The sequence below is a fragment of the Hirsutella rhossiliensis genome (assembly GCF_020360975.1).
Source record: "Hirsutella rhossiliensis strain HR02 chromosome Unknown scaffold00007, whole genome shotgun sequence".
Taxonomy (NCBI): Eukaryota; Fungi; Ascomycota; class Sordariomycetes; order Hypocreales; family Ophiocordycipitaceae; genus Hirsutella; species Hirsutella rhossiliensis.
In genome coordinates this window covers 1,527,426-1,642,969 of record NW_025408673.1, presented here as the reverse complement: position 1 = coordinate 1,642,969, position 115,544 = coordinate 1,527,426, and the positions used below count along the sequence as shown (strand labels likewise).

The 115,544-nt window shown below is 52.2% G+C and overlaps 28 protein-coding genes across 28 annotated transcripts; 13 read left to right on the top strand and 15 right to left on the bottom strand.

Moving 5' to 3' along the window:
* Positions 1–1,098: 1,098 nt before the first annotated feature.
* On the top strand, positions 1,099–2,117 carry HRG_06895 (cysteine-rich secretory protein family domain-containing protein; the record flags this gene model as incomplete). Its single annotated transcript, XM_044865366.1, has 2 exons — positions 1,099–1,999; positions 2,053–2,117. 2 exons carry the CDS (start codon positions 1,099–1,101, stop codon positions 2,115–2,117), a joined length of 966 nt encoding a protein of 321 aa, XP_044719328.1.
* Positions 2,118–2,660: 543 nt separating this feature from the next.
* On the bottom strand, positions 2,661–3,224 carry HRG_06894 (uncharacterized protein; the record flags this gene model as incomplete). The annotated part of the gene is made up of 1 exon (XM_044865365.1): positions 2,661–3,224. One exon carries the CDS (start codon positions 3,222–3,224, stop codon positions 2,661–2,663), a length of 564 nt encoding a protein of 187 aa, XP_044719327.1.
* A 7,212-nt stretch (positions 3,225–10,436) lies between these two features.
* HRG_06893 (uncharacterized protein) lies at positions 10,437–11,266 on the bottom strand (the record flags this gene model as incomplete). The annotated part of the gene is made up of 2 exons (XM_044865364.1): positions 10,437–11,077; positions 11,194–11,266. The coding sequence occupies 2 exons, from the start codon at positions 11,264–11,266 to the stop codon at positions 10,437–10,439; spliced, it is 714 nt and encodes a 237-aa protein (XP_044719326.1).
* A 475-nt stretch (positions 11,267–11,741) lies between these two features.
* Positions 11,742–13,533, top strand: HRG_06892 (transferase family domain-containing protein; the record flags this gene model as incomplete). The annotated part of the gene is made up of 4 exons (XM_044865363.1): positions 11,742–11,820; positions 12,021–12,464; positions 12,528–13,448; positions 13,517–13,533. The coding sequence occupies 4 exons, from the start codon at positions 11,742–11,744 to the stop codon at positions 13,531–13,533; spliced, it is 1,461 nt and encodes a 486-aa protein (XP_044719325.1).
* A 1,980-nt stretch (positions 13,534–15,513) lies between these two features.
* On the bottom strand, positions 15,514–15,813 carry HRG_06891 (uncharacterized protein; the record flags this gene model as incomplete). The annotated part of the gene is made up of 1 exon (XM_044865362.1): positions 15,514–15,813. One exon carries the CDS (start codon positions 15,811–15,813, stop codon positions 15,514–15,516), a length of 300 nt encoding a protein of 99 aa, XP_044719324.1.
* Positions 15,814–17,046: 1,233 nt separating this feature from the next.
* Positions 17,047–18,022, top strand: HRG_06890 (uncharacterized protein; the record flags this gene model as incomplete). The annotated part of the gene is made up of 2 exons (XM_044865361.1): positions 17,047–17,239; positions 17,601–18,022. 2 exons carry the CDS (start codon positions 17,047–17,049, stop codon positions 18,020–18,022), a joined length of 615 nt encoding a protein of 204 aa, XP_044719323.1.
* Positions 18,023–25,141: 7,119 nt separating this feature from the next.
* Positions 25,142–25,981, bottom strand: HRG_06889 (uncharacterized protein; the record flags this gene model as incomplete). Its single annotated transcript, XM_044865360.1, has 1 exon — positions 25,142–25,981. The coding sequence occupies one exon, from the start codon at positions 25,979–25,981 to the stop codon at positions 25,142–25,144; it is 840 nt and encodes a 279-aa protein (XP_044719322.1).
* Positions 25,982–26,629: 648 nt separating this feature from the next.
* HRG_06888 (calcineurin-like phosphoesterase domain-containing protein) lies at positions 26,630–30,209 on the top strand (the record flags this gene model as incomplete). Its single annotated transcript, XM_044865359.1, has 8 exons — positions 26,630–26,934; positions 26,983–27,051; positions 27,295–27,473; positions 27,930–28,005; positions 28,299–28,484; positions 28,553–29,269; positions 29,321–29,759; positions 29,808–30,209. The coding sequence occupies 8 exons, from the start codon at positions 26,630–26,632 to the stop codon at positions 30,207–30,209; spliced, it is 2,373 nt and encodes a 790-aa protein (XP_044719321.1).
* Positions 30,210–30,800: 591 nt separating this feature from the next.
* On the bottom strand, positions 30,801–33,860 carry HRG_06887 (PQQ-like domain-containing protein; the record flags this gene model as incomplete). The annotated part of the gene is made up of 2 exons (XM_044865358.1): positions 30,801–30,845; positions 30,978–33,860. The coding sequence occupies 2 exons, from the start codon at positions 33,858–33,860 to the stop codon at positions 30,801–30,803; spliced, it is 2,928 nt and encodes a 975-aa protein (XP_044719320.1).
* Positions 33,861–34,733: 873 nt separating this feature from the next.
* HRG_06886 (uncharacterized protein) lies at positions 34,734–35,870 on the top strand (the record flags this gene model as incomplete). The annotated part of the gene is made up of 1 exon (XM_044865357.1): positions 34,734–35,870. The coding sequence occupies one exon, from the start codon at positions 34,734–34,736 to the stop codon at positions 35,868–35,870; it is 1,137 nt and encodes a 378-aa protein (XP_044719319.1).
* Positions 35,871–36,231: 361 nt separating this feature from the next.
* HRG_06885 (proteinrelated to apopolysialoglycoprotein) lies at positions 36,232–38,548 on the bottom strand (the record flags this gene model as incomplete). Its single annotated transcript, XM_044865356.1, has 6 exons — positions 36,232–36,615; positions 36,691–37,415; positions 37,485–37,584; positions 37,640–38,373; positions 38,430–38,478; positions 38,537–38,548. The coding sequence occupies 6 exons, from the start codon at positions 38,546–38,548 to the stop codon at positions 36,232–36,234; spliced, it is 2,004 nt and encodes a 667-aa protein (XP_044719318.1).
* Positions 38,549–39,229: 681 nt separating this feature from the next.
* Positions 39,230–39,926, bottom strand: HRG_06884 (complex 1 protein (LYR family) domain-containing protein; the record flags this gene model as incomplete). The annotated part of the gene is made up of 5 exons (XM_044865355.1): positions 39,230–39,239; positions 39,306–39,355; positions 39,417–39,479; positions 39,543–39,707; positions 39,873–39,926. The coding sequence occupies 5 exons, from the start codon at positions 39,924–39,926 to the stop codon at positions 39,230–39,232; spliced, it is 342 nt and encodes a 113-aa protein (XP_044719317.1).
* Positions 39,927–42,480: 2,554 nt separating this feature from the next.
* On the bottom strand, positions 42,481–43,026 carry HRG_06883 (uncharacterized protein; the record flags this gene model as incomplete). The annotated part of the gene is made up of 1 exon (XM_044865354.1): positions 42,481–43,026. The coding sequence occupies one exon, from the start codon at positions 43,024–43,026 to the stop codon at positions 42,481–42,483; it is 546 nt and encodes a 181-aa protein (XP_044719316.1).
* A 1,894-nt stretch (positions 43,027–44,920) lies between these two features.
* On the top strand, positions 44,921–46,783 carry HRG_06882 (major facilitator superfamily domain-containing protein; the record flags this gene model as incomplete). Its single annotated transcript, XM_044865353.1, has 7 exons — positions 44,921–45,180; positions 45,232–45,466; positions 45,528–45,937; positions 45,998–46,229; positions 46,288–46,311; positions 46,353–46,468; positions 46,522–46,783. The coding sequence occupies 7 exons, from the start codon at positions 44,921–44,923 to the stop codon at positions 46,781–46,783; spliced, it is 1,539 nt and encodes a 512-aa protein (XP_044719315.1).
* Positions 46,784–47,435: 652 nt separating this feature from the next.
* Positions 47,436–48,814, bottom strand: HRG_06881 (ribosomal assembly complex component; the record flags this gene model as incomplete). Its single annotated transcript, XM_044865352.1, has 2 exons — positions 47,436–48,410; positions 48,476–48,814. The coding sequence occupies 2 exons, from the start codon at positions 48,812–48,814 to the stop codon at positions 47,436–47,438; spliced, it is 1,314 nt and encodes a 437-aa protein (XP_044719314.1).
* Positions 48,815–51,421: 2,607 nt separating this feature from the next.
* On the top strand, positions 51,422–53,431 carry HRG_06880 (uncharacterized protein; the record flags this gene model as incomplete). The annotated part of the gene is made up of 1 exon (XM_044865351.1): positions 51,422–53,431. One exon carries the CDS (start codon positions 51,422–51,424, stop codon positions 53,429–53,431), a length of 2,010 nt encoding a protein of 669 aa, XP_044719313.1.
* Positions 53,432–53,911: 480 nt separating this feature from the next.
* HRG_06879 (CLN3 protein) lies at positions 53,912–55,285 on the bottom strand (the record flags this gene model as incomplete). Its single annotated transcript, XM_044865350.1, has 3 exons — positions 53,912–54,321; positions 54,438–55,028; positions 55,264–55,285. The coding sequence occupies 3 exons, from the start codon at positions 55,283–55,285 to the stop codon at positions 53,912–53,914; spliced, it is 1,023 nt and encodes a 340-aa protein (XP_044719312.1).
* Positions 55,286–56,731: 1,446 nt separating this feature from the next.
* On the top strand, positions 56,732–57,721 carry HRG_06878 (uncharacterized protein; the record flags this gene model as incomplete). The annotated part of the gene is made up of 2 exons (XM_044865349.1): positions 56,732–56,761; positions 56,849–57,721. 2 exons carry the CDS (start codon positions 56,732–56,734, stop codon positions 57,719–57,721), a joined length of 903 nt encoding a protein of 300 aa, XP_044719311.1.
* Positions 57,722–58,116: 395 nt separating this feature from the next.
* HRG_06877 (phosphotransferase enzyme family domain-containing protein) lies at positions 58,117–59,328 on the top strand (the record flags this gene model as incomplete). Its single annotated transcript, XM_044865348.1, has 1 exon — positions 58,117–59,328. One exon carries the CDS (start codon positions 58,117–58,119, stop codon positions 59,326–59,328), a length of 1,212 nt encoding a protein of 403 aa, XP_044719310.1.
* A 789-nt stretch (positions 59,329–60,117) lies between these two features.
* On the bottom strand, positions 60,118–61,080 carry HRG_06876 (WW domain-containing protein; the record flags this gene model as incomplete). Its single annotated transcript, XM_044865347.1, has 2 exons — positions 60,118–60,947; positions 61,011–61,080. 2 exons carry the CDS (start codon positions 61,078–61,080, stop codon positions 60,118–60,120), a joined length of 900 nt encoding a protein of 299 aa, XP_044719309.1.
* A 1,914-nt stretch (positions 61,081–62,994) lies between these two features.
* On the bottom strand, positions 62,995–64,589 carry HRG_06875 (CFEM domain-containing protein; the record flags this gene model as incomplete). The annotated part of the gene is made up of 9 exons (XM_044865346.1): positions 62,995–63,104; positions 63,156–63,284; positions 63,371–63,438; positions 63,489–63,862; positions 63,919–63,986; positions 64,038–64,074; positions 64,132–64,316; positions 64,373–64,504; positions 64,583–64,589. The coding sequence occupies 9 exons, from the start codon at positions 64,587–64,589 to the stop codon at positions 62,995–62,997; spliced, it is 1,110 nt and encodes a 369-aa protein (XP_044719308.1).
* Positions 64,590–66,416: 1,827 nt separating this feature from the next.
* HRG_06874 (g-protein alpha subunit domain-containing protein) lies at positions 66,417–67,823 on the top strand (the record flags this gene model as incomplete). Its single annotated transcript, XM_044865345.1, has 5 exons — positions 66,417–66,534; positions 66,636–66,820; positions 66,937–67,094; positions 67,162–67,420; positions 67,476–67,823. 5 exons carry the CDS (start codon positions 66,417–66,419, stop codon positions 67,821–67,823), a joined length of 1,068 nt encoding a protein of 355 aa, XP_044719307.1.
* A 3,598-nt stretch (positions 67,824–71,421) lies between these two features.
* HRG_06873 (beta-lactamase domain-containing protein) lies at positions 71,422–73,045 on the bottom strand (the record flags this gene model as incomplete). The annotated part of the gene is made up of 2 exons (XM_044865344.1): positions 71,422–72,586; positions 72,681–73,045. The coding sequence occupies 2 exons, from the start codon at positions 73,043–73,045 to the stop codon at positions 71,422–71,424; spliced, it is 1,530 nt and encodes a 509-aa protein (XP_044719306.1).
* Positions 73,046–76,981: 3,936 nt separating this feature from the next.
* Positions 76,982–78,160, top strand: HRG_06872 (ftsJ-like methyltransferase domain-containing protein; the record flags this gene model as incomplete). The annotated part of the gene is made up of 2 exons (XM_044865343.1): positions 76,982–77,128; positions 77,207–78,160. 2 exons carry the CDS (start codon positions 76,982–76,984, stop codon positions 78,158–78,160), a joined length of 1,101 nt encoding a protein of 366 aa, XP_044719305.1.
* A 1,793-nt stretch (positions 78,161–79,953) lies between these two features.
* HRG_06871 (caspase domain-containing protein) lies at positions 79,954–81,532 on the top strand (the record flags this gene model as incomplete). Its single annotated transcript, XM_044865342.1, has 6 exons — positions 79,954–80,110; positions 80,159–80,234; positions 80,328–80,668; positions 80,745–81,183; positions 81,276–81,445; positions 81,507–81,532. The coding sequence occupies 6 exons, from the start codon at positions 79,954–79,956 to the stop codon at positions 81,530–81,532; spliced, it is 1,209 nt and encodes a 402-aa protein (XP_044719304.1).
* Positions 81,533–81,887: 355 nt separating this feature from the next.
* On the bottom strand, positions 81,888–83,010 carry HRG_06870 (zinc-binding dehydrogenase domain-containing protein; the record flags this gene model as incomplete). The annotated part of the gene is made up of 2 exons (XM_044865341.1): positions 81,888–82,190; positions 82,249–83,010. 2 exons carry the CDS (start codon positions 83,008–83,010, stop codon positions 81,888–81,890), a joined length of 1,065 nt encoding a protein of 354 aa, XP_044719303.1.
* A 1,466-nt stretch (positions 83,011–84,476) lies between these two features.
* HRG_06869 (uncharacterized protein) lies at positions 84,477–86,000 on the bottom strand (the record flags this gene model as incomplete). Its single annotated transcript, XM_044865340.1, has 1 exon — positions 84,477–86,000. The coding sequence occupies one exon, from the start codon at positions 85,998–86,000 to the stop codon at positions 84,477–84,479; it is 1,524 nt and encodes a 507-aa protein (XP_044719302.1).
* Positions 86,001–88,940: 2,940 nt separating this feature from the next.
* HRG_06868 (AMP-binding enzyme domain-containing protein) lies at positions 88,941–94,212 on the top strand (the record flags this gene model as incomplete). The annotated part of the gene is made up of 3 exons (XM_044865339.1): positions 88,941–89,923; positions 90,002–90,301; positions 90,372–94,212. 3 exons carry the CDS (start codon positions 88,941–88,943, stop codon positions 94,210–94,212), a joined length of 5,124 nt encoding a protein of 1,707 aa, XP_044719301.1.
* Positions 94,213–115,544: the final 21,332 nt, after the last annotated feature.

Sequence of the window (115,544 nt, the reverse complement as noted above, 5' to 3'; positions counted from 1 at the left end):
TGCCAATTGTTGTGCTTACGTCGTCGGGAATCGTGCACGGCAGATATTAAAACGCTGCTGACGCCCTGATCTCGTCCCACAAAGAGGAGGAATCAGCTAGGAAGAAAGTCCAAGTTTCGACGGAGTTGTCAGGCATATCCTCGATGAAAATCGTTGTCGAGTCACTAGTCAAGGCAACACGCGTTTCTCCTGGACCCTGTTTGTAATGCCGGATAAGCTTATGCATTTGAGCTGAAGCCCGGTCCATATTCCATATCAGGGTAACCAAAGAGAGCCGACCATTAACCCGGAGATTAGTATGGCGTCTGAAACCTCCGCCCCCACCGTTCCCCTCGTCAAGCAGAACCCACTTAGTTGCGACGTCTTAGCTTTGTCCCCGCCCGATCAGCTATTTACTCATGACTCTCCCATCCACTGCTCCGCATCTGATGTCCTTCTTCGCTGCGGCGATGCACCCTGCACATACTCAGGCTACGAGGACTTGACTTGTAGCCAAGGTTTCGTAACGGACGAGGTATCTGCTCGCATAATGATGATTAAACCAAACGTCCGACTCATAAGCAAGTGGATCATAAGATGATCCCTCATTTGCTTGCAAACAAAACGCGCATCCCTAGGTTTCCTGAACAGCTGGACATCCATCATCCCTGTCTTTCAGCATCTGCTCTCCTCTCCCGTGGGAGCCAGCCAGTCCTCCTGTTATTTCCGTTGCCCCCGCACAAATTTCTTCGTCTCAACTCGGTGGCGCCGCTCCGACTCCTTCTGCGGTCCTCGGCACTTGTCGAGATGCAAGCGGAGAGCTTCTAGAGCGCATGAAATCATGCCGCGGCACGCCGATGATCTCTGAAAGAAACTATAGGGAGGCGTACCTTGCCCGCGACGGCCTTGGACGTGACCTAGCAGCAAGCATAGGCCGCACCTGATATTGGTATAAAAGAAATTGGTCCCCTTTCGATTAAGGAGCCTGTTTCGTTCGATAACGGCCACGGCGCTGAATTTCATTCATTCTTCCCCTGTCGTTATTGAACCCATTCGCTCTCTTACCTTATCATTCTCTTTGCTCGTTCTTTGCTTAACCACCTTCTTTCACTGCACAAGATGCGCTCCATTACGCTTCTTGCTCTGGCACTGCCGCTTATCGCGGCCTTACCCCTTGACGAGGCAGTGCCCGTGCAAAACAAGGAGATGAGGTGGACACCCTCGAAGGGTGAACTGGGCGAGACCATCTGGAATGGTCTTGCAGGAGAGACGGGCGGGTCGAAACCGGATATCACGTACTGGGGTCCTCAGGCCAACACGGACGGGTCAAAGGGAAAAGGCTTGCCCGAGGAAATGGATGGGACCAAAAGGCCCGAACCGGTGGGGGAAAACGGTTCTAAGCCTCCCATGCCTCCGCGCCCGGCAACTGCCGATATGCCTCCCCCGGACGCAGAAGTCGACAACGGCGACGAACTCGCGTGCCCAGGCGGCGATGACGGCAAGCCCGACGAAGACTTAAAGCCCCGGCCTTCTTCGACTCCCAAGCTGGCCCGACCACAGCCCGCCGGCGGAGCCACCGGTAACGGCACTGGTTCTACTCCGGGCCCCGTCCCCGAGAATGCCAAAGCCGGTCTGGCCAAGGTTAACGACTTGCGAGCTCTCCACAGCGCTCCCTCCCTGACATGGGATAAGGGGCTCGAGAAAATGGCTCAAGATTGGGTCAACTTATGCAAATTTGCACACGGGGGCACTGAAAGGGGAACGGGCCAAAACATCTATGCCAGCAGCATAGAATTAGGCCCTGAAGATGACTACCTCAGCGAGCCTACCCAGTCTTGGTATAGCGAAGAACCACAATATGCTAGCACCGGGTACGGTGAGCCTCGCCAGCTTGGCGTGGCCGGACACTTCACACAGCTGGTCTGGGAGGGAACCACCAAGGTGGGCTGCGCCAGGAACACTGTTGCCTGCCCTAAGAATCAATGGCGAACCATTGTAGTGTGCAACTACAAGGAGGCCGGTAAGTCTCGGACTCTATTAAGGCGGCGCCTTTCCTAGTACTAACTTTCGCAGGCAACTTGGCGGGGGCTTACGAGAAAAATGTTTTGCCACCGTCTACTTCGCCTAAGTCCTCGTAGCCGACGAGCGTAAAGTCGCTCCCGCTGGTGAGCCCTGTCAGAGCAGGCAGGTGACCCGAGCTATTCCAGCTTCGGAATTAGATAGCCTAAGGCCGCGTACGACAAAGAAACAGGGAGCAGGGGAGACTTCTTCTCAATTGTATGCCTGGGCGGCTCAAGCAGTCTCCATGTACTTAGCCACCTGGTGTGGTGCGTAGATCTCTGAATATACGTAGGGGTCCAACGTCTCGGAATCATACAACCGCCTAGGAGCAATGGAGGACACACCGCCTATCACTGCTATTCTCAGCAGGGAGACAATTTCCGAGCTGATGTTGGGGGTTAGATTAAGGACCAAGGAGCAGAGGTCCTGGCGTCGTCGTTGCTGGTTGGAGGTTTGGGGAGTTTCACTCCAACGCCCGGATTTAATGTACATGCGTACATTAGCCCCCTAGAACAGGTTATATTGTTTCTCTGTCCCTTCCCAGCCACTTCCACCTTCTGCAGGTCATGCTGTATACGCCTGCACGCCTATATATTTAACAAAGGCTGCATATATACACTCTAGAGTTCCACGTTTGCCACGCTAGAGACGCCATTCTTCTGGGGACACTCTGCTTCATGGAAAGTGACGGTGACATACTGGTCTTTTGAAACGGCCGACGTAAGGTACCTATCGGTCATCGTTAATCCCTGGTCGTCCCGGAGGTTGTCTACGCGTAGCTTGACAGAGCATTTGCCTAAGAAGCGAAAATCGGCGTTGGAACAGTCGTTATCTCCCCAGAAATTAACGTAATAGCGATAGGCGCCGCCGGCGGGATACAGATTGCGGTTGGCGCCAAAGGGGGGGGAGTTGGCGGCGACAAAGTCCCCGTTGGGTGAATAGGCATTACCCTCGACGTCGAAGAGCCAGAAGCGGGAGCGGTTAGGGAGAATTTGGTAATCGGTATTGGGGGCGGTGCATTGGCCAATGCTCTGGCAGACCTTGAAATGGGCCGGCTTGGTGTCGGTCCCGAACCGCAGATAGTTCCAGTCCGAAGGCTGGTGGCCTAAGACCTGCCCGTCGGTGGTGTTGATAGTATAGCAGTGGCCATACCGAAGCAGCGAGGAGCTACCTATCTGTGCCATGTTCTTCTGTGCGTCTTGAGAGGCTGAGGCATATCGAGGCTCAACGGTTAAGACAGCTAGGAGGGCCGTAAGGCTACCCTTAATAGAGGTGGGGAGCATTGTGACTAGTAAGAGTGAGACTTATCGGTATATCCTAACGAGACTATAACGGTATTTGATATGGGGATGAAGAGCAACGGGATGGCATCAGCGGCAAAGCCAAGTTCGCTCCGGCCTTTATAGACATAAATTAATGCCCGAAGAGAATGACTTGATGAGGCGGGTAAGGCGTTAACTCGTAGAAGCCCGCATGATTCGTATTGCTTTTTTTGAATGGTCGCTCGGAGAATCATATATCAGATATAAACAAGGATTAGGAGGCGATCAATTCAATTTACGCCCCGAGTTGACGTGAAGCCGGGCACGTCACCAATCCCATTGCACATCTAGCTCCTTCTCAACCGCCTTAGATTAACCTTAGACCCCATGGATTAATGGACGAGACCCTGGCTGGGCAACAAGGGTTCAGCTAAGAGTTTGAGAGCTGACATTTTAGTGCAAGCACTCAAAGTGCATTCGGGTACAGACGTCATGCTGCAGCATCATCATCGTGTCGTTGAGTACCATGTTGTAACTATTCATGCTCCCTTTTATATACCAGATATTTGTTGGGCTTCAAAGGTGGATACTTGAATACCGATTGAGGTTTTTCGAGAAACTCAGTGTATAGTTATAATTAAGACTAATAGATATTACTTGTCGAGGCTGATAGAAACCGGAGAGAAGTATGAGAAGCACCGCTACCTGGTACTGTTTCTCAGGTAAAGTACCTTGCCTGCTTTGTACCAGGATTTTGTGCCCAGCTAAATGGCAGAGAATCTGCTGGCCGCCTACGGGTAACACATCCAACTTAGCCCATCTTTGTCTTAAGGACGGTGCTTAAGCAGTCCGAGCGGCGCGGCGTCCGCCGCAGTCACTTGGTCGTGATGCATCCATGATCCGACTTTGGGGGGCGGCAGTGGCGGGCCGGTCGTGTGTCTAAGACAAGCAGTTTGAGGTAATGTACGTGTACGTGTACGTACGTTTGGAGAGCGCGACGTGCAGATGCTGATGGTCTATCCCGCGCCTGCCGGGTCAATGGCTTATTGGTGCATGCTTGCAAGGATTCCTAACTTCCTCTCGAAGACGGCGGCGAAGATGGGCAAGCTCCATGTAGCCTGAAAAAACGAAGAAATTGTACCGAAAATCTAATATTGGTATTCACAACGTCTTACATGTAGTCAAGTGCCCTGGAGTGCAAGCAAGTCGGCATCGCGAGGGCTACGCAGTTCCAAAGCCACAATGCAAGTATGCAAAAGGAAGTGACATGTACCCTCGTACGAATTTTTAAATGTGTTTTCCTCTACCTACTCTACCGAGCTGCTTTTGGACAAGCACAGGGTATTTCATCATCTCTGAGGAGAATCTGGGCTAAGCGCCAGCTAGTTAACAGTATTCTCTTTTCAGGGGGTTTCTCTTCCCAGTGCCGGTTTAGCAGATTCAAAGCCCCCAGATGCGTCTAGTCCGCCACAAGTTGTCTGACATGTTCGTTGATCCATGGTTCGAGTTTGTGTACACAGATGACCCGGCAATGAAGCAGAGGCAATTGCCCTCGGCGTCACATTCACAGGGGAACAACTGGGCCATCTCCCACTCCGAAGGCGGATACAAAACAAGTAAAGGAATACATAAAAACCAATCCATGTCATGTCCTTCGTATTCGGAACGCAGGATGGAAACCCTCAGGCACAACAAATACTCCCACATAGCATTATTTGTTGACAGTGTCTACGATGTACTCGGGAATGCTCTCGTGGAACACAGGCGGATCAAACGCTAACAACCTGATTCTGCTATTCGGCCATGTGAGAGATTCTGCAACCCCACCACGTTGCAGCTCGCGGCTTAAGGATTGCACTGCCGTTAGATCTGCGTGTCCCAGTTTGCATGAGCATATCGGGTCGGAAGAATAATGTCAACTTGCACGTAGATCGAGAGCTGCATTGGCAGACTAGTAGGTAGGTTAGCACCAGGCCTGTAAGTCATTGCCAGTAAGCTCGAGCTGAACGATTGGTAAGGCCCAAAGAATCCAGCCTGCCATCCTGCATACTCCATAGAATGACGCCTGATGACCAGGAGACACAGCTGTTCCACGAAATCGCACTCGCTGATATGTCCACACCTCCCACGTTAACTGAGACGATTGAGAAAAGGAATCATTAATCTGCACGATTATTGACTTCTCAGGCGGCAGAGATTATGAAATACCACACAGCGCTGCGAGTTCATATCTGAGATTAAATGCAGAGGAGGTACGATTATTGATCAATCACTCGTTCTGACGTCAAAATCCAATGTAATTGCTCCGTATACGTACTGGATCCGGATAATACCAGGTCAACAAAAAAAGACACATCACAACGCGCTGTGACCGCAGTGGGGAAGTGGCCGCTCGAGCCGATCCGCTATGCAATAGTGCAATGCAGATTACTGAGGCTGATGAAGCCCAAACCAGCTAGATCCACGATATTGACCGCCTTTTCTGGCCCGACTGCGCAGGGTACAGGTAGTGGTTGAAGTACGGAGTAATGGGAGAACCAATTTTGTCCTAGCCTGCATATTCATGTAGCAGTTGAGCCATGATGCCGTTCCCTGCTGGGTGGCACACTGCCGCGCCTCGAAGCCCTGCATGGCAGCCTGGCACGAGGCGTTTTGTTAGGAGACTCTCTCCGGCTGTGCACCTGCGGCTTCACCTTGAATCCATCTCTGCTACGTTTGACCTTGACCCCAGGATCCGGACTAGGGTGCCGCGAAATGCCGAGGACCGGAACACAGAAGACGACAAGAATCAAGCTGGTTTGGCGCCAGCAGAGAACGCTGCGTGTCTGTTCCCGATACGAAATGCAAACTCGTCAGAGGCCGATGCTAGCCGACGCGTCGCTGTTCCGATCGATATTCCACCGTCACCGAGTTCAGGGAGGAGCATGAATTTACCTCTATGCAACTGCTGGAAGTAGAATGGGGTATTGGCCACCGATCCTACACAGGCACGGACAGGCCTTGGTTCATGTACGAAGTTGACCAGGGGTCTTCACATGACAGCGGCTCTACCCATTGCCGACTCTACAAATTGCCGACTCTACAAATGTCTGTACTTGTCAAAGGGCCTTGACGTTCTGACACTGGTGAAAAGAATCATCAACCGAAGAGCCGGCTCTTCAGATGACGACTTGAGTTGTCGATAAAAGACAGTTGTGCTTTGGCCATGTTAGTCCAGCGCTACGAATGAGCTCAGTGACTTTGCAGTATGCAAGCATGAAAGCTATCACCCTGTACAGGTTAGAGTAGGTTCCAGTGTGATCATTCAAGCACGTGGAGTCGGCATTAACTTGAGTATTTCGCTGCAGTATACGACTTCTGCCCTCTATGAGAAATAGGCTAACAACCTTAGACGTATTGTCACGTACATCTTGACCCAAGAGGACCGCTCACTCTAAGCTCCATCGGCTTGTAATCTCATGAAGTGATCGGCATGAAATGAGAAGACTTCGGGGATAATGCATCGATGCATTCATGATCTCGAGCAATTCAGGGCTCCTTTAAAAGTCACTAGCTCGGAACTATCTACTGGAAAATGTTTTGGCGGCTGGTTGAGCGAGCTACGATAGACCCGGCCACCTGACTTCCGCCATATATAATTCGGGGTTGGTATACATGCCACCCACTCCCGCAGTTCGGCCCCCCTTTCTTCGATTGCCACTCTTTCCACTAGCTATTACGCCCCTTGGTAACCCGCGCCAACGCGAAGAACCGACAGGTTCATTTTTGTATAGCCCGGACGAGGCGTAAGAGGGAAAAAGGTACAGCAATAAAGGCAGCTGCCCATGAACGTAGCAAGCGGTCAAAGTAATAGGCAGTAAATATAGGGAGTAATAAAGGTAATAGGCGGCAGTGATGATGCCTAGGCGGCGGAAGCCCTAACCATAGCGCGCGATAGATGGTGGCAGAGTCTATCGTGGTGGACGTGCCGGTAAGATTAACTTCAGGGTATTACTTAGAAATTTGGTGGGAATCGAAAAGAAGTGGCCGAATATTAGGGAATGCTGGCCCAATAACTAGTCCGTATAATTTCTTCTACTATAATTCCCTTAACTACTACTCAAGACAATCCCACCGGGAAGTTGGGCAGACGAGAGTTATAAGATTAGCATCGAAGCTAAGGATAGATTGACGGTTTCTTGAGTAGCTCCGTTAAACGACAAGCTCTAAATACTGACAGAGAGACGCTTCTTCCTATACCCTATTGAAGGAGGGACTCATAGCACTGTCCGACTCGAGCCTAGAAGCGAAATATGTTACAGTCTCTACCTACCAAGGGAGTTCTGGGGGAAATACTTGGGCGATTTCTCCGCACAGCCCTTCTACAGCGCCCCAGCCGGGCAACCGAACTACTGGCCGGCAGCTGCAGGAAAGCTAAAGTCCTCGCCATCCTTGAACTCCATACTGTCAAATGCCACGTCTCTTTCTTGGGCGATGACTGTCTCTCAGTACACTGGCTCCTATGTCTGTTTCGGAACTCCTCTCGCTTGAAAAAACGTCCTTGACTCCCTATGCCGGGGGTAGATCGGATTCTTGGACCTACAATCACGATAATTCCCCTGAGGATCCAGTTGAATCGCTCTAATACAGTACACTACACGCTTGAAGCACGCTCCCAGCAGCCGGTTCCAGTTCCCTGCATCTCGAGGCTATATAAGTTGACGTCGTTCCCGAGGCCCTTCCTATTACCATTACCATGCCCCACCCCCCTTTCGGTAACACCCACCTTTCGGTAGCGCAATTGAAAAATTCTCCACCAAAAGTCTACCATTTGAACTACATGAAATATGATCAGAACTTAACATTATAAACACAAAAATTATATCATTCCGTAGAGAAATGGACGCTCTTATATGTACCGGCGCTTTTTTACCATTCGCCCGGATCTGGTGGTGACTGGAAGGGCTTCGGGTGCCACCTTGACTTCGATCACTGAAGCTGTCTCCACCTCTGAGACCGCCTCCTCCTCTGTGTCAGAATTCAGCACAACGGCTATCTCTTGGCTTTTAATTTGGGGAATGGCTTCCTCAGCCACCAAAGCTTCACTGAGAGTCATGAACCGTCTGTTCCGGTTCGGAATTGCTCTCCTCTTCTTGCCTCTCTGCAGCCGGGCCACTTCTTCCTCTAGCTTCGCGATTCTGTTGCTGTGCTCGGCAAGCGTCTGTTCTGGGCTTCAAAGCCTCTAGCTATCACGGCGTATCGTCTCCGGGTGCCAGGAGTCTTGTTCTTTCCGAAATCGCGAATCTGGCGGCTGTTTCTTGGCGTATCATCAGAACCCAAAAATGGCGCGGACTTTGGAGACGTCTCTACAATGTCCGCGTGAATTTCTGGATGCCGCAATGCCTTGGATCGTGAGATCGGCCAATTCCCAGTGACCCTCCAGCCGGACAATATATTCTTTGCCGTCATTCCAACCTCGCGCGCTTTAGCATATGCCCGTATAAAATTGACCTTATGAACAGGCGCAGAATCGGTCAAACAGGTCAATTTCTGAAGTTCTTTCCGGTAAGCTGCCTTGGAGGCATTGAATACACCGTTATCTAACGGCTGGAGGCCATGAGCAGTGGGCAGGAAGGTAACAGCAATAAACGTTGTTCAAAAAGCATGTGGCCATCCATGCATCCTGGTCCCGGTTAACGGTAATTCCTACAGAGGTGGATAAAGAAACGCACCGTTGCATGACTTCCATGTCCATCTAATATGATCAGTCTAGCATCTGAGGCATCGGCTGGTCGCGTCTGGGGCAAATAGACCCTCTCAAGCCACTCAATAGCGATATGGTTGTCCGTCCATCCGTTGGGCGACGTTATGTAATGCCAGTCGGCTATTTTGCCGAATTCCGTCAAGAACCACTGTTTCTGAAGTTCTTTGCCCTTAAAGATAATGCCAGGGTAAGGACACGGCCGTCCGCGGTGATAGCTTCAATAAATGAGGTCCAGTTGCGGACTGTGGCCCTTTCAGAAGGGCCTTCCGTTTTGGGTCTGCACTCCCAACCACAAGACTATCCAAACCTGGCAAAAGAGTCTGGTTAGTAAAAGTAATGAAAGACAAGCCAAATACTCACCAAAGCCAGACATAATACCGCCTTCGTCAACATTCACGGTATTTTCTGGTTTAATCCATCCATACTCCTTTTCCTGATATCGAAGAACCAGTGAACCGCACGAGGCGTAAAAGCATTAAATCGGTTAGCTTCCTGACGTCTCCCACGCTTGTTCTTGATGTCCGGATGGCGATTGATGAATTTAGAGACCCAGTTGCGCCCCACTGTCCGCTCGTTGTTCAGTTGCTTCATAAGAGCCTCCACACATGCGCGGATCTGACTGTGGGAGGAGCATAGCCGAGAGACTCTTGGCGGAGGATCCAAGAAACCAAGCGAGCTTCCTGAGACTTACTCAAGAGTTGACGAGGCTGGATCTGATCAGCCAGGGCTACCTGGCCTTTGAGTCTGTCGGAAATAGACTGCTGAGGTATGTCATACTTTTGGGCGGCGCGGTACTGCGACAAGCCGTTTTTTGTGACATCAATTATCGCATTAGCCATAATATCCTCCGTATAAATACCCGAGGCCGCTTTAAGGTCATTTTGGTCATGTGGTGGAGGAATAACGAGAAGAATCATCGTCAGGAGGCGGAAGGAGATTAGGGGTTGGATGGTAATTTCGCGTGCAAGGTACGCACAGGCCACAGACCCTGTACAAACATTCAACCATCGAAAAGTAGAATTCAATCAATCCTCTATCTACTCCAAGTGACGGCTTGTGAATATCTTCAAAGCTGGCTGGAATCGGTGTAAGTGAAATTGATGGGTTTTGGTGGGGATATTTCCTAATGCGCTACCGAAAGGTGGGTGTTACCGAAAGGGGGGTGGGGCATGGTAGTTCGGGGAGAATTGTGGAAAAGGCCTCGGTTTATATAAGAAGGTTTGTTTCTCTATAAATTGACATCTTTTTCGTATTTATAATCTTGAGTTCTGACAATAGTTTGGGACATCTAGTGATTCAAATTTGAAAGGCGGAGAGGTTTTCTCTTGCGGATAGCGGTGATTTAGTACATAAATAGTAGTATTCCATATACGAATGTCTGCAACAGGGGTTTAGTAGGGGCTGTGCTGTGTCTTTGTAGCGAAAACCATCACCACCGGAAACTCAATTCTCACTTTCTCTCCCTTCAGGACAAGCTCCATGTCATGCCAAAGAAACTGAATTTCGGACTCCGGGATTCGAGGCATCCATGTACCAAAATACCCTCTCAACCAATCAATCCCTTGCTGGTCGGACCACTGCTCGTCACCGTCTTCCCAGACCTTCTCCTCTCCATTCTTGACCCTCCTACTTTCACCGACTCGCTCGTTAAATATGAAGGACTCAAGGTTCCCGTTCGCGTTGATGTATATCCGTTTGACAGTCTCCCATTCCAATTCGGGAAACTCAAGGCCTTCTAGTGCTTTATTGCAAAGCTGAAAAGCACGATCAAACAGCGCACCCTTGGCCTTGGTCGAATGTACACCCCAAATGGCTTTCCAAATCCTCTGAGCCGAGTCATTGCCCAATATCTGTGCTACACCGTAGTGTGTAAGCACAAGCGTGCCACCAGGTTTGAGTTGCCTGCCAAATTCTTGGAGAGCGGCAATCGTGTCGGTCCAGTGAATGCATTCACATGCAGTAATCAAGTCGACCGTTCCTGACCCCAAGGTGCTCTCTTCGGCACTGCGGAGAATTGAGCCAAAAGATATGGCTGTTCAGCCGCGTATGGCCAAGACTCATGTGATATGCCGTCTCCCCTGTACCGCCTCCCATCCATAGGCATGTAACTGAGTTAAGCCCCAACCAAGTGACCGCTCGCAATCATACAATCGATTTTCTCCAGATAGAAGATGCCCGAGGTGGTGGCGGAGATGGAGCCCTTAGGCATGTAATTGCTCATGGCATGTACCTGCTGGGAATCAGAGCTCGCCGGGCCCCTTGCCCAGAGCGTAGGCCAAACTACTGGTGATGGCAGATCCAGGGGCGAGTATCAAAGCTTGCCCTGCTCACTGGGGCGGCTTCCTGCTGGCGATTCAATAAGGAGGCATTCCTTACTATACACACCCACCTACCCTGATTGAGGTATTGCTGTCACGGGGTGCAGTTTGCTGCGCGGCTACTGCATGAATAAACTTACTTATGCCACCTACTATTTGAGCAGAGTTGTGAAATGCCTTTTCTTTGGCTAATCGACCGTCAGTTGGGGGCCGAAGGGGGGTGGTTTGCGGCCGTTTTTGAGACCCCCTTGTACAGCTGGCGGCAGACAGATTCATATATATAACCTTGGCTGACCCCATTGCGTACAAGTCCCCCCCCCCCATGCCATATCAACCTGCCAGCTCTCGATCCAAATATGTTGATTGTGTGCCCTAAACATGGACAGATGGTTCGAGATTCAATGCCCTCCGTTCAACCTCAAGCTTTCGCATTGGGACACAATTCTTCCACATTGGGGTCAAACCTTCCCACCAAGCCATGCGACACGAATCCATTGCTTTTCCCTTCCGCAAAATGCAGACAAGGAAAGCATAGTCGGCCACCTACATGTCGCTTTTCATAACACCGTTCAACGCATACCATTTCTGGCTGGATCAATCGTCCCATTCTCTCCAGAGGAAGGAAGCCGCCTCTGGCTTCGCAAGCTCATCCCCCAGGGAGCTGCACATCCGACGTACAAGATCTTTCAGATACGCTCAGCTTCGATAGACTGGTGGAAGAAAACTTCTCGCAACGCTCACTGGCTGAGGAGTTCTACTCATCCCCCAAAGTCATTGACGTCGAGGATAACACTGCGGATGTCTGCCGATTTCAGGCCAACTTCATCGACGGAGGCCTGTTGCTGGTTGTCTCGATTATTCACATTGTCGCCGACGGCCGTGGAGTGACAGAAATCGTAAAGATATTTGCGGAGAACTTCCGCAAGGCACAGTCGGGCCTGCTTGGCTATCCCTTGGAGACGACTAAAGAGTTGTATCACTCCGATAGAACCGAAATTATCACAGGAAACGGCATCCCGGGTTCAATAGAGGCTCATGCTGCCTGGACCTCGACAGCTGCCAACACCCACTCCCAGCCCGTGGACATTGAGACTTCCTGCCGTACGTATCATATTGACGCAGACGCTCTAGTAGCACTTAAGAGCGCGGCGACTTTGACGTCAGCTTCACCTAATAGCTGGATCTCAACCAACGATGCCATATCTGCATTCATTTGGCGCAGTATTATGGTCGCACGTCATCGCGCCGGGTTCCTCGACGCTGACAAGGAGGTCCATATTGCCCAGCCCGTCGATTGTCGGGCACTGCTTGGCCTTGACGAGCTTTATTTCGGCAATGCCATTTACATGACCCAAGGCTCTTTGCCGTTCTCTGACCTGGCCGATCCTGCGACTGGGCTTTCCGCCGCAGCACAAACCATTCGTGCCCAAATTCAAACCGCAACGGCAGAACAGTTCAGAGATCTTGTCGGCTACGCCGAGCGAACTGGACAAGAGAAGCAAACCCGAATGAGGATTATCGACGAGGTCTTGACCGGGGGAATTATCCTGACCAGCCATTTCAAGTTTGGACTTCATGCAGTTGACTTTGGTCCAGCCTTCGAGGGGCGCCACGTCAAGGCTCTTCGCTTCCCTGCTCGTGCGACCATGGTCGGTGCAGTTATTGTGCTTCCTAAGTTACTGGACGGAAGCTGCGAGTTCATGATCACCGAGCAAGAGCGCACAATGGACTGCCTCAGTGATGACGGAATCTTCTGCCGATTTGCAGCGGAGAATAAGAAGATGGCAAAGTCTGCGCTTTTAGATCCTCATCTTCTTCCATCTCCGCCTTGTTCAGACCACGACGTCAAGGCAGACTCGGATGCCCTAACGTCTGCAGAAATCCCCGCCACTACCAATCTAGAAGATCGCTTCAGCACCACGACTCCATCCGTCCTGAACGTGATCACTATGCAAGCCGCTCACATTGGAACGATCAAGGTCATTGAAATGAATCGTCCGAGAGCCAATAGCGCGATCTCACTGCAAATGCTCCACCAGTTAAATGAGGAGGTGGAGCGAATACACCATGAAAGGACGGTTGGTGGTACGAGAGTCCTCATTCTGGCGAGTGCTTTAGAAGACGTCTTCTGTGCAGGGGCTGATTTGAAGCAGCGCATGGTTATGAGTGACGCAGAACTTGAGGAGTTCTTGACCTTGCTACGCAGAACTCTTTCGAGGCTGGCGGCGCTGCCTATACCAACTATTGCTGCGGTCTCCGGTGCGGCCCTTGGTGGCGGATTAGAGTTAGCTCTGTGCTGTCACCTGCGCGTCTTCTCATCGACGGCCATCGTTGGGCTACCAGAGACCCAACTTGGCATTATACCTGGTGCGGGGGGAACATACCGACTGCCACAGGTTGTTGGAATTTCGCGTGCCAGAGATCTTATCCTGACGGGCCGTCGTATCGGGGCACAAGAGGCATTCTCCATCGGACTATGCAATCGTCTGGTTAATATTGACCAAGCCGAACTCCCCAACTCGTCAGGAACGGCACGGTGTTGCACTTTGCAAGCCGCTATTAGATTGGCTACCCAGATATCTGGCGGCGCACCTCTTGCCGTTCGAGCAGCCATGAGTGCTCTCTCGTATGGCTCTCCAGCGGTAGAAGAAGCCGCGTACGCGTCGTTGCTGGATACTACGGATCGTTTCGAGGGCCTGTTATCCTTTCGTGAAAAACGTTTGGCAGACTTTGTCGGAGAGGATACAAAGCTGCTCCCAAGACCCTCTAAAAACCGCAGCAACTCAAAGTTAGGCGGTCGGCAGCTCGTCCTATTATAGCATACGGTTTATGTCCCTTGAGTAATATGCTCAAACAACTTTCCTTCACAGTACATCGACGTGGGTGGCAGAGTTTGCTGTCGTCAAGTTGCTGGGCCTAGTGTGAATTGTAACTTTTTCAACTTTGGCCGTGCTCGGTGGATAGACGGGATGCTCGAAAAATTCGCAGTGCTTCTAAAGCGTTACTGGAGAACTTTTTGTCAAAGGTCCAATTATAGGGAAAAATTATTTCGGAAACGAAGAATAAACAAAGTCTCGTTTCATCTCGAATTGCGGTTGGTAGTTAAAGTTCCCTGTATCCGAGAGCAACCACAGTGTGATGTATTGCATTGGAGACTTCGTCCAGTGTATAAGAAACGGGTCGCTGCGGTACCCAGCACGTAGAGATTCGCAAGTAAGGATCCACGATTAGCGATGGAATTAAGCGGGGTGGAATATGGCCTGTCTATTCGTCTTGGATCCCACAGCCTCTTAATGTCGGCTATTTTAGGCCTCTTTCTATTACGTATAGAGATTTTATAAATACGCCATTGCGGGCTGACCAACGGCAACCGGGGCAGGATTTCTTTCTCTGATCGTCCTAATATAGATGCGAATGTCGATTCGCCGCTAAATATGTCCTAGTGGTATTAGTTCGAGAGCCTCACCGGCCGAGTTACCGGCAAAGGTTTAAGGAGGCCGAAATCTCGCAGAGCCAAGGGTTCGGATATGGGATCATTGGTTGTACCGAGATTGTATGTCTCTCGAAGTTCACGATCCCTAGAGGCCGAGGCTACTTTATAGCAGCGGATCCGTGTATGCCCGGTTAACCAATCTCTGAACCGCATTTTCGACCATGTCACGTTCAAAGTCCCCGGAGTCTAAGCTCACTGCTAATAGGCTTTAGCAACGAGTTTACGTATTCTATCTGATGCTAGGACGGAAATGCGGGCATGCAAAACAAGTCGCCGCTCGAGAAGTCGTTTTGGATCTCCTCGTCTCGTTGCAAATAGTGCGAGGTCGAGTGGCAGGCTATGGACCTAGTAAGGCGGGCTCTAGATAAGCGCGGGTGCGCGGGACGAGCAGCACAATAAAAAAGGGGTTTGGGTTTATAGAGAGACTAAATATCTATAGAGCTAGATATACACATACACCACGTCCGTCCGTCCGTCGTCGCGTGGCTTCTGTGTTTACGTGAGCAGAGTGCACGGTGGGAAGTCGCCGTAACTAGCACGTCTATATCTCGAGAAGGAGCAGCTATATAGCGTAGAACGGTCATGAGTATTAATAAGTGCATGAGTATATATGTCTAAGTATCACGGGTAAAACTCCCTCCTCCTCCCAACACGACTTCACCCATGACGAGCATCATGGGCTTGCTCGCGGAAGTAGTCGTCTAAGACGGCAATTGTCTCCCTTACGTTGGTCGGAACAAAGCGGTATGTGCTCGTTGAGATCCAAGCCGCGGCTTCAATAATGGGCTTCATGTGGTCGATCGAGGTAGGATCAGAGCCCCGCGTCTGGAAGAAATGGACGACGGCCTTTTCAATGAGCTGATCGTATGTCGTCACGGGCAGGATCTGGAACGAGATGTCTTGGAGATATTGCCGGACCATGTCAGCGTATTGCTGCTTGAAGATGTTTGCATCCATTCTGATCTCAAGATAAAGGGCTTTCACGCGGGGCCTTGATTTCGAACCGGGCTGAGCGCGGAGGTTTAGAGGAATGGTGATTGTAGATATGCAGGGGAAGAAGGTGCAGGGGAAGAAGGCTGTGGCCCTACTGATGCAGTTGGACATATTCCCAGTAAGTGGCTCCAAGTTCGAGTCGCGTTGCGATTCATGAAAACTTATAAAGCGCGAGAGTTTCGACAAGGTTCTAATAGCATCTGACTACGCTATGCAGGCACGGTATATACCGACGTGCGTCACCATTAGGGAGGCCTTTCTTCCTTCATTGTAACTTAAAATTCATTCGATTACTTACTTGATCATGCGAAATGCCAGGGTGCGGAAAGGCGCTGCCTCTCTTTGGGGGGAGTATGTATGTCTTAGGCGAGATGGAATATCCGGCCCGAGAGCAGGATACGTGAACGCAATGCGCCAGATGGCTGTGGGCGATGTGAGAATGTCCCTTGCAAATTGCCCCCATTACCTTTTTCCAAATGTCCCAGATAAATGCGGATCTGTTTATATCGTGAGATTTAAATTCGTGTTGAGGTACGTGTCGAGAAGAAGGTCCGAACGAGTTGAGGTCCCTAGGTCTCTCTAGGTAATACAGCTTGAAACCAGGTAAGAAGGGAAGTCTGCAGACTATTGTTTCTTCTTCCTAGACCACTGAGGGGTCCGGAGGATCTCCTATTCGATCGGGATCCTCCAAGGAGTCCGGTATATCTTTACTGGCTCGGGGACCTCAAGAGATTGAACTATCGACCTAATAGCTTGGAAAGCTATTGATCGGGAGATCGAGCTGAATGTGCTGACGTAGATGGCTTACGCGGCCTTCAGTGAGAGGCAAGGAGTGCCCTCTTCCTGATAGAATGTATATTATACCTGAACACGGGATATGAACATAGGGAAGGCACAGAGGGATATAAAAGGGGAGGGCTAGACGGATACAGGGCAACTGGACAGAAAAAAAAACACATGCACATCACCGACTATCAGATCATCTGAGAATCTACCTACGAAAAGTCCCTTTATCCACTTTTATGCCCACTTATGCTCTCTTCTTCGCGAGAGTTATGAGCCCGGGAGAAACAGACCTGTTTCTGTAACTTCCGGTGGCAAAATTGCAACCTTGAGAAAGAACCCCTCTTCCCCGCACGCTTCACACCACCTCGGCTTATCTTCGCCACCTTTTCGGCCCCTCTACGGCAGTTGAAGATGTCGAAGACCTCGGCTATGGCGCCGACGAAGCGGACAATTCTAACTGAACCCCAGGACTGGGACCGTTGGGTCAAGGAGCTCCGAGCACGAGTGGATAAGCTTATCCACAAGCTGATCTTTCAAGATGGCTCTGAAGCTATGGAGCTACCTGAGCGCCCGACTTTGACGACTTTGCACAAGGCGTTCGACAGTTTGTTAATCTAACCAGCGAACAGCAAAGAGCTTACTCGGCGGCACTTCATGAATATGAGGGCAGGCGTAAGGAATACCTTTACGAGACTAAGCTAATCACGGCAGCCAGGACAGCTATTACAGGTCTATTAGCACTGCTAAACTAACCTCCCTTCGAGAAGGGGATACGCTTAGACAGTGGCTGCAGAAGCTAGAAGCATCGACTGCTCCTTCACGCGGCTTTATGACTGACCGAATTAGGAAGCAGTATTCGAGTCACCTTCGTACTAGTACTAAGACTAACATATTAGACTGGCTGACTAAGTGGGAAGAGATTATAGAAGAAGCTGACCTTTACTTCCTAACTGAGGCACTAACAGGCCAGTGGCTACGAGATATAGCTAGCGTCATCCGACCTCTTAGCGATGGATACGCCACTATCTTCTACGAAGACAGCCGAAGAATCGATGAAGAAGCAGCAACTGCTCAATATAGGGTCTATCAAGCTCTTCGACCAGACTCTATCGGAAGCACGCCTACTTTGGCAGCAGTACCACCTTCTTCGACTCACTGGACCTTTCAGCTTGTTGCTAGAAAAATCAGAGAAATTGCAGAGCAACAGCCGCACCAGCAGAAAGGAGGAATCAAGAGAGGTGCCGGCTTTCTAGCTGATAAAGAAACTGATGAAAACGACCCTTCTGAAGAAAGACCGAAAAAGAGAAAAGGAAGAAACCTGACACAACCAAAAACACAGAAAACCGATAAAACCGATAAAACCGATGCCCTGCGTGTGGACGGATAAGTCATGTTCTTTCTGACTGCTGGGCTCTCTTCGAAGATAAACGCCCCTCGTGGTGTGATTCGAATCCTCGAATAGAAGAAAGGGTGCAAAAGGCCCTTGAAAATGACCCAGATTTGAGAAAGAAGGTGGAAAAACCCGTCATGAGAAGGAGGCATAGCAACTACCGAAGAATCGGATAGTCGGAAGAATCGTTGGGCACGCAAACCCTGCCTTTGTCTTTAAGGCTAGCCAAACGACCGCCTCTAACGACTACCCTCTTCGAAAGTCGACTCTGCTAGACTCAGCAGCTTCTTTACATATTTGCAATAACCTATCGAAATTCCGGTCTTTTAGAAAAGCAAGAAACGAATACCTAGTCACAGGGATTCAGAAGTCCGGATCGAAGGTTATGGCAGAGTCAACGTTACGGTCACGGCCTAGACGGGTCATTACGGTCTTTACGGTTAAAAACCGTTGCTTATTGCCGAGATTTTCAGCAAGCCTGGTATCTTTCCAGGCTCTTCGAGACGAAGGAATCTACTGGGATACCTTCACAGAGCCAACACGGCTAGTCTACCGAGACAAGAGACCGATTTGTATTTTATTTCGGAAATATCGCCAGTTTGTTCTCGATTTCCAGCCTATTCAGAAGGAGGATATCGAAGAAGCGGCTTTTCAAGCCTCTAAGCCGAGAAGAAGAGGCTCCCGGGACCCAAGACCGACAGCGTCAGCAGAAGCTAGCCTTTGGCACGCCCGACTAGGTCACCCGGGACCCTAGCTTTACTAAAGCTAGGACTACGAAAAGGAGTGCATATTCGAGGTCCGAAGACCCATGAATGCCAGCACTGCGCTCAAGGGAGGGCAATAAGACAGGTTTCTCGAAGAACCCCTATTCGAGACGAACGTCAAGAGCCCTGCCAAGAGATTTGGATCGACTGGACCGAGCTTACCCTGATTTCGAGGGCTATGTCCGTGTGATGTTTATCACAGACGCATATTCGGGCATGGTTTTCCCCTATTTCCTTAAGACCTATCATTCAAAGCATCACCTAGCCGCACTTCGAGATTTCGTTAGCTGGATGAAGCTTCGTTTTGACTACACGGTGAAAATCGTACGGTCTGACGGAGAGCTATTTGTTACGGCCAGGCACATACGAGCCTTGACGGCTATAAAGATGTATTGGCACTATGAACGAAGACTCAAAGCTAAGGAGCAAGAAAGGAAGACTAGACTACACGACCGAGCGGGCCCTTATATAGACACGAGGTCGCGCGTGGGCACGTGATGCTGCTTGGGCACGTGACACTGGTGAGGTGCTGCGCTGGCGGCTCTACGCTGGCGCCCAGGGTCGTGACACTACCCCCGTCTAAGGCCTTGATATGCGTATCAAGGTAGTCAGTCGTGGCGGCGGCTTCTGGTTTCACGGCTTTCTCTGCTGTGTCGTCATCGTCTCGTTCCTCGCAGCCCTCCTCCGCTGCAGCACATTCGATCCAGTATTGCAGGTTGACGGGCGGCCAGCTGAGCCGTCACTTGGGCCATCGTTGGCGGGTCTTCGATTGAGGCCGACGTCTCCTCTTGCAGCTGGAGAGTCGGGGTCGAGTCTTGGTCTTGGTCTTGGGTCGAGGGGCCTTGATCAGGCACTTGCGATGCCGTACGGACTGACTTCCTTGTCGGGGGTCCGTAGTCGAGTTTCTTCGGCATCACCTAGTCAAGGGCGAGTCGGGGTCGAATCCCACGAAGCGAATCGGTGGGCCAAACCTCCTGATCACACACAGGAGGTCAAGTCGACAGGCGGAGGTTGTTCCTTTCCAGTCTTTAGGAAGAGGAACGGGTCGATGCGCTGCACAGTCCTTAGTGCGTGCGCGGGTCAAGGCCGAGCCGAGCTGCACACGACGAGTCGACAGGTGCCTCCAGTACCTTCGGAGGGCTTGGTCGAGTGTCCTCACGGACAGTCAACCCTCTGATCACATACAGAGGGGTCGGAAGTGATTCGCAACGCAGTCCTTAACGAAGCGAATCGGTCGGGCTCCTGATCACACACAGGAGGGTCGGTCGGTGTTGAGTCGGGGCACAGTCCTTAGTGCAACGGGTCAACGGTCGGTCGGAGTGCACGAGTTTTCAGTCCAGCGCGAAGGACCAGGTTGTGGGTGCCTATTTGTTTATCGCGGGGCACGCGAAGGTTGCCTATATTTGTTTCGCGGGGCACGCGAAGATTGAGCTTTGAGTAGTGTTACGGCCAGGCACATACGAGCCTTGACGGCTATAAAGATGTATTGGCACTATGAACGAAGACTCAAAGCTAAGGAGCAAGAAAGGAAGACTAGACTACACGACCGAGCGGGCCTTATATAGACACGAGGTCGCGCGTGGGCACGTGATGCTGCTTGGGCACGTGACACTGGTGAGGTGCTGCGCTGGCGGCTCTACGCTGGCGCCCAGGGTCGTGACACTATTCACTAATAAGATTAAGAAGTGGCTACGAAAGAGAGGAATTTCAGCAGAAAAATCAGCCTCGAATACACAAGCCCAGAACGGAGGGGCAGAGCGGTCCGGTGGAATTGTTATTGAAAGGGCTCGCAAGATGAGGATTGCAGCAGGCCTTCCTCACGACCTATGGAAAGAGACCGTGGAAGCATCCTGCTATCTACGGAATCGAACCTCGAGCCCCTAGGACTACGAACTCGATTTCGAATTCGTCGGAAGACTGGAAAACACCTCTTGAGCTCTTTACGAAGAAGGATCAACCTCAACAGCATGCCCAGCTCAAGGCGTACGGCTGCAGAGCCTATGCCATGACTTCTAACGCACAGCTAGGCAAGAAAAAGAGGCAGAAGCTTGATCCACGGTCACATATAGGATACCTGGTTGGATATAATTCAACGAATATCTTCCGAATCTGGATTCCACAACGAAGAAAGGTCATTTCGACAAGGGATGTTATTTTCGATGAATTTACCTATTTTGATGGGAAATTCGAGCAGCCGACGCTGCTTCCTAGCATCAATGACCTAATTCAACGCGTTGAGATACCGGAGGACCAGAAAATCAACCAGGAAATCCTTGACGAAGAATCGGAGCTTGAGAGCGTGTTCGACGAAGACTCGGAGGAAGAAGAAGAGGAACAGACCGACCTTACCGATAACGAAGAAGACTATAAGAGGGCTAGGGAGCTTGAAGAAGCTTCTCTTATAACACCTCCACTGACAGAAGAAGATCCTGAGGCAGGATTCTTGGTCTCTCTTCCGGTTGCTACCCCTAAGGGGGTGGGGCGGTTTGACAACTCCTGGAAAGCTTCCTTTTTATCAATCGACGAGTCAAACAGACCTCTTTCTACATCGTCTACCAAGGAATCGTCTGATCAGATGATAGGGTAGATCCGGAACTCAAACCACTGCCGACTTTGGACCGATTTAATGACTTTTATCCTACTCCTATAGAGGACGGGGTACACGGAGCCTTTATTGCTGGACGACTATTCAAGCCAAAACCAAGGACCAAGGTACACAAGAAGGACCTACCAGACCCACCAGAAAACACCAAGCAGCTAGAAAAGCACCCTTTTAAAGAGGAATTTGTTCAAGCTCAAAAGGACCACTTAGCCTCTCACGAGGAGATGGGGTCCTTTATCGAAGTTCCTTGGAAGAAGGCTGCGGGCAAGCAAATTCTATACTGCAAATGGGTCTTTACCTATAAAACGAATAAGCATGGGTTCCTTCTAAAGTGCAAAGCCCGCCTTGTGGTCTGCGGCAACCAGCAGGAAAGGGGGGATCTACCGACTCGAGCAACGACCCTAGCAGGGATGTCTTTCCGGGCACTCATGGCTATTGCAGCAGAATTCGACCTCGAACTTGATCAAATGGATGCAGTAAACGCCTTCGTTAACTGTCCACTCGAGGAGGAGGTAGTCTTTATGAGGATGCCTCCGGGTTTAGCAAACCAGGCAGAATTCTTTTGCTCCGGAAAGCCCTATACGGTCTACGACGATCCCTTTGCTTTGGCAACAGCACCTTACCCGATCCCTAGAGGAATTAGGATTCGAAAAGGTCCCACAAGAACCTTGTGTGATGAAGAAGGGGCAGTCATTGTCTTCTTCTACGTTGACGATATTGTCTGGGCCTATAAGAAAGAAGACCAAGGAATAGCTATGGAGGCTATGCGAGGACTGCAAGAACGATATAAAATGACATTGCTTGGGAGCCCGCTGGTTCCTAGGCATACACATCCTTCGGGACCGGACTAAGAAGACGATTTGGCTGACGCAAGATGCCTATATCGAGAAAATAGCCCACAAGCTATTAGGACCGGACCGACTTTCCTCAAAGCTTCCAGACACACCAATGACAACAGAAGAGCTACTCCCTTCTACTAGCCGAGCAAGCGAACAGGAAATTCATAGGTACCTACAGAAGGTAGGATCTATCCTCTTTGCAGCTATTTCGACGAGACCAGATATCGCCTTTGCGGTCTCTCGGCTAGCTAGACATAACCAGAACCCCAACGAATCACACCAGAAGGCAGCAGACCGGGTTATTCTTTACCTCTATAATACCCGTTCCTTTGGAATTCGCCTAGGAGGATCAACCGACAAGAGAGCCGATATCTTTATTTGCTCTAGTGATTCTTCCTTTGCCGATAATTCTCTTGACAGAAAGAGCTCACAGGGTTATATTATGACCTATTCGGTGGACCTATTGCGTGGAGAGCTTCGAAACAAGCAACAGTCACTACTTCTAGCACCGAAGCCGAATTGCTGGCTATTTCAGAGGCAGCAAAAGAAGCTATTTTTCTTAGCCGGATGCTTAGGGCCCTATACCTTCAAATTCCGGACCCTTTGCAGCTAGAATGTGATAATAGTCAGACGATAAGACTGCTTGCAGAAACGAACGCGAAGCTATCAACGAGACTACGACATGTTGATATCCATCAGCATTGGTTACGCCAAGAGACTCAAGAAGGAAGAATTCAAGTCCGTTGGGTTCCAACGGCACAGATGAAAGCAGACGGCCTAACCAAGGCACTCCCTCGTCAGAAACTACAGAAATTCCAAGAGATTATTGGAATAGTTGACTTAAAAACCAGGCTTCGGCTTGAGACCCGGATGGAAGACCTACGAGACCGGATTCTAGTAGGACGGTTAGGAGAGAGGCCCTTGACCGCATAGGAATATTAGGGGAGGTCTCCTGGCCACGACTACACGGTAACCTCGTTGAGGACCTATAACCCTTTGGCTGTAGCTTTGACCCGTTGGGACGGCTCATAGCTAAGGGGGTGTGTCGAGAAGAAGGTCCGAACGAGTTGAGGTCCCTAGGTCTCTCTAGGTAATACAGCTTGAAACCAGGTAAGAAGGGAAGTCTGCAGACTATTGTTTCTTCTTCCTAGACCACTGAGGGGTCCGGAGGATCTCCTATTCGATCGGGATCCTCCAAGGAGTCCGGTATATCTTTTACTGGCTCGGGGACCTCAAGAGATTGAACTATCGACCTAATAGCTTGGAAAGCTATTGATCGGGGAGATCGAGCTGAATGTGCTGACGTAGATGGCTTACGCGGCCTTCAGTGAGAGGCAAGGAGTGCCCTCTTCCTGATAGAATGTATATTATACCTGAACACGGGATATGAACATAGGGAAGGCACAGAGGATATAAAGGAGGGCTAGACGGATACAGGGCAACTGGACAGAAAAAAAAAACACATGCACATCACCGACTATCAGATCATCTGAGAATCTACCTACGAAAAGTCCCTTTATCCACTTTTATGCCCACTTATGCTCTCTTCTTCGCGAGAGTACGCGACGTCGGGTGCTCGCCTGAGAACATATGCAACGTAGGTGCGACTTGTACGACCGAAGCTGCATAAGCCATCCTATCTAGCATTCGTCTGCACCCTTGCTATTCGTGGAGTCCTTTCCAACCTCGGAAGAAGGAAAGGCCAATCATATCAAATGTGACTCTGAAGTGGCGGCATAGGAGACTGGAGGTGGACGAGACAGAGACTCGGGGCTAATTGGTCCAAGGTCGCATGACTTGACAGCCTGGGCTGTCAGTTGTCAGTGACCCGAAGGAAGGAAATGAGAATCACAGAACGCCGTAACGAGGAGTGGCGTGGCAACATGCTGTGCTAAGGCTGGGTCCGGCGCGCCGGAGGGACTCCGGTGCAGTGGGGCCGGTAGCGCGGCGCGGCCCGGTGGGGAGCCGCACGCCCTGTGGGCCGGTGTCCGGGCAACGGCTTTGTTGGTCCGGGGCATCGGAGTTATATGGTGTCGGCACTTGATAAAGACGCTAGCACAGCCCTAAAGGCACTTTACCCTCTAGAGTTTCTCATAACGTAGTCTTATACGAGACGAGCCACATTATAGCCGGACAAGGGTAATGCCTGTATTTACGAGTCCGGTTCATAGCCTAAAAACCACTAACACGATGTCCAAACAAGCGGCCTCCTTTGTACTCGCGCACCGATTCCTCGCCTCGATCGGTTAGTCACTCTGAGAGACTCATCCCCACATGGCGGCTTGTTGACGATGCCTCCCGGCATCGACTGGAAGAACGTAAATAATGACGGCTTCCCAGACAAATTGATTCTTCGCCTAACCAGATTGTCCGAGACTGACATTCCGACTTCAGCGAGACTCCCGACAGCGTGTTCCCGCGGCGGCGAGATTCTCATTTTAGGCCCATCACCAACCACACCGGAGGCTGGGGACCTTGTGGAGGCGGGCATCGGCGGTGCCCAAGGTGGGCTCGGTATACTCGGCGCTGATGTACTGATGGGCGGGAAGCTTTTGCTGCACCGAGAGATGGCAGGTAATAATGGAGACGTTCGCTCTTGAGTGACAACTCGAGTGCGAATACCAGCACATGTTGTAAAAGAAAGCTCATTATATAACAGGTCCTAAATATCAGCTCTGGCGTATTTTGTTCAAGGCCTGCCGAGAACTGCAGGTGCCACGTAGAAAGGAAATCAAAGGAATCGTGCATTCTCGAGGTCTGTCTCCAACAATGCGACAACCTTTGAATAAACCTCTTGCCGAAAGTCCTCCTCCGCCAAATCATGAGTTTGCGTCGAAAAGTCACCATAGATACACCGCTGCACCGCACTGCCATAGTTCCAGCTCCTTTGCCTCACCTTAAACAGCAATCTTTATGCCGTCACGAAATTCTGCAACAGACTTGGCGCCTCCGCTGAGAAGGCCTCGTCTTCTTCGTGCATCGAATTCAGTGTTTTCCCAAGCATGAGCTCGATGAGCAGGATCCCGAGAGACAGCAGGGTGGCATTGCATTGGCGACCGAGCCGGGACGAGTCGCCGCACCGTGCCCGGCGGCCGCAATCAAGGAACTCTTTGACGACAAAGGCGCTGCTGTAAGGAGGGTACGTGTCCCCGACGAAGAAGAAAATGTCCCAGCTGCTAACGATGTCCGGAAGCCAGGGTGTCTGGTGGAGTTGAAGAACGCTCGACGAGATTATGACTGACAGTTGCAGCTTATCTCGAAGAGTCAACCGTGGATACTGGGAGGGCTGCTCCAGGATCTGCCCGAGCGATACAAAGGACCCATCGTCGAGGCCTACACTCGCCATCATACACACGTCAAAGCTCCTCGGTGGGTGTTGTTGCTGGTCTATGATGGCGCGCGGGAAGCTCGAATCCCATGCCTGCGCTCTGAATTTTCTCTGGCAGAAGCTCCCGCAGCAGCCGACGCGATATTCCGGTTTTATGGCCAGGCTCGGCATGCAACTTTGTTCTGACGACGGCGTCTCGTCGAGCGCCCGCTTGGATGGTCTATGTTTCGCGATCTGGGAAGGACAAACTGTGACATGCAGAGAGCCTCGTAAGGATTTAAACGAAACTGCATTGATGTCAACGGTCAACACAATCCCAAACTCGAAGCGACGTATAATGGTCTCGACGTCGTCGCCGTAAGCAATGCCGACTGACTGCGTCTCCAACTTCAGGTGGACGTCGCGGGTACAGGTGCAGGGCATGTTAGCGCGAAGGGCGCTGTATGCGCTACTGGAGACGTCTCGGAATAGTGTCATGAGATGTTGGCGCTTGTCTCGGTGCCTTCAATCGTCTTTTGGGGTCTATTCCGGTGTCAGGCGACGACACGTCGCAACTGTCGCTGGTGCCCAGGCTGGCAGATGAGCTCACACAGTTCAAATTATGGTCGGGCAACGTGGGTGCGCGCCGGACCGGGACTGGCTCCTTGGAAGACCGGCTCCGGGAGGCATCGCATATCCGGCAACAGGTATCGAAGCTTCTCCAGGACCTTGCTGGATCCCTTGAGGATGCAGTGGCCATCGTGTCCGGCGAGAAGACGCCTTAGGAGTTAGGACCAGCTTCCGGAAGACCAAGAATCGATCAGCGGCTTCGAGGGTAAGCCAGACTCGGATTCAGAACTAGCACAGATCGCAACGGACGTTGCTGAAGTCGTCGACTGCCTCGGCCGACTCAGTGTCGCCATTACGAACCCGACACCTTATGACCGAATTATTGCCTCCGGAATAATAGACGCATCAATGTATGAGCCGTTTGACGTACGACACGTATAGGATAAATTCCCTCGCTTGAGCGGGGACCTTGCGGACCGTCTGGGCAAGGCCAACTCACGGCGGCGGCATTACTTCAACTGCATGGAGGCCCATCGCGCCAAGCTTGCCGGCGATCTCGAGCCCAAAGCAGCCCCCGATACGAGGACGGGAGCCGTGGTTGAGAGAGCAATTACGTCTTCGATACCCGGTAGTCTCGTGAAGCAGCATGCCGCTTCGTTGAAAGCCGTCAACTCGGACGGTAGTAGCACCCGGACCTCTTGCGCCAGGTCCGTGGCCGGTGCCGAGAAGCTCCGGGTGCCTGACTTGCCTGAAGAGGCATGCAAGGGCCCTTTTGAGTGTCCGCTCTGCTTCGTGACGATTGAGGCGAGTACGACGGCTTCGTGGGTGTAAGTAGTGGTTGTCTGAATGCCCGCGACGTGGCTGACATGTGCAAGGAAACATGTTTACGGTGGCCTGCGGCCATACGTCTGCCTCTCTGCCGACTGTGCGGGCCCGGATCGAGAGTACGCAAGACGGCGTGAGTGGATGAAGCACACGCTGGAAAACCATTGGAAGGAATACTGGTGCCCGCTTAAGTGCGACACTGCCTTTGCCTCTGCGCAAAAATGCGAGGAGCATATGACGGAATGTCATACGGCGGTGCCGCCCGACCAACGGAAGGCCTTGATAAGTCTGAACCAGCGGCCTCTCAGATTCGAAGCCGGAGTCCATAAGTGTCCCATGTGCCAGGAGATGCTCACCTCCAGCAAGCAGTATTGGTGGCACGTTGGCCGTCACCAGCGAGAGCTCTCCCTGTTCGCCCTGCCCTCGATAGAGCGCAAGGAAGACAAGTCGAAGATGAGCAGCGACACGCCGACCACGGGACCAGCTTATTACGCACGGCCCTATGCTCTGGGCACTCCGCCGCGAGGCACGAGCCAAGGTGGTTTTTGCTCATCATCAAGTCACGTATGGTTATGTGTAGGTGTCACTCCGCTCACGGGGAGTTTTGTGAAATAACAGTTTACCCAGTGTCACTGCAGCCAGGGTCCGTTTCTTGTTACTACGACATGGTCTTGCGAAGGTTGTGGCAGCTGGCGTTGTCCTAACTGCCAGTACATGCAAGCCGCGCACTGAGAGCTGTAGTTATCAGCAAGTATCGTCTAATTAGTGAGAGGGTACTTTCAGTCATGGCATCTATCTCTCTAGTCTCTAAGTTACCTAATAATTAAGTGGTTGTTCCGCTTTTTCAAGTCTACTTGGCACTGCCACCAATCTTGGGTCTCGGATTCCACGGCCATGGCTCTCCTATTAAAAGTTCTAATATACGAAGCCCCCCTTCGTAGATAGCTGTTTACTGGCAGCAGTCAACCCTGGAGCGCTAAAACTGAGCCTTCTGTAGCGCCGTTTACAGTGGCGTTTGCCATTTGCAGGCAGCATCTCGGGGCGCTCTGCTCCGATCAGCACGTGCTATGCCGGTACCTCTTGCAGGGATACCCCGCGCCCAGTACCGTTTCGGTGATGAGCGGGCGGGTGGGTACTTGAGACGCAGGTACCCACTCATTACGCAGCTCCGAGCTCCATCTGCACCATCTCACGTCAACCTCCCAACTTCTTCACCTTTCCCTCTCCCTTTCACTCCCTCTCCATTCCAGTCTTCTGCCCGGGAGCTGCTTCGACGCCACCACCTCCTGTCCTGCCATCCAACAACAGACAGCTCCATGACTCGAAACGCGTCCCGCCGCTGATTTCATCCCGTCTCCCTGTCCAGCGCCGCCGCCATGGCTCCAAGCTCTGCCGTCTTCGGCGCTCTCCTCGCCCTCGCCCGCGTCGTGCGCGCTTCCCAGCCCGGAGCTGTCGAGCCCGTCGCCGCCCCGATGCGAGACCTATCTTGGGGCCAGCTTAATTTTCTGCACACGACAGATACCCACGGATGGCTCGGCGGCCATCTTCAAGAGTCAGCTGAGCCTCTCAATGCCCTCTCTAGAACCTCTCGAGTGCTAACCTCACGAGCCTGCCTGTCAGACCGCAGTACTCGGCCGACTGGGGTGACTACGTCTCCTTCTCCCACCACATGCGTAAGCGAGCCGACAACGCCGGCGCAGACCTCCTCGTCATCGACACGGGCGATCGCATCGAGGGCAACGGCCTTTACGACGCCTCGGTCCCAAAGGGCCGTTTCCAGTACGACATCTTTGCCCAGCAAAACATCGACGTCCTCACCATAGGCAACCATGAGCTCTACAAGGCCTACTCGGCCGCCTGCGAGCATAACACGACCCTCCCTCACTTCAAGGACGCCTACATTGCCTCCAACGTCAACTACACGGACCCCGACACCGGCAAGTCCGAGGCCCTCGCCCAGCGCTACCGCAAATTCAAGACCAAGAACCTCGGCCTCAACGTCGTTGCCTTTGGCTTCCTCTTCGACTTTACCGGCAACGCCAACAACACCATCGTACAGCCCGTCGAGGAAACCATCAAGGAGCTTTGGTTCCAGCGCGCCATGCGCGAGAAGCCCGACCTCTTCCTCGTAATCGGCCACGTCGGCCTCCGCATGCCCGAGTTTCGCGCCATCTTCACCGCCCTGCGCAAGCAAAATTGGCACATACCCATTGTTTTCTTTGGCGGCCACGCCCACGTCCGCGACGCCCTCAGCTACGATTCCCAATCCTTTGCCATGGCTTCCGGCCGCTACCTCGAGACCATTGGCTGGATGTCGATTGACGGCATCAAGCCAAAGTCGGCCAGCCAAGAAAACGGCCCGTCGGCCGCTGCCTCGCTCACCTTTAGCCGGAAATACATGGACAATAACCTCCTCGGCATGTACTACCATACGGGCCTCAACAAGTCCACCTTTCCCACCAAGCAAGGCAAGCACGTCAGCAACATGATCGCCAAGGCCCGCAATCAAATGCGACTCGACGACCGCCACGGCTGCGCGCCCCGGGACCTCTGGATGAACCGCGCCGAGTACCCGAGCAACGCGAGCATCTACTCCTGGCTCCAGAACGAGGTCCTCCCCGACGTTATCGTCAACGTGACGCGCCGGGAAAAGGCGCGGCTCGCCATCCTTAACACTGGCGGTGTCCGCTTCGACATCTTCAAGGGCCCCTTTACGCGAGACAACACCTTCACCGTCAGCCCCTTTGCAAATTCGTTCAAATTTGTCCCCGACGTGCCCTACAGTGTCGCGCAAAAGGTTCTGGGCATCCTCAACAGCGCCGACAAGGTGCTGGGAGGAGGCATCGCCGACACGCGGCTCCTGACCATTCCGCAGCAAATGTTTGCCCCGTCTCCCGCCACCGTCGACGAGCCGAGTCTCGAGCTGCGCAGCGTCCCGGAGCCCCGGCCAATGTCCCGTCAAGGCTCGGCCCCGGACCTCATTGCCGGGTACACAACCAAGGACGACATTGGCGACGACGGCGACGACACGGTCCACGAGCCCTTGACGTTCCACCACGTGCCCAACTGCATCCAGTCCGAGATCGCCTTCCCCAAGAGCGGCGATCCCGACACGGTGGACCTTGTCTTTGTCGACTTCATCCAGCCCTGGATCGTACCGGCGCTCAAGTTTAGCGGCGGCGACTTTGGCGACGGCGACGTGCAGGTGTATATGGAGGAGACGCTGACGCACAAGCTGGGCGAGTGGATCGAGGGCAACTGGAAGGGTGATTGCTGAAGAGGGCAATGTCTCGTCGAGAAGCGGCAAATGCATTCTTTTGTTCACTGAGATGCAAAGTGTGAGAGGGAGGATACCTGGGCGCTGTCATTGGGTCCTGTCTGGTTTTTTGATATTATGCTCGCTCTTTCCCTTGGGTTTCTTGCCAGTTCCATCACGGGTGACTGGGATTTGGCGTATTCTTCGACAGGAGGCCGACTGTGTCGCGAGTGGCCGAGGCTCATTCGGCGATATATAAACTTACATCATGCGCATTTACATTGAACACTACGAATACACTGGACTATATGGCAACTTTGCTCGCTCGCAGCCCGAAAAAGGCAAGACGGACACCGGCTCCTTCGGTGGGAGAAGAGGGGCCGCTCTCAAACGGGGGATTCCAGAGCGGAGATGAATCGTGGGGCGTGGGTGCTTGCTCACCATAGCCCGAGGCCTCGTCAAAAGGATAAACATGCACACTCGCACTCGCAATTACACTTCGCTGCACCAACGAATGAGTCATGCGGGCGCCGAAGAAAGAAAAGCCCTATTCAGCCCCTGACCAGTTCCCATCTAATTCCCCACGTGTTCCTCGTACATACACGGATCCTCTCACAGAAACGCCTGCCACCTCCGGTCAATCTGCTTCCTCCGGACCTGCGGCATCGACGTTAGCGCCCGAGCTGCGTTACTTGGATGTTGCGCGTGTGACCCGGCTGACGGGACATTGGTTCACGCGGGACATAGATGGGGTTGAGACGAAACAGAAAGGGGATCAGCATCACTCACCATTGGAGCCAGAAACATGACGCCGCCAGACAGGGCCAGCACCGTCGCCACGAGCGTCACCTTGTTGAAGCCCCTGCCCAGGATGTCAAAGACGCCGCTGGGAGCCACGCGCGCCACGTACACGTCGACACCGTATGCCGCCAGCAGGCTCGTGCTCTCGACGACGGCCGCCGCCGTCACGAGGCCGCGGATGCCCGCCACGTCGCGCTCGTGCGAGAGGACGGTGCGCGGGTCGATCTCAAAGGCCGGGGCGTACCGCATTAGCGCCTCGGCCTCCATCTCCGCCGCCGTGGGGTCCCGCCCGACCGGCCGCCGCGGGTCCAGTACGTGCCGCGACAGGCCCAGGATGCCGTGGGCGTGCGGCAGGTAGGCGACGAGCTCCCGCGTGCTGATGCCCTGGCGCGTCTGGGTAACGGCCAGGTGCGTCAGCGGCTGCGAGACGACGTATGCCTGCGAGAGGGCCCAGGGGAGCGGCAGGCCCCCCACGGGGTTGTCGACGGGGTCGAGCGACGAGAAGTTGGCCGCGTCGCCCAGCGGCCCGCGGCTGTTGGGCTCCGGGGACTCGTAGAGGTCCGTGACCACCACCTGGTAGCCCTTGAGGGAGCGCTCCGTATCATCGTCGAGCATGTAGTCCCCAAAAAAGGAGCAGGCATACCAGTTCTCGGCCATGGTGCACGAAATCGATTTGCGCGAGTCCACGCCCTTGTACAGCTGAGACGTGAGAACCTGGCCCGAGGCGGTATCGACCAGCTGGACGGACAGGGCGTTGGCCGACCCGTTGGTGGCAGCAACGACGATGCTGTTGGTGTTGAGATACTTGTACAGGACGCGTCTGTCACCCAGGACGCGGCCGATCGAGGCAACGGGGTCATGCGCAGGAGGTGTCACGATTTGTTCAATCTCGAGCCCCGGACGCATCTGAAGCTGCCACATCTCCTGCTTGGTCACCTTGCCGCCTTCCGCGCTGAATCTGATGCCCTTGAGTGTCTCGCCTTCGCCGCGGACGACAACGGTCTGTTCCGAGTCCCAATCGGCGGGAAGATCTCGCGTCGGCAGATCATCGTTTCCAATGGGAAGCAGACCCGTGCCTGACCCGCCCTCAACGACGGCAGTGCAGGACACGCCGGGCTTCTCGCCTTCTGCAAGGAGCACCTCGCGAGCCACGCCGGAGCTTGCGTTGAAGGCGGCATACTCGCCCCCAGCGCCGTACATGGCAACGATTCCGTGTTCGTCGTCTGAAACGAGACCCTTGACGATGAGGGGCGTGTCTGTGTCACGAGGGAACCAGCTGTGCGTCCAGAGTACCTGGCCGTGATTTCCGGAATCCAGGCCGTAGAAGCGCCCTCGGCGAGTCACGACGACGAGAATCTTGTTGAAGCCAAACGTGTCTCGGCGCAGGCCTTCCTTGTGGCCCACGAGGTCTCCGCCCGCTATGCTGTTCACGACACGCTCTGGGATGCTAGCCAGGTAGCGGGGCAGGTATTTCAAGTCGTCGATGTGGCGGGTTACGCGATGAATGTAGGCAGCCAGCGGGTTGGTGTGCGCCTCCTGGGCGAGAACCTTGGCGAGGTCCTCACCCTCGGGTATCTCGGCCCAGACGGCGGCCACGGCGCCAGATAGGCCCTCGTGCCGAGTCCAGTCCTTTTCGCCGTTGCGCAGCAGCGCCCAATCACCCGAGTTGGTGACGACGGCGGAGCGAACCGCAAACTCCTGTCCACCGGGTTTCTTGATGACCTCTGCCGCGGCATGGACGGGGCTGATGTCGACGGCTCGGTTGTTTGGCCAGCGAGCGAGAATGCCATGCGACTCAGAAGATACAATGAGCGTCTCGTCGCTGCTGATCTGAGCGAAGTAGACATTGGCCCCTTCGGAGCTGGTGCAAAAGGCGCCATGGCCTCGAAAGGCCGGCAGCTCGTACGCCAATTTGATCTGGCGTGTCTTGAGGTCCGTGTGGAACACCATGGCCTTGTTTGTCTTTTCCCCTTTTGAACGAGTGTGTACCAGAAAGTGCGTCTGCGACTGGGTCAAGTGAGGCGCGTGGATCTGCACCGAGGCGGTGTCGGGCGGGAGATTGAAGTCTTGCTTGGACTTGCTCCCCAAGACGTTGACGTTGAGCTTGGCCGAGCCCTGGTTGGTCCACGCGACGATGGGCGCGGCCGAGTTGGAGCCGACAAACATGACGTCGCCGGGCCCGTGAATGTCGCCTTTGGCACCGACGACGACGTGGTTGACGCGCGTGCCCGTTGCCGTCTCGAGGGAGGTGACTTTGAGGCTGTAGGACGAGGGCGAGCCGTGGAGACTGACGACGTAGACGTTGGCAATATTGTTTGATACCTGGAGAGGCAGATCATTGCTGTGTTCGCGAAACTCCCAGACGACGGTGCCGAGGGCGCCATGCAGACGTCGCAGAACGGTGACGCCATCCTCGTCAAAGAGGGCGAGGACGTCTTTCCTCGAAGCCTCGGTCAGCTCGAGTATCTCAAGATCCTTGACCTCGCCCTTGAAGTCCACGCGCCAGAGGTTCCTGCCCGTCAGCGCGCTCCAGGCCTGGACGCTCGAGCCGTAGGCGGCGGCGACCCAATTCTCGCCTTCCGGGGCCCGCAGGAAGCCCCCGCTGGTGGGGGAGGCATCGTCAGCGATCTGGTGTCGCCACACCAAGTCTCCGTTGCTCGGGTTGACGGCGCCGAGGATGCCGATGTCGCTGAGGGTGTAGAGGAGGCTCGCCTTGTCCTCCTTTCGCGGGCGGTGGAAGAAGGTGGTCTCGACCTGGGGGAGGCCGACGAGGGAGTAGTGGAAGTCGATGTCGCCCACCTCGTCCTTGAAGACGGCGGCGGCGAGCGCCGACAGGCCGAGGAGCAGGCCCGATTGCAGCGTGCGTCGCATGTCTGTTCCGTGGGGCTGTTGCTGCTGCTGCTGCTACTGCTGCCGCTGCTACGATTCCATCTGGGGAGCTCGTGGTCGCGAGCTATGCTCTGAGGTGGGCCCGCTGGCGGCGGCGCTTAGTCATCGGGTCAAAGCCAGAGCACGTGCATGTTGCGCGCGTGGTCTAGGGTAGACTCGATGAACGAGGATGCTGGAGTCGAAATGGGATGAAATCACAAGGTCAATCATTAAGCGAGTGCGACAAAGGATGCGTCTAGAGGCGAGTGCAGAAGAGCCTTGTTGCACACGGGTCGTCGTCTCCCCGGGCAAATGACTGCGAGACAGATCTGGCCCATGTTTGCCACCGACCCAAGACCCGCAGCCGTCACATCTCCTTGTCGCATTGCTCTGATCGGGATCCGCAACTCGCATGCTGCAGGCACGCACGCCAGCACTATGTAGGGCTCTGATAAGTTCAATAAGTTCAATACAGACATGCTTCTTCTTCCCGCGCACGCACCGCCCATTTGCTACTAATTGATGCAAGTGCCAAATGCCGCCACAAGGGCCGGAGGTTGCAGCCCAGGTCACGTCGGCCGCGCCTCAAAGCCGACCCCCCCCTCCCCAATGAGGTTTGGTCATGATGCCTTCTACCTGCGTGTCGGGTCCGACCCGGTGACCGCATGCTCCTCGACGGCGTCTCTTTCTCCTTCACCAAAGTCAGATGGTCTCGGCAATCAAAGCGTCAAAAGCCCATCCTGCCCAGCCTTGCCGACAGTGACGGTCCCATCTTGACCTCGAGTCCTGTCCATGTCCATCTTCGCCATGTATTAGAATCTTAGAATCATAAGTGCCGAGCCTCACCCTGTGGACGCCCCCCCTCGCCACGGCAGCATGAACTACCCAAACACCCGCCCGCTCATCCCCTCGTGGTCCCCAAACCCCATCCCGAACCTCTCCCTCTCCGCCGGCGGCCTCCTGGCCCTCGCCGACCTCAACACCATCGCCCAGCGCACCGTCATCGCCGGCGGCTCCTCCTGGCTCGACGCCCTGGTCCTGGCCCCTGGCCTGCACTACCAGCAGGCCGCCGACGCCCTCGACCACAAGCTCGACGGCGCGGCCGACATTGCCGCCGCCGCCATCGAGCAGTCGGCGGCGCCCACCGGCCCGGCGGACCAGGTGCGCTATGTCATCAGCAATGCCGCCTTGGTCAGCTTCCTCCGCCGTCTGTGGACTGAGGCTGCCGCGTCGACCGGCGGAGGGACCCTGACGCTCGACGTCGCCATGCTCAAGGACGGCGGCGCGCTGGGCAGGCAGGAGATGGAGAAGCTGGTGCAGAGGGTGAGCGGCTTCGTCCATCGACGCCCGCCCGCTCCCGCATCCGCGCTCCCCGTCCCGCCCGTCGAGATGGACTGGCTCAGCCACGTCTTGTACCTGCTGAGCCCGCTGCTGACCACCTTGGCCGTGACGCTCATGATCCTCCTCGGCGACTGGTGGGGCCTCGCCTTCATCTTCTCCCTCATGCTCTCCCGCATCCTCAACATCTGGTCCATCAAGCAGCGCTCGCGCCCAGACCCCAAGCGCGCCCACTCGCCCCCCCTTGTCCCGGACGGCGACCGCCTGACCGAGTACGCCATCGACCTCGGCCACGGCCGCCGCGCCGTCCTGCGCGGCCTCAACTCCGACCTCCAGGCCGTCACCACCCAGACCTGGCTGCGCGCCAAGTCTAACCTCGACGGCTACCTCGAGGCCGCCGCCAAGCTCCTCGTCTACCTCGTCGCCGCCTTTAGCGGAAACTTGTCCCAGGCCGGCGCCATCGTCCTCATGGCCCTGCTGCTCGTCAGCGCCGGCCTGCTCGGCCTGAGCAACGCCCACGCCCGCGGCTTGCAGATGAATGGCCGCGTTGCCAGGGTGCAGAGCGGGCAGCAGCATGCCATGCGGCAGCGCCAGACCACGGGGCGGATGCAGACGGACAGGGAAAGCGGGTCACTCGACGCACATACAGGCGAGAGCCTCCTCCCTCTCTCATGACGGAATACTAGGTCCTGTCATGTCGATAGTGGGACATCACCGGCCTTGGCTCTGTGCGCCTGAATAAGGAATGTATGTATTTCGATACCCAAGTCGTGATTCACTGTCCCGTCTCGTTTCCAAACGACGAGGACATGATCCACCACACCCACGTTCCCTTGTCTAGTCCAAGCCTCTTGTTGTACAAAGCGCACGTTCCGTCTCCTCTCCGCGTGACCGACCAGGCGGAAAACACCTGCGCGGCAAACCCACAAGGCGTAACATCACCCCTCGAGTCTGATCATAACGAACCGCAACTCAGTGCTTGTCCGGTGCGGAGCCCGTACTCGCATCTCTAGCTCTGGCGAGCCACCAAGGCGACCTACGCATTGGAGGGCGGATTTTCTTGCACGCCCGGAGGAGACTGCGCCGCGACGGAGGGCTGCGCATCGACAGCCTGCGTATTCGAGAATGGTTCCACCTTTTGCTCCTCGTTGTGGTCGTCGCCAGGGCCTTCCGCCGGCTCCACAGACATCTTCGGCTCGTCCTTGATGTTAGCGCTTTCCTCTAATACAAAGCCTTCCGCGGAGGGCTGCTCAACGCCATGTTCGGGCCCGCCAGCGGGTTCCTCAACTTGTGGCTGTGGCGAAGGGCGCCTGGCTACATCGCCGCTCGATGCGGCCTCTCGATCCAGCTCACCCATCAGCCCGCCGATCAAATCCGGCTTTTCATCGTCTGCAGCTTGAGATTCTTGAGGAGAAGCCTGCTTTGGGGCCGGTGGCGACGATGTCGTTGCCGGAGGGGCCGCCGATTCCTGGGCTGGTTCTTTGGCCTCCCCTACTGAAGCCGTGCCAAATTCCGACGAAGGCCCCGACTCGGATAGTGGAAATCGCACGGACGCGGAGTCATCTGGTTTGATGGTGTCTTCTGTCATGACGGAATCGCACTGGTTGAGCGAACGAGGCGGCAGAGCCTCGCCCTCAAACTGATTCTCCTCCTCTTCCCCGCCCTTGTCTTCGCTGTCAAGCGACTTGGCCGGACCAGACTCGGCCCTGGGGGAATAGATGTTGCCAACTTGATCAGGTGGTGGTGGAAGCAGAGCATCTTCATTGGTCGGGTCATGTTCCTCTCTTCCCTGCCATGGCGATTCCTCTTTGAAGGGGGCGGGCTCCGACAAGGCGGGTTCCTGATGCGCCGTTTCAACCATTGGCTCGGGCTCCGGGAGGTCTCTTTGATTGGCCTCTGCTGGTTCATCGCTCACAATCGGTGAGGGAGGCTGGTCAATCATCGACTCGGTGGCTGCTTCGACTTTGGGCATCTGCGTTGGGCCGGGCGGCGGCGGCACCTCGGAGGACGTTGGCTCGGGGGGAGACGGCAAAACGACATTCTTGAGGGGGCTTCCTTCTGGCCTCGGCGAGCCCGAGGCAAGGCTGCCTGCGGGTGGCGCAAGGGAGAGCGGATTGGGTGGCGTGAGTTCCGTTGGGTTCATGGCGTCTCTGGGGTCCGCGGCTGGGGGTTCCGAGAAGGACGGATTGGCCGCGAAGGCGGCATCGGTCATCACTTCGTCTTGGTTGTCAGCCTGGGCGCCTTGCTGCTGATCGCTCACAGCGCCTTCGTCCCTATCCCCGTCATCACCGTCTTCGCCGTCGTCGCCATCATCGTCGTCTTCATCATCGTCGCCATCCGCCATTTCGCTGTCCGGGTTCGGCGTGTTGGTGTCTTCTCGATTGAGGCACTGTGGTACACATCAGCAAAAGGACTCGGATTCTGATGGAGCAGAGCAAACGGACATTCTCGCCTTGATCCTCGATTTTGATGGGTGCAACAGCGCCCTCGGCTGCGGCGGCGGGGCCCGGCGGCGGTCGCTGGCCGAGCATCGGGTTCTTCATCTTCTTCTTGCCCCGGCCCGGGCCGGCCTTGGCTTTTCGTTTCGGCGGCGGCGGCCTTCTCCTCTGCGGAGGCGGCGCGGGGGCCACGGCTTCTGTGTGGGCGCCCGGGGCCACCTCGACGCGTGTCGAGATGATCTCGCCCTGCACCGGCTGGCCCTCCACCAGCGTTACGTCTTCAGTGTAGGGGTTGCCGGCGGCATCAATGCGCCTGACGGTCGCGCGCGTCACAGTCGGCCCCGTCGGCTTCTCCTCGACGGTTTTGCTGGCAATCGTGACGGTGCCGCGTCTGCGCTTGGCAAGGTGGGAGATAGTGGAGGCCTCGACGTTACGAGGAATCTGTTTCCAGACCTTGATGGAAAAGCCTTGGGCCTCGGGCTCCTCCTCCTTCTTCTCCGGCTTCTCGGGCGCGACCACGTCGACATCGGCGTCGTCTTCTTCCGGGGCAGGCCGTTTGTAGAGACGGCCGGATCGGGCGGCGCGGAGGAGCTCTTGGCTGTGAGGGGGGAGCAGGTTGGCGTCCTTGGGCATCCCGTGTATCAGCTCAATTGCCCAGATGTCGTTTAGCTGCTGTTGTTCCTGCTGCGGCTGCGTCGCCACGCTTGCCCAGTCGTGTCGCCATTGTCGCACGGGAAGTCCTGGCGGGAATCAGCGGACACGGCACCGACAGAGACAGAAGAATTGACGCGCAAACCTTCGAAATCGTCATGCTCGGCGTACCCGCTGCGATTGGCGCGACGCGTCTGGACGAAGATGGCATGTCAGCCAGGTAGCCCGAGGCGGTTGGAAACGGGAACTCACGCCAGGAGGCATGGCTGCGTGGACCAAGACTGCGCAGATGCGCGCAGCGTCACAGCACTACGGCGGCGTCGCTTCGAAACCTGGCTTGTGGACGGCAATGCTGGCGGCGACGCGCAACCAAGTCGCTGCTCGGATGCGGTTTGTTGGCCAATATAGAGAAGCGGGATCCGCCGGAGGATTTTCCAAAGGGAAAGGCCAATGAGGGATGGATGACGTAAGCTGGAGGGCATCGCGAAGGACAATGGGCAGGGCTACCTTATTGTTGCAGATTTTACAATAACAGCGGAATGATACCGTGTAGTCTCCAAAGCTGTTGGCTCTCGGACGTGCGGGACATGGAATTTTTGGAAGGCTATCAAAGGCGTGGCGGTACTCGGCCGAGCACCCGGTAAGCCTCCCGAGAATTGCTGAATGCTCTCTCGAGTCCGCCTCAAGGTCTGTCGTGGCACACCAACACAGGGCAGCCAGAGTTAGCCAGCCCGACACGTTCAGATCCCCGGCGAGACGTGGCAGAGAGTTGACTGATATTTCCCCCTTATTGCGCAGCTCCCTCCCCACAGCGAGGGTTGTAAACGCTCCCCGACCAAAGAGCCTCCACGACCTACTGCCTGTATGGTATCTGCAGTGATGGTGTACACCTTTCCAACCCTACTGTACAATGGTGTTTTCGTGTGTGACGTTGCGGCCGCCGATTCAAGCCCATCTGCAGCCAAGTCTGGTCAGCTTCGTTGCGCAAAGGCCGTTGTCCATCTGCATATGCATGGCTCACCCAGGCTCCTTCTGTCGAACCACCTCGCCGTTTCGGCCAGTGTCCTTGCCCTGGTTCTTCAATCAGCTTTCAGGCCGGAGCGCGCGTCCGAGTTGAGGAGTAAACGCGTACTGAGATGCCGCTCTCTACAACCAGCCGATCCAGCTGATAGAACTGGCCGACAACCGTTTGCCGCTGTAAGAATGCCCGTCAGTCTCCGTCGCCGGCGTTTGAGCTTGCGATAGGTACGGGCCGCACCTTCATCACCTGCAGCTCTTTCAAGCCCTTTTGCACCAGCTCCTGTACCTGGCGTGGGTCCTGCACGCTCATCTTTTCCCGGAAGGCGTCTCGTGTCCGTCGCTTGGCATACTCGCGGAAGTTGTAGGCGGTGAACTGCTCGCCCTGCCGTAATAATTGGCGATACTGTATTGAAATGAGAAGAGTCAGCCAAAGTCCAGACCGTCGGCCTCTGCCCGCACGCGATACACCCGCTCTTCCTGTCACGGCTTCCTTGCGTCGAAGCGGGCGTACCGGAGGAAGCGGGCGGCGCATTGCGCAACTGTCTATCGGACGAAGGATGGTGCTTACCAGGGATCTGACTTGCTGCGGCATGTCGCCCTTTAACGCGCCGACCGCAGACATGTTGCGCGTCCGTGATGTCTGGTCAAGATCTTTTCGCGGCTTTCTATTTCCAAAGCTTGGGCGAAGGCGAGTTGTCTCGGGCGAAGCAATTCTCCGATCCGGTCAGCACCGTCATCAAGGGACCAATCAACGCCCTTCAGGCAGGTACTCAGTACATAGAGGTCGGGTTTCGGAAGAGTACTCCGTCAAAGTGATAGCAGTAGATATACATGGTATCAGGTGGGTGGGGACGGCTGTGCTGAGTCGTGGTGACTTGGCGTTGCGGGGCCGCCGGTGGGAAGGGTGGCACCGGCCCGAGGTTATCTTATCAATCAATTTAAACCACCTCAACCTCGTCCTAACATTAGCATAAACGTGTGGCCGCCCTACTCTTCCGTTCTCAAACGCCTGCTTGGGGGCTGTCCTCCTCTCTGTACTGAGCACGCATGGCGGAATGTCAAGGGCGGCGGCCGTTTATTTTGCGTTACGTCAAATGCAGCAGCTTTTGCGGCGAGACTCTCAGTCAATCTTCCGGGGAGACTCAGCAGTGCCTCAACTATGATGCAGCCACACTCTCAGAGGCGTCGCCGGAGATACAAGGCAACTCTGGTTTGATGCTATGGAAAGGCAGTTGATTGAAGAGAGACTCGTGCTCCGTACAGTTCTGCGAGAAGAGAAGATGGCCAGGACACTGCGAGAAAGTGCCGCCTGGGCAATTACAACAAGGGACAGCGAGAACCCGAGTCCATTTCCATTCACCCTTGGCCGCTGAGCCTCGTCCGGATTATGCGACCGCTAGTGGGACTGTGCGCGTTTGCGCGGCGTTCGAGGCGCATCACGGATCTCGAGTGGCTTCGGCTGGTCTCTCTCCACAGACTCGCAGGCCAAGACGGACCGCTGCATGCTGTCCACGGGCTCAACTTTCTCGTCGAACCAGATTGTGGTTGGTCGTGCGAGCGGGCAGTTTCTTCCTGCGTGCACGCTTGGAAGCCGATTCTGCTCGCACGACAAACAGCGCAGTGCTGCTCTGCATTGTACAGACAAATGGCCGTGCTGAACGCAGCGCTCGCAACAAGTGTTCCAGCTTGGCTTGTCGCGGCCAACTTGGAAGATGCACTGTTTGTTCGAGGCGTACGTGTAGAGGCTCCTGAGAGAACTGTCGCCGCATGCCGGCACGGCACTGGCGCTGCCCACGACAATGTACAAAACGTCTGCTCGAGACATGGCAACGGCGAGGCGCTTCGCGTCGTCGATGAAGCCTGGCGCATCCCCCGACCGGACCAGGTCGAGAATCACGACTGTGGCGTGTTCATCCTGCGACTCGTCGACTGTGCGAACCGATATGTGGCCACTTGGTATCTCGACCGGCGACAGTTGGGCAATTACATGCTCGTATTGCGCCTTTTGCTGGGCGTACGTTGTGAGAATCATGATGGATCCCCGGCGGATGCGAGTGCCATCGCTAAACGACTGGAGGTAGTCGCTCATGTCGTGCAGCGGAGCGTCTCGGAATAGCTGGACCGTCAGCTCGACTGCGAAGCGTGCGTTTGCCACACTGATGAAAGACGTGCTTCTTACATTCTTGCCAAAAGGCGACCCACTCCGGAGGCATCCTTCCCTCGCTATCAGAATCTTCCTTATATTCCGTCGGTTCGGCAGCAATCCATCCGTCGCTGACTAGCCTGGCCACGACGGCGTCGCAGATCTCGGTCGCGAGGGCAAACTTTCCCGCTCCAGGACATCCCACGACGAAGACCCTCCCGGCTTTGGTATCCGCGAGGGACTCGATGGCTGCAGCCGTTTGTTTGTCGAAGCCGCGGCTGTCCAGTCTGTCCTGCAGGGCTAGGAAGGCTTCCAGCAAGTTGCGGCGATATTCATTGCCAAAGTCTCGGAGGTCAACCACGTAATGCCACCATGTGGAGGCTTCCTGACAAGACCCCGGATTATTGAGAGATCACACCGCAACGCACTCGGCCCTGGTGATTGTTTTGATGGGATCATACGCAATGCTGCAGGAAAAGGCATTCTTGCGATTGCCGTCATCCGTAAAGATGTGGGTGAGAAAGCTGCGCCAGGATCCGATGACCGTGGTCGTGGGAATGTCGTATAACAGCGGAGGAGCACCCCCCCCCATTGCTTCCACCCAGGCAGGATCCGGCGGCGTGCGCATGTAACACATGGCAACATCGGCCGGGATCCCTGAGGGCAGCGGGATGCGTTCTGCTGGGAATGGCTCCCCCCACGCATCATCATCACTTATTTGCACGACGAGGCCACTCTGCAAGACCCACAAACGGAGGCGATCTATTGAAGTCTTGCGGTCCTCCTCATCCCGGAATTGGACATCGCCCGCGAGCTTAAAGGCCATGGCATAGCGACGAGTGGTCTCGTCCGCATCCTTGGTCTCCTTTCGAGTCTGCTCGTCAACGTGAAAAACGTAGGAGAAAAGGAAGTCTGCGATAATGCCACGTCGCTTGTTCTCAAAGACGGTCAGCCTTTTCCGCAGGAGCTTCCTGAGGACAGCCGGGTCAGGACTCTCCTGGTTTTTCTCGTCTTGGATGCGATTGTCCACGGCCTACAGGGCTTTTTGGGCGCAGCACTGAGCAAATTTCAGCTTCTGGCGAAGCGTAGATGCCACACCCCGTATCTGGTCCCGGGGCAGACTCGGGGGCACACGTTGCGTGCGAGGAACATCAAGGTAAATCCACACTTCCTGACCAATTTCGGGCAGTAAGTCGCGTGTGTCCTCCTGGTCTATAATGAGAACGTGACCAGTGATTACGTCGTCCAAGAGATGTCCACAATGCTCCAAGCGCTCGCGAGTTGGACACCAGCGATTGGAAGGGTCAGGCGCCGCGACCGCCGTCATTTCTCTCTTGCACAGCTCGTCTGCCGCTTCTTCCCGCATATTCCTTTCCTCGACCGCGCCGTACACGTGTGCGATGGTGCGGTGCTCATTGTTGACAAAGCTGTTTGTCGGGGGCAACGGCTTCTCTGGTAGCCCAATGACCTTGGTATGGGTGGTATCGAAGTCCAAATCGTAGACGTTGTCATCGTGGCTCTTCAGGATGAGCTCATATGGCTCTCTTTGGTCTTCCGACGAGCTCTCGGTGTCGTCCATCTTGATTCAAAGCGGGAGCAGAAGGCGAGGGTTGTCATTCAAGTTGGTGCGGTGCGTGAGGTGAAAGAGTGAGAGATGGGCGCAACGCGAAAGGGCACCTAGGTCAAGGGGGTGTTTTTGACAGGCTTTTGGCTGTTTGTGAGTTTCGAGTGGCGGATGTTCAGTCGGCTGCCTCTATTGCTAGGCAGCCATGAGCCCTACCCCGTAGGGTTGGCAGCTGTTTCTGGTGCAACATGCGTTCAGCTTTCCGGGACAATCGTTGTTGTAAAAGGAAAAGATGAGTTGCCTTCTCTCGTCCTCGCCCCTGAAATGTCGTTTCCCATGATGCTCTTGTATTGAAAATTGAGCTCGATTTCCTTCTGAGTCGATTGCTGTTCTCGAACTGGACCTGGTCAACTAGGCAGAGAAGCTCGACCCGCGCGAGCTGGGTTTGACAACCGCACGTGGTGAGGATTCAGAACGACAGAGAGCTCTCTCTCGATAAGTCGCCAACTTGCTGCTGAAAGCCCGGTTCGTCACGTTTTGCGAAACACGGAGAGAAACTTGCACTCTCCCACATTCAACCGAAGTAACGGTACTGTTTGATGATGCACCTAATGTATCCAATGTTTTGCAGGCGACAAGTTCAGGACCGTGTGCACAGACTTATCCCGAGTTAACTCGCCAGGAGCGGCGAAGTCAAGGAGCATGGCCTCCTTCCTACCCCGAGACTGATGCCGCGCTTGCGGCTGTACTCTTAGGCCTCTGCAAACTGTACATTGCGTGAGCCATGGGACTCCAGAAAATGCCGCCTGTGCTGTTCTAGAGTTCCTCTTAACTCTTCGCCGTCTTGGAAAATCAACATGGCTCAAGGTACGCAGAGGCGAGCTATGCTTTGCACACGTTAATCGATAGTCAGACTGCCAGACTCTAGGGCTAGCCGCTAGCACTGTAGCTTGCTCCGTGCAAAGTTCCCGGCAGATATGTTGTCACAGCCAGACTTGCCATCCTGCTGAGACGTCGTGGTCATATTCCGTCCACGTGATGCCTGGGTTGCTCAAACACGGAAACCTCGTCATGCACGGCCTGCACGCCTCCTAATCCAGCAAGACAAGTGCTCGGCTTAGCACAAGGGGATCAAAAGGAAGAAAGAAAGGGGGGAGGGGGGACAGCCGAGACTCGCCCGCAGCGTGCCGCCACCGGTGACATGCCAAAAGACACCAGCCGCAGCCGCATCTCAGGTCGGACAAACAGCCCGGGATGCGGGGAAAAGTCACTCGTAACCAAGGGCGGCTGGTGAATGGCCGGGGACAGGGGATGGATGTCTTGCTGTCGATGATGCCCTTTTCGCGGCGATACGCTGTTGTTGATGTTGCTGTTGCTGTGGGGGGCCGGCTGGGGAGGACAGGTGAATAGACGAGATGAGCAACGCCCAAGTCAGTCTGCATCGGCGTCGGATACTGTGTGTTTGCCTCCATCGGCCTGTGAGAGGGACGGCCTGCTGTGATTGCTGAGCTGCCAGGCACAGGGGGGAGGCATGCACTCCTGGTTACGCGAGGCGGCAAACACGACCGGCTCATCACACGAGGCATGTATGTACAGCACTCCGTATGCAAGCACGGGTCGTGTTCGTTGCGGGCAACCTGCTACACACCTCATGCAGCCAAAAGCCGAGGGATCTGTCTATGCCGCTGCTCACAAGCCAGCCGCGCGAGGGATTATGACGGCCTGTTATCCCCTCGTGTCGTGCCGCATGTAAGAACCGCAGAGGGAGCATCTCCGGAAGAAACAAAAAACGCGGTGAAACCCAAGCCTCAGCGCTCCTCGATGCCATGTTCTCCCACGCCGCGGAGAAGGCAGTGTGCAGCGCCGCCGCCACCACCGAGCGCCCCACCCCGGCCCCGATGCCGACCCGATGCCGACCCGATGCCGACCCGATGCCGACCCGATGCCGACCCGATGCCGTGCCCAAGCCGACGCCGGCCCTGACGCCGGCCGCAAGCCCGAGCCCCCACCCGGCGCCGCCCTCTCCGTTCCGCGCCTCGTCACGGCGCGAGATCTCGACGACACAAGCCTCTTCTACAACCGCCACCGGTCCTCGGTCGCGCCCCTCTCCGCCGCCGGCCGCGCGCGCCTCGACTGGCGCAACCTGTGGTTCCTGCTGGCGCAGACGTGGTGAATCGCCTTCCTCATCCACCTCGACAAGTCGACCCTCGCCCAGGCCAGCACCATGGGCCTGCTGCGCGACGTCGCCATGGGCCAGGACCAGTTCAACGGCCTCTTTGTCGTCTTCTACGTCGGCTACTTGTGCGCCCTGTGGCCCGGCGCCGCCGTCGCCCAGCGCGTGGGCCACAAGCCCTTCATCACTGGCTCGCTCTTGCTCTGGGCATTGCTGCTTGGCTTGCATCCCCTTGCACGCACGTCCGGCCACATGGTGGCTCTCCGCTTCCTGCTGGGAATGGTCGGTTGAAAACCCTCCAGTCTACGAAGCCCGCGAATCTGACAGATATCTCCCGGGCCAGACGGAGTCGCAAATCGTGCCCTCAACCGCCGTACTCCACCAGGCCTTCTTCCCCCCAAAGAAGAGCCCCTGGGTGCAGCTGCTGTGGTGGGCCGCGGGGAGCTTCGCCAACGTCCTGCTCACCATGGTCGCCTACAGGCTCATCCAGGACGACGCCCACGCGGGGCTGGTCGGCGGCCTCAGGTCGTGGAAGTGGCTGCACATCATCTGCGCCATCCTCACCCTCGTCGTCGCCATTGTGCTCATCGTCTTCCTGCCCAACTCGCCCGTGGATGCCAAGTGGCTGTCGACCGAGGACAAGGTGCACACTATTGCCTTGACCCGCGAGGCCCATACCGGCATCTCCAACTCGACCTTCAAGTGGTCGCAGGTCAAGGAATGCTTCCTCGACTTGAAAAGCTGGCTTTTTATGCAGGTTCCTCTCTTGTAACCTGACCTGGGACATGGCTGGCCGCTGACGGAATGGGGCAGCGTCCACATGTTCTTCAACGAGCTGCCCAACAACACGTCGCAACAGCTGCCGCTCATCCTGGTCGGCTTCGGCTTCACCCCGGCGCAAAGCGCCCTGCTCAACGTGGCCAAGCCGCTCTGGGGCTGTTTCTTCATCCTCGTCTCGGCAGCGATGCTCTACGGCACGGAGATAGGCGTGGGCTACACCTGTGTCATCTCCTACACCCCCTGTTTTGTTGGCGGCATCATAATGGTATCCAACTCTTCGGCCTCTTGGCGCTCCGTGCTGACCACAAGACACTCGACGGCAGATGGCCGCTCCGTGGTCCAGCAAGGTCGCCATCTCGTCGTCGGCACCCAGATTTCGACATTCAAGCCATCATACCTGCTCGGCCTTTCCTGGGCTGGCACCACCACCAACGGCTACACTAAGCTCTGCCTCACGTCCACCTGTGTTGTTGCTGCTGCCGTCGCCAACATGGTTTCTCCAGAGTGAGTGGTCACTTGCCTAATTCTATTGCCTAGCTATTGACAGGGCGTGATAGGTTCTGGCAGGAAAAGTATAAGCCCCGATGCTTCTTGCCATGGGCATGCATGACTGCCTTTTGGTTCCTCTCTTCTGGCATGTGTCTCATGATCCGTTTCTACCTTGCGCGGCAAAACAGGATCCGGGCCATGAAGCTGGGGCAGCGCGTCGTCGGGAGCACGAGAGACGCGCTCGACACCGGGGGCGGCATTCTGAGGCTCAGCGACGAGGACCTGGACCAGACGGATCGGCAAAATCTTAAATTCGTCTATCCAATCTGAGCTCCAACTGCTTAGGTTCATCTGGATCCCGGTGGTTTGACTTATCTAGGCTTCTAGGTAGGAGACCACGTCGATGCCAGATCTGCTTGATCCGGCTCGCCTTCATCTTCCCAAGAGTGGCCGTTGACTAAGCTGAGCCAAAAAGAACGCTGCCATGGAATAGTACGTGTCTTAGACCGTCGAGACTCGACGAGATATTGAAGAGATCCCTCAAAGAGCAATGGCTCGCTTTTGCGTGCTTGTATGGTCATCGTCTTCTCGATGCATGCTATGCCGCTACTAACTTAATGACGGGCGATTCGCAAATACGCCGACATTATGATCAATCAAACTTTTCACAAGGGGACATGACACACGTCATCTTTGGCCCTACCTCTAGGCTCGAGTATCATTGGCCTCGATCTGGTTATATGAACATGTCGTACGACATGCGAGAGGCCGTGGAGCAGCGGCATTGGCTGTTCGGCTGCTCGAGACAAATCGGCAACCACTTAGCTATTTGTCATACTCATCTCAGAGCATCCTCGAGGCCCGAAGGCCAATGAATTGCTGCCTCCAGCGGGACCCGAGGGAGGGGGAATCAGGCCACCGACTCGACCTCGGGTATAGTAGGCGGCAGTTGGTGAGAAAGCCCTGGCTGACAAGCCCAAGCTCAAGCCTTGGGCGCGCCTTCGTATTGCACCGTGGCCTTGTGCAAAGCCTTTTGTTCCTCAACGATGGACCGAAGCTCATCAATCTCTTTCTGGAGATACGAGTCATTTCTCACACTCGGGGCAGAGGCCACAAGAGAGGCTATGGCGGTTTCCAGCTGGTGGGAATGGATACCGGTGGAGTCGAGCCTCTCGGTAAATTGGGCGTCGAGGTCTAGTAGCCCTTGTAGCCGGGCCGTGAAGGTGTACTGCCGTTGCGTCTGGTTCGGCTTGACAACATTCACAACTTGATAGCGCCTTTCCTCGGGCACAAGAGGGACAAAAACGAGGTTGGTCACGGCGGCGTTCAGATTGGCCATTTCCGCCGGATGGCCGTCGTCGGTGAGAGTCCATCTCATGATTTTGCCCTTGGGGTGGCCGGTAAAGACCAGGGTGCCGTCGTAACTGAGAGCCAGACACGATGGGGCGCCCACATCAGCATCGGCAACGCCGAGGGGAGAGTCTACCTGGACGAGGGAGGAGGCAAGCTCGGCACTGCGAGAACCGAGAAGAGGCTTGTCGCCGAAGAGCTCGACGAGATAGAGGCCACCGTCCTCGGCGCCGGCAAAGAGGGCCCGGGCGCAAGGGTCAAGAGAGATGCAGAGGGGTACTGCGGGGAAGAGCAAGGTGCGGAGAAGTTGGCCGGACTGGTGGTTCCACAAGATGCAAGTCTTGTCCTTACTGGCGGATACACAGAGGCTCGTGCTGGCGTGAGTGCTTGGACCGACGACGAGGTCGGTGATGGCGGCGCGATGGTTGGACAGGATGCGATCCGGCTCATGGCCTACGTCGGCGCCAAACTCGAGGAGGCGAGCCAAGGACCAGACGTTGATGTTGGAGTCGTCGGAAGCCGAGAGCAGGTGGAAGGGGGTCACGGCCAGGCAGCTGACGGCCTGCACATGGCAGGGAGGCGTGGTGGCTTGTCGGCCGGTGCAAGTCTGGCACCATGATGTCGTTAGCGTGGCGGTTCCAGTGACGAGGGGGGAAAAGCAAGGCGTCTCACCTCCCAAAGGATCAAGCGACCCTCGGCGGTGCCCAGGACGAGGACGTCGCCTGCCAAGGCAAGACAGCGTATCCTTTCTTGGAAGGGGACTAGGGCCTCCTGGTTGCCACGCGGACGCGAGTAGACGTGGACGTGGGCCTTTTGGTCCTGGGCGGCGAAGACGTGCGAGTCGCTGACGGCCAGGCACCGCGGGGGGGCCGAGCTCTTCTTGAAGGCGGCCTTGACGGCCCACGAAGGGCTGACGGCGTGACCATGGACGCCCACGTCGCGGGACACGGCCGTGTTTGCTGAGATGGGCGGCCCGCAGGTCGAGGAAAAGAGGACTTCGGAGAGCACCATGCTGTCTCTGCAGTTGCGCGAGAGCGAGAGCGAGGGCGAGAGAGAATCAGGGGGTCGGCGTCATCAGCGTCGAGGCGGCGTCGGCGTCGGGCGTCGCAGGGACTTGGGAAAGGGCGGTTATAGTCACTGGCAACGAGGGCTCTCCCTGCGGTGACTGAGAGCGCAAAGGGAAGGGTTTGGCGAAAAAAGAAAGGCGGCAGGGGAAAGAAAAGAAAGAAAAATTGATTGGCTCCACTGGGCGGGAGCTATTTGGGAACACAGACCGCTGTAAGCCCCGGGGGCCAGTAGGGTGCTGCAGCGGAGCCAAAAGGGTCCGGCAGACGGCGCGGGGAGGAAAGAAGGAAACAATTGTCAAAATTGTCAGCGCAAGGAATTGGGTCTGACAGTGAGAGGAGCGGCACAGATGAGTGCAGTACTAAGTTACAGAGTATACGGCGTAGGTATTCGACTGTGGGCGGCGGACGGAAGGGGATGCGAGTTGGCCAAAAGCAATGACGCCCAGCGGCAAGGGAGGCGAAGAAACAGGGCTACTACGTGGGTGGTGCAGGCGTCCGAGAGCGAGCTTCGGCGCTCGAGCGCATAGTACAGTACATATCAGTTGCATCATGCGCCGCCGACAAGTCGTGAAATGGAGGATGGGAGGCACAAAACCGTTGTGAGTGTGTGCGTGTTTGCGTGTGTGTGGTCGCACAGGGCGGTCGGTCGCTGTGAGATTTTAGCATGCCGCTGGACGTAGTACCTACATACAGCATACAGTGCCCCGTCGACTTCTGCAGTGCTGTAGACAGAGAGAGAGAGAGCGACAGTGAGGGAAGAGTTGGGCCTAACAAGGCACGCATGGATGGATGCACAGAGCCGACCGCTCCAGGGCCAGGCAAAGCAAGGTGGGGTACCTACGGGCCTGACGGCCAATCAAATGGCGCTGTCTGTCAAGATGCTTAAATTTCCTATTGCCCGTTACAGCAGTCCCTTGCGGCGCTAGGGCTGGAACAACAACCGGCCGCGTCTAGACAACGTCAGGCTCCAATGGGCTGCTCTGCCCATCACCCTCTTCTGATCCACCTGCCATCCCTTCCGTCTCGCGGCACGGCCAACAATCATCCAGACTCAAATCAGACGTCGTTTCGTCGCCCGCCGTCGGGCCACTGAGTGCCGCGTCCCTCAAGCGCAGCCGCCCCCTCGGCGCCGGTGTTGGTGGCCCACGTCGAGGCTCGGCACATTCGGCTCTCTCGACAGGGCCATCATCTCCCTTACTCCCCATGGCCCGCTCGCCGCATCCCTGCTTCTCGTCTCCTCAGGCCTTTCCGCTTCGAGCACGCCGTCGATGCCACCACCTGTGCCATGTGGCATGCCCAAGTCGACCATGGCTCTTGATGCGACCACGAGCACCACCCAGCCGGAAGCCATCTCCGCCAGTTAGAAGCACTGCTGTCGAGAGTCGCAGCAGAGTCGTCCCTCGTAGCGCGCCTCAGGCGCTCTGTCAGTACTCGTCGTCCCCGCATCTCCATCGCCACATGCAAAGAGCCGGCCTAGTCTCGCCCTCGACGACCGCTCCAGGGTTGTGCAACGTTGTTTGCCCTCCTGGGCTGCACAACTAACGTCTGTATCCGCGCACGTTTATTCCCTTGACTAATTCCGCCACCCCATCATGCCGCGTGGACCAGGCACACAGTGTTGTGTGGACCAACAGCCTGCTAATTCCACCCAGCCTCTTGTTGTTTCTGGAAAACCACGTCAAGAAGCCAAAAAAAAGGAAGAAAGATACGGCGCTGGTATAAACAGTTCATCCCATCCTCCCTCTCGGCCTGCGTACGTACAGTCTGCCGAGCTTGCACACGTACGGTATGCCGGCATCTTGCCTTGGCGACGCCCGCACTGCAGCCAGCTTGGGCCTCGAGCACTTGCTTTTTTGCCCAAAGGGCCCTCGACAGGCTCGCATGTTGGGTCGAGGGCACCGCGATCTGAACTAGAGCTGCGCCTTGCTTTTGCGCACTGTCTCGTCTTTGCTTATTCCGCCGTGCTACGCAGGCCATCGTCAGCCCTCACCTGGCCCTTGCGCCCATCGCCGCCCTGCACGCAGATATACATAATCTCGCTGCTACCGAGTACTTCGTATAACGCCGTGTTGTGCCCCCTCGTCATTAACGTGTGTGTTGGGACATCAGTGCGACAGTCTCTGATTGTCCTTGCCACTGTCTTGCTTTGGAGCGGCCTGGGCGAGCCTCAATTTGCGACAGAGCCCCAGCCAGACTGTCTTGTCTGCTTGTCTGTCTCTGACTCGACTCCTGTTTAATTCCCCGTTCCTGCTCGCCCTTTCTCCCCGCCGTCACCGCCCATTTTGGCCGATTGATCGATAATAACTCAAAACGTCGGTCCCAACGCGAACTCGGCTGCCTGGGCTGATTCCCAGGCCTGGTCCGCTCTCCGATGTGCCCGTCGAGTACGGAACAAGAAGCGTCTAGCCAATCCTCCGTTTCCCTCGCTCCAGTCGACTCCATCGCCTTCCCCACACCTCAACCCTTGCTCAGGCCGGCAAACCGCCTCTCCCGATCGCTGCGCCCAACCAGCACTACGCCGTCGCCCAGAAGCAGGCGCTCCGTCTCCAGTATGAAGAGCCTCATGCCCCTCGCCCTCTCACCCTCGTGCTCCAGCCTGTGGAGTGCCTCGTCCGCCGAGGAGCCCGTCGGGGAGCGCGTCGACGACTACTTTCCCGAGTTGCTGGCCCGCGATCTCGAGCTCTCGGCCCGTGTCTTTGCCTCCAAGCGCATGACGGCAGGCACTCCCATCTCCACCCTGTCCTCCGAGGACCGTGAACGACACAGGTCCTGCAGGATGGTACCCTCGTTGCCCTACCTCGCCGCCTCCGCCCGCGTGCAGTCCCTGGGCCCCATTGAGGAGAGAACCTCGAGGGTCTCGTTCCTCAACCCACAGGGACTCTCGCGCCTCGATGACAATGCGTCCGACCTAGATTCGAGGTCGACCGCTCAGGCCTCGGACTACACCGGGCCCCCGTCGATTCGGCCCCGGGAATCCGTCATGACCATGGCTACCTCGCTGGCATCGACAAACTGGAAGACGTCGCTCAAGAGCCCCCCGCCGTCGGATGGGCTGCTTGAGAGCAGCTGGATCGACGGGGATTCGGATGGCGAGGACCAGGACGATGACCTGAATCACGGCAACATGGACCCCATGGCCCCGCGGCCACCCACCCCGCCTGAATCGGACCGCGCCTCGGGCGTGCCCGCCGTCAAGATTGACGTGCGAGGCCACTGGGGGTACAACGAAACCCCCTTACACCGCAAGTCGCACTCGGTCAGCGGCGGCTCCCCCGTGGCGGCTCGAAGGAAACTGTCGGGGGGCTCGTTGGACGTACCGCTGAGACCGGCCTCGACCGCCGGAGTCCGAGGACTTGAAGGCCGTGAACCCCGGGAGTCCAGCCAGGCGCCAAACCCCGTGATCGCACGCAAGCTTTTCCCTTCCAGCGAGGAAGAAGTTCGCTCGCATCGCCCCAGGAGGAGTACCGGCGTTTCGCAAAGGACCCGGAAAAAAGCCCTCCACATCAACCTCGTTGCCGAGCCATCACCCGTCAGCGACGAATTTCCCGACCGTCAAGACGATATCACGCCGCCTCCTGCCCTGCAGGCATACCCGCCCCCGAACAGCAACATGGACCCTCAATCGCATCTCCCCCGGCCGGCTCTCCGGAACGTGCAGTCGTGGCTCAACGGCAGTCTACAGCCCTACCCCCGCTCACTCCAGAGTGAGGACCTGACAAAGGTGGTGCCGCTGCCGCCGGACGCAATGGAGACGCTGCGCGTGTCGATTGCGTGCTTCCCGGAAACCATGCTTCTCTCTTCGAGCCTGACCATCGAGACGATTCGGACTTACTCGAGAAAGGTGCGGCAGCCGAGCATCGAGCTCCTCAGGAACCTGCCGGTCCGAAGCCCCTCGCCAGAAAGCCCTACTCAGCCTGGCCGGAAGTCGCTGTGGCGCAAAGTCGTGCCCTACCGGAAGGGATGCGACGCGCCGGAGCCCAAGCAGCGATACCAGCACTCGGGAGCCAACAGCGTCGACTCGACCACCTCTTGCTCCGTCTCTCCGCCCAAGCCGTGGGAGCCGCTCAAGCACGTCTTTGGCTGCTGCTCCGACTATATCTGTGACGCGCTGTACGCACACATTCTGGCATACAACTACGTCTCCGCTTTGGTTGCCCGTAACCCGCAAGCCGCTGCCAAGGCTGGCCGAGGCTTCGCGAATGCGCCCCATGACTCTCAACAGGAGGACATTCCCAAAAAGGCGGCGTCGCTCCTCGGCCTGGCGGGTGCAGGCGGTGCGGCCGCGGCAGGCTTTAGTCGATTGACCAGGCGGCTTGCCACGCCTCTGGGCTCGTGGACCAAGGAAGAGATGATCACGAGCCAGCCCACGGCGGCTGCGAACCACGAGAACATGCAGCACGATCTGCTGCGATGCATCTCCCGGCTGGTGGCCACGGCCAAGCTCGTGGCCGAGGGCGGCGCGGGAGACGAGACGATGATCAACACAGACGTGGAAGACACGGACATATTTTTCGTCCGGAGCCTGTGCGAGATTGTGAGGATAGCTGAAGAAGCATCCTGAACAGGCGGCCCATTGCCTGTTGAGCAAGACTTATGATGCCCCGGGATGCGAAATTGGGAGAGCGACCAAAAGCGGACGACTTGAGATCATCATGAACGATTTTACCACATTTCCTTTGTCATTTGTCCCCCCCACCTTTGGTCATGAAGGAAGCCACTGGGATTGAGGTTTTGGTTTTGGAATACGGATGCGAAATACCCATATTGGCAAGGAGCACGGTCGGGTTGATGGATGGTGCGATGGCTGCTGTTTTAACTTGACGATGTGAATTGAAAAAACGGCGCGTTTTTCACATGCCTTGGTGTGCTTTGATGCTTGTGCAATGGCTGTGCCGATGACGATGGTCTCTCGAAACAGCCCCAAGATTGGATATGCGAAGTTGACTGAGTCAGCAGAGGTCCAGTCCTGCTTGCCTTTATGCAACGCCGCATAGGTGGTCTAATATGGCCCTGACATGTAACAGAACTCGCAATATAGGGACTACTTGGTCGTGTACCACCATCTGGGCGACGGCCTGTGACCCGAAGCACAAAACTGCGCCTCCTCAAGGCTGCCCAGCAGGGAACCCATTAACACGCCGGCCGTCTTGCCCACGCTGACCACGTGGTCCAGCTGCTCCAGGGCCCTTGCGAAAATCTTGTCGTACACCGGCCCCCCGGCCAGGCTGACCTCAAAGGCGGGCGCCAAGACGAAGAGCGTGTGCGGTGGGAGCAGAGACGAGGAAGTGAGGAGCGGGAGGGCCGCGTGGATTCTCGTAGTGGTGAGGACGAGCTTATGCCTTTGCACGCGGAGGAGCAGTAGGGATGAGCGCGCGAGGAGGGTTTCGAGGCAGGTGGCCAGGCCGTAGGCTGTGCCAAAGGACGTGTGGGTGGTGAAGACGGGGGTCTGGGCTTGGGCGCGGGACATGCCGGGGTAAGTTGTGGATTGCAGCGCCGAGGCGAGGAATAGTGGGAGCATGCAAGATCGGATGAGGAGGTTGATGAGTTTCCAGCTGGTTTGTAGGCACCAGTCAGGGCGTCCGGGGGCGATGTGGGCGATAGGTCGTGCATGAGCGGCTTCAAGTCGTCGTCATTGTCCTCGAGCCGCGGCTTGTCCTCGACGGTCAGGATGGCCAAATCGGACGCGTGGCTCGGCGGCAGGACGGCCAAGTAAGCAACGAGTATGAGGGTGGCGAGGTAGTAAACGTAACCAACTGCGTCGCGCAAGAGGAGACCCAACCGCACCGTCAGGACAAACGGCAAGACTGTGCAGACGACGCCGCCGAGGCCGGTCCCGATGCCCCACCCGGCCAAGCCGGCCCCGCTGCCGCCGCCGTAGCGACGCACGCGGCCGAGGAAAAAGACCGCGGCGGCGGCGGCAGAGCGAGGGTCGTCATGGCGACGCGGACGGGAGGCGGGAAGTTGGGGGGTTGTGGAGGCGGTGATGAAGGCTGTGAGGGCGAAGAGGGCTGCGAGGAAGCAGGGGATGGAGATGCTGCTACGGACGTGGCGTATGGGGGAGAGAGGCTGGGGTGGGAGGTGTAGAGCGAGGCTTGTGAGGTTTAGCTTGACGGCAAGGGCGGAGACGGAGTCGACGAGGAGCAGACGAAGCCTCGAGGCTTGAAGGATAAGAACCGAGAAGTGAAGCCGGCGGCAAGATGGTCGACTGAGGATCCCGTTACAGGCGCCGCCGGGGCGGGATGATGAAGAGTGGACTTGGCAGGGGTGGAAGAAATGTTGATATCTGAGGCATATACTTCGTGTATAAGTGAGTGGATGGATGAAAGAAGTGATGGACAGCTGCAAAATAGATAAAAATGCTGGATCGGCAGGTTCGGATGTAGTTGCACGCACGAGGGGAGCTCGAGGGCACCATAAGGGCGTTTATCAGTAGCCGCCGTGCGTGTCCCTTGTGTCCACTATCTACCTCTCCCAGGGACGCACGTAAACATATTTTCCCAGGCCATCGTACGGAGCAGGTGTGGAGGGACCCCCAAGCCCGTGATGAAGCCGACTGAGCAGGATGCCTCGTTGATAGTGGGTGGAGGCAAGGAGGCGTACATCGGCTGGGCGTTGTAATAACCGCGGCAGTGGGCATTGAGGTCCGTGAGATGCACGTGAGTCCCGGTAAGCATGAATAGAGTTGCGGCTCGTCGATGGAGACTGGCGTTTGTTGGCTGCGTCGTGGCGGGAGAGGACGGTGGCTGCTCCGTCCATCTGCGCTGTGCCATACTGCTCCGGCTCCGGTATAGCCCGGCGCGTAAAGCCCTCTGTTTCTTTCTGCTTATGTACCAAAGGAGGTATTGATTGCTGTAGATGGTCTGCCGTCCGGCCTCGTTGACATTCCAGGGGCTGTGCCGACGCAACATCTAGGATGACTGGTTAGATGCCAACCGCCCCCCCCCCCTTTCCACCTTCGGACCTTGTCAGATGGGCGGTCTCGGCAAGGACCAAAGAAGTGTCAAAATTCTGGGCAGGGGCGCCGAGGCTGGTTCCGACCGATGGTGCGGTAGTGTACCGGGTGTCTTATGCCTCAACTGCCGATGTCGTCAGCCAAGTAAGTCTAACAGATGCTTCCATGTTCCTGCTGTATCGAAAGCACACTCGCCTCTCACCAAGTTCTGATAGCTGTTCATAGCAGGGGACGTGTTTCCCGCTCGGACTTTTCATTTTCTTCTCATAGCTCCGTTTCGTCGACTCCTTTTCTCCCTACCTGCATACACAACGACGCCCCCTTCTGTTAGTACTCCGTAGTTGCCGCCGGGAACAGCGCGTCGTCTCCGGCGATGCCCAAACCTCCGTGCTCCGTGTTAGCGACGACGTTGCCGTCCTGGACGGGTCAACAAAAGAGCTTGCGAAAGATGGCCCCTGATGGTTCCGTTTGCCCCTTGTTGCTCCAGCACCCCATCCCTCTTCGCAGAACGGGACTAAGCTCGGCACGGATCGCATTTCTTTTTTGGCTGTGCTTGAACCCCGATGTATATCCCCAGAGCTCTAGTATATACTGTCCGTCCTTTACTTTCTTTCCTTCTCTCGCCTCTGCTCTTGTTCTGGTTCATTCCTCCCACCCGTTTTGTTGAAGTCTGGCCGTTTCCAGTTACCGACTCTCGCGTCGCTTGCAGCCTTGGCCAGATGGAATGATACGATTGGCCAGCCTCGGGGCCCCTCGAGTCTTCTTCAGTCGCCTCGCCTACTCCCCTTACGGCGAGTATCGCGCCCTCCCCTAGTTAGAGACGCCCCGGGCCGTCGTCGGCCAGGTCACCGCGCCGCGACGGCTACTCAGCCCCTCCGTCAGGAATGGATCCCTCTTGTCGCCGGCTTCATGCTGACGAGCGTCGCTCTTTTCTGCCAGGTTTGCCGGCGTCTCTTTCCGCGCATGCTTTGCGTAACCCCCCTGGTTGGAGCTCGGCTTTCTGACTCCGTGTCTTCTTCTCTGTAGTACACGCTCCTCGCAGATGTAGCGGGCGTAGACGGGCCGGATCTCTTGCCGGGTCAAGTCGTCACCGGAGCGCAGCTCGCGAGCTTCAACGACGCGCACCGGTACCGGAATGACTCCGGGGGCCACTGTCGGCTGCGCATCTTCATGCCGGCCGACTCGCCACACATCAACCTTTGCAAGACCATCATGTCGGCCGTCGCGCAGGGATACCCGCCGCCGACCCTGCTCAACCGGGAGGGCAAGTACAACCGTCCAGAGTGGCACTTGGCCGGCAGCCACACTGTCAAGCTCGAGAGCCTCCTGGCCGTCATCGAGCATCTCCTGCAGCAAACGGGCGACGACGGCGCCAACGAGTATAACCTGGCCATGCGCCTCGACGCCTATGATATCTGGTTCCAGCTGCCGCCGTCGGTTCTCATCGAGCGCCACCACCGGCTCAATCGCGAGGCCGACGAGAGTGTTCGCAAGCAGTGGCAGGCTGCCCAGGGCTTCGCGACCGGCTTCCCCGTCACGTCGCCGCGGGAGTCCATTGTCGTCACAAGTGTCAAGGACTGCCACCCGAACCGCGACTTGGGCTCCGACCCGCACTACGCGCATTGGCCACGCCCCTCATGCCGCCCGACTTATACGGCGCAGGCACCGACAAGATTCTGCCCTGGCCCTCGGACCCAGCTGGTGTTCTGTGCGCCCCAGGACGGCCACGACTCGAAGAGTAGGCGGGTCCAGGCATTTGAGTCGTCGTCGGCTGACGGCTCGTTTGTTCCCATTGATTGGGACGGCGTGAGTCAAAAAGGCTCGAAGCCGTGGCACGAGGAGCTGTTTGGCGACGGCAAGGGCCATTGGAGCTGTGATGTTTGCTTGTCTTTCTCTTGAAAAGGAAAATACCTGTATTTTCCCGCTCCCTTGCTTGGGCAATCTGCGGCTCTTTTCAAGCATGCCTTGATGGGAGGCGGGCGGCGCTGTCTTGGGTCGGCGTTGGCTGGTGGCATGCATACAAGGCGGCTGCACATAGACAAACGATGATGATGAAGGTTCTAAGAGGAGAACACGATGCTACCATGTCTGTGATGGCATGGACTGTGGAGACCCGTCGCCGGTAGGAGCGAGGAATCTCTGTTCGGAAAGATGTCCGGTCCGTGGATGGTGCAGGGGATGAGTCACGAGCACCGATGCTCTCATCGCCTCGGCTGACCGCCCTTCTGGCCACGGCTTTCAATCGCACAGGTAGCCAGACCAGCGCCTCAAGCACGCGACGAGCAGCCGCAGCCATGGGCACGCCGCAAGACCACCTCCCGGCCGCCCTGTCCGACGACCAGATCCAGGCCCTCATGACGAGCCTCGCCCTGCCGCGCCCGACGTCCATCGAGCCGCTGCAAGTCGCGGCCGCCTTCCACTCCATCTACCTGGTGCACTTTACCGGCTCGTGCGCGGCGGCTCTGCGTCCGGCGCAGACGCGTAACCCCGATGGTTCCGTGACGCTGGTACTGCGTGTCGCCGGCAGCCATCTGCCGCGCACCAAGACGATCAACGAGGTGGCCGTGATGCGCTGGGTCGGCGAGCACACGAGCATCCCCGTGCCGGCCATGGTGCGCTTCGATGCCTCCGAGGACAATCCCGTCGGCCACGAGTTTACGCTGCTGGAGTGCGCGCCAGGGCGGAGCGTCGATGCCCTCTATCCCGGCATGAGCGACGAGGCCAAGGAGGCGCTGGTTGAGCGGTTGACGGATGTGCTGGTCGAGCTCAACGGCCACGAGTGGAGCCACGTCGGCGGCCTGCGCCTCACCCATGACGGTGCCGTGGTCCCGGGCCCGGTCCTCGAGGATACCTTCTGGATGACGCCTGACATTGCCGAGCACTGGGGGAGTGGCGAGACGGTCGCGACGCTCAACCCGACGGGGCCGTATGATTCCCACGCGGCCCTCGTGGCCGCCTACCTCGGCTGTTTTGCCCGCGCCATCGACGCCCACGTCTCACTCGCCTGGTTGCGCGAGACGAGCCCCCGCTTGCGCGCGCTGGCGGACCATGTCCTCCTCCCACAGGAGACCCCGTTATCCTCGGCCCTGGCCTCGACCCGCCTCATCCTTGCCCACAAGGACCTGCACCTGGCCAACGTCATGGCCACGCCCGACGGTCGCCGGCTGACGGCCGTTCTGGACTGGGAGTTTGCCGGCGTGGTCCCTGCGCCGCGCTGGGACCCCGTCCGCGCCTTTCTCTGGGACGGACGGAGCAGCGGCGGAGGCGGCGAGGAGAAGGAGAGGATGAGGCGGCTGTTTGAGCGGGCGCTGGAACGGAGGGGGGTTCGGCCGTGGTGGCTGGGTCGCGAGGATGAAGACGCGGCCCAGAGGGTCGCTGAGCATGTCTGGACTGTCGTGGGGCATGCTAGGGCGTTGGTCGAAGTTTGTCCTAGGGGCCAGAGGAGCGACAAGGTCGACGGTTGGCGGAGGACGCTGGAGGAGGCGTTGACGAGGCTGGGGGTTTGAGGCGCCACATTTGAGGTCGCCGTGCTCTTGAGAGCAAAATCCGGACTCTCCCTCTCTCTTTCTGTGTCCGACCTGGATCCTCAGCCTCAGTCTCGAACTTGCAGGGGAGGAGATACGTCGGCAACTCGGCGTACCCGTCCGGGCGGCAAAGGAATGCGCCCACTTCGACACCGACCAAAGGCACCGCATAGGCGGATGTCCGGATAGCAAGAGCCGCTCCGGAACCCAGACCGCTCCTCGCTCGGCCATCCCACCACCGAGCCCGTCGCATTAGCCCGGCGCTCCGGCGGCGGGGCGTGGATCCTCGGGACCGAGTCTGCGCGGCGCAATGTCTCGGAACTAACCCGTAACGGGCATCGCTGCCGGTGCTTTCCGACGACACGTCTGCTTCCTTCAACGGTTCCTGTTGGTGCAATGACATTGCATTTGCACGGCTGCGAAAAATATAGTGATGTTTAGCCTACGCTGATCACGCGGCTGGCAGGGTCCGGGGCGGGCAACCGTGGTTGGGGTGAAGAAACTGCACTGCTCAGGCTCGCCCCCATGACACCAGAAGGACGTGTGCAAGTGAAGCTCGGTGACACGGGTGTGGTAAACCTTGTCGGGCTCTTGGCCCGTATTGCACAGCAGAAGTCGGCTACGCCATGACATATATCATAGTCTTGAGGTACGCTTCCATCAGTGTGACGCTTGCCCTCGGCCGGCGCAGACACATCCAGAGGGACCGTGTCCTTTCAATCTCGGCCTGCCCTCCCGCTGAAATCCCTTCCCTCTTACTTTATGGGTTTATCAGTAGTCGTCGTCATCGCCGCTTCCGTATGCCTCCTCGTACTCTTCCTCGTAGTGCTCTCGAGCCTCGCGTAGATCCTCGTCGTCGCTGCTGCTGCTGCTGCTGCTGCTGCTGCTGCTGGAACTCGAGTCAGCCGCCTTGGCAGCGGCCTCCTCGTACTTCCGGCGTGCCTCCCCCACGTCGTCGCGGTCGCTCGAAGAGACGGAGCTGCCGTCCTCGTCTGTGGGCGGTAGGACCGGGGGCGGGGCACCGTAGAAGCCGGGCTGCTGCTGTTCGTAGGGCATTGGGGGCTGGGCAGGGGGCGCGTATCGGTGTTCGCCTTCGTCGTCGCTGTTGCTGTGGCCGCTCGTGGCGTGGTGGAGGAGCGCGCCGCCCGCAGCTCCGGCGGCGAGACCGCCCGCGGCCCCGAGAAGCATGCCGCCCTTGCCGCCGCCCTTGGTCTCCTCGCTGTGAGCCTGGTAGGACTGCCCGCCGTAGCCGGGGGGCGGCCCGCCCGGTGTCGCGTAGTCACCGTGTCCTCCACCGGGTGGAGGGTAGCCGCCGTGTCCGCCTTGATCGTAGCCCTGCGAGCTGTCGACGGGGCGGCTGTCTACGGGAGGCGGCGGAGAGCTATATCCGGGAGCCTCCCACTGGGTCTGGCCGGTGGCCTCTTCGACGTAGTACCAGCGCTGGTGCTGCTGGTCGAACTGGGGCGTCCAGCCGCCGGGCAAAGGAGGCTTGTCGGATGGCGGCTGGTAGGCGGGCTGCGGGGGCGCGGCGTAGTACTGGGCGGGAGGAGGGCCGCCGCCCTGCTGCTCGGGGGCGCCATGGTAGCCGTAGTCTCGCTGGCCTGGCGACGAGGGGTGCTGTGTGAGTCAAGCAAAGGAAAGAAGTGGTGTGGGAGGGCGAGTACCTTGCTGCGGCTCGTCGCGCTTCTTGTCGCCGATGCCAAACTCCTTTGAGATGTTTTTGAAAAAGGACATGGTGGGCGAGATGTTTGCGGGGTGAGGCGATGGCGATGGCGTATGGCGAGGGGAAGAGGAGGAGAGGTTGGAGGAGATGTTGGAGGAGAGGAGACGTGTTATCGGAGGCTATCAGGAACTTGATTAACCCCCCCGTGCGAGGCAAAGCACAACATGAGGACGCACTCGGCACTGACGGACGGAGAGGCATTTTCAGCGCCTAGCAGTGGGGCCGGGGGGGCAGCATCCACTGAACAAGCACCCCCCACAGCGGACTTGATGGCCGACTAGTTGAGCGCGGGCCGCCCCGACACGAGCGCCCTGTCCCAGGCGATGACGTAAGCCGCATCGACTTGACCCTGTTGGCGGCTTCGAGGATTGGATTGGGCAACAGGTTGGCATAATGTCTGGAGCTCGTTCCGTCATGGTGATGTCATTTCTCTTGCTTATCGTGAGAAGGGTGGCGCAGGTTGTGTCTGGTGTCTGACTGCGGAACCACAGTAATTACCACTCAACATAGCGGCTTGGCGATGCCTTCATTTCGCCCCAGCCAAGGCCACGTCTCAGTGCGCACCTAATAAACATCAACGCATATCCACCTCGAGACGTACGTGAAAAGATTTTGATAGTTAGCAATTAGCCGAGCATATTGAGAATGCCATTTTCGCCATCCATACGCTCCAACATGTCCCGAGCACTCCTATGTGTATTCGTAGTTCTTCCCCTTTCCTTCGGCAACGCAACCATCGCACCACGCAGGCCTCATCTCGAGGCACTTGTCGAGGCTGAACTGCGGGTCCTTACATCCTATTCCGTCGGGTTTCCGCGCGCAGTCGTAGACCATTGGCTTGTCGACGTGGACCTTTCGGCGTCCGCATTTCAGATGGAGAGTTCTGGGCACGACTAAGCAGCACATGACCTTGGGTCGCGGAGAGTAATCGTGATGGCGTATCAAGCTTGGAATCTGGTGCTGTTATCTGCTGCTGCTAGCTCAAGGGAGGTCTGGTGACTTATTGAGAGACCTTGGGACTCATTCAAGTTGCCGATTCAGACATGGTTGGGCTCAGATACCTCATCCCGTGCTTGAGAAAAATCCTTGTTATTTATGCTCTTCTCCGTACTCCTCACGTTCACGACAACTGCAGACAAGGTCGGCGGCCAAGAACCCGAAGCAAGTCTTCAACCACATGACCGCTGCTGCTTGCGGAGGCTCTTGTACCAAGCTCAGCAAGCACTCTGTGTCACACAGGGCCACAAGAGGTGTCGGCTGATGCTCCTACCCGTGCACTATCGAGCCCAAGTATTCGCGACTAAGCCAAGGACGCGGAGTTGTAGGCTTTCTCGGATGATGTGGCTCGGCTACATCAACTGATGCCCGCTCTGGTAACATTGGCGACGATAGTGCAGCAGTCAAGACCCGATGCACCGGTTGCTGCTCAGTTTTTTTCTGCCGGTAGCCTTCAATGCGGTCAGACGTTGGCCTAGCTCTGATCAGTTGTCAGGAACCCAACCTTTCGTCTCCGCCTGTAAGTGACAATATGACCATTCCTAATCATCCGTTCGACTTTTTGATAAACACAGTCCGTTCCTCAAAGAAGCCCACAAAATCCGAGAGTGTGAGGCTTGCAGAGCCAAAGCAATGCGCCGGAAACAGTTCAAAGTCGAACTTTGACCACAAAGCCGTGTTAGACGGAAACCGGTCTCGATTGATACGTGTTCCGGCTGACTGACAGCTAGCAAACCTCGACAGCAAACACATTTTGTGCCAGCCGCCTCGCAAGTGTACCAAGGGATGGTCCCGTGTCCGGTATTGGCGAGCACTCTGGGATGGAAGCAGTCCGTTAGTTCAGCGAGTGGACATCTTGATTCTTATGCCCCGCTGATCTATCTTCCCTCGTACAACCAGGCCAGGCCTCAATCCGCAGCATAAACTGTTCAGACTTGGACGACTCTGGCGACCGAATTGGACTGATGGTATATGCGAGCCGCCGAAGGGCGCTTTGAGTCATGTGCAGCGACTTGCTCGAACTCCGTCCCAGAGTGGCCTGCAGCACAGCCATCGCTTGGCAATGATTCATCTTTTTCTCTTTGCGTACTGTTCGTCACGTAGGAGCGCACGAGCGAGAAAACGCGGGTGGGACAGGTTCGGCAAGGCAAAACTGAGCTGCAAATAGCGGCGGCCAGGAGCTCAATCAGAGTCCATACTATGATGTCGACCATGTCCCCTGAATACGTGCCTCGGTTAGCATAAGCTCGCGGCAAGTAACCCGAGGGATGGCAGCCTCGCGTTGTAAGATCCAGAAGAACTCACATGTGGTATCCAATGTTTCTGCCAGTATGATTATGTACTTTGCGCGAACGATGCTGGCGACAAAGGTGCTATAGCACTTGGTCAGCTGTCGCCGTGGCCTGATCGGTCAATGCCTTACAGTGAGCCAATGCTAAGCAATCCCGTAACGCAAATACATCTGCTTCTGCTCATCTGCAAGTTCCACAGCGTCGGGATGGGAAGAGCTATAAGCAACAGATCCTCAACAATGCTCATCCCTGACCAAGCATATCCGAAAGCGGCCGCGTTGATGCACGTTGCATGGGGATCGTGGCTCCATGCCGCAGAAGGCGGTATGCACTGGAAGGCGGCAGGAAAGGTAAAGGCGATGGTTTTGGCGACTAGAAAGATCGTCCCATATCGTACCATCTTCAGAAACTTTTCCGTTTGGAATATTCGGCCGTATAGTAGAAGGATCGACACTTTGAGTAAGCTGAGACCTGGGAGGTAGCCTATCTCGCCAATCCAAAACAGCTGCGGCGTGTTGAGCGTGACGTTTTGAAAAAAGAACCAAGGGAATGGGCGCGTACCTGCCTCAACACAAGAACGAAACGAGGATTCAGATCCCAAATGTGCATCCCGAAGCCCAGCTTGGCGCCTTCGCAGGCCGTGTCAGCATCCGACGACGGCGTCTTTGGGTCCAACTCACTTGTCAACGCAATCGTGTTTGTCACGACCATGAAAACCTTTGGATCGTCTGTTCAGTCAGTCCTTCATGTCCCAACTTTGGTGGAATGACGTACACCCGACAGGACTGCAGTCCAATCGTCCCACCAAAGAGACCCTACCGAGGCCAGCCTCCAAACGATTCTGAGCGCTACGACTGGAACTGTGATAGCAATCGAGACCCCAGCCGCCATGACAATGGAAGTACTGCGAGATGGCAATGAATAGTCGGCGCAGAGGTCGGCCTTGATTCGAATGAGGTCTTTTTACGTCTGTTACTGAGACGAAGCAGCGTTGCTCTGTCGCTGGTCAACTTACCAAGCAGGTCCGAGAAGGTGCACGACTTCTGGACGCATATCGATATATCGTTCAGTAAACTTGTGTTTTCGCACAAGCAAGCACTCAATCTAGCGCCGTCGCCAACATCGCACTTTGCGCCGAGGACCACGTCTAGAAAGCAAGAGCTCTATGGTATTCGAACACGTCAGCCAACCTCGAAGGGCCAACAACTCCCAGGGCGCGACTGACAGTGCATTGAGAGGCTCTGGCGAACAAGCCACTCGAAGAGTTCATTGTTGAAATATTTCTTGACGATCTGCCAAGGTGGATAGACACCACAAGAAACTGTGCGGTGCTCCAGTCATTGCAGCCCAGAATTCTAGCCGGCAGCTCTACTCTTTATCCGAAAACCCTCTATGCCTGCAACCTGGCTCTGCGAAGAATAAGGGGCACGGCACCTGGCCAGCCCGCCCCGCTTAGACTTTGGACGACGAGTCAGTCAACTTGGTGGTGATGCTATCGAGCTTCAGCAAGGTTGGGCGAACCGAATACGGCATAACTGCAACAATATCAACGTTTCCATGAAAATCTCGACACTCTTTCCTGATTCTCGCTTAGTTTCGGTTGGCAGACGAGCAAGAGGCTTAGATACTCGATTTACGTTGTATTTAACCGGTCTAATTATCCGGACTACTAATATAGGGGCACATAGTACCGTCGGGTATAAGAAAAAGATGCTAGGCCGATATGAAGTACCTTTATGGGGACGAGGCCACACACCTAGCGCAAGCAGAGACGGCCGGGTTGCACTACCCATGCCTCCCAAATCCCTAAAAGGATGTCAAACCACCTCATCACGAAGAACGCAAGAGGTCTGCACGCTCACTTCCCTCTTCTCGTGCCATTGGGTTAGTCGGTTTTATCAAGCCACTTAGGTCTTGATCCGGGAGGCCCCAAGTAGCCAGACGGCGCTAAAGGGGACCAAAGGAAGTGTTATTCAAGTTCTTTGAAGAAATCCGCTCGTCCTGGCTCAACGGTCCGACAGGGATCCTCGAATATATTCTCTTCGAGTCTTCGAGGTCTTTGTAGGCGATATAGTAGCCCTCTCTTCGTGCAATCTGCGGTGGCAGACAGTATCAGCTACTGATTATGTCCCCTCGAGTCCGGTAGGATAGTATTTATGCTACCGGATTAGTGATTAATCCTCAAACTCCGTGGGCCAAAGCAGAGAGTAGTTAGCTATTTTATCCTATGGTGCTCTCTACCCAGGTACCCTGTCGTCCTTCCCTATGGCCCGCCCCTCTCTATTAGGCCGGTTAAACAAAACGTCAAATTGCATTCTATATGGAGTGATATAAAACGCATGTTCATTCCACAAAGATCCGCAAAACAATGGACTGGTGTAGCCGAGCCTGACTCGGTCATGGCCGGCGCGCCCCTACAGCTCCCATGAGACTGGCCCAGCCTGGGTTTCTATCCCTTTGACTGCGGCAAGGGGGCAAGCAGCAAGGGTCTGAACCAATTAAACCTCGTCTATGCAAATCCAAGCAGAGCATCCTCTACCCCGCCCTACCCAGTCTTTGATAAAGCTTGTAGGCGAAGAAAGGAACGACATCTTACATTCTCTCTCCTCTTGTCGCGCGGCTGCGCTGTTTGTTATGGGAAGCTTCCACTAGATGCGCCTGTTTCGAGCTCTTCCCCGTCAATGAGGAGCCGTCCCGACCCATGTGGGCATCGTTGTTATGTATATAGCTGGGACCTTTGTCCTCATGGCTTGGGCAGTGGTCAAGGCCTATTGATTCTTTATCACCCTCGCATTAATGGCCTTTTCCCATTTACACCTGACATTTCCATGATACGCAAGTCCCACTTCTGCTTCATTACCCCGACAGTCACTGAAAGAAACCGACCCGAGACAGCCGAGGCCGAGAACAAGTACGGGGACATCTAAATCCGGCCAGCTCCATCGACGCAGCGAGCCGACAGACTTTGGCTGCCGGTTGTCTCCCCAAGCTCCCACCGCCCCTCCCTACCACGTGGAAGCGGATGCTCCATCCTATCAGCAACCCCAAAGTCAGCCAGCATGTGCTTTCGCAACCGTGAAGAAAAGGAGAGGGGCGCTGCTCGCTCACGTAGCATCGACTTGGTCATCCGGAAGGACGAGAAGCGTATAAGAAAGGAGGTCAAGCTGTTGCTGCTGGGTGGGTTCTCCCCCCTTTTCTTTCGCGCGCTCTCGCGGCGCTGCATGGGTAACGCTCGTCATACCAACGACCCATTTGCTGATGCTTCGTGGTTTCAATAGGAGCTGGAGAGTCCGGCAAGACAACAGTGCTTAGGCAGATGAGACTGATCTACGCGCAAGGTTTCGACAAGCACGAGCGACTCGAATGGAAACCCGTAATTTTCGACAATATTATCCAATCCTTTTGGACCATATCCAAAGCCATGGCCGAGCTGAATTATGAGTTCGACGGCCACGAGAACGAGGTAAGCTTTCTTCCCGTGTCTGTCACGCCATGCTCTCTCAGTCCTCCCAGGTGGCGTCAGAAGGTCGTGAGCTTATAGGGCATGTCAGACGTGTAAAGTCACTCAAGTCCTTACAGAACTTCATGACGCGTATACTCGAGAGGCACGATGTTCAACTCCAGCATGCTTTGCCACAGGGATATCTAAAGCCAATCAAGGCCTTGTGGCGTGACAGCGGAGTCAAAGCGGCCATCCGCAAAGGCAATGAATATGGCCTGGACGACAACTTGGCATAGTATAGCCTCTATGATTCAATCGCTCTGTGAGGTGCAAGGCAGCTGACGGCTGACGTCGGAATGTAGCTTCATTCGCAACATCGATCGCATATGGGCTCCTGGATATGTCCCAAATGACCAGGACCTCCTGCGCTCGCGATCAAGGACCGTGGGCATACACGAGAGTGAGTTTGAGCTGGGTCGATGGACGTACCGCATGGTCGACGTCGGTGGTCAGAGATCGGAGCGAAAAAAATGGATTCACTGTTTCGAAAACGTCCACTGCCTGCTGTTTCTCGTCGCCATCAGTGGCTACAACCAGTGCTTGCTGGAGGAGAGGGGCTGGGTGAGTAAAACGTGTGACAGGTAAACGAGTCGAGAGGATAACCTTTGTATTGCAGAACCAAATGAATGAGGCCTTGCTGCTGTGGGAGTCCATTGCCAACTCCTACTGGTTCACTGAATCGGCCATAATCCTCTTCCTCAACAAGATGGACTTATTTATAGACAAGCTGCCTGGCAGCCCTATCACCAAGCACGGCTTTCCTGACTACGACGGCCCCGAAAACGACTACAAAGCCGCCAGCAAGTTTATCCTCGACAGATTTCGGTCACTAAGCCACGACCCAGAGAAGCAGATTTACGGCCACTTCACCAACGCGACCGATACTAACTTGCTGAAAATCACCATGGCCTCCGTGCAGGAAACCATCATCCAGCGAAACCTTAACCAACTTGTCCTTACGTAGGAGTCGAGGAGGTTCAGAGGAGTTGTTGCACTTGAGAAGTACATGCACACGCCAGGCTTTACGAATAGCTTTCTATTAGGCTCTCTCGCAAGGCAGAAGAGTTCAAGGCCTCCCGCGCTATGTACGGACCATGTCATCCGCACACGTAAATACGCAAGAGCTCCGTAGATTCGTATTATGAACGAACTGCTTTGGAAAACACTAGTTGTAGTCTGTAGCTAGAGATTAGCCGTGGTTTGCTTCTCAGGTGGGCGAGTAGTAACCCCGAGAGTGCGATAACTGTAGGACTCCCCGCAGCACTGGAGAGGTTCCTTGCTACGAAGAGTCTGCCGGGTCCTTGCGGTAATGAAGTAGCAAATGGCCCAACAAATAATCCAGTGAGGCAGGTATATATTCAATATATATATTTAAGCTAATTAGAAGCTGACCTTAGAAAAGTCGGGCTAAGTAGGATCTGATAATATTCCGTTTCCTGGCCGGACTGCTTCTTTACCATTGAGCTTGAGGGAGCAAAATCTACAGTCGGTCTCAACAGCACGGCCACTTAGGCCATGGCAGCTGCTTTCACTGTGCGACAGGGATTTTAAGAGTTGTGTAGTTTCGGGTGTCCCCTTGCCTTTCCAGCTTGACGGTGAAATGCGGCAAACTCGTGATAGTAAGACTTGTACAAGCTCTCCGGCATGAGGACTCAAAGAAATGCAGTTTTCCCTGAGATTGGAAGAACTCGCCTCGAGAAGTAATGCAAGATATCTCGGCTAATACTTTGCAGCTGGTGGCGGATATTGATGTCTAAAGTACACCAGGGAGAGTGAAGACTGCTTCGAGTCGACAATAGGAGGCATTGATAGAATCCCAAAAAGTGTGTGCCGATGTCTCATGTTCGCGAAGAGATCTATGCTATATAGCCTTCATTTATTTTCCCACACTACTTGACGTTTCATGTTTTCAACGTCGACCTTCGAAGCACGATTGATCATGCCAGGGGCCAATAAACACTTAGATACAATGACTGAACTCGTTTTTGTCTTGTGGATAGGCCTGAAAGACAGCAGTTCACGCAAATTCCCGGGGCTAAATACACAGTCGCCCTCAGCCGACTCGGTCACCTATTCACCAGGCTTTCTAGCAAAACAAGGGCTGGTTGGAAGAATCGCTGCACCACGAGAAAGAGAGTCTAGAACTGTGACGACCTTGACAAGCGCTTGTACTGCACACTAGGTGGCGTGTGGAGAGCCTCCTACTTGGCCCTACGTACATGTAGACCGCTTACAAGAATCTTCCACCTACGAGACGAGACATTGTCTGAAGACCTTCCATTTCCTGATCCGCGGGAACCGCGGCGAAGAGAACGCACCTTGGGCCGAAGCGTCTATGATTGCGACGGAATGCTTTCGCACGACCGCTCGACCTGGATCAAATTGCAAAGTGCGGCTGGGCTGTAGCAGCAGCCGTGACGCTGACTGGCTCACAGCGCCCATGATATTGCTGCGTCAGCTGCAGGGCCCGTATTCGGCGATTTTTAAACGGCAAACTGGCCTCCTATTGCTCGAAATGAGAATCCTCGTAGCCAATAGGGCCACGGCATTGCAAGACAAGACCTGAAGGCACGGCAGGCACGGCACTGACGGCAAGTGTGGCAATAACAGTGTATGCGGCGCTGTGAACGGGGGAGCGACGGCAGCCCCGGCTTCCCGGATCGGACCGCAGGCCAGGGGCTGCTGTAGAGATGAAAAGCTCCGGATGAGATCGCGTTGCTTGAGTGTAACGGGGTTAAGGGGGCCAACGGTTTGTGAGTTCCCTGGCAGAAGGAAAGACTGCATGCAAGATGTAAGTCAGCCGTCGATGCATGGGTGAATCCCTGGACCAGCATCAGCCACGCGTTCGATCCGCTGTACGGTCTTATTTATGCCTGGCAGATAAATTGGCCGAGCCAAGTGGCGTCCAGGGATGGCGAGTCTACGATTAGGGGGTCGAGCCGCGGTGTTCCCTGGGGTGAGAAGAGACCACGCGGCTAGTAACAGGTAGCAGCTCAAAATAGGCAATGAACGCTGCCGGGACCGGTTCTCGGGGTCATTTAGGCCTCTGCCGGCCAGGCTGTAGCCAGGGTTCGCGGTCTCTGCCTAGCAGATGGGTTGCGCGTCGTAGTGCATGGAACGAGAAACCGTCTTGAAATCGAAAGACAACATAGCTGCCCAGCTTCTCAGGGCCGTATGGCATGAAAGTTTCACCCCATGCACGCATGGCTATGATTTTTATTCGTCCTTGCGGTAGATGACGAGGCCTCGTGTGACCAGCCCAGCCGCACCTGATGCCGGAGGGACGCGGCAACCACATCATGGACGAAGTAATTTTAATATAATTGCCCATGCTTCCTTGAAGCACGGGGCAAACGCCCATTCTAGCGGCCTTTTCACACCTAAGCGCCGAGACTAGGCAAATGCGCCCCTTTTCCCTGTGTGGCTCCATAACTTAGTGAGCGAAAAGTACGACGCATGCCTGCAGGTCGTGGACGCAGAGAGCAAACATGGAGCGGAAGCAACCGCTCGTACGGAGTACTCCTCGTCCAGGGGCCGGTGGTTCCTAGACACTCCCAATATCCCCTACATGCCGCATGCAGCCTGTAGGCTTTTTCACAACCACCTGATGATGATTTCATCATGCAAGCTCGGGCGTCCACGATGACTGATAGCTCTTGCGGATGACGGGCAGATATGACCACGGCATCTGCTCCCAGGGTCACACGAAAGCAACTGCAAGCTTGAGGGCCAATCGTAGGTGCCGGCCAGTAGCTACGAGGCAGAAACAGGAGAGCTGGACACAACTTCCCATGCAGGCTCCATCGACGTACATGGCCAACTCCGTGCCCCGTTTCCGTACGGCACCCGTACACTGGGATACACGTAATTCCTCCCGGCCCTCTTCCCTACCACGGAAGCACACCCACAGAGTCACGTCAGCTCTTCCGTCATGCATCGAGCCATTTATCTCATTCCTGGCTTTTGCCACGACAAGGCTTGGCAGCATACTCCAGCCGGCTGACGATGCCCAGAAATAATTCTCAACAGCACCCAAGACGGGCCGCTCCCATTTGTCTCTGGCCAACGTCAGCCCGACCCTAGCGCCGCCGTATACCCGCCGCAGTGAGCCTCTCTCTGTCTGGCTCCGAGGAAAAAAAGGAGGGAAAAGGAAAAAATTGGGGAAAAAAGAAACCCTTTTGGCAGAACAAACACCGCGGCACGCGCGGCTATGGCCATGACGTGCGAGGCGACCTGTTGGTTTTTCGCCAGCCCCCGCGGCGATGCCGATGCAAGAAAAAGCCTGGACAAAGTCTCGGACACTCGGTATTTAGTTCTTCACCCGGCATGTGACACAGATTCGAGCATCATTATTGCAAGCCATGCAGCCTCGATATGAGCTGCAGCCGGCTCGATAATATATGATGGGGCGACCTAAGAGACGTGGCAGTTTGGCGGCAGCACGGATATCAATCCCCAATGTCTAGCAGTCAAACGTGTATTCAATCCTATGCAATTTTCCCCAAGCTCTAAAATTCCATCTGCACAATCATCAATCCATTACGCGAAGTGCTTGCCTGTTTTTAGCCCTCCAGACGATCAAACCAGATGTACTCGTCCATCCGCTCCTCCAGGTGGATGCCAATCGCGACAGCCCGGTTGTTGTCGAGTCGGAACTCGACCTTGATGGGGATCTCGCTGTCTTCAAAAGCCTGGCTCACGTAGGCGATGTACTTGTTCTGGTTGCAGATGTGCTTCATGGTGAGAGTAAAACCGTAAGACCGGTCGGTTCCGTCGACAAACAGCGCGCCGTCCTTGTCCTCGACCTCGATGCCGTGATAGCCCGGGTGTTGGTATCGTCCCGTGTAAGCGCCGAGCGGCAGCTTCTGCGGCTCCGGCTCGCCCAGGCCGGGGGAGAGCTCCTGACGCAGCTCTTCCTCCATGTCGTCGTCGTGCTCTTCATCCTCGGAGCCGGATCCCGAGACGGATTCGGACTCGGAGTCGCTCTCGTCCTCGTACTGCACTTTGCCGTTGAGTCTGGCGTGGACAAGCTCGTCGATCAGCTTGTACATGAGCAGGCTCACAATGGTGTCTGCCTGGTCCGAGTTGCTGAAGATGACGCCTCCAAATTTGAGGTCTGGGATGAAGAAGTGGTTGCACTGGTAGCCGGGCTCGCCTCCGTCGTGGGACACGATTTTGTGGCCGCCGTACTCGTGGACCTGCCACCCGAGCGCGTAGAATGCACAAGACTCCTGCTCCCGGTTGTCGGCCGGGTCTTGCTGTATCCGCTTGGTGGTAAGCTCGTTGAAGATTTCGTCCGTGATTGGACCTTCACGATTAAGCATTGCCTTGACCCATTTGAGATAGTCGTCGACGGTCGCGTATATTTGCCCGGCGCCCTGGGACTCGGGGCCGTCGTTGCACTGGATCATCTTGTATTTCTGGCCAGGCCTGTCCCAGGAGTATCCGCTTGCAAGACGATGGCCGAGCCCTCTGGCCCAGACGCTGTCTTGGAGGAGGCAGGTCGAGTCCATTTTGAGCGGCGCGAAAATGTGCTTCTGCAAGAAGTCGCCAAAGGACATTCCGCTGACGTGCTCCACGAGATGGGTGGCGACAGTGTACATCATATTGCAGTAGACATGCTCGGCTCGGTTCTTGGTTACACATGTCAGGTTTCGCAGGTTCCTCGTGATGGATCGCGCATTGTCTGGCTGCTTTGCGCTAGGCCCCATGATGGAGTACTCGTGGCTGCAGAAAGGCGGTCAGTCAGGTCCGTTCGTGCCCAATGTCCCACGAGCACTGCTTGCAGAGGCAAACAAAAGCATACGAGGGCCCGACTTACGGCGCCATGCCCGTCCGGTGGCTGAGGACGTCCTCGACGGTAACGTCGGCATGGTCCTCTCCCGGCATGACAAAGTCGTCGGGCAGGAGACTGGCCATGGTGCTGGTGAACTGGACCTGGGGATAGTTTTCATTGTCGGCCACCAGCAGGGCAACAGCGGCCGCTGTGAGGGACTTGGCCGCGGAGCCAACGCAGAAGAGCGTCTCGGGAGTAAAGGCTTGCGACGTCTCTAGCGATGCCTTGCCAAAGGCGAAGGAGTCGACGTCCTGGCCCTGCACGACGGCAATGGCGATGCCCGGCACATGGTTGCGGTCGATGAGCTTCTTGACGTAGGCAGAGAAGTCTGGATTGCGGAAGAGATCCATGTTGACGGCAAGGTCGGATTGGGAAAGAGAAGAATGAGGCCTTGAGAGATCCATCGTTGGGTTCGGTGCTGGGCAGTCAACTTAAAAAGTTGTGAAGGTGACAAGTTGAAAACCCGTAGGGAGTAAGCTAAGCTTAGCAGCCGGATGGCCGGCATCCTCTGAGCAGGGATTACCAGTGTTACTCTGACAAAAATCATCTGCAGTAATATTATGTACACACATACAGGACTTATTGCCCAATGAGGCAGGTCCTGGAAGCCCAATGGTTTTCTCCCCCCCTATGAGACAAGTTTCTATTAATAGTGTTGACGAAGCTGGATGGAAATTGTTAGTGTTGCTATCATTTCATGTACAAGAATGCTTCTTGGTGTGATATACGCCACATATGTTGGATCCTCCGCGTGGCACCGTGGAGAGTAGATACAGCCCTGCGTCTACGTGGGATCTGGAAGACTGCAAACCGGCAGATGAGCAGCGTGTATCTTCCTTGAACAACCTACTACATATTTTTGTCTCCGCCTCTGTTCGTAGTTGGCAATCTCGACTGCCACCTCATGTACAAGCCCTCCTTCCCCCTTTACTTGCTTATTCGCACTTTCAGCTGAGCTTTGCACCTTTGGCGCACGGTTGCGTGGCCATCCCTCGGCTACAAGGCACAGGAAGCCCAATCGACGTGCCTGCAACGGCCCCGACCCGGATACTCGGAGCCCACGTGAAAAGGGGGGCCGCGAGTGAGACAACGCGGCCACGCGCCACCCCCCCGGGCACCGTCTTCCAACTACACCCGGATACGTCAGGTGCTACCAAGGAGCGTCGTCATGTCGATAACGAAGCCCTGATGCTTCCCTGTTCCGCGCCCGCGGACCCGAGTGATGAACCGCAGTACGCGCGGCCACCCGTCCCGGGGCTCTATGGTTCATTGGGTTCTCACTTCTCACATGCAGTCGGTCCCGCGGCATGAAGGTTCATTTTCGCCACTTCTCTTGCCGTTGAAGTGTACTGGAATCAGTAGCAGGTGATTACGTGTAGCCCAAAGCGAAGGTTTCTAGGCACACGACACAAGCACCAAGAGTGGTGCGAAGTAGGAAAAGGAATGGTCATTGTGGTGATATCCATGAGCTCAAGAGCATCGTGCTCTTCATCCATAATGACTCATCAACTGAAGCAGCCGTTCACTAATGAAACTAGTGGGCATCTGAACTAGCATATTCCCGGAGATGCTCCGATCGTACTTTCGTGTTATAGTTATGGTAGCTTCTTATATAGTTCTTACATCAAGCACGTTTAAATCGTAAAAGCCCAGCCTAACCGTATACGTATGCGCTTCGCGGGGGCGGCAAGGGCCGACGATTTTGCTGATGAACTTGAAAGGCCGTAGTTGTCACTTTGTCAACTACTGCCAGCCGAAAAGACTCCAACATGAGGCTTCCAGATGTTGTAATGCATACCGTCTGGGATATACCCAATTAGTACAAGCCGGGAAGAGATGTATAGCTCATTTTAGGGTCACTTAGGGCCACTTACAGCCTCCCATTCGTCAAAGGTCGCCTAGTCTCAGCTACTTTCAAGAGTTATGACGAAATTGAAGTTAGCTGCTACCGCAGTTACATGGGTTTTCTGGTTGCGTAGGCGGCGTGTGGCGGAGTTGGACAGTCCTACAATCTGTAGCCGTAATGGGTTGTTCTCAATGGTTAAAGGTTTAATGTCGTTCGGGCCGCCTCGACGAGCCTCCCCCCTCGTACTGAAGTCTTTCCCCAGAAGCTGAGCGGAGACTCGGCTCTAGACTCATACTCGACCATTCAGCGACTCTGCGACAGACCACTGTACCCACTCAACCGCCTTGTGGCTTGGGGCGTTCCTGAGTGTCGGCAGCTTATCCATCCTGCCCCCCCGGACTGACCAGCAACGTGTATAGTACGTGTGTGAGGCTTTTGAGCGTTGAATCATAGCATTTCCCCTGCGCTGAAAGGGTAATTTTCGATTCGTACTCAAAATTCTAGACATGTCTGTTGGGAAGCTATAACGAGATGTTCAAAAGGGGCCATCAGAGGCTAAGTTCAAGTTAGGATATTTGATTCTCTCATCTCATGCGACCCAAAAGGAGCTTCTGTCTTGTGTACTACGACTAGCTTGTTGCCTGCAACTGAGTCCTCACACGTAGCAAATTTCTCTCTGCACTCCACTCGCGCGTATCTGCCATGCCCCAGAAGACACGTCGGGCTACCCGCGCTTGCATCTATCATACGACGACAAACTCCTTGAGAATCCAGGAGTTCGCATGGTCATATCATGCATATGAGCCGCTGCTCACCGACACAAGCCCGAGCAAGATGTTGCGTACAGACGTAACGTGAAGCTTCGTCTGGAATTCGATTCCGGCATATGGCACAGAGTCTTACAGCTTGCAGTTGCTTTCTCAGGCAGTTATCGTGGAAAGAAGTGTTAACTGTAGTTGTCTTATTTATGTGACATCCCCGAGACTCAGTAGACTCCCCTGTAATATATATATCTTGAGGCTGCCCCCTGGAGCTGAGCCAGGGGCTTGGTCAATATGTCGGAATCGATGTCTCTTGTGCTCTCCTATATCGACACGGGGTCGCTTTCGACGTTGGCCGCGGACTTGATGTAGAGATTTGATGGCGATATGGCCCCGGAAATTGGTGTCATCTTAGGTGGTTTAATAGATAGGACCCCCTTTTAACTCATTATGAACGTGTCGACACGCTGTACATGTATGGAATGCATGCTGTGGTATTTGCTGCAGCGACGTTGATGAAGTCGCTGGCCGATCGACCGTGCTTCTTGAACTCAACGGGTCACAGACCTGTACTCCTGCGATTCCGGACGCCTCCATGACTTGTATCGACTGTAGGATCGTGGGTACACTGGCTTTCAAGAGCTAGAAGTGCACCGGACGATGTGCGACATCTATCCAGAAGTCAGTGTTGAATATTACGGCATGGCCGTCCCGCGTCACAGGCTCGGGATCAGAACTGCATGGTATGGACTCAGTGAGCAGTTTCATGGCTATTTGATGAGCCTGCCGAACCGGAATAAGTCGCTAAACCGAAATGGGGCCGAGACTAAGGTAGGGGGTCCGGTACGACTGGATTCCCACGACCTCCAGTTGTTCAGGGAAGAAGGTAAGCTTGGACTCGGCGATGCTTCCATCGGCCGTAGATACTCTGACGACTCTCAATGCAGAATTATGATATCTGGCACGCGAGCAAGCGAGTTCAAAAGGAGTGACTCGCTGTAGCACCCGTTTGCTGGCAATCGGCAAGACTCGATAGGTCGTGTCATAGAAGCTCGGTCGGATCTCTAGTTCGGCTTTCTGGTTGAAGTTAATGCCCTGTAACGTCATACCAAGATTCCTTCTTCAAGCCGTCTCACTACAAGAAGGCGTCGTTGAAATGGACAATACTTGTGTGCCGATACAATGGACAATACATGTGCCGAAACCACCCCTGCGGAGGGTCATTGAACGGAAGTGTCCTGACACAAAGTCAATCAGATAGATCCAATGAGCGGGTGAACAATTGAAACAAGAGACTTGCATAACTAGGAAAGATTGGATATGCTCATTATGTTTTCTTTGTGCTGTTCATTGACTTGGACGCTCCACTCATTGTCATGCCTGTTTGCAATCGACACTTGAAGTTGCAGATGCCGGCGAGGCACTGCTAGCAAACGCTGTGAATTGTCCGAGGGGGGACAATTCACTACTGAACATTGCAGGGGTTTACGTCTTGGGCAGGTGACCGATATTCACTGTCAACGACAGTTACCCGTCGTGCTACAGCCAATTTCATTTCACCACACCCCTTTCACCACTTTCATCGTCCTCAACCACATGACCAGATCAACTCGCCCAACTCGATCAAACTAGATTCGCCCTCATCCCAAGCTCACGACCAGACTGCTATCTCGACGGAAATGAGCCTCCCCTTGCCCACCGCAGAGCCCGAAGGCGTGGCGCCGCCGCTCGCCCCGAAGAGAGCAGGCTCGAACGGCCAGATCATCAGGGCCTATCTGATGGAGAATGTTGCAGAGTTTCGGGAGCTCTCTGATATCCGGAAAAAAGTTGGTTCCACACCTCGACACATGTCACATCGTGCCTCCATGCACAGACTGGATAATGACATTTGATATGATGCCTAGGGATGGAGCAACCCGCAGGGAGACAAGTATTTTGAGAGACAACGGCAGGCGGCCGACAAACCCAATGAGAAGACGTCCAAGTTCTTCCACACGTTGATGCTGAAGATTGGAAGAGAGTTTCACCGGTCAACCAAGGCCTTCACCGCGAGGAAGGGTCTGCCCGGCTCTGGGGAGCAGACCACGGTGCTCGACATGTGCATGGCCCCTGGGGGGTTCCTGGAGATGGCGCTGGATCGGAATCCCGGATCCCGAGCTGTCGCCTTTAGTCTTCCCGTCGACAATGGTGGACACGAGGTGCGCATGCGAAGCGAGCTGATGGACCGAGTGGAGGCCAAGTTCCTGGACATCACGATGCTCGCCGCGGACATGGGCGTTGATCAGATCCCGCAAGACCATCCTGAGGCCGGCGCCTTCTTGCCCCGACAGCTCGAGCCGGGCCAGATGTTTGACCTGATCTTCTGCGACGGACAAGTGCTCCGGACTCATGCCCGGGCACCCTATCGAGAGCCGCGCGAGGCCCGCAGACTGACGAGCACGCAGCTCGCCCTCGGGCTCGAGCACATGCGATTCGGCGGAACCATGATTGTGCTGCTGCACAGGGCCGAGGGGTGGAACACGGTGTGTCTCCTGCAGCGCTTCTGCCAGTTCTCGCGCGTGCGGCTCTTCAAGCCCTGGGCGGGCCACGCCAAGCGGTCGTCGTTTTACCTGGTGGCGACGGACGTGCGGAGCCGCAAGCCGGAGGCTCTCGAGGCTATTGCATGGTGGAAGAGGGTTTGGCGGGTGGCGACGTTTGGAAGCGACGACGAGTACGCCAACGTGCTGAATGGTGAAGATGTCAAGGCCGAGGAGCTGCTGGCCGAGTTTGGACCGGAGCTGGTGAGGATGGGGAGGCCCGTCTGGAGGATTCAGGCGCAGGCACTTGCCAAGGCGTCTTTTATAACGGAACAGGAATGATGGGCGATTCGGATGGCGCGTGAGTGTAGGGCTGAGATTAGGAAGCTGGCGCTGGAGAATGAATCTCTTTGTATCGATTATGGGAGAAGTGGCAAGCTGAATAGCTGTAGAGACGTCCAGCCGCATCCACAAATGGGGAAAATCTCGCCTCCGCCCTATGCCGTCTCTGATATATGCCTCTTGTCCGTGCTGCGGAGTATTCTATCCAGTGTCAATCCCAGCTCTAACGTAGCCCGTCTAAAAAAGAATATGTAGTAGGCGCCTTTGAGGTCGTATAGAGCATGGGAACCCCGTGCCCTCGGCAGCATCAAGGCGCATTCCCTGTAGACCCAGCTCTTGCCACACAAGAACTCCAGAATCCTTGAGCAAGGTTGGCCAAGACAAGGACTGGTTTGCCGGCGCACATTTCACGAAGACGACAAGGAGGAAGGGAAACGACCGCCGCCAAGGAATAGGTCCTGGCTCGTTCAGAAGGCGACATTTGCCAAGTCTGGGCGCGACTCTGGGACCGTCAAGACACGGCTCAATGATCTGCTAACTGGCTCCAAGACGAAGTCTGCCAACGGCGCCGATGACAAGCTTGACAATGTCGTGACGGGAGAGACGATTGACATGACACGAGTGATGGCTCGTTCAAGCCCAAGAAGTGAGTGCGGCGGCCGTAGATTCGGGTAGTGATGTGGAGAAAGCCGTTGTACCGTGCATCAATTCTACGTGATGTAGCTCAGCATAGTGAAGGCCAATGTGCTTGACGCAAGCAACTCGAGCGCCACCATGCTCGACCTCGAGCTCTTGGATCGATTGGTCATGGTCAGGGCTGGCGGTCGAGTATGGTGATCGGTATGCAGACGATTGCCGTGTAGGCCGTGGGAGTATTTCACCGTAGCGGGCAGCTGTCACTCATCGTTTGCCTTTCGAGTCTCCGTGCCGGTCTTTTTGAATGACGCGGCGGTCGTGGAGGACGTAGAGGTGGAAATTGAAGCCTTTGGAAATATGTTTCTGCTGACTAACAAGCTAGGTCCCTAGCTCTTCAGTGGACTACAGGCGGGGTATCCGCTAGCGCTCAGCTCTACAGGGGGTGCCCCGCCTGTAAACAGTGGCGGGGTTTGCAGCTACCCCCCTCTGTCGATCACATGATCTGCATTCATAAGATGGAGGCATTTGGACCGACTTTTGACTGCCTCGCTATGCGACTTGGCAAATCGATTTTCAAGGGGAAAATCTCTTGAAATAGAGGACATGGAACCAGTTGCGCATCAATGAGCAGAGTATTGAACTTGCTGGGGGCCTGACTCATCAAAACTCAAACCTCCCCCATCCGGGGACCAAGCGCGGCGGCGGAATCTCGGGACTCGGCGGCCCGCCTCTCTGGCTCCTTCCACCACCTCCCCTCTCGCCTAATCGATTTCTCGACCAACGCCGACTCCTCCATTCCGGCGACGACGACGACGACGACGACGACGAGACATCGCGCGCAACCACATTGTTACTCTCGCGCCTTTGACCTCCGCCACCGTTGACCCTCCGCATTCGGCCTTTGTTTCCGTCCTCGCGCCTGCGCCAACACAACGCTTGGCGCTGACGTCACGCCTCGCTCAGCCTCCTCCTCGTCGTCCTCCGCCTTGTCTCGACTGCCTCTCTCTTCCGCTTTCGACTCCTACAACAACTCGTCCCTCGATTTTCGCTCGATCCGCCTGCGATAGTCTGCGACCTTGACTCTCACCGTCTCTCCAGCTCCATCCGTCCTTGGACTTACCCCGCCCTCGGTTTCGTCTCGCTCTTCTCCCCCCGCCATGTCTGGATTCCCCGGTCAAGGCTATTACGGGGCCGCAAATCACCAAGGAGGCGGCGGCGGCTTTTCCAACGGCGGCCCCGGCCCCGGCTATGGATACGGCAACTACGGCCCCGGCCCTTCAGGCCCCCCCGGTCCGCCTCCTCCGGGCTACGGCGGCAACTACGGCCCACCCCCCCCTGGTTACGGCGGCAACCATGGCCCAGGCCCCGGCGGCTATGGCCCTCCTCCCCCCGGTCCGCGCCCCAACTGGACCCCCGGCGGCAACCCCGGCGGCAACGCGTACCAGCGCCCGCCTCCTCAGCGCCCGCCCCCGCCGGGGCTTGATGCCTACGGCTACCCAATGCAAGGCGGCGGCTACGCCTACCACGCCAGGTCCGGGCCTCCCCCGCCCACGGCACCACAGGCGTTCGGCCATGGCGCGCCTCAGGGCTATACCTTTCAGTACTCAAACTGCTCGGGCCGTCGCAAGGCCCTGCTCATCGGCATCAACTACTTTGGCCAGAAGGGAGAGCTGCGTGGCTGCATAAACGACGTCCACAACGTCTCAAACTTCTTATGCGAGCGCTACAACTACAAGCGCGAGGACATGGTCATCCTCACCGACGACCAGTCCAACCCCGTCATGCGCCCGACCAAGGACAACATGATTCGCGCCATGCAGTGGCTTGTCAAGGACGCCCAGCCCAACGACGCCCTCTTCCTTCACTATTCAGGTATGTTGTTTTAGCTGCTCATGTCACATGCTGTCATGATTATGTTTCTAGCCCCCCCATGCTCACACACTCGCAGGCCACGGCGGCCAAACCGAAGACTTGGACGGCGACGAAGACGACGGCTTCGACGAAGTCATATACCCTGTCGACCACCAGCAAAACGGCCACATTGTCGACGACGACATCCACGCTCTCGTCGTCAAGCCCCTCCGCCCGGGTGTCCGGCTAACGGCCATTTTCGACTCTTGCCACTCGGCCACGGCCATGGACCTGCCATACGTCTACTCCACAAAGGGCGTCCTCAAGGAGCCCAACCTGGCCAAGGAGGCCGGCCAGGGTCTGCTCAGCGCCCTGGGATCCTACGCCAGGGGCGACCTCGGTGGCGTCGCAAGCTCCATCTTCGGCTTCGCCAAGTCGGCCTACAAGGGCGACAGCGCCAACAAAAAGACAAAAGACACACGCACGTCGCCCGCCGACGTCATCATGTGGTCCGGGAGCAGAGACGATCAAACCTCGTAAGTATCCGCCCATCGCTCTCGCCCATGGTAACCGGTGTTGGGTTCTTGTGTTGACGTGCCATCTTTTTCTTCTTCCCTCCCCGTTGCAGCGCCGACGCGACCATCGAATCTCAGGCAACGGGCGCCATGTCCTGGGCCTTTATCACGGCCATCAAGCAAAATCCCAAGCAGAGTTATGTGGAGCTGCTCAACAGCATCCGCGACGTGCTTGCGACAAAGTATACGCAGAAGCCGCAGCTTTCATGCAGTCATCCGCTTGGTAAGTGCAGCATCGATGCTTTCGAGGTGGATGGGCACGCGCTGACATGAGTGCTCTGCAGACACGAATCTGCTGTTTGTCATGTGAAGGGTCAAGCTGGGTCAGTCGGGGGGGGAGTGCCGGAGGTTGCTTTGCCGCCGTGCCACGGGACCGGGCGGTTCCTGGGTATTCGCTGCTTTGATGGGTCTGTTTTTCTGCTTGGGTCTACCAAGTCGTACAGGTCGAATGCGTTGTTTTTTACGCTGGTTTTTGTGGAGATGACTTATCACTCCTTACGGGATTGGTCTCGGCGCCTGAACGTGGTATTGATTCTCGGCGTGTCTCGGCCAATAGAGGGGATCGGTGGAGGAGGTTCTGCAGCGTAGCACGTTCCCTTTCGCAGAATGCTCAACTGACATGCCGCATTAACATGTATTCTGATTAATGCATAATTTCTTGCTTGTCAAATCTTGCTCCCCGCCGACTCGCCCTTTATCCTGAGCACGGCCTTGCCAAAGTTCTCGCCCCGCAGCATGCCGACAAAGGCCTCGGCGCTCTTGTCGATGCCGTCTGTGACGTGCAGCTTCGCCTTGATGCTTCCGTCGCCCAGCCACTCCTGCAGCTTCTCCTGGTGCTCCTTGGCATAGGCCGGGCCGAAGTCGGGGTTGGTGACGAGGAAGCCCTGCATTGTGATTTGCTTGGCGACGATGTGCATCAGATTCTGGATGCCCTTTCTCTGCGACTGGGGGGTGTTGTAGTCGCTGATCTACCAAGGGGACGACGGGTTAGCTCTGAAGCGAACCAATGGTCACACGGTGACTCACCATGCCGCAGGCCGCAATTCGGCCGCCGTCGTTCATGGCCTCGAGGGCAGCCTCGAGCTGGTCTCCGCCGACATTCTCAAAGTAAATGTCGATGCCCTTGGGGGCCAGTCTGCGCAGGGCGTCGAGCGGCTTCTCCTTCTTGTAGTTGAAGCCGGCGTCGAAGCCCAGGTCCTTGGTGATGAAGTCGAGCTTGTCGTCGTCCCCGACGGATCCGATGACGGTCAGGCCCTCCCGCTTGGCGACCTGGCCGACAACCTGGCCGACGGCGCCGGCCGCCGAGCTGACGAAGACGGTCTGTCCCTTCTGCGGCTTGCCGATCTTGTGCAGGCCCGACCAGGCGGTCAAGCCGGGCATGCCAAGGGGACCGAGGAAGAGGCCGAGATCGAGGCCATGCGGGTTCCTGATCTTGTTGACGGCCGGGGCCACGGCCTTTTCGATGCGGGCATACTCTGCAATGGCCGTCGACGCAACCACCAAGTCGCCCTCGCCGAAGTCTGGGCTGCCGCTCTTGAGGACGCGCGAGACGGTGGCGTTGGCAAAGGGCTGGCCGGCCTCAAAGGCCGGGACGTACGACTTGACGCTCGGGTCGCGCATGCGCCCGCGCAGGTACGGGTCGAAGGAGGCGTAGAGCACCTCGACGATGAGGCCGCCCGGGGGGGGTGTCTCGAGGTCGATGTCGCGCGTCTCGACGGCCAGGTGCTCGCCGGGGACGGGGACGCCGGTGGGGATCTTCTTGAAGATGAGGCTCTTGTTGGGCGCCATGGTTGGAGGGGGATACGGGACACGGGATCAGTGTTGCTGGTGATGTTTTGTGCCGAGTTTCGCGGTTGAGGTCTGGTGGGAAGGGGAATGCTCCAATATCGGCGCTGGTTGGCTGCACACGGCGTTCGGTGTAGAGGGTTGGACTGCACTGTAGGTAATTATTCGAGAATAAGAAGACGCCAGAACGGGTCTTCGCTTGCTTTATGTAGGCATCTGCCCTCCATTAATGGTTCAATAGTTAAGGCCGCAAACCCCGCATGCAGCGGAGGAGGCGGATGCACTGGATTGCTAATACGACTCTTTCTGTCCGCCGCGACGCATGGGCAGGATGATGACCAAAACCTGCAGCTCCCGACGCGCCAGTGTCGTCTCATGTCATCGTCATTGTGTATTTCGAAGCAGAAATGGCAGGGGGGGCAGGTGCCGAGGTTCAGTTTAGTGTGCACCGGCGCCGGACACCGCAGCCAACCCCGTTGATGATATCGTGGTTTCTCGCAAAGGCCAATTATTTTGTAACCGAGGCACGCCGGGCTTTGCATGGGGCCAAGGTTCAGCCGCGCTTGAGCTGCCTTTGCATATTGGACGTTGGACAAGGAGGGCTGGACCCTGTGTTCCATGCGCCGTCTTTCTTGGCCGGCAGAAACGTGCGCAAGCCATCCCGGACATCCGGAGACGGGGACGAGGCGTTTCTAGACTCGGTGCCGATGGATCCACCCGGGCGTCGTCGACGAGCGTGCCGCGACGAACTAGGACTCGTCGGGAAATATACCCAGGCACTAAGTTGTCTTTGCATTGCGTCTGTACATACAGTCGGCTATCGAGCGGTAGTTGGAGTGCATCCCGGCGTGACAGGGGCCGGAGTCTTCGCCGGCTCTGTTGAAACCCGCCTCGCCTCGTGTCATGTCGTTGTGGATCTCGATGGCAATCCCGCTGGATTTCGCCGTGGAGACCTGGGGCGGCCTTTGCAACGTGAAGTCGACCCTGTAACAAGTCGTCGAGCCGGTCCGCATTTTGCTTGCGCCAGTCCTATTTCTCAGCTGCTTGGATCCTGCTTGGACATTCGACAGGCAATAGCCCTTGTCCAGCTTAGCAATCATCACCCATCTCGGCTGGGTCTGGAAGCAGTCATAATTAATTATTATACATAGAGCTACATAGAGCTTGTACGGAACTCGGACTTTGCGCTTTGAGCCGAGGCCTGCCGGCGGGCATCTTCCCTGCCTGCTTTGTTCGACGCCCTCTCAGAAGCAGAGGTGCTCCTGCTTGAGCAGACCCCGGAGCTCTGCTCTCAATTATTCACGAGCCTTCACCACTCCTAAGCTGCCATTACGGCATGGGAGGAACATTATTATGACATCAAGAAACGGACATTGCCCTCGCCGACCACCTCGAGTCACCTCATCCACCCATGTCACTCTGAAACCAGGAACGACGTCGTCTAGAACGGTAAAAACAAGAACCAGACTCTAGTCCACCGGGCATGGAATAAACTGCGGGTGCACCGTGCCGCCCGGGATCCGCGTACGCGCATCAGCCCCGGGCCTGTCGGTGGTCCAGCTCACCGGTATAGTGCGGCCACTGGGCGTCCTGATGTTTCCCAGCTGGTACATCTGGAGGATGCCTGCTTGTCTTCTCGGCATCACAGAGATGGCCTCGCCAAGCCTCACGTGCCTGAGCTCCGGCAGCCTCTCGGCCGCCTCGCGACCCAGGCGGCACAGGTCGCCCGCCATGCCTCGGTACACGTACATGACGCGGAGCCTCCGGACACGCGGCGGCAGCAGACGAGCGAGACGCCCCGGGTTCGTCTCGGGGTCTATGCTCAGGGGGTTGTAGATGGAGGCCTGGTCGATTCCGAGCTCCTCGAGCTGCGCAAACTCGCGGAGCTGCTCAATGGCGCTCGTGTCGGCGGATACGGTCAAGGTGTCCTCGACGTAGTCTTCCGCGGAGCCTCGAGATCGTTGGTACGCCTCGCCGAGGCCGAAGAAATGGCCGCGCGGCTCAATGGTGGTGCTCGCCGTGGGGAGACAGGCAAAATACAGCCGGCGGAGCGTATTCTTGACGGGCATGAGGGACTGCACCACCTGGCTGACGTTCCAGATGCTGGTCGCTGTCCGCTGGTAGTACTCGAGGTCCCGAAGCTGGGAGCAGCTGCCCAGTATCTGCTCCAGGTGCTGGGCGCGCAAGTCGCTGATGACGAGGCGCCGCAGGTTGGCCAGGACCGACTGCAGCGACGCGTCAAACACCTCGCTCCAGCCGGTGTAGTGGGAGCAGTCCAGCAGATACAGCGTCTCGAGGTAGGGGGCCGCCGTGATGAGCGACGTCGCGCCGGAGAAGTAGTACTGGCCCGAGTAGCCGCGGATGGCGAGAGCGCGCAGCCGCGGCATGACGTGGTCCTTTGCGTGCCAGAAGAAGCGCGAGCCGTTGGTCTGCGCCACGAGGAGCATCTCGAGGCCCGGGGAGAGCGCCACGGCGAGCTGCTCGAGCCAGCCGTGGCGTCGGAGAGAGGCGATGCGGTCGACCTCGGGGGCAAACAGGTCGCAGGGGCGCAGCCTCAGCGAGGCGCCTCTCTCGGGGGGCATGATGTCGAGCTGCCGCATCTTGAGGCCGAGTGCGCGCGAGAGCTCGTCGCTATAGCCCTTCAACACCTGGCACTCGACGAGCTGCAGCGCCCTGATGTGCGTGGCCAGGTCCGGACGCTGCAGCAGGGTTCGCAGGAACAGGGGGAGCTTGTCGTCGTCGGACAGCCCCCCCACGGTGTGCTGCAGCCCGAAGCCGGCCTCGGTGGGCAGGTTCCCGGTGGCATAGTAGTGATGGAGGATGGGCTGGCCGATGGCGCAGAGGCGCCTGGACGTGCGGCAGAGGCGCGCGAGGGCGCCTTTGGCGAGACAAACGACGTGCGCGTCGGCGTTGGGGAAGACGCCCGGGTGCTGGCAGTGGAAGCACAGGAGACTGCAGATTTGCCCAAGAATCTCGGTGGGCATCGACTCCATCTGGACGTGCTGTCACGCCGGGCCAGGCTCGAGCGGTGTCATGGCCGGTTCGGCGTCGGCGCCGGGAGGAGGAGTGATGATGCGTCGATGAGGGGTTTGTCTCTGCCGTGCCTCGCAGCCACGCTTCCAAGTGGCACCCCTTTGCGGACCCTTCAGCGCCGGTCCCTTACGTAAGGCGCTGCTCTGAGATGTCCTTTCAAATCAAGCCTGTCTCGTTGCGCTCGATTTCTTCAAGCCAAAGACGGCCGGCAAGATCGAGATGAGCCGCAGCTCGACGTATGCGGCGTCATGTACTTGACCAACGCCGATGGGCCGAGAAAGTTTGTCGAGTGGAATCCCAAATCGCCTTTTCCATCGATATTAATCGTCGATATTAATCGTCGATATTAATCGATGGCCTCGCGTCACATGGCCGGAGTCGATCTGTATGAGGGCTGAGAGAACGGTGAGCCGGGACGAGTATCTCCTCTGCATTTCGGTAATTGACCGCAATTATCCAGAAGTGGGAAGAGTTGTCCGTTGCGTGGCCCCGAAACCCTTTGCTCTTCTTTCACGGGGCATGTATTGCAGGGCCAGTGCTAGGAGTAATCATCTCCAAGACGGAGCCTTCAAGACAATTCGACGGATCAACTGGAAAGGATCCCTGGCTTGACCAATTCACAGATCACCCATATTCGCACACGCTACTCCGGAAGATCAAACTAAACAGGGTTCATGACGGATTCACTCCACCTGCTCAAAGTCCTTCTCATGCCGCTCATCACTTTGGATCTCGGAGTTGTCAATTTGATCGATATTCCGTGATTATGAGCTTTGGGTCCGTAAGTATATAGCACAGAAGAGCACATAAAGCTGAACCCTGCACACCCTCATCCACAAAGGCCGCCAATGTCTCAGGTCAGCTCCCCCCCCAAAAGACCACAGTGACTGCCCAGGAGGTGAGCTGAGCACTACCTGGCACATCGGTGTCACTGACGCCGTCATGATGCGTGACAATGCCAAATCCCACGTTTGGTCCGTACCAGTGGCCCCGGTTCACAAGGGTTCAGGGTGCCGCCATGCCGGCCTCGTTTTTGGAGGACCGAAGACTGGAGTCAGAGATTACATGACTACTAGATCACGCTTGCAAACTCCGTCGCCGTTCACGGGAATTGCCGAGCGTGGACTGAGGTACAATAAATCAAGGGCTGGGCATCAACTCACCTTGCGTGTTAGTGCTTATCAACCAATTGATGTCCTCGAGGGGACGTTTATGCCAGTGAGTTTGACTACCATGTCCTGGGATATCATCTCATCGCATGCGTAGGCGACAATGGCTTTGCAAAGCCTCGAGGGCGGCACTCAATCTCGATCAAGCACCTCCGAAAGCAGGCGTGACGCCTACATTCTAGGTACCACGCCGTTGATGCCACGCCTGACGGTACCGTATCCTACATGGCTGTGTGTAGCATATCAATTCCGTCTTCGTTGTACTGGCCCGGCCGTTGGAGGTCTCGACGGGGCAGCACGAGGCGTAACGACTCCTGAATGGAGGTAGCTTGACGTTGCCATGCCCATGCACTCCCGACATCGGGCTTCGAACTTACACAATACGTTCCCGAAAGGTTAGAACCGTCGCAGGAAGACGCTTGAGCCATGCCGGCCAATTCTCCCCTGGGGGTCGCACTCGACTGCGATCTCTGCAACTTGCGGCTTGCCGCCAGGGTCTCTCGCCCCTTTTCTCATTCAGGTTGGGGGCCTTTTCTCGTTCGGGTTGGGGGCCCGGCACCTTTTAAGTCATGTTCTTTACTCGGTAGCTCACATTCCAGAGACTCAGACATGGGGATCGTGCGTGCTTGAGAAAAGCTGTCCTATGGCGTAGCCACTCTGTCTGCTTATTCACGACTAGTGCGCCTCCAGGGTCTCTTTAACGTTGGCTTGCAGTAATACTGCAAGGGACGGGAAGCCTTGTTTCACAATGGAACGGCAGGTACCGCTGCCCAGGAACGCACGAGTCTCAGTGTCTTCCCCCCTGGCTAGGACGAAAGCTGCTTATTGGCCTCCACGGAGAATACCTGGTCCATATCGAGTGGATACCAAGACTCCGATAGGCCCCCAACCCTCTAAACCCCAAGGGGCAGGAAATCTTGAGAAAGCAAGACATGGCTTTTCCCCACGAGATCGCTCAAAGGGTGAGACAAGCAGCCCATGTTACTTCATATGCAAAGCAGCCGCATCGTCATTGCGTGCCGAACGTCGAACAGCCACTCCCACGTCTCACTTAGACCATGAGAGAAACTGCCTCGATGCGTCTCAACGCACGAAGCAGCACCCTGGGAAACGAGACCAGAAACGAGAGCTTTGGAGAATGAGCAGACAGCGCGATACGGGTGGTTTGCTTGTCAAAGAATGGGCACAGAAGCCCGTTGGTGCAGTCACGGTTTACATGCTGCTCAGCTTCTCGCAAGGGGGGTTTTCCCGCCCGCAGGCTGCCAACAGAAGACTGCGTCCTCTCTTACACCCATGTCTACAGCATGGCGCACCAAGGGGCTTGGTTGACTCTGGCCCACTTACAACTACATCCAACCCGTGCGGGAAGTCGGTGCATGCATAGTGCGCGGAAACCAACAGAATAACATACGGTGGCGCCACATCAATGGCCTCCAAGTTGCAGCAGCGGCATATACATGTCGAGATCAGGGAGGGTTGGCCTCTGGAACAATGGAGGCGTGAGTGGACGTGGTGACCCACGGTCGACTCAAGCAAGCACTCCTAGTGACGCCATCAAACGGCACGCTGCCCCCGTCCATAGGCCTGATATACATAGAAGCCAGCCGCTCTTCTTGGCATAATAGTACGGCTCCTTTGTGACGGCTCGGACGCTTATCTTCTAGCTCCTGGACATGATCAGCCCGACTCCCCGAAAGCGCCGAAAAAACAGCCGCCGTTCCCCGTCGAAGCATGGACTGGCTGTCTGAGCGGTCCGAAAAGGTGGCCGGCAGGCTATCGGAGCTCTACCGCCTGTCTCCGGCTCGGCTCAAGGAGAGTAGGCTCTTCCGGGAACTCCTCGCCGACTCGACCGTCTGCAAGTCGGTCCTTTTGGCCTCGATCCCCACCCTCCCCACGCGATCATACCGCCCACTCCACGTCTTCTACCTCCTCATCACAGAGCTTCCGGGACCCTGGCCGCCCTACCCCCTGCTCTATCACTTTACACGCCTGCAGCAGAACGTGCCCGAGGCGCCGCAGGCAAGCCATCAAGACGACTCCACGTGGCTCGTGCAGAGCACCGAAGCCATTGTCAAGGAGTCGTACTGGTCTATTGCTCACTTTATAGCAAGATCGGATGAGCCCGCCTTTTGCTCGAGCGAAGATGCCAGCAGTATATCCTTCACCGAATTGAGCGACTTTGTCGACACGTTTGCCCTACCACTAGAGGCGAAAGAGTCGAAGCCGGTTGTCGCCATTGTCCTTCCCAACGGACCTCTTTCGGCAGCCATATGCCTGGCCGTCGCCACATACTATGTTGCCGTGCCCATCGACCCAGACGAAGACCTTGACCGGCTGCAGTCCGACCTCGATCAGGTCCACGCCCAGTGCATTATCACGGCGCCGGCCATCAGGGAGCGACTGTCGACGTTGAGCGCTCAGCATTGGCTGGAGCGCCAGAAGATCCAAGTATTCATAGCAGAATCGACACAGAGCGAAAAGATTCACCTGCGAGACGTTCGAGGGCGCAACGTCTTTCTCACTCGCTCGGAACAGCCCCGGCAGAACAGGGCCGACGATGACGCCGTCTTGCTCTTCACCACGGGCATCTGGGGCGCCAGAGGCTTGGTCACGCTAACGGTTCACTCGATGATCTGCGAGGCCTTTCAGATAATAGAGTCGTGGGAGCTCACACGGCGAGATACATGCATCAGTATGACGCCAATTTATTGCGTGTAAGTGAATACCCTTGGCACCCCATCGTAACTGTGGAAACGCAAATTTACGCAGAAGCTAAAGTCTTGGGTGAACAGCGGAGGCATCACCAGAGGTATCATGGCAGCCGTCGTGTCCGGGGGCTCCGCCATCTGCGCCTCCAAGCCCACGTCCAACGTCTTCTGGGACGGCCTCGACCGAGGCGAGCCGTCGTGGTGCCTCGCCTCGCTGTCCACGCACAAGCTGCTGCTGGCCGAGGCCCCCTTCCACAGCGAGGCGACGCGGACACACTCGCTGCGTCTGGCGTGCAGGTCCGACGGCTTCATCCCGACCGACTTGGCGGAGCTGATCGGGGACACGTTTCACTGCGAGGTTGCCACGACGCTCGAGACATTTGAGTAAGTCTCGCCCAGGCCGACGAACTCGCGGATTCTCTGTGTCCATGCTGATGCGTCAACGCCATTGCAGAAGCGACCCAGGTCCGATTCAGCCGTCAACCTCGCAATGGCGCTCCGTCCGCTTCTCTCAGGCCTCGATATCGTCGGCCTCCCACAGAGACCCGAGAGAGAGGCCGCCGCGCATCTCCATCACGACCGACTTTTCCGACGCCCGGTCCCTGGGCAGGACAAGCAGTGTCGGCTCTACGCTGCAGTCCGTCTCTCCCCGGGGAACCCTCAGGCGGCCCTCGCAAGTCCCGCCGGATGCCCTGCCGGCGAGCTTCGGCGGTCTCAGCTACCTGGACGACAGTGGCCCCAACTATCTCGACGACGACGGATATCTGCACATCATGGGCACAGCAAAGGAGTACATCCACCGCAACGGTGTCGAGATCTCCCCCGTGCAGGTCGAGCAGGCCATCGAAAGGGCCGGCGCCTCGACCGACTCGCCTATACATGGGCGGATCGCCGACATGCTGGCCTTTCCGACTGCGCACGAGACGCTGGGCGAGGTCGTGGCCATTATCCTGGTCCCGAGCCCCGAGGCCCTCCGCGCCGATCTCCGGACGCTGCACGACGCGCTGCGGGCCTCGTCCCTCGAGGAGACAAAGTGGCCGCAGGTGATTGTCTACTTGGATCGGCTGCCGCAACGAAGGGGCAAGCCTCTGCGGACACGGCTCCGGGAGAGGTTCGGCCTGCCGCCCATGTCGGACAACACGCCGTACATGGCCAAGCACTGGGAGGGCCAGTGCCCGCCGCCAGACACGTCCTTCATGGAGCCCATCGAGGTGGTGCAGTGCAAGGTGGACATCGACGCCATCACGGCCATCATCAAGTCGGTCATCCCCAGCCACTTCCGGGTCCACGTCGAGGAGAACCTGCAGGTCGGGAGCTACGAGGTCCTGCTGGCCCCGGAGCTGCCCGGCACGACGGACCTGACACCCGAGTGGGTGGAGCACATCCGGCGGCTGATGCACGTCTCGCTCGCCATGGAAGGGCACATGGGCTTCCCGGGCAATCTGCACATCATCTCGGAGCCGCTGCCCGTCGGCGACGACGGCGAGCTCGACCTGGCCAAGGTGGCGGGCATCCGGGCGCAGCTCCGCAAGGGGTCGCTGCCGGAGCCGATCCGGGACATCGAGACGCGCGTGACCGAGGCCTTTGCGCAGTCGCTCTCGTGCCGCGTGGACGAGGTCGACATCACGGCCAGCTTCTTCGACCTCGGCGGCGACACTGTCATGGCCGAGCAGCTCATGTCGGTGCTGCGGGTCGAGTTCAACATCCACCTGCCCTTTAGCCTGCTGGCCAAGGAGACGTCGGTCGAGGGCATCTCGGCCTTTGTCGAGGCCTGCATCCGCGACGTCCAGACGTTCGGCGGCGAGCACGGCTGCAACGAGACGTACAGCTCGACCCGCCTCTGGCTCCTCCTGGTGCAGCTGCTGCCCCTGGTGCTCCTGTATCCGCTGCGTCGCTCGTTGCAGCTGGTGCTCCAGGTCCACATCCTCAGCAAGACGCGCTTCTGGCACGACACGTCGACGATCCAGGGCCGCATCACCAACCTGCTCCTCTCCCTATTCGGCTCCTGGGCGGGGGTCCAGATCTTCTTCCCCTTTGTCGGCATGCTCGCCAAGTGGACCATCATCGGACGGTACCGCGAGGGAGTCTATCCCATGTGGGGATCCTATCACACCCGTTGGTGGATGGTGCAGAAGATCGTCATGCTGTGCGGCTCGGGCTTCTTCGAGATCAACGACCACGGCAAGAATCTCTACTGCCGCATGATGGGCGCCAAGATCGGCAAGAACGTCAGGATGACGGACGTGTCGCTCGGCGAGTGGGACCTGCTCGACATCCGCGACGGCGCCGTCCTCAACAAGTGCCAGTGCCGGCCCTTTGCCGCCGAGGAGAACACTTCCATGTATCTCGGCCGCATCATCATCGGCGAGCGGTGCTCGATCGGCCTGCTCTCCGTCGTCGCCCCCGGCACCGAGGTCCTGCCGGACACGCGCATGGGCGCCAACTCGTCGAGCTGGGAGCAGAAGGACTCGCGGGTGCTGAGCTTCGATGAGGAAGTCCCGCGCATCAAGGAGCCTCACTGGCTTGTTTCGCTGTCCTTGACCCTCCCGATATACGTCGTCGCCTGGCTCGTCTCCCTGCTGCCCTGGCTGTTGGCCTTATACCCCGTGCTCTCGGCGGCGCCGGCCAAGAGCACCATCCCGCTGCGCGTCATCCTCAACTGGTACCAGGGCAGTCCGCAAGTGGCCTACAACTACCTCTCCGGCGGCAGCAAGGTCGTCTTCAGCCCCATCATCTCCTTTAGCTTCGCCGTCTTCGTTCGCTACCTCACCAAGCTCATCTGGGGCGACCTGCCGACCGATCCCGCCGCCATCAAGGGGCACTTTGCCTTGTGGCGGGCCACTGTCAGCAAGACGCTCTTCTCCGAGTCACAGCTCTTCGAGCTCAACGAGCTGCTCGGTCATCACAATGAGGCCCGATCGGGGGCCCTCCGTCTGCTGGGGGCCAAGATTGGCAAGCGAGTCTGCTGGCCCAACATGGGGCCCTCGGTTGGAGACTACCATCTCTTGGACATTGGCGACGACGTGACGTTTGGCGAGAGCTGCTATCTTCTGACCACCGACGAAGACGCCTCGGGACTCATCACCATCCGCAGCGGAGCCGTCATCGCCGACCACGTGTGTATCCTGCCGGGCGTGACCATCGGAGAGCAGTCGGCCCTCGGATTCGGCACCTTGACGCGGCGAGGCAAGGTCTACGAGGACGGCAAGACCTTCATCGGGTGCAAGAACGGCGATGTTGCGCATTCCGACAGCTTCGGCGAGAAGCTCTGGGCCATACAGAGCATGTCCCAGGCCAAGCCCGCCTCGGCGCCGACATTCAGAAACACTCTCCAGCACAAGGACAGCGGCGAGACTCTTGTCGGCTCCATAGTCAGCCCTGTCCGACTCGAGGAGGGCTTGGCCCCTCCTCGGTCTGCTCCTAAGAAGCGCAGCGCTTCCACGGCCCATGACGAGAACCCGCCGGAGCATTCCCCGTACAACCGCGCCGTCTACCAGAAGAATGCCCCCTATCACGTCTTGACCCCCCTGGCCGCCCTCGGCTTCTCCTTCATGATGACCATCTTCACGTCGTTTTACTGGAACGTCTCCGCACTCTCGTCCATGAAGCTGGCCGCGCGCTTCTTTGTCGACTGGATGGAAGGCGTCGACAGCACGTACGACGCTTTGATCATATACGCCCTCGTCGTTGCCTGCTCCGCCGTCTTGACGTCCGCGTTTGTCGTCATGGCGCTCGGCATCGTCGTCGTGGCCAAGCGGATACTCGTCGGAAAGTTCAGGCCGGGCGTCTTCGACTGGGACAAGTCGCCTTACTGCCAGCGCTGGCAGCTGCTCGTTTCGGTCGAGAAGCTGATACGCCGCTGCTTCGTCGACAAGGGAATCCTCAGCCTGCTGACGGGGACGCACTGGCTCGTCATGTACTACCGCCTCCTGGGCGTCAAGATCGGCAAGGATTGTGCGCTCTTCGCCAACGGATACCCGAGCCTGATGATTACCGAGACGGACCTCATCGAGATTGGAGACCGCGTTGTTATTGACGACGTCGGCATCATCACGCACGTCGACAGGCGTGGCAGCATCCGCCTCGACCGCATCAAGATTGGAAACCGCTGCGTCCTGCGCTCGGGCAGCAACATCCTTTGCGGAGCGGAGATGAAAGACGGCAGCTGTCTTCTAGAACATACTCTTGTGTTGCCGGGCGAGGTTGTAAACGAGAAGTGGACCATGCACCGAAGGCCTGCCGAAAGATTTTATGGCTCCCGCAAGGGAAGTATACCGATGCCGGTAATAGTGTAGCGTTTGGGATTCGGACAAAATTGAAGATAAGCCACTGGCGTTAGGCTACAATTACGAGTGGGGGAAAAGACATAAAATAATGAAATAGCGGAGTGAGAAAAGAAGACTCATGATTTCTACGACAGCTCGGCACCAAAAGCAATGGGAAAGCGAAGCTTTGAAGATACCAGCTCGTCATTTTCACTGGCAACAAATAGACCTAGAAAGCTACGTTTAAACGAGATATCAGCTACTTAGAGCCTAATTTCTATGATCTTCCCAATGATATCCGTCTAAGTCCTTCAATATCATTCGAGATTTTGTTATTTCCACCGGGAAATTGCGTGTGGTCGCTTCTAGGATTCTAGGGGCTTGCAGAGTGGGCAACGATGAACCGCGGCAACGCTCACGCTGTACTTGAATAGGAGTCCGTTCTGGTATATGTGAATGGGTAGGCCGCCTAAAAGTCGAAGCTCTCCCTGACGCCGGCTCTCTAAAGGCGTGGGAAGCGGCCAAGCTGCCTAGATGCCAGCGCTGTGGACGTGGTCTGACGATACAAAGGTACCAATTCTAGAGTTTTACTATTCGGCCAAGTAGAAATCTCTATTCGGCCAACACTAGCTAAAAGGCGGGGTACCTTTATGTCCCGCATTAGTACCATCCTTTTGCTATTCCTTTTAGCGAAAAAACCTTAAAAATCCTAGATAGCCCTAACTACGAAGTAGCGTACTCGAGCGCCCGAGCCAGTAGGGGAGGGGTCCCCCTTAGGGAGGGGCCCTACTGTGGGGGTTTACCCCCGCGCGAGGTGAGCGCGACGTATAAGACGAGTACTTTAAGATACTTAAGATTTCTCTTTAATAACTAAGGCGTATTATAGCCAATTAAAAGAGGGGATTTTATGAGACTCTTAGCCGAATAGAGATTTCTACTTAGCCGAATAGCAATACTCTAATTCTAACTCTTAGAGGCGTCCGTTTTATAGAGAAATATACTATAATACTAACTAGTTATCTCTAACGGAGGTGCCTCTAATTTTATTATAAGATAATATAACTAGTTTAATAGGTTATAAGTTCCGTTTGCGTAGATGCGCCTATAGGTGCGCTAAAATAGCGCGGTTTATTATTCGAACCCCTATAGAGTGAGCCTCCTAGCGTCTAAAAAAGGCGGTAAGGGAAGAAAAAAGATTCTATTCTAGCTCTACTATCCTCCTACGATACGAGTAGACCTAAGGGGAGGTATAGAGAAATATACTATAATACTAACTAGTTTTTACTAATAGAGGTGCCTTTAATTTTATTAGAGGATAATATAACTAGTTTAATATATTTTAATATAAAATAAAGAAAGTAAATATAGGATAGTTAACTCTATTTATATACTATAGAGTCTATAACGTAAGTACTACTACTTTATAGTTTAAGGGTTATTAAGCTCTTAAAGATATTAACTAGAATACTATATATATTATATATATAAGCTTATATACTTTAGTAGATAATAATATAGTCTAGAGCACGCTATTATACCTACTAAGTATAGTAGTATCCCGATTAAGTAAGGCGCCCTCCTACGTGCCCTACCCCGCCTAGCGCCTATATAAATAGCCCGACCTCTATCCTCCCTATCGCCTTATACTTAGGACTTCTCTCTCCCCTTTTCCTTTAATCGCTTCCCTTACCGTTAGTCGGTATCCCCTTACTAGGCACCCTATCTTCTTAAATTTCTACCTACGACTAATCCTACCTTTATAACCTTATTATTTCGCTTTAAGACGGCCTATTTCTCTCGTAAAGAGAGATACGAGGAGTATATATAAAATATATAAAGGTAAAAGTAAAAGTAAGGGGTCGGATAGGTAAGGTAAAGTTATTTAATTCTTATAAGGGTAGTAATTATAGTAAGGGAGTACTTATTATATTACCTTAATTATCCTTCTTTCCTCTATTTAACGCCCCTCTTTATACCTATTTAGTATCTTAATTAATAAAGAAGATCTAACTTAAAGAAGCTATTAATATCCTCTTAACTACTAAGCTTTTTACTAGTTCTTCCCCTCTATTCTAGCCGTTGCCGGTATATCCGTCTTATCTCTTACTACCTTTATAGGAAGCTATTACTACTTTTACTTCCCTTTACGCCCCTACCCTTCTCTCTATACCTCTTTTTAGCTCCTTCTTTCTTTTTCTATACTAAGTGTTTTTAGCTTCCTAGGTCCCTATTACTAAGGGATATCTCTAAGAATATAAATTAGGCTATGCTTCGCGATATACCCCCTTAGCTATAGCTTACTCTTATAGAAAGGGTAAAGCTAAATAATAAGGCCGGTAGGCGTATAGAGGAGGTCTTAGTCTATACTTATCCCTTACTTAAGAAATCTAGGTTTTTACCTTAGGCTCTTTTATACCTACTTTAGGAAAAGGGGCCTAAGGAGGAATTAAGTCTTATAAGAAAGGGGGTCTTTTCTAAGGATAAGTCCCTAAAAAGGCCTTTAAAAAGAATAAGTCCTAATTAAGCTAGGAGCCCTCCTTTAAGATAAGTCCTAGTTCCTTTCTTTAGCTATAGACGCCTCCTTCCTTATATATACCGTTAGCTCCTCTTATAGGCTCTTAAAGCGGGCTTTTAAGGATAGCTTTACTTAAACGTCTTCTAGCTTAATTTACTATAAAAAGATAGCTAGCTTTTACTTTAATAGGGGCTTTATAAGACCGTTAGCTTTTATTATTATTATTAGAACTTAATAAATAGAAATAAGTCCCTTTTAAACCTCTTAGCGTAACTAATACTAATAGATATCGATATACTATAGTATAATAACTAGTATTATTCCTAAGAGATAAACCTATTAAGGGGTTTATATTAATAGATATAATAGGGCGTAGTCTAAGTAATAATAAGTATATTATATTAGTAATAAGTTAGAGGTTATAAACTATAGACTATAATTAAGTAATTAAGTAATTAAAATTAAAAATAAGATTATAATAAAGATTATAATAATTATATTAAAAGCTATTAAGCTATCTATCTATAGGAGTATTCTATTCCTTCCTTATATATCTTAAGAGCTTCCTTAGGTCGCCGGGAGCACCAGGTAATCCCGTCGCCTAGGAGCGCTAAAGCGCTAGAACGATCCTACGATCCTAGCTATAGAGCGTTAAAGCGCTTAAGTAACCCGTTGCTCTAAACTTAATTAGCTTATCGGTCCGTTTAATATTCCTTACTCCCTATATTACGTGTCCTTATAATATATACTAGTTCCCTATAGTTTGCTAGACTATAGTTATAATAAGATACCTCCCCTCCTTTTAGTCTTATCCTTAAGACCTACTACCTTAGCCGCTATATATAAATATACCCTTATCGCGTAGTATATAAGTATAATTATTCTTTATCCCTTATCCTTCCTAAGATATACTATTAATAGTATATTTAGTTATATTTAAAAAAATCCTATTCTTATAATTTTAATAAATCGCGTTAATAATTAAAACTAATATCTTAGACTAAGATCTATAGTATTAAAATTATACCTTACTCTTCTTATTTTTAGTTAGGTCTAACTTATAAGGTTAGCGAGCGTTTTAATCGGTATTTTAAATATACCTTTATAGGCTATTCTTATAATAGTTATAATATAGCGTCTACCTATTTATTTTATCCCTTTCCTTCCTTATTATTCTTTTTTTATTAATATTCCTTCTTTTTTACTTTATTATATTATAAATTAATAGTAAAAGATTAATTCGGATAAATAGAAAGTAATAGAAGCGTTAAAGGAAGTAATAGCTTACCTAGCTTAGATTAAGAAATAAAAGTATTTCCTAAAAGACTAAGGTAATAAGTTATTTTAGCGGGGTATATAAGCTATTAATAAAGAAGATAGTATAATACGTTCTTCTTAAGATAAATTAGTTTATTTATTAAATAAAGAGTCTATTACTATTAGCGAGGTTTAATTATTTAGTGCTTTAAATATATTAGACTAAGATACTATTCTTAGTAACCTTATATTTCTAAGTAAGGGTTCGTTTAATAAAACTATTAACGTAGAGAATTATAATAAGTTAAGTACTTAAGTAGTTCCTAGGTATTTTCTTTTAGTCTATATCCTTTCTACTTATTAAGGTATTTTTATCGCTAACCTTATTTTCTTATATTTAGTATTTATTTAACTTTATATTCTTAATAATTATCGACTTTAATTTTATCTTATAGTTTAGCGTTTTATAGTACTAGTTCTAATAATAAGATATAAAATATTAAGTATATCTATATTATTATTAATAGCGAAAGTTTATAGTTAACTTTTAAAATAGTTTTCTTAACCTTAAATAAACTAAGTTTCTTAAAATCTAATTTATTACTTAGTCGTTTTATTTTAATATTTCGTTATATAAAGTAAACTATATCTCCCTCTTAAAAGATTAGTCCCTATAATCCTTTCCTATTATAGTAAGTAGATATTTATTTTCTAATAAATTAAAGTTCTTATTATATTTCTCTATATAATTTTTATAGTTAATCTACTTATAGTATTACTTATTCCGCTTATAGTCTTAATTAAGTAACCTTAAATACTTTTAGGTTATATTTATAATTAGCGTATACTAGTAAGAGCTTAGCTATTTTTATAACTAAGCTCTTATAAGCTAGTTATACTATTAATAGCTATTTAACTTAATTATTTTATTTATAGCTAATATAGTATTATAAATATTATTTAAGCGTTTAGTTTAGTCGTTCTATTTATCTTTTTATTTATAGGTAATAAGCTATACTAAGCTTATATTTTATCCTTAATTATATTATAAGAGCTTACTAAAGCTTAACTATAAATATACTTTCTTTATTAAAGATAATCTTATTTAATAGTTTATAATTACTAATAATAGTTTATAGGAATATATATACTAGCTCTTTTATATTACTTACTTCTTTATATAGTAAGAAGTATCTATACTTTATTAGTCTATTAATAATAATAAATATACTATTATACTTTAATATTAATAATAAGTTCTTTTAATAGTAATAGCTTTATAATATAGTTAAAAGCTATTAAGTCCTATAGTTTCTTTAGTACTAATAGCGGTTATAATTCTCTATATAGCTTATATCGTTTAGCTTTACTTTATATATAAAGTTTATATTCTTTAATAACTTATTATATTACTTCCTTAAGCTATAAAAAGTTATATTATTATTTAATCTATTTTATTATTCTTTAGATTCTTTAGTATCTATATATTAAATATTTATATATATCTTATATAACTTTATCTTATAATACTAATAGTATTTAGATTCTATTTCTATATATTAAAACTTCTAAATATTCTATATTATATTTATATAGTACTTTATATTCTTTTATTTATTTTAGGATCCTTTAATATATTAAGTTATTAGGTTATACTTTAAATATTATATTTAGCTATTATTACTAGCTATTATAAAAAAGAAATAGCCGCTTATTAAATATAAGTAATAGCGTTAATTAATATATATAGAGTATATAATATACCCCCTTAGGGATACTAAGTTAATTTATCCTAGGATACCTAGTTATCCTAGACTATAAAGGGAATTTTTATATAGGTAGGCCCTATACTAAAACCGCGCTTAATTATGCTAGCGGGACTTAAACTATAGGCCTTTAAGTAATACGCGCTAAGCTAGCTAAAAGAAGTACGTATATAGTTACTAGGAAGTTCCTAGAGGGGTAACCCCTCCGCCTAAGCTTATAACTATTACGAAAAAGATATATCGCAAAGACTATTACGCTATAAGTAGAACGCGCTTTAATAGGTGCGCTATAATTAATATATATAACTAATAACCGCGTTTTCCGATATACCCCTTTAAGGATCGTAGCTTTACTAGGATTCCTAGACCTAAGCCTATAACGCGGGAGTAAGATACTAAGCACCGCGCCCTTTACCTAGGGAAATCTAAGAGAGAGAGGGGTATATAGCTATTTATAGGTATTACCCTATAACGTATAGTTATTAAAAGTTATAGGGGGTAATTTACTACCCCTTCCTAGGCTTATAACTATTATAAAAAAGATATAGCCGCTTATTAAATATAAGCGATAGCGTTAATTAACGTATATAGAGTATATAATACTAATAGTTCTTATTTTTATTAATTTCTAGGAGCTATTCTTTTACTATAAGTACTATTATATTATAGTTCTCGTAAAGAGAGATATAAGAAGTATATAAAAATATATAAAGGTAAAATTAAAAGTAAGGGGTTAGATAGGTAGGGTAGAGAGATTTAATTCTTATAGGAGCAGTAATAAAGGTAGGGGAGTAATTGTTTTATTACCTTGATTTTTCCTCTTTCCTTTATCTAACGCCCCTCTTTATACCCGTTTAGCATCTTAATTAATAAAGAAGATCTTACTTAAAGAAGCTACTAATATCCTTTTAACTACTAAGCTTTTTACTAGTTTTTACTCTCTTTTCTAGCCGTTACCGGTATATCTATCTTATCTCTCGCTACCTCTATAGGAAGCTATTGCTACTTTTACTTCCCCTTATACCCCTACCCTCCTTTCTATACCTCTTTTTAGCTCCTTCTTCCTTCTTTTATACTAGGTGTTTTTAGCTTCCTTAGTCCCTCTTACTAAGGGATATCTCCGAGAACTATAAAATTAGGCTATACTTCGCGATATACCCCCTTAGCTATAGCCTGCCCCTTAAGGGCATAGCTAATACGGCTTTAGGCTAGTAAGCGTATAAAGGAGGTTCTTAGCTCTATACTTCTCCCTTTACTTAAGGAAAGCAAGGGCTCTTTTAGGTCCCTAGGCTCTTTTAGACCTACTTAAGGAATAGGGGCCTAAAGAGGGGAAAGTTTTATAAGAAAGGGGGCCTTCTTAGAAGGGAAAAACCTAATTAAATAGGGGGCCCTTTAAAGGGAAAAACCTCTTCCTTTTCTTTAGCTATAGACGTTACCTTCTTATATAGGCTATTAGCTCCTCTTATAGACTTTTAAGGCGGGACTTTAAGGATAGCTTTTCTTAAACGTCTTCTAGCCTAATTTACTATAAAAAGATAGCTAGCTTTTACTTTAGTAAGGGCTTTATAAGATTATTAGCTTTTATCGATACTATTAAAACCTAATAGATAGAAATAAGTCCCCTTTAAACCTCTTAGCGTAACTAATACTAATAGATATTAATATACTATAGCTAGGTTAATAGCTTACTATTTTCCTCTATAAGAATCTATATAGTCTATATATTATTATATTCTATAGCTAATAGGGATAAGATTTATAGTCGTAAAAATATAAGTAGCTAGCTAAGGAAAATCGCTTCCTTTAACGCTTTTAAAAGAGCTAGTAGCTTTGCCTTTATACTAGAAGTTATAACGGTAGCTTACTTTAAAGCTCTCTAAGTAATAGTTCCTTTAAAAAGGGATATAATATACCCCTATAAGCTCTTTCTATCTAATAAATTATCTATAAAGGACGAATCGCTTAAATAAAGGAAAATTTCGGTAGCTTATTTCCTTCCCTACCCTCCTAGGCGTAGACTATATAATCTTATTAAATAGAGATAAAGGATAGCTCTATCTACTACTTCTTAATGCCTAGGGCTAGGATTCTAGTTATACCTAGCTAGCTAGGAGACTATAAAAGAGATATCCGGTCTAGTAAAAATAGCTAAAAAAAGCAGGGAGCCTACCTTCTATTAATATTAGTATTTCTCTTACTCCCTAGCTTAAAAGGACGGATTAGGCAAAAGCTCTTTATTTAATATAAGTATAGAGGGAAGCTTCTTATCGAGGGAATTAGGGAGGAATTTATAAGCGACCTTATTAATATAGGCGTCTTAGGTAAGCTAGATAGTCTATTAGGACCTATTTTAAAGGATTCGTATCCCTAAGAACTACTTTAGCTCCCTTAGCTTAGTTATTTTATACCTTTATTATAGGCCTTATATAGCCTCCTTAGTAGTAGCTTCTTCCTCTTTTAAGTAGGCCTAGATAATATTATCGACGTAAAAAAAGACTATAATTTTACCCTTCTATATTATATACGGTTCCTAAGGGACTTTCTTAAAGCCTAGGGCTTTAAGGGAACCTATTAAATGCTATTACTGAAGAAGGGGTAATCTTCGTAGTCTATATAGAGCTTTCCTAAGCTATAGAACCTTTCCTAGTTATTAGAAACTAAGAGGAAGTTATATATAGATAACTTCTTCTTTTTCCTTAAGTAAGTAGTTAATAAAGGTATTAGCTATATCTATCTATTCGAGCTCGAGGTCGAATTCTACTACTATAGCTATAAGGGTCTAAAAAGATATCCCTACTAAGGTAGTTACTTTAGTAGGTAAATCCTATTTTTCCTATTAATTCCTATAGATAACTAGCTAGGCTTTATACTTTTAAAGGAAGCTATATTTATTAGTCTTATAGATAAAGACCTACTTATAGCTAAGGACCTATTTTCCTCTTACCTTTTCCTTAAGGACCTCTTTAAAAGACCTTATCTCTTTATATAAAGCTAGGTAGTCTTTCTAGGCCTAGAAAAACTAGTCTTTAAAGGGGTGTTTTTCTAGCTACTTTTAGTTTACTAGTAGGTCTAGGAGGTCTCTTTTATATACCTTCCTTGCTAATAGCTATAGCTTAAAGAGCCGGCCTACTATAAACGCTCTATAAGAACCGTCTTCTATTAGCGTTAGGTAGAAGTCGGAAAAACAATCGAAATAAAGGAGAAATTAGTCTTCTTTTATATCGGGCCCTATACCTTCCTTTGCTTCTCGAAGTAAGGATAAAAAGGCAGCCGGGTAATCCTTTAAAAGAGGTGCCTTTCCTACCCCTTTAAGGGTCGAAACGGGAAGACTAACTAAAAAAGCTACTTTTAGATCTTCTTCTTATATAGGAGGAGGCGTAGGTAGGTAAGCGTATTCTAGCTCTACTACTTTCCTATAGTCTCCTTCTTCGTTTAGATTATCTAATCTAATAGCTTCCTCTTCTTCTTCTTTAAATTTAGCGTTATCCTTAACTACTTTAATATTAGTTTCTTCTTCTATTTCCTTATCTAGGACCTCTTCTTAAGACTATTAGGAAGGGGGGATTTAAGTCTTCTAAATTAGCTAACGTTATAAGAGTAAGAAGGGCTATTAATCCCTATTTCTATTAAAGAAGCTAGATTCGTCGAAAGTTATATCCTTAGTCGAAATAACCTTCTATAAAAAAGGAATCTAGATCTAGAAGATATTTATAGAATTATAGCTAATAAGGTAACTAATAAAGGCTCTAGGATTAAGCTTTCTTTTCTTCTTCCTTTTTAGCTATATATCGGGAGTTATTATATATACCTTATAGCTATAGGTATAAAGATAGGCTAGTAAGGCCCTCTTTTTTATAAAGAGCTTAAGGGGGGATTTCTAGTCTATTCCTTAGGTAGTCCCTCTAAGGTCCTTAGGGTCTTAAGGGGTCCGGTTCTAAAGGTAATAAGCGGTCTTAATAACTTCCCTTTAAAGGTTATAGGGAAGCTTTATAGTAAGTCTTATTATATAGGCCCTTTTTATTATAGTACCCCTTAATCTTTCTACTACTCTATTTTAGGCCTAGGTATTCGGTGCTAATAAGAGGGGTAAAATACCCCTTTTTAAAGCTAATTTAAGATATCCTTTATATATAGCTCTCTATTAGACCGTATCTTCTTTACCTTATAGCTAAAGTAGGATTTTATCTAGTTAACGAAGTCCTAGAGGGTAAACTAGTTATACTTACTTAGGTAGGTATAATAACTAGTATTATTCCTAAGGGATAAACCTATTAAGGGGTTTATATTAGTAGATATAATAGGGCGTAGTCTAAGTAATAATAAGTATATTACGTTAATAATAAGTTAGAGGTTATAGACTATAAACTATAACTAGGTAATTAAAATTAAAGATAGAATTATAATAAAGATCTATAATATATTAAAAGCTATCGAGCTATCTATTTAAAGGAGTATTCCGTTCCTTCCTTATATATCTCGAGAGCTTCCCTAAATCGCTAAGAGCGCTAGGTAATCCTATCGTTTAAGAGCGTTAGAGCGCTAGAGCGATCTTATAATCCTAGCTATAAAGTATTAAAGCGCTAAAGTAACCTATCGCTCTAAACTTAATTAGCCTATCGGTCTATCTAATATTCCTTACTCCTTATATTATATAACCTCGTAATATATATTAGTCCCTGCGGTTCGCTAGACCGTAGTTATAATAAGATACCTCCCTTCCTTTTAGTCTTATCCTTAAGACCTACTACTTTAGCCGCTATATATAAATATACCCTTATCGCGTCGTACGTAAGTATATCGTTCCTTATTTTTTTATCCTTTTAGGATATACTACTAATAGTATATTTAGTTATATTTAAAAATCCCGTTCCTATAATTCTAATAAATCGCGTTAACGATCGGAGCTAGCATCTTAGACCGAGATCTATAGTATTAAAATTATACCTTACTCCGGTTATTTTCGGTTAAGCCTAACTTATAAAGTTAGCGAGCGTTTTAATCGGTGTTCTAAATATACCTCTATAGGCCGTTCTTATAATAGTTATAATATAGCGTCCGCTTATTTATTTTATCCCTTTCCTTCCCTATTATTCTTTTTACTAATATTCCTTCTTTTCTAGTTCGTTATATTATAAATTAATAGTAAAAGATTAATTCGGATAAATAGAAAGTAAAAGAAGCGTTAAAGGAAGCGATAGCTTACCTAGCTTAGATTAAGAAATAAAAGCGTTTCCTAAAAGATTAAGGTAGTAAGTTATTTTAGCGGGGTATATAAGCTATTAATAAAGAAGATAGTATAACGCGTTCTTCTTAAGATAAATTAGTTCGTTTATTAAATAAGGAAACTATTACTATTAGCGAGGTTTAATCGTTTAGTGCCTTAAACGTATTAGACTAAGATACTATTCTTAGTAACCTTATATTTCCGATTAAGGGTTCGCTTAGTAGAACTATTAAAGTAAAGAGCTATAGTAGGTTAAGTACTTAAGTAGTTCCTAGGTATTTTCCTCTAGTCTATATCCCTTTTACTTAATAAGGTATTCTTATTACTAACCTTATTTTCTTATATTTAGTATTTATTCGGCTTTATATTCCTAATTATTATTAACTTTAATTTTATCTTATAGTTTAGCGTTTTATAGTACTAGTTCTAATAATAAGATATAAAATATTTAGTATATCTATATTATTATTAGTAGCGAAAGTTTATAGTTAACTTTTAAAATAACCTTCTTAATTTTAAATAGTCTAAGTTTCTTAAAATCTAATTTATTACTTAGTTATTTTATTTTAATATTTCGTTATATAAGGTAAACTATATCTCCCTCTTAAAAGATTAGTCCCTATAATCTTTTCCGATTATAGTAAGTAGATATTCGTTCCTTAATAAATTAAAGTTCTTATTATATTTCTTTATATAATTTTCGTAGCTAATCTACTTATAGTATTACTCGTTCTACTTATAGTCCTTATCGAGTAACCTTAAATACTTCTAGGTTATATCTATAATTAACGTATATTAGTAAGAGCTTAGTTATTTCTATAACTAAGCTATTATAAGCTAGTTATACTATTAATAGCTATTTAACTTAATCGTTTTATTTATAGTTAATATAGTATTATAAATATTATTTAAGCGTTTAGTTAAGTCGTTTTATTTACCTATCTATTTATAGGTAATAAGCTATACTAAGCTTATATTTCGTCCTTAATTATACTATAAGAGCTTACTAAAACTTAGCTATAAATATACTTTCTTTATTAGAGATAATCTTATTTAGTAGTCTATAATTACTAATAATAGTTTATAGGAATATATATACTAGTTCTTCTATATTACTTACTTTTTTATATAGTAAGAAGTACCTATACTTTATTAATCTATTAATAATAACGAATATACTATTATACTTAACGTTAGTTATAGGTTCTTTTAACGATAGTAGCTTTATAATATAGTTAAAAGCTATTAAATCCTATGGTTTTTCTAGTACTAGTAGCGGTTATAATTCTCTATATAGTTTATATTATTTAGCTTTACTTTATATATAAAGTTTATATTCTTTAATAACTTATTATACTACTTCTTTAAGCTATAGGAAGTTATATTATCGTTTAATCCGTTTTATTATTCTTTAGATTCCTTAGTATCTATATATAAGATATTTATATATATCTTATATAGCTTTATCTTATAATTTTAGTAGTATCTAGATTTTATTTTTATATATTAGAACTTCTAAATATTCTATATTATATCTATTTAATACTTTATATTCTTTTATCTATTTTAGGATCTTTTAGTATATTAAGTTATCGGGTTATACTTTATATATTATATTTAGCTATCGTTGCTAGTAGTTCCCGTTTTTATTAATTTTTAGGAGCTATCCTTTTACTATAAGTGCTCTTATATCTTAGTTACTTCGTTAACTAAAGGATTTAGGTTAACCGTTTTCTATTCCTTTTCTATAGATTGTTTTATAGTCGAATTCCGATAAATATTCGGCCTCTTAGATCTATCGTCCGTTTAACTATTACGTCGTTATAAAATATAAGATATTCTTATAGTCTATATAGACCTTAACTTTATATTTACTTCTAAGAAGGTAGTATTAAAATTCCTTAAAAGCTTAAATAATTATAAGGAATTCTTTATTATAGATAGGGTAATTAAGTTCTATGCTATATAGCTTCTTTAAGTAGAATATAATTAGTTATAGTCTTCTTTTATTATCCTTTTATCCGATTTATACTCCTAGAGTAAAGTTTAATATATTAGTTTTAAGTTCGATTTATTATTTTAGATCGAAGGTAGTTAAGACTAGTTCTTATATAATCGTAGTCTTAATATCTTCGAAAGCTTTATTAGCTTTACCGTCCTATATAAATTCTTTTTCCTTCTTTATTAAGTTATATAGTAGTACTATAATCTTTCCGAAATCTTTAATAAATCGTTAGTAGTAATTTATAAATCCTAGGAAACTTTATATATCCTTAACGTTCTTTAGCGTTAGCTATTTTTTAACTAAGTTAATCTTATTTTATTATATTTATATCTCTCTTAGTAAGATTATATATTTAAGGAAGTCTACTTCCTATATATAGAACTTACCTTTCTTTAGTTTAACTAGTAACTTTATATTCTAAAGTACGCGGAGTACCTTATAAATATATTCCTTATATTCTTCTAGGGTATCTAAGAAGATTAGGATATTATCTAGGTATACTACTAAAAAGATATCTAAGTATTCGTATAGGATATTATTAATTATCCGTTAGAAGGTAGCTAGTATATTTATAAGTCTAAATAGTATTACTAGATATTTAAATAGTCCGAATTTCGTTTTAAAGGCTATTATCTATTTATATCCCTTTTTTATATATATTACGTTATAGGCGCCTTTAAGGTCGAGGGCTATAAACTATTTTTTACTATATAGTCGATCTTATAGTTCTAATATAAGTAGTAATAGTATTTAGTCTTTTATTATAATATCGTTTAAGCGTTTATAGTCGATAATTAGTTATAGCTTACCGTTTTTCTTTAGAATAAATATAATTAGATAGCTTACTTTAGATATTAACGTTTATATATATCCCTTTTATAGATTCTTATCGAGGTAATCGCGTAGCGTTTATAGTTACTTTTCGTTTAAGTTATAAATCTTATAAAACGTTAGTATTATTCTATCCTTAAGATAAATTTCGTAGTCCTATTAGCTATATTTAGGTAACCCTATCTTAAGTTCTTCCTTAAAGAGTTTATTATATTTCTAGTATTCCTAGGGGATATTCTTTATTCTATCTTATAGGCTTTATTCTTTCTCTTATAAGCTAGTTTCTCTTAACTTAAGCTCTTTATTAATTTATTTAAGGTCTTTCCTTAAAGTAGTAATAACTCTTTAGATCTTTATATTATATCCTTTATTTTATTTATATCGGATACTAGGTTATATAGCTATATTAGTTAGTACGTAGGTCTTATTAGTCGATTTTATTATATCTACTAGTTCTATTATTATTTTCGTTTATATCGCTAAAGCCTATAATAATTTACTTAAACGGTTATCCCTTTTATCTTATTTAGTAGCTAAATTATCGTAAAATTTTACTTTTTCCTAAATCTACTAGTCCTAGAAACTTATATTTTCGTTCTAATATAGCTAGCTAGTTTTCTAGTTAATTAGTAGGTTGCTCTCTTATAGCTATAGAAGCTTTAATATAAGGTTATATTTTCTAATATCTATAATATCGAAGTTAACTTATTTATAATAGCCCTAGATATTAATATTAAGGTAATTAATCTCTATATTAATAATTCTCTCGTAAAGAGAGATACGAGAAGTATATATAAAATGCACGAAGGTGAAATTAGAAGTAAGGGGTCGGATAGGCAGGGCAGAGAGATTTGATTCTTACGGGAGCAGCAATTAAGGCAGGGGAGTGATTGTTGTATTGCCTTAATTGTCCTTCTTTCCTCTATCTAACGCCCCTCTTTATACCCGTCTAGCATCTCGATTAACAAAGAAGATCCTGCTTAAAGAAGCTACTAATGTCCTTTCGACTACCGAGCTTTTTACCGGTTTTTTCCTTCCTTTATAGCCGTTTCCGGCACATCCGTCTTATCTCTCGCTACTTATACTTCCCCTTATACCCCTACTCTCCTTTCTATACCTTCTTTTTAGCTCCTTCTTCTATACCGGGTGTTTTTAGCTTCCTTAGTCCCTCTTACTAAGGGATATCTTCGAGAACTACGAAATCAGGCCACTTCGACACCCCCTTAGCTATGGCCTGCCCTTATAGTAAGGGCATAGCTAATACGGTTTCGGGCTGGTGAGCGTATAGAGGAGGTTCTTAGCTCTGCACTTCTCCCTTTACTCGAGGAAAGCAGGGGCCCTTTGGGGTCCCTAGGCTCTTTTAGACCTACTTAAGGAAAAGGGGCCTAAAGAGGGAAAAGTCCTATAAGAAAGGGGGAAAAACCCAATTAAAATAGGGGGCCCTCTAAAGGGAAAAGCCTCTTCCTTTTCTTCGGCTATAGACGTTACCTTCTCGTACGGGCTATTAGCTCCTCTCGTAGACTCTTAAGGCGGGCCTCTAAGGATAGCTTCTCTCGAACGTCTTCTAGCCTAATTTGCTATAAGAAGATAGCTAGCTTCTACTTCGGTAGGGGCTTCGTAAGACCGTCGGCTTTTATTAATGCCGTTAGAACCTAATAGACGGAAATAAGTCCCCTTTACACCTCTTAGCGTAACTAATGCTAGTAGATATCGATATACCGTAGCTAGGTCGATAGCTTGCTATTTTCCTCCGTAAGAATTCGTATAGTCTGCGTGTTATTGTATTCTATAGCTAACGGGGACGGAATTTATAGTCGTAACGATATTAGCAGCCGGCTAAGGAAAATCGCTTCTTTTAACGCTTTTAAAAGAGCTAGTAGCTCTGCCTCCGTACTCGAAGTTATAACGGTAGCTTATTTCGAAGCTCTTTAAGTAATAGTTCCTCTAAAAAGGAATATAATATACCCTTATAAGCTCTTTCTATCTAAGGAATTGTCCGTAAAGGATAAATCGCTTAAATAAAGGAAGATTTCGGTAGCTTATTTCCTTCCCTACCCTCCTAGGCGCAGACTATATAATCTCGTTAAATAGAGATAAAGGATAGCTCTATCTACTACTTCTTAATGCCTAGGGCTAGGATTCTAGTTATGCCTAGCTAGCCGGGAGACCGTAAAAGAGATATCCGGTCTAGTAGAAATAGCTGAAAAAAGCAGGGAGCCTACCTTCTATTAATATTAGTATTTCTCTTGCTCCCTAGCTTAAAAGGACGGATTAGGTAAAAGCTCTTCGTTTAATATAGGCATAGAGGGAAGCTTCTTATCGAGGGAATTAGGGAGGAATTTATAAGCGACCTTATCGATATAGGCGTCCTAGGTAAGCTAGATAGTCCGTTAGGACCTATTCCGAAGCATTCGTATCCCTAGGAACTACTTTAGCTCCCCTAGCCTAGTTATCTTATACCTTTATTATAGGCCTCGTATAGCCTCCCTAGCAGCAACTTCTTCCTCTTTTAGGTACGCCTAGATAATATCGTCGACGTAAAAGAAGACCGTGATTTTACCTTTCTATATTATACACGGTTCCTAAGGGACTTTCTTAAAGCCTAGGGCTTCGAGGGAACCTATTAAATGCTATTGCTAAAGAAGGGGTAATCTTCGTAATCCGTATAGAGCTTTCCTAAGCCGTAGAACCTTTCCTAGCTATTAGAAGCCTAGTAGAAGGCGTATATAGATAACTTCTTCTTCCTCGAGTAGGCAGTTAATAAAGGCGTTAACTATATCTATTTAATTAAGTTCGAGGTCGAATTCTACTACTATAGCTATAAGGGTCTAAAAAGATATCCCTACTAGGGTAGTTGCCCTAGTAGGAAGATCCCCTTTTTCCTACTAGTTCCCGTAGATAACTAGCCGGGCTTTATACTTTTAAAGGAAGCCGTGTTTATTAGTTTTATAGATAAAGACCTACTTATAGCTAAGGACCTGTTTTCCTCTTGCCTTTTCCTTAAGGACTTCTTCGAAAGACCCTATCTCTTCGTATAAGGCTAGGTGGTCTTTCTAGGCCTAGAAAAACTAGTCTTTAAAGGGGTGTCTTTCTAGCTGCTTCTAGTTTGCTGGTAGGTCCGGGAGGTCTCTTTTATATACCTTCCTTGCTAATATTGGCTTAAATAGCCGGCCTGCTATAAACGCTCCGTGGGAACCGTCTTCTATTAGCGTTAGGTAGAAGTCGGAAAATCGGTCGAAATAGGGGAGAAACTAGTCTTCTTTTATATCGGGCCCTATACCTTCCTTTACTTCTTAAAGCAGGGATAAAAAGGCAGCCGGGTAATCCTTCGAGAGAGGTGCCTTTCCTACCCCCTTAGGGGTCGAGACGGGAAGATTAACTAAAAAAGCTGCTTCTAGATCTTCTTCTTATTCCGTAAGAGGAGGCGTAGGGAGGTAGGCGTATTCTAGCTCTACTGCTTTCCTATAGTCTCCTTCTTCGTCTAGATTATCTAATCTAGTAGCTTCCTCTTCTTCGAAGTCGGCGTTATCCTCGACTACTTCGACGTCGGTTTCTTCTTCCGTTTCCTCGTCTAGGACCTCTTCTTAAGACTATTAGGAAGGGGGGATTTAGATCTTCTAAATTAGCTAACGTTATATAAGTAAGAGGGGCTATTAATCCTTCTTTCCGTCGAAGAAGCTAGATTCGTCGAAAATTATATCCCTAGTTAAAATAACCTTCTATAGAAGAGGAATCTAGATCCGGAAGATATTTATAGAATTATACCTAACGAGGTAACTAATAAAAGCTCTAGGATTAAGCTTTCTTTTCTTCTTCCTTTTTAGCTATATATCGGTAGTTATTACGTATGCCTTATAGCCGTAGGTACGAAGGTAGGCTAGCGAGGCCCTCTTCTTCGTAAAGAGCTCGAGGGGGGATTTCTAGTCTATTCCTTAGGTCTTAAAAAGGGTCTCTAGGTCCCTATAGTCCCTTAGTCCCCTAGGGTCCCTTAGGGTCCGGTTCTAAAGGTAATAGGCGGTCTTAACGACTTCCCTCTAAAGGTCGTATAGAAGCTTTATAGTAAGTCTTATTATACGGGCCCTTTCTATTATAGCACCCCCTAATCTTTCTGCCCCTCCGTTCTAGGCCTAGGTATTTAGTGCTAATAGGAGGGGTAAAATGCCCCTTTTTCGAAGCTAATTTAAGATATCCTTTATAAATAGCTCTCCGTTAGACCGTATCTTTTTTACCTTATAGCTAAAGTAGGATTTTATCTAGTTAACGAAGTCCTAGAAGGCAGACTAGTTATACTTACTTAGGTAGGTCCGTAAGAAATAGGGGAAAACCATCCCTAAAAAAGCGTCTATAAAAAACATTACCCTAACGAAGCTTTCCTGATCCCTAGAGACGTCGGTCTAGTCGATCTAAATTTCCTTATACGGCTAGTCCGGCCGTAAAGGCGTTCGTCTAGAAATTCGTCTCCTAGTCTTTCCTTAGCCGCAGTATTCGCATTCGACGGTCTTTAGGCCCCTTATTTATACGCCCTGTTATTGGCCTAGCTTATATAAAGCTAGGGGGCCCAGGTAACTAAGTCGTGCGTGCTAAAGAATGCCGTCTCCTTAGGCTGCCGGAAGAGGGTCCTTTATAGTAGACCTATTCCTCCTAGTAGGGAAGCTAACTTAAGAGATTCCTTCCTAAGGATAGGTCGGAATTCGAGAATAAATTAACCGAATTTCTCCTCGATAAGCCTAATAGTCTGATTCTTCTAGACTAGCCTTATAGGCTTAGACGTCGTATCCTAGAAGATTCCTTCCTCTCGAAGAAGGCGGGAGGAAATTAAGCTCGTTAAAAATCGAGGGTAAAAAGCTACCCTTTTTCGTCGAAGAATTCGTAAAGACCTATTAGGTAATTTTATCGTGAAATTCACCCTTCTATATCCCTCTATTCGTACGGTTAATTCCCCGGCAATAAGGTATTCCCTCCGTGCCTTCTTAAAGGACCGGAATCGTAAGAGTATATTATAGATATCGAGGGAAGCACTAGAGTTAAGGATAGCTGATTTTCGTAGGGGATAATTAAAGGGCTCTAACGGTTAGTTTTGCTAATCCGTAGGGAAGACGAATGCTAGATTTACTATACTAACGATTTTTCCTCGAATTTACGGCTCGAATAAGGGCATCGGCGTTAGTTGCTATTTTTTAGCAACCCGAATCTCGTCTATCTTCTTCTATAATAAGGGGTCCTCCTTAAGAGACTATTATACTATTTCTCGTAGCCTCTTTAAAGGGTTAACTCCTTTAGGTCGGTTTTCCTCGAAGACCTGCTAGCAGTCTTCTAGCCGATAGGGCTTTTTGCATACTTAGTAGGTAGGTCGATTCCTTCTCGTTTGTTTCTTCGAGGAATCCTCGTCCCGGTCCGGAAGGTCTGCTTAAAAACCCCCCCTTTTTACCCCTTATTGCTAATTTTAACGAAGAGGTTCGATTTCGACTAGTTCCCTGATTTTTCGACTAACGGACTAAAAGGTCTATTAGGGGACTAGTCGGGCCGGTCTAACTAACGGGACCGGACCCGGAGCAAAAGGCGGAGCCGGGGCCGGGACTAGGGCAGCCGTTAAAGACTAGGTTAAGGCTCTCGAGGGAGGAGGAGCCGAAGGAGCAACAGCCGCAACAGCAGCAGCGGGGGCCGCAGTAGCTGCAGGTCGAGCCGTCTAGGTCGAGTGCTAGCTACGAAGGAATAAGACTGCTTACTATTATACTCTAGCAGCCTCTTCGTCTAGTTCCCGGCTAGCCTCTCGAAAGATAGTCGAGTAACCGTTACTAATAGGCTTTATTAGTAGAGATATATCCCGTAGCTACTAGCCGGAAAGAGCTTCTATAAGGAAGTATTAGTTAGCTTCCTCGAGGATTTCTTCCTACTTAGCTAGCTACGAAGAAGCTAGCAGGTTCCTAGCAGAAAAGGCTCCTAGGTATGCCGTATAGGTCTTCCTAATACGGTTAGTTATATAACCTCTTAAGGGAGCTATCGAGGTCTCGAGCTTTAAAAGCCACTGCCTAGGAGTCTCTTCCTCTCGAAGAGAGATTAGCTTTATAGCACTAACGGATTCCGTTATCGCCGTACGAGCAGCCGTTAGTAGCTTCGTTTTATAGAGGTATTCCTTTCGGTAACTCTTATAGTCGCCTAAGGTAGTAGAAAAAGCTCTCTATTATATAGAGGTTAGCTTAGAGAAGAGGGTAGCTCCCTCTATAAAGTCCGTTGCCCTAGGACGAAGAGGGGGCTCGAGAGGGTCCTACTTATTAGAGAAGACTAAATTATAGATAGTTCTATCTATACGAGCCCGTAGCTCCTTTACCTACTTATCCTAATCTCGGGGCTCTATAAGAATCGTCCTACGGACCGTAGGGACGGTAGAGGAGTCGATTTTCGTTATCGTTACGGGGAAAGGTAGAAAAGTCGGTTAAAAATCGGCTTTTCTAGTAAGAGGGGTAAAAGGAAGCTACGAGGGATATAAGAAAGGTGCCTTTTATAGTAGCCGGAAGGTATAGGAATACTATTCCTCCTAGGCTTATAACTCTTACGAAGAGAGATGCGAGAAGTATATATAAAATATATAAAGGTAAAATTAGAAGTAAGGGGTCGGATAGGCAGGGCAGAGAGATTTGATTCTTACGGGAGCAGTAATAAAGGTAGGGGAGTGATTGTTTTATTGCCTTAATTGTCCTTCTTTCCTCTATCTAACGCCCCTATTTATACCCGTCTAGCATCTTAATTAATAAAGAAGATCCTACTTAAAGAAGCTACTAATATCCTTTTAACTACCGAGCTTTTTACCGGTTTTTTCCTTCCTTTATAGCCGTTTCCGGTATATCCGTCTTATCTCTCGCTACTTATACTTCCCCTTATACCCCTACTCTCCTTTCTATACCTTCTTTTTAGCTCCTTCTTCTATACCGGGTGTTTTTAGCTTCCTTAGTCCTTCTTACTAAGGGATATCTTCGAGAACTACGAAATTAAGCTACGCTTCGCGATAAATTCTATTATTATAGTTAAAGGCCTCTCCTTTAATATTTATAAGTTTATATAGATCTATCTTATATCTCTATATAAGTTAGTAACGATTAACGACTCTAAGTAAAACGTAATTACTTATCGCGCTATAGTTTAAAAGTATATATACGTAATATCCTACGATTTAGATATCTAATACTATTTAGTCGCTATAGCTTACTATTACTATATATAAGGTCCTTAGATCTTATTATATTATATTAGTTTATAGCCCTTTTATAGATAGCGTACCTTGTTTTTTACTTAGTCCTTATTTATTTTATTTAGGTATTCTTCTTTAATTTATTATTAATATTATTTCTTTATATTTTTATTATATAGTATTATATTAGGGCTTAAGAAACTAATTTCTTATAGCTAATCGAAGATTTCTTATTTCTCGATATTATATCGTTTATATTATATTACTTTATAGTTAATTATATACTATACTTTATAATTTTATTTGTTTTTATACTAAAGGTTAAGTTTTCGTTCTATATCTTTTTATTTTTCGTATAGTATTTCTATACCGATTTTTCTTTAGTCGAATACGGCCTATAGCCTTTATATATATTACTAATAATCTTTTAATATACCGTTATATCGTTTATACTATACTTATACTTTTTTATATTTATAAACCTTATAGTTTAAGTATATATATTCGTTATAATCTTCTTTATTATATTTAACTTATTATATAAGTCTTTAAAAGATTAAGGGTTTAAATACCTTAAA